This window comes from Oncorhynchus masou, chromosome 14 (assembly GCF_036934945.1).
Source record: "Oncorhynchus masou masou isolate Uvic2021 chromosome 14, UVic_Omas_1.1, whole genome shotgun sequence".
NCBI classification, from domain to species: domain Eukaryota; kingdom Metazoa; phylum Chordata; class Actinopteri; order Salmoniformes; family Salmonidae; genus Oncorhynchus; species Oncorhynchus masou.
Genome location: NC_088225.1, coordinates 16,837,847 through 16,982,025, shown reverse-complemented (window position 1 = coordinate 16,982,025; position 144,179 = coordinate 16,837,847). Strand labels below are relative to the sequence as shown.

Genomic DNA, 144,179 nt, shown 5'->3' with positions numbered 1-144,179 from the left:
GAATGACCCTGGATTCATCTCTTTATGCTAAGAAGCTGTAAAAGCAATGTATATAGTTTTAAATCACTTGCAAAAATGTGACTTGTATTATTTGTTATTATAAAGAAGATTATGTATTGATTTAACATAACGACCTGGGTCAAGCAGGTCATCCTTTGTGCCTTGGTACTTGGTCCTGTTCATAGGTACCATCATCACAAGAGAGGTATTTGGTCAGCAATGGATGTACTGAACTACAAAATTGACACATACACATGAATTCCAGGGACTTCCCACTAGGCAGAAACTGGTTGAATCAAGGTTGTTTCCATGTCATAAAAAAATAAATATATGTGATGATGTTGAATCAACATGGAAAACTGATTGGATTTGCAAAAAGTCATCAACGTAAGGGAATTTTGTATTTTTTTTCACCAAACTTTTAATGTAAATCCAACGTCATGGTGCAATTTTTGGTTGATTTCACGTTGACTTCACATTTGTTGACAATTCAACCAAATATACATAAAAAATAGTAGTTGAACGGACATCTGTACCAAGTGGGTTAGAACATATCTATCACCACAGTTAAATGTAATCCAATTTAGCATATCATCATGCTTTTCAAATCTATTAGTTTCTGTTCCATGAAATATGCATAATAATATTTTCTCTGTTTTCGGAAATGTAATTCAATGATTTTCTTTCAGGAAAATCTAAACCCTACTTATAATAGCACAGAAGTGAGCTAAGCTCATTGATAGGGTTCATCAAACACTCCGACTGTTTCCTCAGTTCACTAAAAGGTTATCATCACTTCAAAATCTGGAAGCTGAGGTGAAGCAGATTCAAAGCAGGCTTTCCACCTCACTGACGCTCAGGTTCTGATCTGAGGGAGCAACATGAAGAAAGACCAACTGTGAAAATGTACTGGCAAAGGAATGTGAGAGATAAACAGATGTTTTAGGGGTTGAAATGAAATATTATACAGTATATACACTGAGTGTACAAAACATTAGGACAGACTGACCAGGTGAATCCAGGTGAAATATGTGATCCCTTATTGATGTCACTTGTTGAATCTACTTCAACGCTGCTGGGTTTTTCAAGCTCAACTGTTTCCCGTGTGTATCAAGAATGGTCCACCACATAAAGGACATCCATCCACTTTTGACACCTTGTAGAGTCCATGCCCCGGCGAACTGAGGCTGTGTGGAGGGCAAAAGGATGCAAATCAATATTAGGAAGGTGTTCTTAATGTTTTGTACACTCAGTGTATATTTCTTAAATGTTTCATTTTGACTAAGAGCATTTTCCTATATTGCACAATTTCTATATTCGAAATTGTTTGATTATTTTCATGCGAGGTGCATACATTTACCATCCTCCAACATTGGTGCTGGTTTCCCCGAGCTGCGGAGACACCAGAAGGAATGCGTTGGGATTGCTGCCATAAATCAAACAGAACCAAATCAAGGGCACACATGACAGGCTAACAAGATCACGCTCTGAAGTCTTCAGCTCCACATGGAGAAGAGAGGGAAGCCATTGCATTTATATTTATCCTTGGGTTATGAACATAACATTGTCACTAATGCCTTGATTTCCTTCAGTTATTAACATATTGTTAGTGGAATGGTCTTTGCACGATGGGACAGTTTTTCTCTGAAGACTCTCTCTTATCTCCAGCATTTCTCTTCTCTGCACAGAGAAGAGCAGCTCAGGACCTGTGGGCCAGCCTTAAAAAAGAAAAGACTAGTACATTTAGGGCGGATTTCAAGGTTTTACTGCTAACCTACAAATCATTACATGGGCTTGATACTACCTATCTCTCTGATTTGGTCCTGCCGTACATACCTACATGTACGCTACGGTCACAAGACGCAGGCCTCCTAATTGTCCCTAGAATTTCTAAGCAAACAGCTGGAGGCAGGGCTTTCTCCTATAGAGCTCCATTTTTTATGGAATGGTCTGCCTACCCATGTAAGAGACGCAAACTCGGTCTCAACCTTTAAGTCTTTACTGAAGACTCATCTCTTCAGTGGGTCATATGATTGAGTGTAGTCTGGCCCAAGAGTGGGAAGGTGAACGGAAAGGCTCTGGAGCAACGAACCGCCCTTGCTGTCACTGCCTGGCCGGTTCCCCTCTTTCCACTGGGATTCTCTGCCTCTAACCCTATTACAGGGGCTGAGTCACTGGCTTACTGGGGCTCTTTCATACCGTCCCTAGGAGGCGTGCGTCACTTGAGTGGGTTGAGTCACTGATGTCTAAGTTGGCGCCCCCCCCTTGGGTTGTGCCGTGGCGGAGATCTTTGTGGGCTATACTCGGCCTTGTCTCAGGATGGTAAGTTGGTGGTTGAAGATATCCCTCTAGTGGTGTGGGGGCTGTGCTTTGGCAAAGTGGGTGGGGTTATATCCTTCTTGTTTGGCCCTGTCCGTGGGTGTCCTCGGATGGGGCCACAGTGTCTCCTGACCCCTCATGTCTCAGCCTCCAGTATTTATGCTGCAGTAGTTTATGTGTCGGGGGCTAGGGTCAGTTTGTTATATCTGGAGTACTTCTCCTGTCCAATTCGGTGTCCTGTGTGAATTTAAGTGTGCTCTCTATAATTCTCTCTCTCTCTCGGAGGACCTGAGCCCTAGGACCATGCCTCAGGACTACCTGACATGATGACTCCTTGCTGTCCCCAGTCCACCTGGCCGTGCTGCTGCTCCAGTTTCAACTGTTCTGCCTTATTATTATTGAACCATGCTGGTCATTTATGAACATTTGAACATCTTGGCCATGTTCTGTTATAATCTCCACCCGGCACAGCCAGAAGAGCACTGGCCACCCCACCTATTCTGATTCCTCTCTAGGTTTCTTCCTAGGTTTTGGCCTTTCTAGGGAGTTTTTCCTAGCCACCGTGCTTCTACACCTGCATTGCTTGCTGTTTGGGGTTTTAGGCTGGGTTTCAGCACTTTGAGATATCAGTTGATGTACGAAGGGCTATATAAATACATTTGATTTTGATTTGATTTACAAATTGGGGTTCTGAGCTGGTCAGGGTACCATGGGGAAGGCAGGAATATAGTATGAATGCAGACCACACACATCTTTCAATCAATGTCATTCTCTTTTACTCTTTCACTCGGGAGCCATTTGTTCAGCAAACAAATATTTCTGAATGAGTCTGGCCAGTCAGTGCGGCAGTGCGGAGCTGCCATGGGAAAAGAGACTTTAAAACTAAGTGACTACTTCAGAGCCGGATCCACATAATCAGCCCTCTTAGCCAGATCAATTGTGTTCCATAGCGGGGAAGAACAGAAGACACATGCCTCTTAAAGATGATCACTAATGCACATGATCATACAGGTTTATTGGGTACACCCATCTAGTACTGGGTCTAACCCCCCTTTGCCTCCAGAACAGACTGAATTATTTGGGGCATGGAATCATTGCTCAATTGATATCGAGGGACCTAACGTGTGCCAGGAAAACATTCCCCATACCACACCACCGCCACCAGCATGTACCGTTGACAACAGGTAGGATGAGGCCATGGACTCATGCTGCTTACACCAAATCCTGGGTTTTGTCGGGCAATGTTTTTCCACTCCTCAATGGTTCAGTGTTTGTGATGGCGTGCCCACTGGAGTCACTTCGTTTTTAACTGATAGGTGTGGATCCGGCTGTGTTTGTCTGCTGTAATAGCCCATCCGTGACAAGGATTGACAAAATGTGCATTTCGAGATACACAACACTGTTGTACTGCACCGTTATTTGCCTATTTGTGGCCCGTCTGTTAGCTTGCCATTCTCCTTTGACCTCTCATCAATGTGCTGTTTTTGCCCACAGGACTGCTGCTGACTGGATGATTTTTGCGTGTCGCACCATTCTCTGTAAACCCTAGACACTCTCGTGCGTGAAAATCCCAGGAGGGCGGCTGCTTCTGAGATACTGATTCTGGCATACATGGCACCGACGATCATACTTTAATTAAACATTTGATTTCACCTCTATTTAACCAGGTAGGCCAGTTGAGAACAAGTTCTCATTTACAGCTGCGACCTGGCCAAGATAAAGCAAAGTAGTGTGACATAAACAATAACACGAAGTTACACATGGAATAAACAAACATACAGTCAATAACACAATAGAAAAGTATATATGCAGTGTGTGCAAATGAGGTAAGATGAGGGAGGTAAGGCAATAAATAGGCCATAGTGGCGAAATAATTACAATTTAGCAATTAAACACTGGAGTGATAGATGTTCAGAAGATGAATGGGCAAGTAGAAATACTGGGGTGCAAAGGAGCAAAAAAAAAATAACAGTATGGGGATGAGGTAGTTGGATGGGCTATTTACAGATGGCCGATGTACAGATGCAATGATCTGTGAGCTGTTCTGACAGCTGGTGCTTAAAGTTAGAGAGGGAGATATGAGTCTCCAGCTTCAGTGATTTTTGCAATTCATTCCAACTGGAACTGGAAGGAAAGGCGGCCAAAGTAGGAATTGGCTTTGGGGGTGACCAGTGAAATATACCTGCTGGAGCATGTGCTATGGGTGGTTGCTGCTATGGTGACCAGTGCGCTGAGATAAGGCAGGGCTTTACCTAACAAATACTTATAGATGACCTGGGGCAAGTGGGTTTGGCGTCGAATATGAAGCGAGGGCCAGCCAACGAGAGCGTACAGGTCGCAGTGGTGGATAGTATATGGGGATTTGGTGACAAAACGGATGGCACTGTGATAGACTGCATCCAATTTTCTGAGTAAAGTGTTGGAAGCTATTTTGTAAATGACATCGCCAAAGTCAAAGATCGGTAAGATAGTCAGTTACGAGGGTATGTTTGGCAGCATGAGTGAAGGATGCTTTGTTGTGAAATAAGAAGCTGATTCTAGATTTAGTTTTGGATTGGAGATGCTTAATGTGAGTCTGGAAGGAGAGTTTACAGTCTAACCATGTACAGTATGTATTTGACACCTATGTATTTGTAGTTGTCCACATATTCTAAGTCAGAACTACTCTAGACGGGCAGGCAGGAGCGGGCATCGATCGGTTAAAGAGCATGCATTTGGTTTTACTTGCATTTAAGAGCAGTTGGAGGCCACGGAAGGAGAGTTGTATGGCATTGAAGCTCATCTAGAGGTTAGTTCACACAGTGTCCAAAGAAGGGTCTGAAGTATACAGAATGGTGTCGTCTGCGTGGAGGTACATCAGAGAATCACCAGCAGCAAGAGCGACACCATTGATGTATACAGAGAAAAGAGTTATCACTTTGAGTTATCAGCTGATGTACGAAGGGCAATAAAAAATAAATTTGATTTGATTTGATTTGAGATTTCATAGTAGAGAAGGTACGGTGGGATTCGAAATGGTCAGTGATCTGTTTGTTAATTTGGCTGTCAGTGAGATACACGCGCTCCAGCAGGTGTATCTCACTGATCATCCCTAAAGCCAACACCTCATTCGGCCGCCTTTAATTCCAGTTCTCTGCTGCCTGTGACTGGAACGAATTGCAAAAATCGCTGAAATTGGAGACTTTTATCTCCCTCACCAACTTCAAACATCTGCTATCTGAGCAGCTAACCGATTGCTGCAGCTGTACATAGTCTATCGATAAATAGCCCACCCAATTGTACCTACCTCATCCCCATACTGTTTATATTTATTTACTTTTCTGCTCTTTTGCACACCAGTATCTCTACCTGTACATGACCATCTGATCATTTATCACTCCAGTGTTAATATGCAAAATTGTAATTATTTGCCTACCTCCTCATGCCTTTTGCACACAATGTATATAGACTCTCTTTTTTTTCTACTGTGTTATTGACTTGTTAATTGTTTACTCCATGTGTAACTCTGTGTTGTTGTCTGTTCACACTGCTATGCTTTATCTTGGCCAGGTCGCAGTTGTAAATGAGAACTTGTTCTCAACTTGCCTACCTGGTTAAATGAAGGTGAAATAAAACATTTTCAAAAAGTGTCACGTGTATATATATTTTTATATAATATATATATTTAGTATATTATAATATATTTAGTATATTTTTTAAAGATGTTTTAACCTCAACTCCAACATACTCTCCTGCAACCCGCCTCACCCAATGGGGTATGGATCTGCTATTTTCTTTACTTTAGAACCAGAACCCCCAACAGAAGCTAGCCAGCTAACTAGCTAGTAGTCAGCTAGCCACTGCTACGGTCACCAGCTAACCTTTAGCCAGTCTGCACAGCTCCTGCCAGCCTGCACAGCATGATTCAACCCAGAGCATACCGAACCCTTTTCCCCACATCTCCGGAATCCTACGACAAGCTCTGAACCTTTTCACCAGGATCATCGCAGCTAGCTAGCTGCTATCCGAGTGGCTACTCCTGGCTAACGTCTCTTTCCCAAAGCAAGCACCAATTAGCCTGGAACTCGCCTATGCTGGCCCCATCTCCCGGCTAGCTGAAGAGGTCCATCAGCCACTCCCCGCCGATCCTTCGCGACTGGTCTACCGATGTAATCCGCCCGAGGGGGTTTTCAACAGGCTCCTCCATCGCCACGTCCCCTGAATGCCCATCTGCTAGCCTGCTTTCAGCGGCCCGCTAGCTGTCTAGAGCATATCGGACTGTTAGCTGAAGAGGCCCATCAGCTAATTTTTTGGGACTACAATACCTATTTTTCCAATTGACCCTTTAACCACACGGAGCCCTGCCGATCCATCATGACTGGTCTGCCGACGTAACCGCCCGAGGGGGCTACAACTGACTCTTCTGTCGCGACATCCCCTTAACGCCCTTCTGCTAGCCTGCTAGCCCCGGCTAGCTGTCTGAATCTCTGTGTCTCCAGCCCGCCTAGCTCCATGATCACTCGGCTACGCATGCCTCTCCCTATTGTCAATAGGCCTTGTCCATTGCTGTTTTGGTTATTGTGTTATTTCACTGTAGAGCCTCCAGCCCTGCTCAATATGCCTTGCTATCCCTTTTGTTCCACCTCCCACACACGCGGTGACCTCACATGGTTTAAATGGTGTCAAGAGACAATACCTCTCTCATCGTCACTCAATGCCTAGGTTTACCTCCACTGTATTCACATTCTACCATACCCTTGCCTGTACATTATCCCTTGAGTCTATTCTTCTGTGCCCAGAAACCTGCTCCTTTACTCTCTGTTCCGAATGCACTAGACTACCAGTTTTTATAGCCTTTAGCCGTACCCTTATCCTACTCCTCCTCTGTTCCTCTGGTAATGTAGAGGTTAATCCACACCTCAGTTCCTAGCTCCACTCCCATTACCCAGGCGCTCTCATTTGTTGACTTCTGTTACCGTAAAAGCCTTGGTTTCATAATGTTAACATTAGAAGCCTCCTCCCTAAGTTTGTATTATTCACTGCTTTAGCATATCCAACCCGGATATCCTAGCCATGTCTGAATCCTGGCTTAGGAAGGCCACCAAAAACCCTGATATTTCCATTCTTAACTATAACATTTTCCGACAAGAAAGAACTGCCAAAGGGGGCGGAATTGCAATCTACTGCAGAGATAGCCTGCAGAGTTCTGTCATACTATCCAGGTCTGTGCCCAAACAATTTGAGCTTCTACTGTTAAAAATCCACCTTTCCAGAAACAAGTTTCTCACAGTTGCCGTTTGCTATTGACCACCTTCTGTCCCCAGCTGTGCCCTGGACACCAATTGATTGCCCCCCATCTATCGTCAAATATGGTAATGTTAGGTGACCTAAACTGGGACATGCTTAACACCCCGGCCGTCCTACAATCTAAGCTAGATGCCCTCAATCTCACACAAATTATCAATGAACCTACCAGGACAACCCTGGTAGGTTCATTTATTTTTTAAATATATATTTTTTAAATTTGACCCCCTTTTCCCCCCAATTTCATGGTATCCAATTGTTAGTAATTACTATCTTGTCTCATCGCTACAACTCCCGTACGGGCTTGGGAGAGACGAAGGTCGAAACCATGCGTCCTCCCAAACACAACCTAACCAGAAGCCAGCCGCACCAATGTGTCAGAGGAAACACCGTGCACCTGGCCACCTTGGCTAGCACGCACTGCGCCCGGCCTGCCACAGGAGTTGCTGGTGCGCGATGAGACAAGGATATCCCTACCGGCCAAACACTCCCTAACCCAGACGACGCTAGGCCAATTGTGCGTCGCCCCACGGACCTCCCGGTCGTGGCCGGCTGCGATGCGCTGCATTGCCCAAGACCACTGCGCCACACGGGAGGCCCCGAGCAGGCCTTTCTAATCGACCTGGTCCGTGTATCCTGGAAGGATATTGACCTCATTCTGTCAGTAGAGGATGCCTTGTTATTCTTTAACCATCCAGGGTGGTGATGCTAGTCGGGCATGCGGGTGCAGGCAGCGAACGGTTGAAAAGCATGCATTTGGTTTTACTAGCGTTTAAGAGCAGTTGGAGGCCACGGAAGGAGTGTTGTATGGCATTGACGCTCGTTTGGAGGTTAGATAGCACAGTGTCCGAGGAAGGGCCGGAAGTATACAGAATGGTGTCGTCTGCGTAGAGGTGGATCAGGGAATCGCCCGCAGCAAGAGCAACATCATTGATATATACAGAGAAAAGAGTCAGCCCGAGAATTCAACCCTGTGGCACCCCCATAGAAACTGCCAGAGGACCGGTCAACATGCCCTCCGATTTGACACACTGAACTCTGTCTGCAAAGTAGTTGGTGAACCAGGCAAGGCAGTCATTAGAAAAACCGAGGCTACTGAGTCTGCCGATAAGAATATGATGAGTGACAGAGTCGAAAGCCTTGGCCAGGTCGATGAAGACGGCTGCACAGTACTGTCTTTTATCGATGGCGGTTATGATATCGTTTAGTACCTTGAGTGTGGCTGAGGTGCACCCTTGACCTGCTCGTAAACCAGATTACACAGCGGAGAGGGTACGGTGGGATTCGAGATGGTCAGTGACCGGTTTGTTGACTTGGCTTTTGAAGACCTTAGATAGGCAGGGCAGGATGGATATAGGTCTGTAACAGTTTGGGACCAGGGTGTTTCCCCCTTTGAAATGGGGGATGACTGCGGCAGCTTTCCAATCCTTGGGGATCTCAGACGATATGAAAGAGAGGTTGAACAGGCTGGTAATAGGGGTTGTGACAATGGCGGCGCCTAGTTTCAGAAAGAGAGGGTCCAGATTGTCAAGCCCAGTTGATTTGTACGGGTCCAGGTTTTGCAGCTCTTTCAGAACATCTGCTCTCTGGAATTGGGTGAAGGAGAACCTGGAGAGGCTTGGGCGAGTAGCTGCGGAGGGGGGAGTAGCCAGAAGGAAGGCATGGCCAGCCGTTGAGAAATGCTTGGTGAAGTTTTCGACAATCATGGATTTATCGGTGGTGACCGTGTTGCCTACGCTCAGTGCAGTGGGCAGCTAGGAGGAGGTGCTCTTATTCTCCATGGACTTTACAGTGTCCCAGAACTTTTTGGAGTTAGAGCTACAAGATGCAAATGTCTGCCTGAAGAAGCTGGCCTTTGCTTTCTTGACTGACTGCGTGTATTGGTTCCTGACTTCCCTGAACAGTTGCATACAGTTGCATACAAGCCAGGACGAAGACATAGACGCCTGACTGCTACGCCATCTTGGAATGATACCACGCTCAAAGTTTCTTAGATCACTAGTTTTTCCCATTCTAACGTTCAATCGAACAGTAACTGAATGCCTCGATGCCTGTCTGCATGGTTTATATAGCAAGCCATGGCCACGTGACTCACTGTCTGTAGGAGCAAACCATTTTAGTGGGGTGGTGTACCTAATAAACTGGCAACAGGGTGTATTCTTTTTAAATGTTTCCATAGGCGCTTTCATTTCACTGTCATGAGGATATGTTGCTATGGCAAGGTTATTGAGGGACAGGGAGTGCTCTCGTTTTCTTGGGCATGATATAAATGGGACGACAATAACAACAAAAAACAACAGCAATCCAATGTTTTTTGACAACTGCCACCCAGTCCTGCTCTTGGCCTCGTCATGCTCTTTGAAACAGGTGTCACAGCCTTTGATGCCAGTCTATTTTGATGCTCTTCGATTGGTTGAGGGACTTGACTCAATAATGAGCACTTTCTGTCATTTCTCCTCTTTGCCCATCTGAGATAATGGATACAACATGAAGTTCATAGAGATAATGATCCCTTTATTAATCATTTATAAACAGTTTAAAAATAGTTTACTTGCCATTTATTAATCATTGTTCCTACATTTGTAAATGTCAACAAGCAATCTCTAAAGAGTAATGTATATTCACAATTTGTAAATTATTAATAATGTTCTACTATTGTACTTGTAAAACAGTTATAAAGAAAGTATTATCAACTCATAAGATGATTTATAAGGCATTTGTTAATGGCTGACTAATGGTTTGATATTTATAAATGTATTTATACATAGTGCCTTCAGAAAGTATTCACACCCCTTGACCTTTTCCACATTTTGTTGTGTTACAGCCTGAATTAAAAATGGATTAAATTCAGATTTCTTTTCACTGGCCTACACACAATACCCCATAATGTTAAAGTGGAATTATGTTTTCAGACATTTTTACAAATTAATTACAAATGAAAAGCTGAAATGTCTTCAGTCAAAATATATTCAACCCCTTTGTTATGGCTAGCCTAAATACGTTCAGGAGTAAACATGCTCTTAACAAGTCACATAATAAATTGCATGGACTCACTCTATGTACAATAATAGTGTTTACCATGATTTTTGAATGACTACTGCATCTCTCTACCCCACACATATAATCATCTCTAAGGTCCAGTAGCAGTGGGTGGGTAAAATCACTTGGGAAGCCAAGCCAGAAAAAAAGGCATATTACAACAACACAATGTGTTGTGATATTTGCGGTGTTTGCTCTATAACCTGTTAGTTCATACAGTATGCCTTGCGGCCTTGATATATAGGCCTAAGACCTAGACAATAAGAGGACACAGTGGCAGAATTAATTCAACCCAACTTTTGTTTCACACAAAACCGGAGAGCAACCTCTGTCCGGTGAAGTCCACAAAGCATATTGTATGTAGTGACAACTAAAAGATACCAAAAATGATTTAATCCAATCAATGTAACCGAAATATGATGTGGCTGTCCATGGTTCTGATTTATGTGTGTGTGTTGATTCACCCTACTTGTAGAGAAATGTCAATGCTATCCTCCTCTCTTTCATGTTGACGAAACGTCTATGTCCTAGGCTACCTGGCTAACATGCTTGCTCGCGAGCCTAACTTCCTTTCATGGACCATGTTAGCTAGTTAATATTAACCTTCTACATCTAGCTACATATTGAGCGTCCATCCTCACAGGCTGGGGGCACAATGTATGAATTTATGATTGGATCAGAATCTCTGTTATAATCATTGGCCAGTATGGAGATTTAGGTTAAACCACAAGTCCAAATCCCTATCTCCATCCATGGCTAATTTAGGAAAGGGACAATTTTAGCTCGCTAGCTAGCCACCGGAGGACAACAACACAATGAGATGCAACAATTCAAGTTGTTTCTGATAATGATGTATTGATCTCGATGTGATTTGAGTGAAGCCAAATTCAAATTGGCTTCTCTTGACACTTTGTTTTGGTGCGCCAGGACTATTCACAGTTGCGCTCACTCAGTTTAGCTCAACACTAATTGGCTATAATTTTATATTTTTTTTATCAAGGGAGGCCAAATTATGTCTTCCATTGCATTCAATGCTACGGGAGGCAACAATGTCATACACTTTTTGACCAGACATAATCGGATAGATGGCCTACACATAGGCATAGAGACAGAGGGGCGCTGTTTCACTTGCTAAGATGCTTTCTCCGGTGAAAGATATTCAGCCTTTTGTGAATTAAAGGAAAATTATGAAACACAGAGAGACGAAAGATAAGTGATGTTATGTTTTTTTCTAGGTGCATTTTTTTAGGGAAGCCACGGGCAAGGTCCTACAGTCGAGCAGTGTATTGATAGATGGGGGGGGGGGATATTGAATATCCCTTTGAGCATGGTGAAGTTATTAATTACATGCTGGATAGTGTATTAATACACCTAGTCACGTCCTAACTCAGTTCTCGGAGAGGAAGGAAACCGCCCAGGGATTTCACCATGAGGCCAATGGTGACTTTAAAACAGGTACAGAGTTTAATGGCTGTGATAGAAGAAAACTGAGGATGGATGAACAACATTGTAGTTAATCCACAATACTAACCTAACTGACAGAGTGAAAAGAAGAAAGCCGGTGCGGAATAAGAAAAATTACAAAACATACATCCTGTTTGTAACAAGGCGCGAAAGTAATACTGCAAAACATGTGGCAAAGCAATTCAATTTTTGTCCTGAGTACAAAGTGTTATGTTTGGGGCAAATCCAATACAACACATAACACATTACATCACTTTCCATAGTATAATGGTGGCTGCACCATGTTATGGGTATGCTTGTATTTGTTAAGGACTAGAGGAAAACCTGGTTCAGTCTGCTTTCCACCAGACATTGGGAGATTAATTCACTTTTCAGCATGACAATAACCTATAACAAAATGCCAAATCTACACTGTAGTTGCTTACCAAGAAGACAGTGAATGTTCCTGAGTTACAGATTTGACCTAAATCTATTTGAAACTCTACGGCAAGACCTGAAAATGGTTGTCTGGCAACGATCAACAACCAATTTGACAGTGCTTGAAGAATTTTGAAAAGAATAAAAGACAAATGTTTCACAATCAAGGCGTGGAAAGCTCTTAGAGATTTACCCAGAAAGACTCACAGCTGTAATCGCTGCCAAAGGTGCTTCTATAAAGTATTGACTCAGGGGTGTGAAAGGTCTAGTAAATGAGATATTTCTGTATTTCATTTTCAATAGATGTGCTAATATTTCAAAAAGCAGGTTTTCACTTTGTCTTTATGGTGTATTGTGTGTAGATGGGTGAGAAAAAATATAAATTTAGTCCATTTTGAATTCAGACTGTAACACATATAAATGTGGAATAAGTCAAGGGGTATGAATACTTTCTGAAGGCCCTGTATATCATGTATGGGATATTTAGGAATTCTTAATGAGTGAATTTATATATGTGAGTAGGTCTACATGCACTTATTAATAATACCTCAGATGACGATTAATGTAGTTGCTTAGAAACCATTTATTAATTATTATTCAACCATTTTGCCGCTCCTAATCTAAAGTGTGCACTATATATAGCTACTTTTATAAATGTTTCATAAATGACTTGTCAAAAAAAAGCTGACCACATTTGTAGATAGTACCTGATGCTCCACCAATGGCTAGAAAGAACGTAAAACAAGCAACGGTAAAAGAAGTACACAATTAAGGGACGTATAAGATTTCTTAAAATTAAAAACAGAGTATCTCCAGAATACATTTTAATGCATGAACTTGCTTGAATAATTTCAGTTACATATTTCATAAGCTTCATAACTGCAGTCATTAACAAAGGCCTGATAAATCACAAGTGATCATCAACTTGGGTAACTTGCAGTTGAACCAGAAGCATACGCACAGTGTTATATGGCTGCCGAACACGAGACTAGCCAGGCTATTTCTAAGAATCTCAGATAAAGTGGTGATAATAGCTGTCCATGGGAATGAAGACTCTCAGCTGTTATTTGGTCCCACTAACTGGATGACTAGATGTAGAACACCCTCCTTTGCTACCTGGGAGGTATAATCACTGCTTCCTTGAACTGTTATTTTCTGTTATTTTTGCCTGCTGGCATTTACAGATAACGCTTTTCGCAATCTGTGACCCTCTAGGGGGTCACAGCTTGGGCCATTCAGTTTTTAATTAAGTATCAGTCCCATTTTTTTACCCAATCTAATCTTCCCCTTCAAACGGAAAGCAATCTCAAAGATTCTTGCCTCATAAATGTCAATCTTGTTTTTTCATGTTGTGCCACTGTCAAAGTCAATAAAAGCTGATGATTTAGAGGCACAATTCTCCTGACAGATAGGTGATCACAGCACATTAACTAATCCAACTAGCACTTGCATTATTCCTAACATATAGTACTAGGTTTACGTTTTGGTTCTTAATCTGTTTTTACTGTAAAATATATTACATCAAAGATGAATAAATAAATTATCACACTTGTGAGGTAAAGCATAGCTGTTGTGACAAGTTGTCTAGATAGTTGTTGGCAAAGATAACCTGTAAACCAAACACAGTGCTAGCAGACAGGCCTCTTGATAAAAGCCTTGTTTTACCTGTATGGGCAAATCAGTTAATTAGTCAGTATGGGAAACACTACTTAGATAGCCAATAAATCCATTCCTTCAGACAGGGTCAACTCCGCCCACAACACGCCTCACATAACCTGGTTTTCCAGTCTGTTTGTGCTTGAGCCAACTCCTCTCTTGTTGTCATGCCAAATGTTAGGTGGCTACAGCACAAAGAGCATGGGACCAGGCTACCTCACATATTCTTATGAAATAATGATCAGATATGCTAAACAACATGCAAAACTACAGCAACCTTACAAAAATCTAAACTAAACATTCATAGAGCCCTCAAATCAGTTGGCACATGCCCTACAGATGCAGTCCCATGTTAGTAACTGAATAATATGCAGCCAAAGGCATGGGTCAAAGTCAAGTACCATCATACAGTTGTAGGATCTTAATTTGATCACCCTGTTGCAGGAGAACTGCAATGCAGGAAATGTTTTACTTGTAGTAGTGTATTTGAGGTTTAAAAAAACTTTTTTGCATTTTGTAATTTCCACTTTGAAACTTAAAACTTCATTTTCCCTATGACAAATGTATCAATCAACCCATATAAAAATGTCCATGAACTATAATCCACATGATAATCCACATTTCTTTTTGCTGCAGGATTACTTTCCTGCTGTAGCAAACTGGCTCAAATAAAGATCCTACATCTGTACATAACCACCATGTATGGCTTGGACACACCATTCGAATCAGTCTCCTTCAGTGTTGAAGGCAAACAGGACCACGTGAGAACCAAGGTCAATGTCATTGCCATGCAAAGATGTTTACATACCTTATCTGCTTCCATATTTCTGCCTTCATCTAAAAAACCCATCCCAACAGTCACATAACTAAGACACTGCTCTACTGACAACTCATAATATACACTCTTAGAAAAAAATATGCTATCTAGAACCTACAAGGGTTCTTCGGCTGTCCCCATAGGAGAATCCTTCGATGAACCCTTTTTGGTTCCAGGTACAACCCTTTTGGGTTACATGTAGAACACTTTCCATGGAAACCAAAAGTGTTCTACCTTGAACAAAAAACAGTTCTACCTGGAACTGAAAATGGTTCTCCTATGGGGACAGCCAAGGAACCCCTTTGGAACCCTTTTTTTCTAACACTGTAGTCTCAAGATGATGTCTTAATAAAAGCCATTCATTGTTTTCTAATTACAACAAACATCATTGGACCTTCTACAGAAGTTCCTAACATTGCGTGTTTGTTCTGTATGGACTGTAAATGCCACATGACCACACATACCACACACATCAGCATGTCTATAATTTCATTGTTTTTGTTATTATTTTCAACCTAATCCTGTGGGTGTTTTTCTACGGGGTATAGCTCTTCAGGGCTTGCTGACTCACATACTGTCCCCCCAGAGCTACAGTCAGACAGATGGAACTCATCATCCTCATTGGTGAGTCTGCTCTCCTATGATCTTTAACTTTAACTGAGCTCTAGTTTTTTTTCCTTTTGATCGCCCCCGGGTCCTCTGTCCCAGATTTTCCACCAATCGCCCAGACTGAGTGCTAAAAACATCCTCAGATTGACTCAACACTGCGCTCTGTCCATCTGCTTGTACATCAATCTCCAGCAGACATCAGCCCCCAGCTTTTTTCTTATTAAAACTAAAGAAGTAAAAAATATATATATATATATAATTTATTTTTTGGGCTGGTAGGAGGAGGTGAGCAGGGGGGTGAGGGGCGTTTGGAGTGGGCATGGTCCGCAAGAACACCTTGCCTCTGTATATTACACCTAGGGAATGTTGGCGAGACACCGTGATGAACAGCACGTGTCTAGCAACCCAAAGGGTGCGAGTTCGAATCTCATCACTGACAACTTCAGCATTTTTGCTAATTTGCAACTTTTCAACTTACTTACTAGTTTTTATCTACTTTTCAACTACCTAGCATGTTAGCTAACCCTTACCCTAACCTTAAACCTTTTAGCTAACCCTTCGACCTAACCCTAAGCTTAACCAACCCTTCCCTTAAATCTAACCTTAACCCTTTAACCTAACTCCTGAACTTAACCCTAACCTTAACCATAACCCCTAAACTAGCTAATGTTAGCGAGCTAGCTATTGTTAGCCACCTAGCTAGAATTTATAACAGATCATATGTTATGCAAATTCGTAACATATTGTACGTTTGGCAAATAGGTAACATATAATATAAATCATATTTCATAACATATCATACGAAATGGGTGATGGAAATACACAAATTAATACATACCATACAAAACATAACATACTATACTAAATGATGTGTCTTGGCTTTACAAACAGAATAATAAGAAATGCTCTGAGACCAGGTTGTGTTCAAAGGCACTTAAATCTTTCTTCTTGCCCATTCACCCTCTGAATGACACACATACACAATCCATGTCTCAATTGTCTCACGGATTAAAAATCCTTCTTTAACCTGTCTCCTCCCCTTCATCTACACTGGTTGAAGTGGATTTAACAAGTGACATTAATAAGGGATCATAGCTTTCACCTGGATTCACCTGGTCATTCTATGTCATGGAAACAGCAGGTGTTCTTGTATGTTTTGTACACTCAGTGCATATTGCTCTAGTAATAGACTAAACAAAAACCATTAAATTCTTTTTCTTACCCTTCACTTTTGAAAACACTTTTTTTCGGTAAGTATCCACAGCTGGGTGATTAAATAATGGTGAAGTTGCGCTTTCTCTTGAGAAATTACCCCCAAAAATGTTACTTGCAAATAATAGGGTAGACAATTGTTTTTCTTTACTGTGTCCGATATAAAATAAATAAATAAAAACGGAATGAACTTTCTTTTACGCGCACTTCCACCTGACTGTTCACAGTCCGAGAGGTAGCCTGCACTGAAAGCCACCAACATTACATTAGGCTACTCCTTGCACCATCACTCGCTTGTAACTAGGTAACGGGTCTTCTGCTCGCAGGCGCCCCAGGGAGAAAAGTAGGAGGTGTTGAAATAAATTACTGTGTGTTTGTGTGTGTGTGAGAGAGAGAGAGAGAGAGATGGGGGCTTTGGGGATTCTACTCTTTGAATTACATCTAGAGTCACTTGGACATTGCACTCCACCAGTCTCTGCCCACTTAATCTGTAGCCTGGTGTATGCCCTCTTGATAATAACCAAAGTATGCTATTGTTAATGTAGAAGGTGTGGCGATCTTTTTCCCAAGGGAGTTCAGGATAAATGTTCCAGCACATTAATCAGTCACATACGTTTATAGCATGAGAATATCTGATAAGTATTGGTTTATAATGGCACAATAGAACCTATTGGACCACAAATATCTTCCTCCTATACAGAGAATATGTTTGACAAGACCACCAGTTAAAACAGAGATGCTAATGCTGGCATTTAGAAACAAATCTATATCTGCTTCTGTTAGTTTGCTGTCATACGGACAATTCCAGTGTTCTCTCAGGCAAATCACTGTCTAAATGGTGTTTTTTTGCACAAAATGGTCATTACTTGGCTTATAATGGGGACCTAAAGGGAAAAAAATGGTCTGGTGTGGGGGCCTCAAAGAACAAAACAAGCCAATGTGTTCTAAATGTCTGGGACGATTTCTGTTCCCAGTCCGTCCCTGTCTATCAGCCATTAAGAGTGGTCAGTCAGCTAATTGGGGGATTCCCTCCCTGATGCATATCCCCAGTGGCAGCAGACCTCTATACATTACAGAGATATTGCGACAGGGAGAGACCTCCCCCACAATGCCTGAAAGGTCACCCATCTCTCTCCTGCCTCCATCATTAGAAAAAATTCTGGTTGTAAATGATACACCAGCAGTCCCCTTTAGCCCATTGGAGGAGCTAAGCAGGTGAATTAAAAACCGAAGCAAACAAACCAAAGTTACTGCACACGACACCACTTCCTGTGTTCCCCATCTCTTCTCCCAGAGCCCAAATGTCTGCTGAGGACGCTGCGTCCTCAGTTACATATCATGTGTCCTAATTAGATTTTTTCACTCAAAAGAGTGATTGACATTCTGTGCATGAGGATATGATCCAAAGCAAGTTGTTCAGTGTTCTCAGGACCATGGAAGTTGTGGTTGCGTGGGAGGTGTTGTGTAAGAAATGGCTCAATTGTTACTCTGCTTGCGATGGCATTGACAAATAAGGTATGAAATGGAGTAGTGAGCTGTGTGTAGGAGTGTGTACTTTATAGAAACAGAATTCTAGACCCAGGAGGACTTCTTTTCTGTTTTCTATCTTTTTCTTCTTCCTTTCAGCTGAAGAGACCCAATCGCTGGCTCACCTCAAAACATTAGGCAGCCTTGAATGACACACACAGACGCACATGGGCACAAACATATGCAGACACATACGCACACACTATCACGATCTACCTCATTTTCTCGAGGCAATCATAACATTGTGCAAAAAGCTTGCTGAGTAATGCAGCAACATTTTTTCAATTTGTCTCAGAGCAATGTCAATGTTCTCCCCCTTTAGTTGGAAGCCTACGTTTATTTTATTTATTTATTTTTATTTCACCTTTATTCAACTTCTCAAGGGTAAGGGGGCAGCATTCGGAATTTTGGATGAAAAGCATTGTCACGGCTTTCATTGTGGGAAGGAGGAGCGGACCAAAATGCAGCGTAGTTGTGATTCATTTTATTTAATACGGAAACTATACACGACAAACTAACAAAATAACAAATGTACGAAAACCGAAAACAGCCCTATCTGGTGCAAGACACAGAGACAGGAACAATCACCCACAAACACACAGTGAAACCCAGGCTACCTAAATATGGTTCCCAATCAGAGACAATGACTAACACCTGCCCCTGATTGAGAACCATATCAGGCCAAACACAGAAATAGACAAACAAGACATCCAACATAGAATGCCCACTCAGATCACACCCTGACCAATCAAAACATAGAAACATACAAAGTAAACTATGGCCAGGGTGTGACAAGCATGCCCAAATTAAACAGCCTGCTACTCGGGTCCAGAAGATGATATGATATGATATGCATATAACTGGTGGATTTGGATAGAAAACACACTAAAGTTTCCAAAACTGTTAAAATATTGTCTGCGTGTATAACAGAACTTATTTGTCAGGCGAAAACCTGAGAAAAATCCATTCAGGAAGTATTTATTTTTTGGTTTTGTAGTTTTCTATTCAATGCCATTACAGTATCCATTGACTTAGGACTCAATTTGCAGTTCCTATGTCTTCCACTAGATGTCAACAGTCTTTAGAAATGGTTTCAGGCTTGTATTCTTATATATGAGGGAGTAAGACCAGTCTGAATGAGTGGACCCTGAGGTGTCACAGAGCTTTTTCATGCACAATCCCGAGAGAGTGCATTTCTTGTTTACCTTTTATATTGATGACGTTATTGTCCGGTTGAAATATTATAGATCATTTAAGAGAGGTTGAATAGACTGGTAATAGGGGTTGCAACAATGGCGGCTGATAATTTTAGAAAGAGAGGGTCCAGATTGTCTAGCCCAGCTGATTTGTACAGGTCCAGGTTTTGCAGCTCTTTCAGAACATCTGCTATCTGGATTTGGGTGAAGCAGACGCTGGGGAGGCTTGAGCAAGTAGCTGCGGGGGGTGCGGAGCTGTTGGCCGGGGTTGGGGTAGTTAGGAGGAAAGCATGGCCAGCCGTAGAGAAATGCTTATTGAAATTCTCGATTTTCGTGGATTTATCGGTGGTGACAATGTTTCCTATCCTCAGTGCAGTGGGCGGATGGGAGGAGGTGCTCTTAATCTCCATGGACTTTACAGTGTCCCAAACATTTTGGAGTTAGAGCGACAGGATGCAAATATCTGTTTGAAAAAGCTAGCCTTTGCTTTCCTGACTGAATGTGTGTATTGGTTCCTAACTTCCTTGAAAAGTTGCATATCGCGGGGACTTTTCGATGCAAGTGCAGTCCGCCACAGGATGTTTTAATGCTGGTCGAGGGCAGTCAAGTCTGCAGTGAACCAAGGGCTTTATCTGTTCTTAGTTCTACATTTTTTGAAAGGGACATGCTTATTTAAGGTGTTGAGGAAATTACTTTTAAAGAACTCTACTGACGGGATGAGGTCAATGTCCTTCCAGGATACCTGGGACAGGTCGATTAGAAAGGCCTGCTAGCAGAAGTGTTTTAGGGACCGTTTGACCGTGATGCGGGGTGGTCGTTTGACCGCAGACCCATAGCGGATGCAGGCAATGAGGCAGTGATCGCTGAGATCTTGAATGAAAACAGCGGAGGTGTGTTTGAAGGGCAAGTTGGTCAGGATAATATATATGAGGGTGCCCATGTTTACGGATTTAGGGTTGTACCTGGTGGGTTCCTTGAAAATTTGTGTGAGATTGATCTTAGATTGTAGGACTGCCGGTATGTTAAGCATATCCCAGTTTAGGTCACCTAACAGAACGAACTCTGAAGATAGATGGGGGTCAATCATTTCACATACGTTGCTTTGATGAGCGATGTAGTATTAGCTGTGCTACTAAAAAAACATGAAACATACTGTATGTGTATGGTACTATTTAATCAAAACAAGCACAACTATCACATATCTCCCTCAAAATGTATCTAAACTGTCCAATGGTTACCAGTGAGTCCAGCTTCAAGTTAGCCTGAAGGCAATGCCACGCTCTCATCATTGAAATGAAATGTACCTCTCGTTATCTCATCCTCAAACAGCCTTGCTTAGTCTTTTATCCAAGACTCATCTAAATCTATAAAGAAAAGACTACAGACCGTTTGTATCTATGTGTGTATTCATGTTTGGTGGTGGGTTGTTCTGAATGCTTGGCAGTGCTCTCTTTCATCCTTCAATTGAGAGTGAGATGCAGGTGCCCACACACCTCTTAATGAGTGAGACTAGCCTCCTCTCATTCGCTCAACTACTTCTGCTATTCAAGCAATTACTATTTCCAATATGACATAGCAGCATCTTCAGTGGAGTGCCAGAGAGCATCACGTGGCCTTGCACCAGCTGGCCCCAGGGTCAGTACCAGAGCCCAGCAACAGCGGGACAGAAAGGGAGATTGAGGGCTGGAAGTGTGGAGCTCGTCATTTAATAAGCCTCTTCTGGTTTAACTAATGCTGGAACCACACATTATTTGCTTAGACCCATGCCTCTATGTTAATACCATACACACATATTTTTGTCAGAGATTGATGGAGGGAAGAGTTGCCTACATACTAGGTTTCTGTTGTGGTTATGTAATAATGACGAGGAAAGGTTGTACAAGGTCATCCTGGGTCAGGAAAAGAAGGAGGGAAAATTAATTAATGAATATCCTCATTCTCTCCCCCTCAGCCTGTTAGGAAAGAGAGAGATTCCACACATTAGAGTTTGGAGGCTTCAATAGAACAAGGATGAAAGAAGAAGATTTGGGTACTGTCGTGCCGAGAGAGTGCCACATTTGAAGAGTGAATCTCAAACCATATCTCAAATGGAGATTGAAATAATGATTTGATTGATTATTATACCAATAGTGTAATGATGAGATAATATATTATATTAATTATTCAGTATGAAACATAGTGTCTATGCTGTTAAGAGATATAAACTAACACTATTTTTGTTACTACCTTTGATTCTGCCTAATGTATTTCAAATAAAGCATGTTGTTTCAGCACGTTGTATTCAGTATAGGATATGTACCAGAGGAAACTGCAGGGAGACAGGGACAGGTAGCATTGAAACCCCCATGTTGCAAGACCAGGCCAGGAGGCATCATGTACAGATTTGTGGAAGAGTTTCTGTCAAATGTTGGCATAGCAATGATTCAAAAGCTGTCATGTGGGAAATCAGTACGCTATTATGTTGAATGTGTGAGATGACCTTCAAATATTGTCCCCTCAGACAATTGGAAACACAACAACAAAATTACAGTGAATGAAGCTACAGTACAGTACATTCAACCATTTTGTATGGATGAATGTTATGTTCTGTTTCCCCAAGGTGTTTTACATAACCAGCAGTCTTCAACATTGATTCCTCTGATCGGCTAATCTGAATTCTGTTCAGGAGGAAAGATACAGCATATCGAACAATTTTGGATCTGATCCAAAACTCCTCTGGCCACAGTATTGTGGGCAGCACATACCACCTAATACAGCATCAACGTGTTCACATGCTCTATTTTCCCTCTGCATCGCAATGAGATCTGCTCATTGTAATTCCTTAAATGTTCCGCCTCGGATGGGGCCAGGCTTTCTCATTTGCAGCTGGTGGCGGAGTCCTGAACCTGGGAGCTAACCTCAGCTGACCCCTCCGCTTTAATCTAAGAAGCTGTTTGAGGCATTGTGCATCAATTGCGCCCAAAGAGTGTCTGTGTGCAGAATCAGCTTCGACTCCAGCTGATTGCCTTTCTGTCTTTTGCTCAGTGAGGCTCTGTGATACGAGGCGACGGTGGCAACTGCCTCCTTGATCCTCCTCACTGGCAGCATCGTTGAGCATGGTCCCATGGGACCGCCCTGACTTTGCACATGCTGCCCTTCTTATTCTCTGAAAGCCACGTTTATATGTCTGGTGTCTTGTTAGGACTGAGCTCTTCCTTACTATGTGTCGTAACCAGGAATAACTCTAGGCTCTAGCTACAGTCACTAGGCCCAAGTCAACAGGAATGTACTGTCTGTGGCCTGACTTCCCTCCACTATAACCTGTAATGTCTCTTCATCTAACTCCACTATAACCTGTAGTTTCTCTTCATCTAACTCCACTATAACCTGTAATGTCTCTTCATCTAACTCCACTATAACCTGTAGTGTCTCTTCATCTAACTCCACTATAACCTGTAATATCTCTTCATCTAACTCCACTATAACCTGTAATATCTCTTCATCTAACTCCACTATAACCTGTAGTGTCTCTTTATCTAACTCCACTATAACCTGTAGTGTCTCTTCATCTAACTCCACTATAACCTGTAGTGTCTCTTCATCTAACTCCACTATAACCTGTAGTGTCTCTTCATCTAACTCCACTATAACCTGTAGTGTCTCTTCATCTAACTCCACTATAACCTGTAGTGTCTCTTCATCTAACTCCACTATAACCTGTAGTGTCTCTTCATCTAACTCCACTATAACCTGTAGTGTCTCTTCATCTAACTCCACTATAACCTGTAGTGTCTCTTCATCTAACTCCACTATAACCTGTAGTGTCTCTTCATCTAACTCCACTATAACCTGTAATGTCTCTTCATCTAACTCCACTATAACCTGTAGTGTCTCTTTATCTAACTCCACTATAACCTGTAATGTCTCTTCATCTAACTCCACTATAACCTGTAATGTCTCTTCATCTAACTCCACTATAACCTGTAATGTATCTTCATCTAACTCCACTATAACCTGTAGTGTCTCTTCATCTAACTCTACTATAACCTGTAGTGTCTCTTCATCTAACTCTACTATAACCTGTAATGTCTATTCATCTAACTCTACTATAACCTGTAATGTCTCTTCATCTAACTCCACTATAACCTGTAGTGTCTCTTTATCTAACTCCACTATAACCTGTAGTGTCTCTTCATCTAACTCCACTATAACCTGTAATATCTCTTCATCAAACTCCAATATAACCTGTAATGTCTCTTGATTACAGGAGAAGGTGAAAATCTTCAAAGATCCTCGGAGTACACCTCATTGACAATCTGAAATGGTCCACCCACACAGACAGTTTGGTGAAGAAGGTGCAACAGCATCTCTTCAACCTCAGGAGGCTGAAGAAATTTGGCTTGGCCCCTAAGACCCTCACAAACTTATACAGATGCACAATTGAGAGCATCCTGTCAGGCTGTAACACCGCCTGGTACGGCAACTGCACCCTCCGCAACCGCAGGGCTCTCCAGAGGGTGGTGCCGTCTGCCCAACGCATCACAGGGGGCACACTTCCTGCCCTCCAGGACACCTACAGCACCCAATGTCACAGGAAAGCCAAAAAGATTATCAAGGACACCAACCACCTAAGCCACACCCTGTTCACCCCGCTACCATCCAGAAGGCGAGGTCAGTACAGGTGCATCAAAGCTGGGACCGAGAGACTGAAAAACATCTTCTATTTCAAGGCCATCAGACTGTTAAATAGCCATCACTAGCCAGCTACCACCCTGTTACACATGGAATCACTGGACACTTTAATAATGGAACACTGGTCACTTTAATAATGTTTACATACTGTTTTACTCATCTTATATGTATATAATGTATTCTATTCTACTGTATTTTAGTCAATACCACTCCGACATTGCTCGTCCTAATGTTAATATATTATTACTTTTAAATTTGTGTGTATTGTTGTGAATTGTTGATACTACTGCACTGTTGGAGCTAGGAACACAAGTATTTCGCTACACCCCCCATATCATCTGCTTCAATGTGTCTTCGTCTAACTCCAGGGCTCAGTCAAACACGTTCTGATGTGGCTGAGAGCTGGAGCTGTGAACTTAGTGACAGCAGCGTTTGTACTTTGGCTTAACACCCTTTGATGTCCATGGGAGGGTGTCTGATTGAAGTTTCTTTACCAGGCAGTCAGTCACACAGTGACACACATGTGGCAGATCAGAGCTGGTCTCACAAGGACCTAGAGGCTGAGCTGAGCTGTGTGTTCACAGTTACAATTACAACATTTGATTTGAAACGTAATCACCATCCACATCAGCTTATCAGACAGTGCCTGGAGCGGTTGTGGACCAGTGCGTCTACAGTGGATAAGGAGCCTGCTCCAGGTTCCCCGTTCTCAATCATCTGTTGTTGAACGTAGGCACGCCAAAGTCTCAGCCAAAAAGCTAGTCTTAATGATTTACTTCATTTTTCTCAAAGCTTAATGGACCTTGGCTCTACGGAGTGTGTGTTTGTCTACATCAGGGATCCCCAACCCTGGAGGGCTACAGTCCTGTAGGTTTTCACTCCAACCCCAGTTGTAACTAACCTGATTCAGTTTATCAACCAGCTAATTATTAGAATCAGGTGCGCTAGATTAGGGTTGGAGTGAAAACCTACAGGACGGTAGCTCTCCGGGAACAGGGTTGGAGAGCCCTGGTCTACATCTTTGGCTAAAAGCAACACAGTCACAGCAGGCTTTCAAGTAGTGATTCAATGACAGCCTTTATCATTAGGACTCCACACAGAGCTCATGTTTGATTACTGAAACAACTGTTCCAGCAGCATCCAGTCACACACTGTATTGTAACCTACTGTGCTGTACCTGAAGAGAGAACAGACAAACCACCCGTACATAACATGGGTGTTTGAATAAACCCTTAACTGTATGTGTGAAAATGAGGAATTGCCAGAGCCATTTCCTATTTTGTATCAAACTTTTGATTGTGAGATGCCTGTTTGCTCAGAGTCTAGTTGCCAGAAGGATGGATCAAAGGGTTCAGCAGACATGCCTGTCATGAGTCAGAGGAATAAACCTCTTCATCCTGCCGCTCTGAAACTCCTCTATTCCCCTACAGGCAACATGAGAGAGTGATGCCTGTGGTTGGAATCAATACACGAGGCTACTAGAGAAAATACAGGTTTATTTTAAGACAGAGTGGATTTCTGTGGTAGTACATGTCAGTTTCCGACACATCACAGTACTATGCTGTAGCCCTGGAGGGGAGATTATGTCTAGGTAGCTGTTGTAAAAATAGGCCCCAGTAGAACTTGTATACTGGTATACACACTCCCCTTCATATGTATTTGGACAGTTAATTTGGCTCTATACTCCAGAATTTTGGATTTGAGATTAAATGTTTCATATGAGGTGAAAGTACAACATGTCACATTTTATTTGAGGGTATTCTCATATATATTCCTATCTGTTCTACCGTTTAGAAATGAAAACACTATATGTATCTAGTCTCCCCCATGAGAATAAGTCAGTAGTATTTGGAAAAATTCACTTATAGTGTATTCAAATAGTCAAAAGTTTAGTATTTGGTCCCATATTCCTTGATTTGGTCCCATACAGTATTCATTGATTAGATGTTTCTGAACACTTCTAAATGAATCCTGATAATGCCATGATAAAGACAAATCATGAATGAATCATAAATAATGCCATTCGACTAAATAAGCATTGGGGGGGGGGGTATGATCTTTGTGCCCCATATCATTATTCACGATTAGCAATAATCATGGTAATGATTATTGTTAACTTTATGTTAACTTTCACTGCTATGCGGATGACACACAGCTGTACATTTCAATGAAACATGGTGAAGCCCCAAAATTGCCCTTGCTAGAAGCATGTGTTTCAGACATAAGGAAGTGGATGGCTGCAAACTTTCTACTTTTAAACTCAGACCAAACAGAGATGCTTGTTCTAGGTCCCAAGAAACAAAGAGATCTTCTGTTGAATCTGACAATTAATCTTAATGGTTGTACAGTCGTCTCAAATAAAACTGTGAAGGACCTCGGCGTTACTCTGGACCCTGATCTCTCTTTTGAAGAACATATCAAGACGATTTCAAGGACAGCTTTTTTCCATCTACGTAACATTGCAAAAATCAGAAACTTTCTGTCCAAAAATGATGCAGAAAAATTAATCCATGCTTTTGTCACTTCTAGGTTAGACTACTGCAATGCTCTACTTTCCGGCTACCTGGATAAAGCACTAAATAAACTTCAGTTAGTGCTAAATACGGCTGCTAGAATCCTGACTAGAACCAAAGAATTTGATCATATTACTCCAGTGCTAGCCTCCCTACACTGGCTTCCTGTCAAAGCAAGGGCTGATTTCAAGGTTTTACTGCTAACCTACAAAGCATTACATGGGCTTGCTCCTACCTATCTCTCTGGTTTGGTCCTGCCGTACATACCTACACGTACGCTACGGTCACAAGACGCAGGCCTCCTAATTGTCCCTAGAATTTCTAAGCAAACAGCTGGAGGCAGGGCTTTCTCCTATAGAGCTCCATTTTTATGGAACGGTCTGCCTACCCATGTCAGAGACGCAAACTCGGTCTCAACCTTTAAGTCTTTACTGAAGACTTATCTCTTCAGTGGGTCATATGATTGAGTGTAGTCTGGCCCAGGAGTGGGAAGGTGAACGGAAAGGCTCTGGAGCAACAAACCACCCTTGCTGTCTCTGCCTGGCCGGTTCCCCTCTTTCCACTGGGATTCTCTGCCTCTAACCCTATTACAGGGGCTGAGTCACTGGCTTACTGGGGCTCTCTCATGCCGTCCCTGGAAGGGGTGCGTCACCTGAGTGGGTTGATTCACTGATGTGGTCATCCTGTCTGGGTTGGCACCCCCCCTTGGGTTGTGCCATGGCGGAGATCTTTGCGGGCTATACTCAGCTTTGTCTCAGGATGGTAAGTTGGTGGTTGAAGATATCCCTCTAGTGGTGTGGGGGCTGTGCTTTGGCAAAGTGGGTGGGGTTATATCCTTCCTGTTTGGCCCTGTCCGGGGGTGTCCTTGGGTGGGGCCACAGTGTCTCCTGACCCCTCCTGTCTCAGCCTCCAGTATTTATGCTGCAGTAGTTTATGTGTCGGGGGGCTGGGTTCAGTTTGTTATATCTGGAGTACTTCTCCTGTCCAATTCGGTGTCCTGTGTGAATCTAAGTGTGCGTTCTCTAATTCTCTCCTTCTCTCTCTCGGAGGACCTGAGCCCTAGGACCATGCCCCAGGACTACCTGACATGATGACTCCTTGCTGTCCCCAGTCCACCTGGCCGTGCTGCTGCTCCAGTTTCAACTGTTCTGCCTTATTATTATTCGACCATGCTGGTCATTTATGAACATTTGAACATCTTGGCCATGTTCTGTTATAATCTCTACCCGGCACAGCCAGAAGAGGACTGGCCACCCCACATAGCCTGGTTCCTCTCTAGGTTTCTTCCTAGGTTTTGGCCTTTCTAGGGAGTTTTTCCTAACCACCGTGCTTCTACACCTGCATTGCTTGCTGTTTGGGGTTTTAGGCTGGGTTTCTGTACAGCACTTTGAGATAGCAGCTGATGTACGAAGGGCTATATAAATAAATTTGATTTGATTTGGTAGCATCCACATGAAACATATGGGCACAAGACATTATTCATCATTCAGTTCCATTCACCAAAACATAATCAGAAACACAACCAAAATTAACCACAAAAGCACCCAACAATTTATTAATTTGTAAAAACGTTTTACCCCTTTTTCTCACCAATTTCATGATATCCAATTGTTAGTTACAGTCTTGTCCCATCACCGCAACTCACATACGATGCCACGCATCCTCCGAAACACAACCCTGCCAAGCTGCACTGCTTCTTGACACTGCTCGCTTAACCTGGAAGCCAGCCGTAACAATGTATCGGAGGAAATACCGTACAACTGGCGACCGTGTCAGCATGCATGCGCCCGGCCCACCACAGAAGTCCCTAGAGCACAATGGGACAAGGACATCCCGGCCGGCCAAATCCTCCCCTGGGCCAATTGTGCAGCGCCTCATGGGTCTCCCGGTCGCAGCCGGCTGCCACACAGCCCGGGTTCAAACCCGGGTCTGTAGTGACGCCTCAAGCACTGTGATGCAGTGCCGTTGAGTGCAGTGCCACTCGGGAGGCCAGCACCCAATACATTTGAAAAGTCACAAGCTTGATGTAGTCATTGTGTGCAAGGAAAATGGTACTAAATGCTAAACTTTTGACTTAAGTCGAAATACTTATGATTTCTTCAAATGACGAGATACATAAAGTACTTTCATTTCCAAATGGCAAAACAGGTAATGTATGTATGAAAATACCCTCAAATAAAAGCTGGCATGCTGTACTTATCACTGAGTATACAAAACATTTTTGACATAAACTGACCAGGTGAATCCAGGTGAAAGCTATGATCCCTTATTATTATCACTAGTTAAATCCACTTCAATCAGTGTAGATGAAGGGGAGGAGTCAGGTTAAAGAAGGATTTTTAATCCTTGAGACAATTGAGACATGGATTGTGTATGTGTGTCATTCAGAGGGTGAATGGGCAAGACAAAAAATGTTAGGGCCTTTGAACGGGGTATGGTAGCAGGTGCCAGGCGCACCAGTTTGTGTCAAAAACTGCAACGCTTCTGTGTATTTCACGCTCAACAGTTTCTCGTGTGTATCAAGAATGGTCCACCACCCAAAGGATATCCAGCCAACTTGACAAAACTGTGGGAAGCATTGGAGTCAACATGGGCCAGCATCCCTGTGGAATGCTTCCGACACCTTGTAGAGTCCATGCCCCAACGAATTGAGGCTGTTCTAAGGTCAAGGGGACACACAAACACACACACTCATATGTTTTTTTTTTGTTAAATTAAATTGTAATAGAGAGAAAAGTAATACGGTACCTTAGAAATATAGTAGAATGCTGCATCATGTCAAAATATGAAAAATACATTTTATAGAGTAAACAACATGATCATTTTAGAAAGTTTCTTATATTAGGATGGTGCAATGCATTTCTGACTATACACACTGTATTGTTTGGTCTATGTATTTTTCAGTGTCTTTCTTGTACAGTAAGGATCTGTCACTGCATTAACAAATTATATAGATGAAGTGTATAAGAAAATGAGTCAGAAACCAAAACCAAATACCAATATATGAATCTAAAACACTTATCCATGTGTACATATCCAGGATTTGTCTTGAAAATATTAAGGACATTCATATTGATGCTCCAGAAAGTCTGATGGTTGTTTTCAGACCTGAACAGTGGTCTAACATTGAGAATAATTGTAGATCCAGCTATATGCCTCAATCCCCAACCAGTGGGAAAGGTAGGCACCATCTGTAATGATACAATCCGACGGTCCAACTATCTTCCATTCATTTGGGATTGAGGCATACACTATATACTGTAATTATAGCTGGATATACACTACAGATGGCAAGACTCAACACTACATATGTTGACTCATCTGAACATTAGACCACTTTGTAAAACTGCCAAACTTTGTATTTAACTAAAATCAAACATTTGCTGTTGTGTGATTCCTGAGCCCTTCCCTCTTGGTCTATCCACAGGTCTGAGTTCAGATGAGTAGACAGGGTCGTTTCTTCACCTTGGTGGGCTGGGGGCACAGCACCGCTCGGATGGCCTCGTCAAAGACCGTCTTCAGCCCCCGCTGGGTCAAGGCAGAGCATTCCAGGTACTTCACCGAGTCTACCCAGAAAACACACAAAAGATGTATGAGGGACATGAAGAGGATAGACTGTTTATCTGGCATAATGCACAGCTGGCGGGCGATGACTCCAAGAATGTGAAGCTTGGGTGACATGAAATCTCAACATCTATGCAGTATAAGGTCTAAGAGCAGAATACAAAGTGTTCCATGATACTCTACAGCTCTGTGAACGACAATCATTAAAATGACAGATAATCAATCGATCGCTGATTCAGTCATATCCAATCACAAACCCAGAGTGACCACTGTATATGTGACCACTGTATACCAATCATGGTAGATCTCTGATGCACGATCACTAATTCAGGATCCCAGAGACCTACATACCTATCTCTTTGGCTAGTGCTAAGCCTTGTGGGTAGGTGATGGGCGCTAGCTTCTTCTCCTTCAGCTTCTCAATGGTTTCCTTCTCGTCCCTCAGATCCAGCTTGGTGCCCACGAGGATGATGGGTGTGGAGGGGCAGTGGTGTCGTACCTCAGGGTACCACTAGAGGGAGCAAGCACACACACACAGAGTCGGTCAACATGGCCGCAGCAAAAGATACTGAATTACTTTTCACTTCCTTTTTGGTGATACAGCTCATCGTTAATTCTACCAAAGATAATCTATATTCTGACAAGATACTGGACTGACCACTTTAATAATGAGAATAAATGTCCGCAAAGCGGACTGCAGACAGGAGGAGGCGGGGTCAGGCGGGAACATTCTAACCAATGAGAGGGCACATACACATGTGAACAACAGGCATAACTCCAAAATAAAATATATTTTTCAAAGTTGCAGGAATGCCACGTGTGTCCACTTATATCAGAACATTCGTAACAACCTAAACATAACAAAAAGTCTATTTGATCAAATAAGGCTCTTGTAGCATATTAGAATTACATTTTTTAGTTGACGAAATTCGACACTCATTATAAAAATCCTTACTTGTGGACAGATTTTGTGGACAGAATTTGGGGCAGAGTCAAGCCTCTCGCTTCATCTCTTCCCCTCTGGTTCTACTACTGTATTATGGAGTAGCCAGTTAATGCAGAGGTTGATTCCTGGTATAGCTCCTCACACATAAAATCTAGGATACTCTGTCTATTACTATTATTATTATTACTACTATCATTGCCGTCATTATTATTACATACTATTCAAATAAAATGGCTGCTCTCTTGTTTCTATCAGTCACTCAATGAAAAAGGAAGTTCCTTCTTCCGCATTGAGTGACTGATAGAAACAAGAGAGCAGTGTATGCTTTTGCAGAATAGGAAATGAATGCTTATGAATGACGTTAGTGAGTCACCTTCGCTTATTTTAGTGTGCCTCTGTTCATTTGGAGGCCTTTCATCAGCTTCTCTGCTTAACACCTGGTTAACAGCTCTACGTATGTTTATACGTCAGTAATTATTGGTGTCTCTAATACAATATAGGATCCATCCTGCAAGCCATCATTAGCTGTTACAGCAGAGTGGAGGGAATGTCAAGGTTGAAAATGTTTCCTTTTTTTATAGAGCATGAATGTATTGTAATGAGAACAGTGACAGTGAAGCACGCACATACTGTATGCACACAGTAGAAAACACACACACACACACACCTACACACACACACACACACACACACACACACACACACACACACACACACACACACACACACACACACACACACACACACACACACACACACACACACACACACACACACACACACACACACACACTACATTCTGTGAGAAATGCATCAAGAGTTCTCAGTACCATTGCACCAAGGTTTTTCTGCCTCTCGTGTCTGTCTCTCTTTCATTGCAGGGTAGCCATTATTTAGTCATCGTCTATGGGGACAAACGCCCACTCCTCTGCATTCTCTGGCCTTCCTGCCATCAAACCTTGACTGCCACACAAAGGACTGGGGTAGATCTCACAGAGATCTACCCCAGTCCTTAGCTCCTTAGGGGGACTTAGCTCCTTAGGAGGACTCATTGGAGAAGAGCAGCTTTACAATAAAAGGCTTTCACTATTCAGGAACTACAGGGTTACCTCTGCCCTGACCCTACAGACTCTGTGGAAGAGAGATGAAAGGATGCTTCTCTATATACCAGGACAGGTAAGAGATGTCACTTTAACAAATAAAACTTCCCAGCTTCCAACTAAGAAAGGCGATGGTGCCATGAGTTAAATCATCCCTAACTTCCATTGAGGCTGACTGGATTAAATGGAAACATGGCACCTTTAGTTTACTAGTATCTCTCTGAAACTAAGTGAGGGAATTAGGTTCTGCTAGGTTAAGATATGAGTTGGCCAATACAGTGTTATGATAATGGAAGACATAAACCACAACACTTGTCTTGAGAAGCTTGGAGAGAAATTCAAGCTCCAACCATTTACCCAGCGATGGCTAATTGATTCTTGATCTCCTGCTGATCCAAAACGGTGATAGCAGTAGGAGGTGGACCGTGGCAATAATCAGAGATAACACGGGTCAATTGAATCTCCTTTTGACAGGCAAATACCAGAGTGACATGGGTGGGTTAGTGTGAGTAACATGCTACATGGCTGTGACTCTGGCTGTGACTCTTCCCCCACACAGTCTGTAGCCTAACTTCCATGTTAAATAGATCCTAATGTCACCTGAAAGCCTGGTAATCTAATTAAGGCGCCATTTGCATACATGGTCAATGTTACCATGGAGACTCTTTGGGAACATGCCATGAAAAAAACAGACCGAGAAAGATGGAGAGAGGAGGAAAAAACGACTAAAGATGTTTGTTCTAGAAATGTGAAAAGTGGCAAACATTTGCATAAGGGCTGGAGAAGCGAGATTGCTATTGTTTGAAGCTAATCATAAATTAAAGGGCTGAGTAAAGTCATTTGGGAAAGCGGTGCGATTCGAAACGGCACAAATTGGAATGGATTAACACTGGTCTTTTCAATAATTGCCAATAGCAAGAACACTTTCCATTCCCCTCCTTAGTTTGAGCACTTGAAATCTATGGAGTAGAATAAATTACACATTAATACTTTCCAGCGACCTACCAGATCTGCCTTCCGACCACTCTGGACCATATTAGGGTTGTTTTGACAATGTCATATCAAGTAAAGCATATTTTTCAAACTTCATTGTCTTTTGACCTCCACTGCTTTTGATATAATGCTGTCCTCTCCAACACTTCCCAAACGAATCAGCTCAATTCAAATGGTTGACAGTGAAGTCAGAGGAGTCAGACACTTACCTGTAATTTTTTACATTTTAATTATTTTATTTAACCTTATTTAACTAGGAAAGTCAGTTAAGAACAAATTCTTATTTACAATGACAGCCTACCAAAAGGCAAAAGGCCTCCTGTGGGGACGGGGGCCTGAGATTAAAAATACAAATAAATACAATATAAATATAGGACATAACACACATCACAACAAGAGAGACAACACAACACTACATAAAGGGAGACTAAAGACAACAACATAGCAAGGCAGCAACACATGACAACACAGCATGGTAGCAACACAACATAACAACAACATGGTAGCAACACAAAATGGTAGCAGCACAAAACATGGTACAAACATTATTGGGCACAGACAACAGCACAAAGGGCAAGAAGGTAGAGACAACAATACATCACACAAAGCAGCCACAACAGGCAGTAAGACTGTCCATTATTGAGTCTTTGAATGAAGAGATTGAGATAAAACTGTCCAGTTTGAGTGTTTGTTGCAGCTCGTTCCAGTCGCTAGTTGCAGCGAACTGAAAAGAGGAGTGATCCAGGGATGTGTGTGCTTTGGGGACCTTTAACAGAATGTGACTGGCAGAACAGGTGCTGTATGAGGAGGATGAGGGCTGCAGTAGATATCTCAGATAGGGGGGAGTGAGGCCTAAGAGGGTTTTATAAATAAGCATCAACCAAGGGGTCTTGCGACGGGTATAAAGAGATGACCAGTTTACAGAGGAGTACAGAGTGCAGTGATGTGTCCTATAAGGAGCATTGGTGGCAAATCGGATGTCTGAATGGTAAATAACATCTAGCTGCTTGAGAGCACTCCTACCTGCTGATCTATAAATTATGTCTCTGTAATCTAGTATGGGTAGGATGGTCATCTGAATCAGGGTTACTTTGGCAGCTGGAGTGAAAGAGGAGCGATTACGATAGAGGAAACAAAGTCTAGATTTAACTTCAGCCTGCAGCTTTCATATGTGCTGAGAGAAGGACAGTGAACCGTCTAGCCATACTCCTAAGTACTTCTATGAGGCTCTAAACCCTCAGAGGTAGTAATAACATCTATGGGAGGAGGGGCATTCTTCTTACCAAACCACATGGCCTTTGTTTTGGAGGTGTTCAGAACAAGGTTAAGGGTAGAGAAAGCTAGTTGGACACTTAGAAAGCTTTGTTGTATAGCATTTAACACAACATCCGTGGAGGGGCCATCTCAGTATAAGACTGTATCATCTGCATATAAATGGTTGAGAGAGCTTCCTAAATTGAGAAGAGCGTGGCGCCTAGGATCAAGCCTTGAGGTACTCTCTTGGTGACAGGCAGTGGCTGAGATAGCAAATATTCTGACTTTATACACTGCACTCTTTGAGAGAGGTAGTTAGCAAACCAGGCCAAAGACCCCTCAGAGACACATATAGTCCTTAGCCGGCCCACAAGAATAGAATGGTCTACCGTATCAAAAGCTGTGGCCAAGTCAATAAAAATAGCAGCACAATGTTGCTAAGAATCAAGGGCAATGGTGACACACCTATAACCTGAGCGGAAGCCAGATTGCATACCTGAGAGAATAATATAGACATAAAGATAGCCAGTCAGCTGATTATTGACATGTTTTTCCAACACTTTTGATAAACAGGGCAAAATAGAAACATGCTTATAAAGATTAGGATCAGCTTGATCTTCCCCTTTAAATAAAGGACGAACCATGGAAGCCTTCCAAGCAATGAGAACCTCCCCAGAAAGGAGAGAAAGGTTAAAAAGGCCGGAGATAGGCTTGGCGATGATAGGGGCAGCAACCTTAAAGAATAAAGTGTCTAAACCATCTAACTCTGTCAAGTTTAAGGAGCTCCTTTAGCACCTCGGACTAAGTAACCGCCTGCAGGGAGAAACTTTGTAGCGGGGCAGAGGGAAAAGAGGGAGGAGCATCGGAGATAGTTGCATTAGAAGGGATGGGAGATGAGGAAATGTTGGATGGGCAAGGTGGCATATCTGAGTCAAATAGGAATCCTGACTTAATGAAGTGGTGATTAAAGAGCTCAACAATAAAAGTGTTTGAAAAGGGTAACGTTTGGCAGGCTTTTTTGGTGATATTATAGCTCTTTGATGTGAATTAAACTTCTATAGTAGTGTGTCTGTCACGCCTTGGTCTTAGTATTTTGTGTTTTAGTTAATTAGTTGGTCAGTAGGGGTGTTGCATAGGCTTGGCTGCCTGAGGCGGTTCTCAATCAGAGTCAGGTGATTCTCGTTGTCTCTGATTGGGAACCGTATTTAGGTAGCCTGGGTTTCACTTTGTATTTCGTGGGTGATTGTTCCTGTCTCTGTGTAGTGTTCACCAGATAGGCTGTAATTAGTTTTCACGTTCCGTTTGTTGTTTTGTATTTATTTAAGTTATTTCATGTATCGCTATCTTCTACATTAAAGACATGAGTAATCACCACGCTGCATTTCGGTCCGACTCTCTTTCAACAAACGAAGAACGCCGTTACAGTGTCAGTTTAAAACCCATGACTTCTGGAGAGATGGAGATGGAGAGACAGGATGGGACAATTACTATCTTCTCCTTTTCATCAGAATGGCAGTAGAGCGCTCAAGGACAGCTTGGATTCAGCAGTAGCTGAGAGTTGCCAAGGTGACATGTGAACTGTGTGCCCCGTGCAGTGAAAAGACACAGACCCTGACAGTTACCTGGTGGAGTAGGTAGAGGTCTCATCGTTCATTAGGCGAGTTAAGTTCACATGGGACATCCATGTTTGACTCCGTTAAAGAAGAGATGATTACTTCTCTCTGACGTAAACCTGAATGAATATGATTGAATATGATTTCTATTGATGAACAGACCTCTATATCCTTTCCAAATGGAGTGAGATTCATTTGGAATCCAATGGGATGCAAGGTGCTACCTGAATAGATGTGCTGTTCTATTTTATTTATGACTGTCTGACTGAAGCGACTAAAACCATGGCCTCTGCAACAATAGGTACAACTGAAAGCAGCAGATCACAAAATAACTATTGACAATAGCATTACTCAGACATAGTTCAAATAGAAAAATATTCATTGTCCATTGGACTATATCCTATTACTGTACCGTAAATGCCAGAGTCTTCAATATGTTTGTTTTATTATACGGTACACTTGGACGTTCTATTGAAAGCAGGTAAACCAGAGTAGCCTATCCTTTTAAAATTGATTGATTTCTTTATGTGTTTAGATTGACTTCATTATCTTAATCTTGACAGGCATTTTATAGATTAACTGGCATTCTACTGTTTTCCTGCTCTGTCCATCAACCCCCTCTGTAATACTGCAAGATGATGGCCCATCTATATTCACAGAAAGGTAAGCACATCTAAATACCCCTGTGCTTTAGGAGTGATCAACAGTACTGACACGTTAATCTCTCCGTATAGTAATCTATAATGTATGCTACATACTGCAGCTCTTGGGGATGCTGCAACCTTTATAATGGCACTGTGTCAATCAACGCCAATCAACACCTACATTATGAGAACCAAGTCCTCGGCTATCCCTGCATTAGGTACAGAGGAAAACACCGGCGGCGGATCAAATAGAATATGTGTGTATATGTACTATATGTACCTATACACTGTAGCACAACAGCCATGAAGATCACACAGCATCCACTCACCTTGGCTCTGACGTTCTCAAACGATGCTGGGCTCACCAGAGAGAAACAGATGAGGAATACATCCTGGGGGACAAACATAGTGCCTGATCAATGGTAGTATTAAAGGTGTAGGGAGATGTTGATGTTGTAAACAGATTACATCTAGTGATTCATATAGTGTATATGGTCATTGGTCAGTGAAGGTGTAGGGAGTAATACATGTGGTTGCACCGAAGGGTAGAAAGGTGTATCAGAGTAGGAGAAGACGTGGGGTCCGAAATTATTGACACTTTTGATAAATATGAGCGATAATGACTATATAAAATGTAGTATGCAAATACTGAACTATATTGTGTGCTCCAAACAACGTGGAAATTATATTATTTTTTGCTAATACAATTGCTCAAAGAGATTGAGTTTAATAATATCTAGTAATATTATGTTTTTCTCAAAAAAGTAGTCGTCAAATTGACACCCCTAAAGATTCTTATAAATAAAGTAGTCAACAGCTTACATGCTGAATGAATCGTGGATAATGATGAATGAGAAAGTTACAGAGGGTCAAAGATCATACCCCCAAGACATGCTAACCTCTCACCATTACCAATAACAGAGGAGGTTAGCATGTTTTGGGGCTATGATTTTTGACCCTCTGTAACTTTCTCATTCATCATTATTCACGATTCATTCAGGATTATTCATAATCATGGCAGCATCCATTATTAATTGGACAGTATACAGTCATTACAGCTCATCTTTATCAAGGGTGTCAATAATTCCGGACCCCACTGTATATCATTTGTAATAGAGATTCTGTATGTGTGTTACCGTCTGAGGATAGGACAGAGGTCTGAGTCTGTCATAGTCCTCCTGTCCTGCTGTATCCCACAGTCCCAGGTTCACTGGCTTACTGTCCACCATCACATTGGCTGAGTAGTTATCAAACCTGCAAGACAAATGAGTCAATTACATCTAGAACATATCACAGTGAAAAACCTTACACAGAAAAAACAGTATACAGTTTATTAGGTACACCACCCCGTTCACGAAAATGGATCGCTCCTACAGACAGTGAGTCACATGGTCGTGGCTTAATATATAAAGCAGGCAGACAGGCATCAAGACAACTTGAATCCATGGACCCTTCCTGCCTGGTGTTAACTTTACTGGTGTGGGGAATGTTTTCCTGGCACACTTGACAACAATTGAGCAACAATTAAACGCCATGCCCCAAAAATTCAGGCTGTTCTGAAGGTAAAGTGGGGTCCGACCCGGTACTAGATAGTGTACCTAATAAACTGGCCACGGAGTGTATACAAACTGCATACCATAGGTGTTTGTGAAAGTAAAGTCAATCCCTAGAATTATTGTGAATATAATATTATTTCCTATTTCTGGTTATTGGTTGCATTATGTATGATGTTTGTCCATTCAGCCCACACATTTGTCACTGTACCAGCCATATCATGTCCACTGTGTCTGTCTGTGGTCCAGTACTTACACTGTGGGGATGTACTCTCCAGGGAAGGCGTTGGTTGTGTAGCTGATGAGCAGGCATGTCTTTCCCACAGCACTGAAACAGACTTTGGGCAATCAGTTGTGTGCCAACACATACACACACATTTTCTTGCCGCAATTGACACATTGACACACTCGCACGAGCACACACACACACACACACACACACACACACACACACACACACACACACACACACACACACACACACACACACACACACACACACACACACACACACACACACACACACACACACACACACACACACCTTTACTCTAGCACACACTGAGAGAACCTATAGTCATTACAGGGTAGCTGCCAGCTGTCAGAGTAACTCCCTTCTCTTACAAAAAAACCCACGTCAAATACTGTAGCTGTTTTCATATTGAGGTAAAATTTCACAAGTGAAACCATATTCATTTTCTATTCAGTTAGAATTGCATTTTCACGTGTGAAAAACATTCACATGAGAAAATCACATTTGGAGTTTCATATGTAAAGAAAACTTCACATATGAAATTATCACTTTCACATGTGGAATGCAAGTTCACATTTGAAAAACAAAATGTAACGTGCCATTTCATATGTGAAAGAAATCCACATGAAAGTATTTTTATTTTTTTTACTCCAATGTTTGTTAACAGTTAATGTAAAGTTAATGTAAACAAACACTGTATAAGCCTAATAATATGGTTAAAACTATCATTTTGATAGCATGGATGGTCAGTCCTCGCATCCATAGTGTAGTCTATGGATTTGAAAGGGGTTGCATTTCTCCAGCCCCATCCCTCAACGTTTTATCGAAACTGTGGTTGGGAGGACACCTGTTAATGTTTCAATTAAGGATTGCTGCTTTAAACTCCTTAGTTTAGATTAGTAGTGTTACGACATGGTGCCATTCTCTAGTGAGTGAGTTACTTTTGTCCCATTAATATCAAGCAAAACTTCTGAAGTCAAGAACAAAATTCTTAGTATTGCAAACAAAAGTAATGATATTGAAAGCAAAACATAAATCCAAAAGTATTGATAGCAAAAAAAAATATTGCAAGGAAAAAAATGTCAAAGCGAGGGAAAATTAATTGTAAATGGATTTAATTAAATGAAACAATTCTACCTATTTTTGGTTATGTTACCCTGGCCCTTGCTTTCGCTGGATTTTTCCAGTGGTGGAAAAAGTACTCAAATCTCATACTTGACTAAATGTAAAGATACCCGAATAGAAAATGACTCAAGTAAAAGTGAAAGTCACCCAGTAAAATACTACTTGAGTAAAAGTCTAAAAGTATTTGGTTTTAAATATACTTAACTATCAAAAGTAAATGTATTTGCTAAAATATACTTAAGCATCAAAAGTAAAAGTATGAATAATTTAAAAAAGTACTTATATTAAGCAAACCATATGGCACAATGTTTTTCATATTTTTCATTTATGGATAGCCAGGGACACACTCTAACGCTAAGACATAATTTAAAAACAAAGCATTTGTGTTTACTGAGTCAACCAGATCAGAGGCAGGGATGTTCTCTTGATAAGTGTGCGAATTTTCAATCCTGCTAAGGATTCAGAATGTAACAAGTACTTTTGAGTGTCAGGGAAAGGTATGGAGTAAAAAGTACATCATCTTCTATAGGAATGTAGTGAAGTAAAAGTAAAAGTTGTAAAAAATATAAATAGTAAAGTAAAGTACAGATACCCCAAAACACTACTTAAGTAGTACTTTAAAGTATTTTTTACTTAAGTACTATATGCCACTGCTTTTTCTAGTTGCAAGATTTGGCACATTCATTCCAGCAGGATAGCAACCTGCAGGCAGACAGGTTTGCTGAGCAGAGTCGGTCCTGGTCCGTCCATGGATGGGAGACCAGACGCAGATGGAAGTGGTGAGAAATGTTTTCTTTTTTTAAAGGGTTAGCTGCCTTAATATGGTAACAAACGTAAAATTGCAGATTACGTAAATTCTTTAAAAGTTTCTTGTTTGGAAAGCTTCCACCATATTTTCGACAGAAAACCATCATTAAATTCAGCTTGGTGTCTATCATGGTCCACTCCCACTCATGATAAAATGGTACAACAACAGCACGCCAACTAATTTTTGGGATTTTCCCTATGCAAAGAAGATGCCAATATACTGTCCTTATTGCTTGCAGTATGATGAATGGCTATAGACATTCTAACTATGTACAATGTGCTGAATGAACAGCATGATGGGGCCTGGCTTCTTTCAAACTTGCCTACATTATGAGAAGCAGTAATCCGCTTTCTCTAGCTTCTTGTCAGTGTTCTAAAACACCTCTGACAGTCAGCAGCTAAAAACACAGTCAAGGTTTTTGCAGTAAAATTCCAATAAGAAGCACGCACCTGCATGTACAGACAGGAGGGAAGGAATGCTAGTCTGAGGAGTGCTCCCAGAGTTACATTTTTAGGGCAGGTTAGAAAGTGACACCCTGGGCTATACGTAGGCAGGCTACCATCAGCTTCTTCTACAGATTGGCTCCACCTTGAACATCATTAGGTTAGCATTCAAGGTTGGGTAGAAGAAACCTGATAGATGCCATTGAAAAGAACTGGAGAAACATTCATAGTTTATACCCTTGTGGAAGACATGATTAGTAATAACTTACTGTATATTATATTAGGTGGCAAGAAGCAGTTCTGTCCACTAACTGAAGTCAAGAGAGAGAGAGAAAGAGAGAGGTGACGGGAGAGAGAGAGAGAGAGAGAGAGAGAGAGAGAGAGAGAGAGAGATAGGTGACGAGAGAGAGAGGTGATATGAGAGAGGGACGTGATATGAGAGAGAGACATGATATGAGATAGATAGAGAGAGAGGTGATATGAGAGAGAGAGAGAGAGAGAGAGGTGATATGAGAGAGAGACGTGATATGAGATAGAGAGAGATAGAGAGAGAGAGAGAGAGAGAGAGAGAGTGATATGAGAGAGAGAGAGAGAGAGAGAGAGAGAGGTGATATGAGAGAGAGACGTGATATGAGATAGAGAGAGAGAGAGAGAGAGAGAGAGAGAGAGAGAGAGAGACAGAGAGGTGATATGAGAGAGGGACGTGATATGAGATAGATAGAGAGAGAGAGAGAGGTGATATGAGAGTGAGATACAGGGTAGTGTGATAGTGTCTGTTTCCCTCTCTCAGTGGTGAGTTAGTGTGTCATTGAGCAGTCTGTATCTCTGCTACCCTCTGACTCACACACACATGCTGTTGACTGTGGTCTAAGTGTAGGGGCCCCGTGCTTCCTACTCTCCACCTGCTCCTCCTGCATGAGGCTCCCTCTCTCTTCTTACCCCCACACACAGATGGACAAGGGACAGGGGTGGATGGAAGCCCTAAATCCAATGATGGCATTGTGATAACTTACTACATGAACCTGATGGAACCATGTGAAATGCTATATTCTATGATGCATCTGAAAGGTACTCCTTTTAACAGGGCAATTACTTTTCAACTCAAAGTTCTACAACGGACCAAAATACTAAAAAGTGCCAATCATGCTACAGTAGTTAAAAGTTACAGCATATGAATGCTTTTCAATGAGACTTCATGGTGGGAATCCAACATATACAGCATCTGACTTCAAATACCAACCTAATTACCACTGGCTGGGCAGAGTTCATTTGAAATGCTCTCACTTCTCACTTAGTCAGAAGGCCTAAAACAAAAAACAACCGAGGAGGATATAGATGTCAAAATCACACTTATACCTAAATGCCACACTCCAGAAGGAAGTTGTTGGCCTATTTGTGTCCTATTTTGTTTCTGTCACCTCTGCCTTGATGTAGCCTACAGGCATAAACATATCTATGTTCCCCACGTATACATACTGTATGACTGCATTCAAACAAGTAAGCCGTCACAGTTTCAAAGCTATTCAAGTCCCCTGATCTACAGGGGTTCTCCACATAGGGGGACCGGGATGTCAGGAGGCAGGAGGCAGGGCAGTGACACTGTGACAGTCAGGACGATAGGGGCATAGAACCTCTCATGAAGTGTACCTTTGTAAAGTATTTATCTTTGTCTGTCATTCTCTCTCTCTCTCTCTCTCTCTCTCTCTTGGACAACCACTCCCTCTCTCTTTCTCTTCTCTTTCTCTCCAGTTAATGTCACCTCTACCAGCTCTCACTGACACCGACCCATGGGCCCCCTCTCTTTCCATGTACTGTAACCAGCATCCTCACCCCCTGCGCAGTAACTGACACCGACCCATGGGCCCCCTCTCTTTCCATGTACTGTAACCAGCATCCTCACCCCCTGCGCAGTAACTGACACCGACCCATGGGCCCCCTCTCTTTCCATGTACTGTAACCAGCATCCTCACCCCCTGCGCAGTAACTGACACCGACCCATGGGCCACCTCTCTTTCCATGTACTGTAACCAGCATCCTCACCCACTGAGCAGTAACTGACACCGACCCATGGGCCCCCTCTCTTTCCATGTACTGTAACCAGCATCCTCACCCCCTGAGCAGTAACTGACACTGGACATCGATGGACGTTAAAAAGTTGCTTCATTTTGTTAGTCTGATCCACAGACGTCTGGACCGGCCTTAATTTGGCCCAAACATAGACATGCATGACTGGTTCAAAAGTTTGGACAGTACAGTACAGTACAGTACAGTACAGTAAATAATAGTTGAGTATAGTTCAGTACAGTACAGTACAGTAAATAATAGTTGCATATAGTTCAGTACAGTACAGTAAATAATAGTTGAGTATAGTTCATTACAGTACAGTACAGTAAATAATAGTTGAGTATAGTTCATTACAGTACAGTACAGTAAATAATAGTTGCATATAGTTCAGTACAGTACAGTAAATAATAGTTGAGTATAGTCCAGTACAGTACAGTACAGTAAATAATAGTTGAGTATAGTCCAGTACAGTACAGTACAGTAAATAATAGTTGCATATAGTTCAGTACAGTACAGTACTGTAAATAATAGTTGAGTATAATTCAGTACAGCACAGTACAGTAAATAATAGTTGAGTATAGTCCAGTACAGTACAGTACAGTACAGTAAATAATAGTTGAGTATAGTTCAGTACAGTACAGTACAGTAAATAATAGTTGCATATAGTTCAGTACAGTACAGTAAATAATAGTTGAGTATAGTTCAACACAGTACAGTACAGTAAATAATAGTTCAGTATAGTTCAGTAAAGTACAGTACAGTAAATAATAGTTGCATATAGTTCAGTACAGTACAGTATAGTAAATAATAGTTGAGTATAGTTCAGTACAGTACAGTACAGTAAATAATAGTTGAGTATAGTTCAGCACAGTACAGTACAGTAAATAATAGTTGCATATAGTTCAGTACAGTACAGTACTGTAAATAATAGTTGAGTATAATTCAGTACAGCACAGTACAGGAAATAATAGTTGAGTATAGTCCAGTACAGTACAGTACAGTAAATAATAGTTAAGTATACTCCAGTACATTACAGTACAGTACAGTAAATAATAGTTGCATATAGTTCAGTACAGTACAGTAAATAATAGTTGCATATAGTTCAGTACAGTACAGTAAATAATAGTTGAGTATAGTTCAACACAGTACAGTACAATAAATAATAGTTCAGTATAGTTCAGTAAAGTACAGTACAGTAAATAATAGTTGCATATAGTTCAGTACAGTACAGTATAGTAAATAATAGTTCAGTATAGTTCAGTACAGTACAGTACAGTAAATAATAGTTGAGTATAGTTCAGTACAGTACAGTACTGTAAATAATAGTTGAGTATAATTCAGTACAGCACAGTACAGTAAATAATAGTTGAGTATAGTCCAGTACAGTACAGTACAGTAAATAATAGTTAAGTATACTCCAGTACATTACAGTACAGTACAGTACAGTAAATAATAGTTGCATATAGTTCAGTACAGTACAGTAAATAATAGTTGCATATAGTTCAGTACAGTAAATAATAGTTGAGTATAGTTCAGTACAGTACAGTAAATAATAGTTGAGTATAGTTCAGTACAGTAAATAATAGTTGAGTATAGTTCAGTACAGTAAATAATAGTTGAGTATAGTTCAGTACAGTAAATAATAGTTGCATATAGTTCAGTACAGTAAATAATAGTTGAGTATAGTTCATAATAATAGTTGCATATAGTTCAGTACAGTAAATAATAGTTGAGTATAGTTCAGTACAGTACAGTAAATAATAGTTGAGTATAGTTCAGTACAGTAAATAATAGTTGCATATAGTTCAGTACAGTAAATAATAGTTGAGTATAGTTCAGTACAGTACAGTAAATAATAGTTGAGTATAGTTCAGTACAGTACAGTAAATAATAGTTGAGTAAAGGTGACTGTGTTACAGGTGGCAGCTGTGCTTTGGTTCCTTTATTAACCATGAGACTGTGCAGACAGAGTGCACTACAGACTAAAGAGGAACTTCAAAACTAAAACTGGAGGATAAAAGCAGCATAACAGAACTTCTCTTTTACAAAACGAGAAGAGGTTTAACGAACGGAGAACAGGAAAAGGCTGCTTTGACCTCACTGACTGCTGTCTGTCTGTGTCTTTGTAAATGTTCTCTTTAATTGAGGCCCTCATTATCTCCAACTACTCTCCATCTCCTCTCTCCTACACACATTACACCCATGGATCCCAATCTCCAGCTAGCATCTCAGCATCCATTTAGACTTTTCCAACTTGTCACCAATCTTGCATACACTCCAAAAGGGTTCTTTGGCTGTCCCCATAGGAGAACCCTTTTGGGTTCCACTTCGAACCATCTGTGGAAAGGGTTTTTACATCAGTAACCAAAAGGGTTATTCAAAGGGTTCTCCTATGGGACAACCGAATAACCGTTTTAGGTTCTAGATAACCGTTTTAGGTTCCTTTTTTTCTAAGAGTGTAGGCACTTCCTTCCTGTCTTCTGAATTCAGTGTGTATTGCTATACTGTCTCTTCCTTATTGATTTAAGGGTTGTTGAACAATGTCATTATCAAGTCATCATACATTCCTCAACCTGATGTTAAAACTGCACATGCAAATTAGGTATTTAAAGTGTTAATTGTGTGGCCTGTTTTACAGTTAGAGGTTTGCTCTACTGGGAAGTGCCTGCCTTGAGGGCGTCATTATGTTGTTGTATTGATTCTGTGATAAAGACCTATTGAGCTTCTGGACATCAAGGTTAATACTGTACACAAAAGGACTGTTACTTAAAAGTATTAGTTCTTTGTCTAGCTAATACAGATTAGAACAAGGTTAGATTGTTCTGTGGCACCTTTGACAACTTTACCCCCCCCCCCCCCCCATGTCTATCAAGCTGACAGAACACAGCTATGAGGAAGTCATGAAAAGTGCAAACTGCATACAATAACCTCATCATTAAGAGTATGAAAACCAAATTGAGATAAAAAGTACATACATTCCACATTACTGCAGCTCCCACGTGCAATATGAAACGAATTAATTCAGAAAAAAACAGAAATTGTCTCTTGACACAAGAATGTGTAGTACAATAAACAGTTGAAAGAAGGCTAAATAGAGTTTTTCTAAATGTCCACTTTTTAACACACCCAAATCCAAGTAGCCTACCAGTTGTTGAACTGCGCGCATACATAATTTAAAGAACTTACCCATCTCCAACCACCACACACTTGATGGCTTGCATTTTCCAGGGGCGGATTTAACAACTTGTGAGTTTACACTTAGTAGGCAAGACAACAATGTAGAATCAGGTACAGTACAGGAAATACGTTTGCCTATCTTATCTTACCCACCGCCTCGACTCTCGCGTTTACTGTTGCGCAGAGCAGTTGAATGCAGCGAAGTTTATCATTGGGTCTACTGAAGCACATCTCTCATAGCAGGAAGTTGGCCTATGTGAAACTGTAATATTAATGTCCTTCAAATTTGATTAACAAAATGCTCAGTGAAGCTTTTAGAAGCGGACATTATGACCCACACTGACATTTGAGCAATATCTAGGCTATGACCTTATTGTCCCAACGCGAACACACTTTTTTCACCTAGGCTATGACAGTGTTATGCACTTCCGTTTTATTTTCACTAGATGGTGCCCTATATCAAGAAACTGGGCGCAGCGTTTGACAAGTAGCCTATACTCACACAAGTTATATAAACGGTGGACAACTAGCCTTTACTCACAAACGTTCTATGTTTATTGTTGCAGAAATCTGTAAATGAACATGAAAAAAAAGAAAAGGCTGCTTTTAGGCCTAGCTAAGAAGTAGTCAGTGAATTATATAATTTCACCTTTGATGCCTAGGGGTGCGTCGTAAAATGTGCTCTTGCTATCTTTTCCGATTTCAGATCACTCGTCTGTGTGCAGTAGTGCAGAATAACTGATGAATTTACGAACATGCATCACCCTTTGAATATGACCGGTTTCGGCAACAACAAAAAAAACGTAATTAAATTGTTGCAATCAGCACAGTTAGTCACAAACACTCTATAAAACATGAAAACAGCCTAACCAGCTCTGCTAGGGCGAGTAAAATGGTCAGATTGAGGTGTTCTCTCGTCCATGTCTGGAAGTAGCCAGCAAGCTAGCCAACTTTAGCCTATTAGCTTGGGTGCTTGATTGCCATTGTGAGGTCAGAACACTCGGATCAACCCTACTCCTTGGCCAGAGCATCCAGTGTGTGCTTTGAACGCCCCTCCCCCCAAGAGCGAAACAAACGCACCCTGGCACTCCAGAGTGTATGTACAAATGCACTCACAGTTTGAGTTGTGCAAGTCTGGGCATGGTACTTGACTTGAGGCGTCACAAGTGGCTTCCACCCCTGCCTGAAGCACTCTTCCCATCTACTGTACATGTCTACATGAGTGTTGTCAGAACGTAATTACTCTCTCATGACCTCATACATCTATTTATGAAGGTAAGCAATTGGTTGACCAATTAGTCTCCCCAGAGTTTCAATCTGTGGTTGTTTGAGTTCAGCACAAGGGATTTTCAAATTGCTTAAGGTCACTTATGTTGGATACATATTTACACTGACTGCCGAATAATTATGGATATTGTGCATTAGATCTATCTCGAATTGCACACACACACACACACACACACACACACACACACACACACACACACACACACACACACACACACACACACACACACACACACACACACACACACACACACACACACACACACACACACACACACACACACACACACACCTCTTTACTTGTACAGTATATGTATATTGTACAGTATATCAGTAACAGCACTGACTTTAGGTGGTCAGTTCATTATGTTTTGAGGATGCTATTGACGCTGTAGCTCATGTCCTTCTTGCAGTAGGCTACATGACTTCAACACTGACACATGTTTCCTGTTCCTTCACAGTCTCTCTCCAACACCTCCAACATGGGCAGCCAAAGAAAAGACAGCTTCCTCTGGGGAAAAGGTCAGGTTTTTATGTTTTACAGTCCATTTTGCAATTTAACATCCCTAATTAGGCTATATGATCTGGGGATTAACACCATGAACAATGCATGAGTGTCTTTATGTAAGATGATGAAGTGTTGAAGTGTCAGTAGACAATGGGGGTTTGACTTGTTGCTGTGAATATCTTACTTGAGAAATGAAAATGAAATACACTAATAAGAAAGTGTACTGATATAGTACCTGTCTTCACAATAAATATTCACTACCGTCTACAGTGACTATTGTGCTTTCAGTCTCTTTACCTTGACCTATATACGCTATGGTATAAAGTCAGCAGTGTTCAACGGATTCAAATGGTTTGTTTTGATCACTTTTACCACAGTGATGAATGTTATTCACTTTATTATAGTATCACCTGACTTTATAGAGACATATTGCTGTCATATAGCCTTTATATACCTCAAGTTCTCATTACTGACTATCACATAATGTTCAGAGGCGTTGTTCACAGTATAGTGTTCAACAATCTAATTGCCAAGATAGATGGAGTTTGGTGATGTTGTATTATCTAGATAATGTTGTATTGTCTAGTTATAATGTTGTATCGTCTAGTTATAATGTTGTATTTTCTAGTTATAATGTTGTATTATCTAGTTAATGTTGTATTGTCTAGTTATAATGTTGTATTTTCTAGTTATAATGTTGTATTGTGTAATTATAATGTTGTTTTGTCTAGTTATAATGTTGTATTGTCTAGTTATAATGTTGTATTGTGTAATTATAATGTTGTTTTGTCTAGTTAAAATGTTGTACTATCTAGTTAATGTTGTATTATCTAGTTAATGTTGTATTGTCTAGTTATAATGTTGTGTTGCCTAGTTATAATGTTGTATTGTCTAGTTATAATGTTGTCTGGTCTAGTTATAATTTTGTATTGTCTAGTTATAATGTTGTATGGTCTAGTTAGAAATGTTGTATTGTCTAATTATATTGTTGTATTGTCTAGTTAGAATGTTGTATTGTGTAGTTATATTGTTGTATTGTGTAGTTATAATTTTGTATTGTCTAGTTATAGTGTTGTGTTGTCTAGTTATAATGTTGTATGGTCTAGTTAGAATGTTGTATTGTCTAATTATATTGCTGTATTGTCTAGTTATAATGTTGTATTGTCTAGTTATGTTGTTTTATTGTGTAATTAAAATGTTGTATTGTCTAGTTATAATGTTGCGTTGTCTAGTTATAATGTTGTGTTGTCTAGTTATATTGTTGTATTGTCTAGTTATAATGTTGCGTTGTCTAGTTATAATGTTGTGTTGTCTAGTCATATTGTTGTATTGTCTAGTTATAATGTTGTGTTGTCTAGTTATAATGTTGTGTTGTCTAGTTATAATGTTGTATTGTCTAGTTATAATGTTGTATTGTCCAGTTATATTGTTTTATTGTTTAATTATAATGTTGTATTGTCTAGTTATATTGTTGTATTGTCTAGTTATAATGTTGTATTGTCTAGTTATTGTCACACCCTGGTCGTAGTATACTGTGTTTGTTGTTCACCAGATAGGCTGTATAGATTTCCATGTTCCGTTTGTCATTTTGTATTGTTAGTTATTTCATGTCGAGTTCCCTTTCATTAAAGAACATGAATAACCACCACGCTGCATTTTGGTCCGCTTCTCCATCGACAGACGAGAACCGTTACAGAATCACCCACCACAACGGGACCAAGCGGCGTGGTAACAGGCAACAGCAACAGCAGGAGCAACAAAGAGAGGAATGGACATGGGAGCAAAATCTGGACTACACTACTTGGGAGGAAATAGACAGGTGGGCGGTCAACCCTGGGAGAGTGCCGGAGCCCGCCTGGGATTCGATGGAGCAGTGTGCGTAAGGTTACGAGAGAATGAGGTTGACGAAGCAAGCACGGCGGCGTGGAAGGAAGCCCGAGAGTCAGCCCCAAAAATTTCTTGGGGGGGGGGGGCCTCAGGGAGAGTGTGGCAGAGTCAGGAGTCAGACCTGAGCCAACTCTCCCTGTTTATTGTGAGGAGCCAAGGAGGAGACCAGAACCAGAGCCGGTGTTGGAGGTGAGCGAAGCAGAGACTGTGAAGGAGTTAATGGGGAAATTGGAGGAGAGAGTAATGAGGGAGTTGCTGTGTTGGTGCTTTAAGCATGGAATTTGCCCGACGGAGCGTGTCGGGGATTTGATGGCACCTGGGTCAGCGCTCCATACTCGTCCTGAGGTGCGTGTTAGTCGGATGGTGAAGATGGTGCCAGCCTCACGCACCAGGCCTTCTGTGCACCTCCCTAGCCTTGCACCCCCTGTGCCAGCACTGCTCTCAAGATCTCCAGTATGCCTTCACGGTCTAGCCCATCCTGTGCCACCTTCACACACCAGCCCTCCGGTGGCAGCTCCCCGCACCAGGTTTCCTGTGCGTGTCCTCGGCCCAGTACCACCAGTGCCAGCACCACACATCAGGCCTACAGTGCGCCTCGCCTCTCCAGCGCTGCCGGAGCCTTCCTCCTCTCCTGCGCTGCCGGAGTCTCCCGCCTGATCAGCGCTGCCAGAGCCTTCCTCCTCTCCTGCGCTGCTGGAGTCTCCCGCCTGTTTAGCACTGCCAGAGCCTTCCGCCTTTACAGCGCTGCCGGAGTCTTCTGCCTGTTTAGCGCAGCCAGAGCTGTCAGCCTGCATGGAGCAGCCAGAGCTGCCAGTCTGCATGGTGCAGCCAGAGCTGCCAGTCTGCATGGAGCAGCCAGAGCTGCCAGTCTGCAAGGAGCTGCCAGTCTGCAAGGAGCTGCCAGTCTGCATGGAGCAGCCAGAGCCGCCAGTCAGCATGGAGCAGCCAGAGCTGCCAGTCAGCATGGAGCAGCCAGAACCGCCAGCCAGCCAGGATCTGCCGGATCCAACTACCTGCCTGAGCTTCCTCTCAGTGCTGAGATTCCTCTCAGTGCTGGGCTTCCTCTCAGTGCTGAGCTTTCCATCAGTACTGAGCTTCCCCTCAGTGCTGAGCTTCCCATCAGTCCCGAGCTTCCCCTCAGTCCCGAGCTTCCCCTCAGTCCCGAGCTGCCTCAGTCCCGAGCTGCCCCTCAGTCCAGTGGGGTTCTGGGTGAGGACTACTAGGACATGGTCGGCGGCGAGGGTGGACTATCCAAGGACGCGAGGAGGAGGGACTAAGACATTGATAGAGTGGGGTCCACGTCCTGTGCCGGAGCCGCCACCATGGACAGACGCCCACCCAGACCCTCCCCTATGGTTTTGGTGTGCGTCCGGGAGTCCGCACCTTAGGGGGGGGGGGGTGTTCTGTCACACCCTGGTCGTAGTATAATGGGTTTGTTGTTCACCAGATAGGCTGTATAGGTTTCCACGTTCCGTTTGTCATTTTGTATTGTTAGTTATTTCATGTCGAGTTCCCTTTCATTAAAGAACATGAATAACCACCACGCTGCATTTTGGTCCGCTTCTCCTTCGACAGACGAGAACCGTTACAGTTATATTGTTTTATTGTGTAATCATAATGTTGTATTGTCTAGTTATAATGTTGTGTTGTCTAGTTATAATGTTGTGTTGTCTAGTTATATTGTTTTATTGTCTAGTTAATGTTGTGTTGTCTAGTTATAAGTTTGTGTTGTCTAGTTATAATGTTGTATTGTCTAGTTAATGTTGTGTTGTCTAGTTATAATGTTGTATTGTCTAGTTATAATGTTGTGTTGTCTAGTTATAATGTTGTGTTGTCTAGTTATAACCTGAAAAGGGAGTAATGAATATCCCTCATCTAAAAACCGTGAGAAACTGTTATGAGGACAAGACTAGAGCAGTGGACATTACTGGGGCACATTCTATAAAAAGCTGAAGTTCAGCAGTTATATTTAGCTAGTGCTGAGAAGTGCAGTATGTTGAGTTACTGTATGCTAGAGTTGGTGTGAGGGTGGTTGTCAAGGCACATTTCTGACACCTTTGATATGTTCAGTGTATACAGGAAGATGTCTCAATTAGGTCTCAGGGGTTTTGTCCGACTGCTTCATTTATGCATTGGATGATAATGATGGTTTCATCTGTATGTTTGTTTTTGTGTGTATAATCAATTCTACAGCTTCCACAATACTTAGCTCAATGGAGAGGCAGGAGATAGACACCATGAAGTTTCATAAAAGTGACCTATTAGATGACATTCAGGTACAGTAAATCATCCTCTCGACCAGGGCTCTTTTTGTACAGTCAAAATGCTTTATGAAACTGCATTTTGCCAGAATAAAACTAACTGTATTGTGACATTACCTACAACAGTTATTACATTCACAAAAGCCTCCCTCAAAAGTTACAACATCTCAGAAACATCCAGTTTTATGTGTTGACTGACCCTGTACCTCTGTATGTGCCAAGGGCTTGAGTCAGCTATGGCTAAAATACCACATACTTTCATCTCATCCCTTTGACATCATTTCCCCTTGTGTAGAAGCTGAGGTTGGAGATTGACAGCGTCATGACGGAAATCCACAACATTGAGGCGGACGAGGAGAAGTAAGTTAGAGCTTGCACAATGGCTCATTCGGATAGGTTACCATTGACCAGTAGGCCTCTTCCTCTGTGGGAGAGTTAGCTACAGTAACACTTGGCAGTGTGTTGTAGCTTCTTTTGAATCTATCACAGTACAAACACCAGATCAACAATACCCCCTGACATCCATCTTGACAAAGAGGCCCCTCTCACATCTCTGACGTCCTATCCCTCCCTAAGAAAGAAAGGTAGGGAGGCATAGCCGCGGGAAGTAGTGATGCAACCTTGCCCATAAGTGGGCTCTGGGGGCGTTGTCTTCAAGAACAAGAACAAATTCTGCCCCCCATCTGTACGGCCCCTCTGTATATGTGTGTTTCCTGTTTCTTCACTAGCAGCTACAGGAATGTGGTAAAATTCTTATATGTCAGCAGCATGAAACACTGAGACATGTTCCAGGCAGGACAACCCCAGCTTCCTTTAATTGTCTCACTCTCACTGTGTGTCATCTCTTATGCAGTGGACACTAGTATAACGCCCGTGGGTAAAAGTGGTGTCATTAACCTTTGTCAATATTAACATTTGTCATAATATTCTGTTTTGTCTTTGTCTCTCTTCAGCAAAAATGTTGTGAGAAACAAGAGGTTCTTATGTGGGAAAAAGAAATTCAACATGGACCATAAAAAGGTGAGCTCATTTCACACACTGTAATTAGAGCCCTTAGTTTTTCCTGGTGAGGTTCTCTGGTAAGACAAAGTCATAACATTACTGAATATGGAATACACTAAACACAAATACATACGGATCAGATATGTACCGAAATGTGAAGTGCTTAAATTATAGAATTTAAGTTGTAAAGATCTGTATAGTTATCACATCTCTACTGAAGGAGGCTTGCCACAGCTAGAAGTTTAAATAGTTAACTGCAAGATGACAGAACAAATAATCTGACACAAACTAATGAATGCTGAGCGAGTGACGTGACTTATGTGCAGAAGTGGAACTGTGCGGAGGCAGAGAGAGGGGGAGAGAAAACGAGAGAGAACCACATCCTGTTCCGTGAAGAGGAGCGAAGGCGCACGCTCCTGCTCAAACCACAAACACCCTCCTTTCCTCTCATCTGACGAGAGGCCAAAACAATCATATAAAGTCCCCTTGGCCTGTATGACCACCCTGGAGATAAGCCTGGCCTGTATGACCACCCTGGAGACAAGCCTGGCCTGTATGACCACCCTGGAGACAAGCCTGGCCTGTATGACCACCCTGGAGATAAGCATGGCCTGTATGACCACCCTGGAGACAAGCCTGGCCTGTATGACCACCCTGGAGATAAGCCTGTATGACCACCCTGGAGATAAGCCTGGCCTGTATGACCACCCTGGAGATAAGCCTGGCCTGTATGACCACCCTGGAGATAAGCCTGTATGACCACCCTGGAGATAAGCCTGGCCTGTATGACCACCCTGGAGATAAGCCTGTATGACCACCCTGGAGACAAGCCTGGCCTGTATGACCACCCTGGAGACAAGCCTGGCCTGTATGACCACCCTGGAGATAAGCCTGGCCTGTATGACCACCCTGGAGAAAAGCCTGTATGACCACCCTGGAGACAAGCCTGGCCTGTATGACCACCCTGGAGACAAGCCTGGCCTGTATGACCACCCTGGAGAAAGGCCTGGCCTGTATGACCACCCTGGAGGAAAGCCTGGCCTGTATGACCATCCTGGAGAAAAGCCTGTATGACCACCCTGGAGAAAAGCCTGGCCTGTATGACCACCCTGGAGACAAGCCTGGCCTGTATGACCACCCTGGAGATAAGCCTGGCCTGTATGACCACCCTGGAGACAAGCCTGTATGACCACCCTGGAGAAAAGCCTGTATGACCACCCTGGAGACAAGCCTGGCCTGTATGACCACCCTGGAGATAAGCCTGGCCTGTATGACCACCCTGGAGATAAGCATGGCCTGTATGACCACCCTGGAGACAAGCCTGGCCTGTATGACCACCCTGGAGATAAGCCTGGCCTGTATGACCACCCTGGAGAAAAGCCTGTATGACCACCCTGGAGAAAAGCCTGTATGACCACCCTGGAGACAAGCCTGGCCTGTATGACCACCCTGGAGATAAGCCTGGCCTGTATGACCACCCTGGAGAAAAGCCTGGCCTGTATGACCACCCTGGAGACAAGCCTGGCCTGTATGACCACCCTGGAGATAAGCCTGGCCTATATGACCACCCTGGAGAAAAGCCTGGATGACCACCCTGGAGACAAGCCTGGCCTGTATGACCACCCTGGAGACAAGCCTGGCCTGTATGACCACCCTGGAGATAAGCCTGGCCACCCTGGAGAAAGCCTATGACCACCCTGGAGAAAAGCCTGGCCTGTATGACCACCCTGGAGAAAAGCCTGTATGACCACCCTGGAGACAAGCCTGGCCTGTATGAACCCTGGAGATAAGCCTGGCCTGTATGACCACCCTGGAGACAAGCCTGGCCTGTATGACCACCCTGGAGATAAGCCTGGCCTGTATGACCACCCTGGAGAAAAGCCTGTATGACCACCCTGGAGACAAGCCTGGCCTGTATGACCACCCTGGAGAAAAGCCTGTATGACCACCCTGGAGACAAGCCTGGCCTGTATGACCACCCTGGAGATAAGCCTGGCCTGTATGACCACCCTGGAGAAAAGCCTGTATGACCACCCTGGAGACAAGCCTGGCCTGTATGACCACCCTGGAGACAAGCCTGGCCTGTATGACCACCCTGGAGACAAGCCTGGCCTGTATGACCACCCTGGAGAAAAGCCTGGCCTGTATGACCACCCTGGAGAAAAGCCTGTATGACCACCCTGGAGAAAAGCCTGGCCTGTATGACCACCCTGGAGGAAAGCCTGGCCTGTATGACCACCCTGGAGATAAGCCTGGCCTGTATGACCATCCTGGAGAAAAGCCTGTATGACCACCCTGGAGACAAGCCTGGCCTGTATGACCACCCTGGAGACAAGCCTGGCCTGTATGACCACCCTGGAGAAAAGCTTGTATGACCACCCTGGAGAAAAGCCTGGCCTATATGACCACCCTGGAGAAAAGCTTGGCCTGTATGACCACCCTAGAGAAAAGCCTGGCCTGTATGACCACCCTGGAGGAAAGCCTGGCCTGTATGACCATCCTGGAGAAAAGCCTGGCCTGTATGACCACCCTGGAGACAAGCCTGGCCTGTATGACCACCCTGGAGACAAGCCTGGCCTATATGACCACCCTGGAGAAAAGCCTGGCCTGTATGACCACCCTGGAGACAAGCCTGACCTGTATGACCACCCTGGAGAAAAGCCTGACCTGTATGACCACCCTGGAGAAAAGCCTGGCCTGTATGACCACCCTGGAGACAAGCCTGGCCTATATGACCACCCAGGCGAAAAACCTGACCTGTATGACCACCCTGGAGAAAAGCCTGGCCTGTATGACCACCCTGGAGAAAAGCCTGGCCTGTATGACCACCCTGGAGACAAGCCTGGCCTATATGACCACCCTGGAGAAAAACCTGACCTGTATGACCACCCTGGAGAAAAGCCTGGCCTGTATGACCACCCTGGAGACAATCCTGGCCTGTATGACCACCCTGGAGACAAGCCTGGCCTATATGACCACCCTGGAAAAAAACCTGACCTGTATGACCACCCTGGAGAAAAGCCTGGCCTGTATGACCACCCTGAAGACAAGCCTGGCCTATATGACCACCCTGGAGAAAAGCCTGGCCTGTATGACCACCCTGGAGACAAGCCTGACCTGTATGACCACCCTGGATGACCACCCTGGAGAAAAGCCTGACCTGTATGACCACCCTGGAGAAAAGCCTGGCCTGTATGACCACCCTGGAGACAAGCCTGGCCTATATGACCACCCAGGAGAAAAGCCTGACCTGTATGACCACCCTGGAGAAAACCCTGGCCTGTATGACCACCCTGGAGAAAAGCCTGGCCTGTATGACCACCCTGGAGACAAGCCTGGCCTATATGACCACCCTGGCGAAAAACCTGACCTGTATGACCACCCTGGAGAAAAGCCTGGCCTGTATGACCACCCTGGAGACAATCCTGGCCTGTATGACCACCCTGGAGACAAGCCTGGCCTATATGACCACCCTGGAAAAAAACCTGACCTGTATGACCACCCTGGAGAAAAGCCTGGCCTGTATTACCACCCTGGAGAAAAGCCTGGCCTGTATGACCACCCTGGAGACAAGCCTGGCCTGTATGACCACCCTGGAGACAAGCCTGGCCTGTATGACCACCCTGGAGACAAGCCTGGCCTGTATGACCACCCTGGAGACAAGCCTGGCCTGTATGATCACCCTGGAGACAAGCCTGGCCTGTATGACCACCCTGGAGACAAGCCTGGCCTGTATGACCACCCTGGAGACAAGCCTGGCCTGTATGACCACCCTGGAGACAAGCCTGGCCTGTATGACCACCCTGGAGACAAGCCTGGCCTGTATAACCACCCTGGAGACAAGCCTGGCCTGTATGACCACCCTGGAGACAAGCCTGGCCTGTATAACCACCTTGGAGACAAGCATGGCCTGTATGACCACCCTGGAGACAAGCCTGGCCTGTATGACCACCTTGGAGACAAGCCTGGCCTGTATGACCACCCTGGAGACAAGCCTGACCTGTATGACCACCCTGGAGAAAAGCCTGGCCTGTATGACCACCCTGGAGACAAGCCTGGCCTATATGACCACCCTGGAGAAAAGCCTGGCCTGTATGACCACCCTGGAGACAAGCCTGACCTGTATGACCACCCTGGAGAAAAGCCTGACCTGTATGCCCACCCTGGAGAAAAGCCTGGCCTGTATGACCACCCTGGAGACAAGCCTGGCCTATATGACCACCCAGGCGAAAAACCTGACCTGTATGACCACCCTGGAGAAAACCCTGGCCTGTATGACCACCCTGGAGAAAAGCCTGGCCTGTATGACCACCCTGGAGACAAGCCTGGCCTATATGACCACCCTGGCGAAAAACCTGACCTGTATGACCACCCTGGAGAAAAGCCTGGCCTGTATGACCACCCTGGAGACAAGCCTGGCCTGTATGACCACCCTGGAGACAAGCCTGGCCTATATGACCACCCTGGCAAAAAACCTGACCTGTATGACCACCCTGGAGAAAAGCCTGGCCTGTATGACCATCCTGGAGAAAAGCCTGGCCTGTATGACCACCCTGGAGAAAAGCCTGGCCTGTATGACCACCCTGGAGACAAGCCTGGCCTATATGACCACCCTGGCAAAAAACCTGACCTGTATGACCACCCTGGAGAAAAGCCTGGCCTGTATGACCACCCTGGAGACAAGCCTGGCCTGGATGACCACCCTGGAGAAAAGCCTGTATGACCACCCTGGAGAAAAGCCTGGCCTGTATGACCACCCTGGAGAAAAGCCTGGCCTGTATTACCACCCTGGAGAAAAGCCTGGCCTGTATGACCACCCTGGAGACAAGCCTGGCCTGTATAACCACCCTGGAGACAAGCCTGGCCTGTATGACCACCCTGGAGACAAGCATGGCCTGTATGACCACCCTGGAGACAAGCCTGGCCTGTATGATCACCCTGGAGACAAGCCTGGCCTGTATGACCACCCTGGAGACAAGCCTGGCCTGTATGACCACCTTGGAGACAAGCCTGGCCTGTATGACCACCCTGGAGACAAGCCTGGCCTGTATGACCACCCTGGAGACAAGCCTGGCCTGTATAACCACCCTGGAGACAAGCCTGGCCTGTATGACCACCCTGGAGACAAGCCTGGCCTGTATAACCACCTTGGAGACAAGCATGGCCTGTATGACCACCCTGGAGACAAGCCTGGCCTGTATGACCACCTTGGAGACAAGCCTGGCCTGTATGACCACCCTGGAGACAAGCCTGGCCTGTATGACCACCCTGGAGACAAGCCTGGCCTGTATAACCACCCTGGAGACAAGCCTGGCCTGTATGACCACCCTGGAGACAAGCCTGGCCTGTATGACCACCCTGGAGACAAGCCTGGCCTATGTTACTGCCCTGGAGAAAAGCCTGGCCTGTATGACCACCTTGGAGACAAGCCTGGCCTGTATGACCACCCTGGAGACAAGCCTGGCCTATGTTACCGCCCTGGAGACAAGCCTGGCCTGTATGACCACCTTGGAGACAAGCCTGGCCTGTATGACCACCCTGGAGACAAGCCTGGCCTGTATGACCACCTTGGAGACAAGCCTGGCCTGTATGACCACCTTGGAGACAAGCCTGGCCTGTATGACCACCCTGGAGACAAGCCTGGCCTATGTTACCGCCCTGGAGAAAAGCCTATGTTTGTGTGCAGAGGCTAGAGATCCAGTCAAGCAGACCATTGGTTTCTTTAGCTGGAAGCTCTGCATTGTTTAGATATAAGAAGATATATTGCTTCCGGTGGCTCTCTCAGAATGGCAGACAATGCATACAGAATATTTAGTATGTGCATGACCACTACTGCACATCACAGTGCTTTGGACATCATTATGATTTCTGCAATTTTTTAAATTCCACATACAAGTATGCGTTAATGCATTCATATCTTCCAAGTTCATATATGTTCATTGACTTGTCATGGCCTCTTCCCCCCAGGGTATTCAGTACCTGGTTGACAATGACCTGTTGGAGTGGACAGCAGAGGCAGTGGCTGAGTTCCTATACAAAGAGGAAGGACTGAACAAGACAGCAATTGGGAACTTTTTAGGAGAGAGGTACACAATGCTTCTGGACATGACCAGAATAATGATGGCTTTGTTGATGGGGATAATGATGACTGTCATAACCACTCACTATCTCAATAATCTCCATATCACTGATTTGACTCTTGTTTGTGTTCATGTAGGGAGGAAATGCACCTTCAAACTCTGAAAGCCTTTGTAGAACTACACGAGTTCTCCGACCTGAATCTGGTGCAGGCACTGAGGTTAGTGCTGCAATACACTGGTGCATCTCTTACACTCATACATGAATATATTCTCATTATTATATTAATTTCCACAGTAAATCCTGTCTGATCCCTGTCTGTTCCCTGGCTCATCCCTGTAGGCAGTTCCTGTGGAGTTTCCGTCTCCCTGGAGAAGCCCAGAAGATTGATAGGATGATGGAGGCATTCGCTACACGCTACTGTGACTGTAATGCAGGGGTCTTCCAGTCAACAGGTACTGTACAGTACTGTAGTGCACAGGAAGCAGCCTCCTCTACCATGCTGCTGACTCCCTACACTGACAGATCAGCAAGACAGATGGGGGGGGGGGGGGTTGAGGAGTACATTTTGAGGCATATTAAAATCATTTCACAAAGGCGTTGCTGATTAAGGATGCAAATACATATCATTGACCAAACAGTAAGGAAATGTGTGGGTGTTTCAAACAGACACCTGCTACATCCTGTCCTTTGCCGTCATCATGCTGAACACCAGTCTCCATAACCCCAATGTGAAGGTCAAGCCCACTCTGGAGTGCTTCTTCAGTATGAACAGAGGCATCAACAACGAGGGTGACCTGCCCAACGACCTGCTCATGGTGAGGCCTCAGGGGTCAGAGGTCAGGAGTTAACTCCACTCTCAGAATGTGACCCCTATTTGGTTGTTGTTGTCTGTAGCTGTAGTTAACTCTCATCTACTACCTCATTAAATCCAGAAACTCTATGAGAGCATTCGGAACGAGCCGTTCAAAATTCCAGAGGATGATGGGAACGACCTCACACACACCTTCTTCAACCCGGACAGAGAGGGTTGGCTGCTCAAAATGGGTGAGATGATTAGCAGTATAACTAGCTGAGGGAATTGTCTTAGAACTGTGCCAAGCATTAAAAATAAGCTTACCACTGAATGATCTGATTTCCTTTATGGAGCGTGTTGGATGTAGAGTTTTATGATTAAACGTTTTATTTGTGTAATGAAATGTTAACCTTTCCTCTCTGCAGGAGGAAGGGTGAAAACATGGAAGAGGCGGTGGTTTATTTTGACAGACAGCTGTCTGTACTACTTTGAGTATACCACAGTGAGTATGCTATACCCCCGACTTTGTCATAGGGTTTGCCAATAATGGGATTTAGGATAAAATATGGTAGTAGTTACTGCTAAGTGATAGTTCTTGACCAAAGCATCTCTCTCTCCTCCTCCCTCAGGATAAAGACCCCATAGGGATCATTCCCCTTGAGAACCTCTGTGTAAGAGAGATACAAGACTCTACCAAACAGGTACAGTGTATTCCACTGACTGCATACTTCTTTCTAAGGTTTATGGCAGTGCCACCTGTTCTATGGTGTTTTAGTCTCATAGTCTGCGCAGAAGTCACATTTACAGAAGCTACTCTCTTAGCTGTTACGGCACTGTATGACTCATAGCCTCCGTATGAGAAAGGAAGGTTTTAACTGGAAGATTAGGAGTAATTAGACCAATTTACTATGGGATCATTTCCTTTAAAAAAAATAAGTTATTACCAGTAATTTGGCCTGGGCAGGTGTTTTGTGAACATTTGTATGCATGTGTGTGCTTCTTTGTGAGCAGTACTGTCTAGAGATCTACAACCCCAGAGGGCAGAAGATCAAGGCGTGCAAGACAGAGAACGGAGGCAGGGTGGTGGAGGGGAAACACCAGTCCTACAGGATGAGTGCAGCCACAGCAGATGAGAGAGATGACTGGATAGGCTCCATCAGGTCAGACACCTCAACCCAGGCTTAACACATACCTGTACTACACGCCATACACTTCACACATGACATCCCAAATGACAGTTGTGTCCTGGCACCAGGACACAACTGGCAATCAATAGGATAAAGTGAACTTGATGATTATCATTTGGACACTTGTCTTATTCTTCTCTCTGTCTTTCCCTCAGAGCAAGTATCACCAAGGATTCCTTCTATGACCTGGTGTCATTGCGCAAGAGGAAAGTCATCAACAACAATGCTTCACAGGACTGAGACATCAGACATGATATAAAGCATCATGGGAATTGAGCCCGGTAATGATCTGTAGAGGTCCCTCTCCGTAGCAGAAATGCTTGGAAATGATAGACTGGTTCAAGTACATAGACATGGCGCTTAACGTTACAGTGCTGTACAGTACAGCATTAGTGCAATACTGTAACTCAGAATGAAAAAAGATCATTGTGACCTGTGTGTGGTTTGAAGCTGTCAAACCAGAAACTCCCCATACCTCATACTGTAGGTCTAATTTTATGGTTGAAGTTAGAGTCACTCAGTCTGTTCAATTACTAATAGAAAGTCATTTCTGTCAATATTTATTAGAAATAAGAATTTAAAAGTACATGGGAGAGAGTTGCAAACCAAAATAGGGGTGTAGCACTGTAAGAATAATGCATCATTCTATAAGGACAGATTTGAACATGTAATGTATAATGTAAAGTTACTAAAATGTAGTTGTACATAGTTATAGTTGATTATGTACCATGAGCATAGAACAAAGGAACTATCAGGTAAGCATTACGGAAATGCTCCACCTTTTCACCTTGCACCAGGCTCAGCGATTTCAGTTCCTAGTAAGCCTCTGTACTACTAGTCTTTTCCTCTCCCAAGCCTATAGAATTCCTGTTACGTGGACACAAAACTTCAACACTGATTCAGTGTTGCGAGGTTCTTCCATTGTCTTAGAGGCATTGTATAAATATTTTTTGAAATATGTATGGATTTATTTTTCAACTCCTAACAGACGTATTTTGTAAATACTGTATTATAATAGAAAGTTATTTTGCACATTGCCTTTAAAGTACAGACAGTGATAATACACACGTCTGTATACATGCCTTAATAATGTTGAATTGTCATGCCCTGACCTTAGTTATCTTTGACCTTAGTTATCTGACCTTAGTTATCTTTTCTTTATTATTTTGGTTAGGTCAGGTTGTGACAAGGGTGGTATGTGTGTTTGTCTTGTCTAGGGTTTTTGTACATCTATTGGGTTTTGGTTTGTCTAGGTAAATGTAGGTCTATGGTGGCCTGAATTGGTTCCCAATCAGAGGCAGCTGTTTATTGTTGTCTCTGATTGGGGATCCTATTTAGGTTGCCATTTTCCATTTTGGTTTTGTGGGTTATTGTCTGTGTAGTTGCATGTCAGTAGTCGTGTGTATAGCTTCACGTTATGACGAAATTGACATGAATAAATAATACATGCATATTTTATTATAAATATGTGTGTACTTTCACAACAGATGACAGATAGTAGCAGATTATAATTATATCAAACGGGCCTAAAAAGCGGGACTGAAGACCTTTCTCTTCAGGAGGGCTCTATGTTGATAGCGGTGCTCATTGGTTTCATTGTCCCTTGTGGCGTCAGCTGTGTTCTTTGTGTCAGTTTCCCTGTCCATTTTATATTTATTCTGTATAATGAAATGCACTTTACAAATGTAATACACATTCTTATTATAAATATCTTAGATATATACTGAACGAAAATATAAACGCAACATATAAAGTGATCGCAGACAAGTTCAAAATGTTCTACATTTTTATTTTCGCAAATTTGTTTACATCCCTGTCAGTGTTTCTTCTTTGCCAAGATAATCCATCCACCTGACAGGTGGGGCATATCAAGAAGCATATTAAACAGCATGATCATTACACAGGTGAATCTTGTGCTGCGGACAATTAAAGGCCACTCTAAAATATGTTACACAACACAATGCCACAGATGTTTCAAGTTTTGAGGGAGCGTGCAATTGGCATGCTGACTGCAGGAATGTCCACCAGAGCTGTTGCCAGAGAATTTAATGCTTGTTTCTCTACCATAAGCCGCCTCCAATGTCGTTTTAGAGATTTTGGCAGTACGTCCAACCGGCCTCACAACCACAGACCACGTGTAACCACGCCAGACCAGGACCTTCACCTGCGGGATCGTCTGCGACCAGCCACAGCTGATTAAACTATGGGTTTGCACAACCAAATAATTTCTGCACGAACTGTCAGAAACCATCTTAAGGAAGCTCATCTGCATGCTCGTCATCCTCACCAGGGTCTTGACCTGACTGCAGTTTGGCATCTTAACCAACTTCAGTGGTAAATGCTCACCTTCGATGGCCACTGGCACACTCGAGAAGTGTGCTCTTCACGGATGAATCACGGTTTCAACTGTACTGGGGAGATGGCAGACAGTGTGTATGGCGTCGTGTGGGCACAGTGCCCCATGGTGGCAGTGGGTTTATGGTATGGGCAGGCATAAGCTACAGACAACGAACACGATTGCATTTTATGTAAATGTCAATTTGAATGCAGAGATACCATGACGAGATCCCGAGGCCCATTGTCGTGCCATTCATCCGCCGCCATCACCTCATGTTTCAGCAGGATAATGCACGGCCCCATGTTGCTAGGATCTACACAACTCCTGGAAGCTGAAAATGTCCCTGTTCTTCCATGACCTGCATACTAACCAGACATGTCACCCATTGAGCATGAGTTTGGGACAATCTGGATTGACGTGTCCAACAGCGTGATCCAGTTCCCACATCAGAGGAGTGCGACAACATTCCACAGGCCACAATCAACAGCTTTAGAAACTCTATGCGAAGGAGTTTTGTCATGCTGCATGAGGCAAATGGTGGTCACACCAGATTTGATGGTTTTCTGATACACACCCTTACCTTTTCTGAAAGGTATCTGTGACTGACATATGCGTATCTGCATTCCCAATCATGTGAAATCCATAGATTAGAGCGTAATGAATTTATTTCAATTGACTGATTTACTTTTATGAACTGTAACTCAGTAAAATCTTTGAAATTGTTGCATGTTTCGTTTATATTTTTTGTTCAGTGTAAAATCTAATTAAGTACAGTTTTAAACCATTTTTATTATTTAGTGATACAAATTTAATCAACCTGATATTGTTCAACACAAATAAGGAAAAACACAATGATATTATCGAAGAAAACTCTATTTGAATTTCTAAAATATCCAGTAGATGGTGCCAGATTATAATCTGTTGTTGGTTTTCAGTTTTCAATACTAGATGTCATAGTTTAATAACTCATCCATATGCTTTATGTCTCCTATGACATGGGAAAATATATTTTAGCAACCCAAATGCACAGCTCCTAATGGAGAAACATTGAATCATGTCAATGTTAATGTGTTTTTTTTTTGCATCATGTGATGAAAGATGCATCATACCGGCTGTATTTCTCTATTTTGAAAGTTATACATCTTGAAAACATTTTGGGACTATATCAGCAATGGACTAATGAACCAAATACCAAAATATTGTTTTTGGGTAGGGTTTTCCTTTAAGTGCTGTATTTCTACTGTGAAATGAGGCCTGCATCTGTGGTACGAAAAACACAAGCATCCTTCCTGTGCACATCAGTTCCTGTGTGCATGTGTATCTGTCATAGGGCTGTGGTTCTGCTCTGAGGTTACTATAGCCCTTATGCAGATATGAGAGACAAAACAAACAGGGAGGAGAGAGTTGATGCAGGGAGTGATACACTAACCCTCCCCACGTGTGACAGCAACATCCATGAAGAGGGCTACTGTAATATACACAGTATGTTGTAAGTCCTCTCTCACGCACAGTTAAATATACAGTACTGTATGTCCACACACAATATGCAGTACACCGTTTGAGTGAAGGTACCGTAAGCATAGAATACAACCTTATGAAACCTTTCCCTAAAGCTTTACAGGCAAGAGTGAACCAAAGAAATGTCTATATGCTTTTTGTAAAAGTGAATTCTCACATAAATTTCTCTTCAAACAAGGGTGGGAATAAAAACACTGATGCACCCAGAGAGAGAGAAAAAACAGCTATCAACTGCACTTATTATACCGGCAGCCAAAACATGTGTTACCCACCCAAACCATATCTACAACTAGCAGAGTTATGATTAATCGGAGCTCATGCATATTCATCCATTACTTCGACAAATCTACAGATAAGATAGTGGCAGGAAATGTTATCTAAAGGTTGCGCAAGAAAAATATGATCATGTCCAAAAACACAAAATCACATGACAGTGGAGAAGAGAACTTGATTTAGCAAAACTATCTACATGTCCTCTGTAAATGATTGCAAAACTATCTACATGTCCTCTGTAAATGATTGCAAAACTATCTACATGTCCTCTGTAAATGATTGCAAAACAAAATACAAAAGTTGTTTTTAATATTATGATTTCATATAAAACAACAGTCAAATGATTGCACCTCAGAAATGATAGGAAGTCAAAACTATCTACATGTCAAATGATACATCTACATGTCCTCTGTAAATGATTGCAAAACTGTCCTCTGTAAATGATTGTCTCATGTCCTCTGTAAATGATTGCAAAACTCTTTGGATTGCAAAACTTTTGTCCTCTGTAAATGATTGCAAGACTTCAAATGATTGCAAAACTATAATTTCAAATGATTGAAAATGTCCTTTGATTGCTCTTTCCTCTGTAAATGATTGCAAAACAAAATACAAAAGTTGTTTTTAATATTATGACTTCATATAAAACAACAGTCACACCTCAGAGATAGGAAGTCAGTCAAGTACATGAAGTATGTGTGGTCTCATACATCTTTGGCATTTTTATATACAAGACTTCACACTATAATTTCAATGAGAAAATGTCCTTTGCTCTTTGTAATTGCTATGCATAAAACATAAGCAAAATATGTCTTAGACCCTATTGCTTCTTTTTTATTAAGATGACAGATTTAGCCATTGATCAGTGACTTGGTTATAATGTCACATAGGTTTAGAGACAATGTATTGTTGCATGTTAACAGCAGAAGTGTGTGATTGGTGTCTGATCTGTTAAAACAACATCCATTATTCAGACACTACACACTCCAGTGGAGATAAGGGCCAGTCCACTAACAATTTAACAAGTGCCCTTGGTAAGGTGATACCTTGTGTGAGAGAAGAGAGCTGATCACTTTTCCTTCTCCATAGTAACCTGAAGGATAGACACATTCAGAATACATCTATACCTGGGATATATGTGTATATAACGCCATCCATTTATTTAGGTTTAAAAGCGGCCGTTTCAATGACAGTGATACAGGGAAGAGCAATACAACATGTTGATTTCTTATGACATGTGATCAGTAACATAAGATCAGTTTTCAAGCATCGAATGACTGAACAATCAAGTCTGTATTAGCATTTCCCTGACACAGGTGGTGAATCTGAGACGGGCAGGACTCAGGAGACACTCACTGGTATGTGGCATCAGGTCACTCCTGCTAAACAACAACATTAGGCTCATGTTAAAGGAACAGTGGGTCTGGCATTGAAGACTCTCACTACTCTAACTGATAAGTAATCACTATACTCCCGCAGTGGCCATGGTCCACATGACATGTCTCACACCAAGTCTCACTAAGGAACATTATAGTAGTACATAGAATGAGCAGCACATGTAATTACTATACTCCTGCCATGACATGTCATTACTATACTCCTGCCATGACATGTCATTACTATACTCCCGCCATGACATGTCATTACTATACTCCCATGACATGTATGACATGTCATTACTTATACTCCCCATGCATGTCATTACATGATGACATGTCATTACTATACTCCAGCCATGACATGTAATTACATAACATGTAATCACTATACTCCCGCCATGACATGTCATTACTATACTCCTGCCATGACATGTCATTACTATACTCCTGCCATGACATGTCATTACTATACTCCTGCCATGACATTACTATACTCCTGCCATGGCATGTTATCACTACACTCCATCTAATACTGCATCTGATACTATACTCCCGGGCAATTATTACTATACAAAATGTCCTCTGGCATCTGTCATGTCATCCCAGCTGATCCTGTCATGTAATCACTCCCTGACATGTCATTCATCTCAGGACTGAATGCAGTTCCTCTTGTCATTACTATACTCCAGAAGCCTATACTTGTGTCCCTTTCCTAGAGGGAAAGGAGAAAAGAATGGATGAGCCAAAAAACAACAACTCCATGTGAGGGACTATTGTAGTTAATATTCAAAGACAAATGAAAACCACAAATGGTAGAATATAACAACATACCGTCATCCTCTCCTTTGTTGAGGGACATTAGAGACATACTTCTTTGAGGCAGTTTTGAAGGCTTTTTGTTCTTAAATTTCAACAAGGACGGTTTCTCTACAATCTCAAATGAGTGCGCAGTGGCAATGCTATTTGTCTCTGAGACTTTGCGGGTAGAGGAGGGGTTTGGGCGGGTAGGGGAGGGTGTTGAGTGGGTAGGGGAGGGGTTGGGGCGGGTAGAGGAGAGGGTTGGGTGGGTAGGGGAGGGTGTTGAGTGGGTAGGGGAGGGGTTTTGGCGGGTCGGGGAGAGGGTTGGGTGTGTGTCTGAGGGGCTAGAGAGGGTTTCTTGGAAGGGTGGGTAGGGGGTAGGGTGTTGAGTGGGTAGAGGAAGGGTTTTGGCGGGTGCTATTTGTCGGGGAGGTGTTTGAGCGGGTAGGGGAGGGTGTTAAGTGGGTAGGGGAGGGGTTTGGGCGGGTAGGGGAGAGTGTTGGGTGTGTAGGGGAGGGGGTTCGATGGGCAAAGGAGGGGGTTGGGCAGCTAGGGGAGGGAGTTGGGTGGCTAGGGGTGGGGGTTGGGTGGCTAGGGGAGGGGTTTGGGCGGGTGGAGGAGGGGCTTGAAGGAGTGGCCCCATCCTCCTCTATAGTCTCATTGTTGTGATTGGATCCCCTGCCTTTCAGGAAGAGCCTGAAAGAACTGCGTTGTTTCTTTCCACCTAAGACCTGGTGCTTCAGCGAACCTCCCTTCCCATCCTCCTCATCCTCCACAGGAGAACTGGGAGACTTCACAGTGACCTTGTCCAGTTCCACACTACTGCCCCCTTTGGCATGGAGTAGCGTCGACAGTCCGTTCCGTTCGAGTCCACTGCCCAGTGAGTCTCTGAGTGTGGAGAGGTCCTGTAAGGACCCAGTGAGCCCGAGACTGTTCCCCACCACCAGAGAATACTTAGGGTTGTGGTATTTATGTGCAGGCACCCTCTGGTCAGCCTGCCCACGAGAGTCCCCTAGAGACACCTGGAAACGGGAGGTGGATATCAACAGGGGCTTGGGGACCACCACCTTCCGTACCGGTGCAGGCATGGGAGGCTTGGTTATGTGGAACTCCTTGTAAAGGTCCACATTCTCAGATACGGCATACATTTCCCTGAAGTCATTGTCGAAGAAGTCCACCACCTGCCCAGACATTACTGTGATGGTGTTCCTGTCCATCCTAGAGGAGCTCCATGTGAAGCTGGAGATGACAGAACAAGAGAGTGAGACACAGACTCAAAGCATAGGTCAAATCATGTTTGCTCTGGCTGAATGAATGTGAGTGGAAGTGTATGACTGAGAAAATGACTGACCTGTAAGAGCCAAACATAACCTTTTCTCCGTCCACCAGCATGTATTTGGAGCACAGAGAGCCGGGCAGCCTGCCAAATGACAGGGCCAGCCCAGAACCTTTCACCGTTCGCACACGCAGGTTCTGATAGAGTCACACAGATACTGAGTTAGACAGGTGCCCTTATTACAGTATAAACCATGAGTCAGTGACTATCAGACTTCTAAGTACTGAACAGTATCATATCAAACACTAAGGGAAATTGTGCTGTTACCACCCACGACCAAAGTAAACTTTCAAGGTAAGCAAATCCGAAACTGGCGATGCAAGGGTTGAGTTAAACCCCTTGAGTATACAGTCGAGGCAGGTCTATTTACTGAGCAAGGAATGGGAGTGAGTTGGAGAGAGTGAAAAAGACTGTCCGAGACATAAACACAGAAACAGACACGTCAGAAGGATGCTACCCTATGCTGTTAACACTTGTTTGGTCAAGGATCAAGTTCCACAGGACTGGATTGTTTTCGGCTCAATGAATAGCAGTTTCTATGAAACAACAATGACAGAGTCTCAAAACTGGAAGGGCCTTTCAGAGGCTTACCAACTGACACCACACACACACACACACACTAGGTTATCCAGCATTCCATATAAAATAGGCTAGATCTACTGCACAAGCTTTCATCTACATAGATCAACATCGACAGATGTAGGATCTTAATTTGATCACCATGTTGCAGGAGAACTTTCCTGCATTGCAGGACAATTTTCACTTGTGGTGTATTTGAGGTTTAAAGAGGCTTCTGCAGTTTGTAATTTCCACTTTGAAATGTCAGACTTGATTTTCCCTTATGAAAAATGTATCAACCCCTACAAAAATGCCCATGATTTATAATCCACATAATAATTCCCATTTCCTGTTGCTGCAGGATTATTAGCAATCTGGTTCAAAATAAGATCCTACACCAGTATAGAATGTGCTAATATGGATGATAATAAAAGAATAGGCCAGAGGAATATTCTGCTTTATACTGCCAAGACGCTGTGGCTGCACTTTCAATTTACGTGACACTCTGCTATTTACCTGGTAATGACATGGTAATACCATAGCTAACTATTACTTGTTCCTGTTGTTTGTTGCCTACTGCCTGCCAAAGCATCCCTGTCTTACCCGTAGATGCAGAGCAGTGATCTGTAAACGAGTGCACATATCCAGGAAGTGGGGCATACCACGAGCCTCCAGTATGATGTACACAGCCACCCCTCGTCTCTGTGCTGCGTCCAATAGGTCCTGAAGGATCTGCAGGTCTGTAAGGTGGTCCATGACCACGGCTACTACCTGAGGATCACACATAGGACCGTTAGAGGAAGATCAGAGGGGGATGATATCTCTGAATCAAATCAAATTGTATTTGTCACATGCGCTGAATACAACAGGTGTAGTAGACCTTACCGTGAAATGCTTACTTACAAACCCTTAACCAACAATTCAGTTCAAGAAATAGAGTTAAGAAAATATTTACTAAATACACTAAAGTGAGAGAAAAAAATGATAGTAATCTAAAAGTACCACAAGAAAATGACATAACAATAACGAGGCTTTATACAGGGGGTGGATTTCCTCAAAGCAGGAGATTTGTGGTTCAATTGCTTGAGTAAGATTAAAATCTCCCTAATTAACTGGAAAAACAAGTTGAACCGAAATGTCAAGATGTATTTTCTTATGACATATTTTCCACTTCAATCCAAACAGAAGTATGTCAAAATATTTGAGAGGCTTGAGGTGACTGAAAAATCTGATGAATAATACCAGACTAGTTGATATTTACAAAGATCAAGCTAGAGAGGACAGAGGAAAGACAAAAGTGTAAATTCAATAAATAACCCCGACATCTCACACATGAGTGCGCACACACGATCTGATACACACATGCACAGACACACACAACCACACACACACAGTTATTGAAATGTAAATCCTATAATCCTTGAATGGCATTCGTTTAGGTAAAAACAGAACTGGTTGTCTTTCAGGAGCAGAGACTTTGCATATGAAGAAATGTGAGCACTGGTGCATTACTATGACCTAGTCCTGTACCACACTAGGATAAGGCAGTCTAATGCTCTCTGTCTTATGCTGACAGTGGTAAAGGAGTGGTGATGACAAACTATTGGACAGTGAAGGCCTTGTTATAGTAAGGCTAGAGTCACTTTCTGGCTCATCCTTTATTTTACATGTTTTAATCTTTATTTTAACAGGCAGGTCAACTTAGAACACATTCGTATTTACAATGACGGCCTGTCATGATGTCAGTTTGTTTAGTTCATTGACATACCTAGTCATATGCACACAGAACAGCTGGTCACGGGTTTGTCTTCCCTGTCAGTAGATCATTAACCTGTCTCAAGGAGTGAACGATGACCCCTCATTTGCATTGTTCTCAGTGAAATACCATGTTTTGGTGTTTATTCATTAGTCCACTGTTGAAACAGTCCCACAATCTTGTGCATCATCATGATGATGTGGAAAATAACACTTTGCTTCTTGAAAGTTCAATATCTTGAAAACTTGACTACTGACAAGCAAAACATTTTGGGACTGTGTCAACAGTGGACTAATGAAGAGCCAGAAACCAGATATGGACAAGAATCAACTTTGCATGTACGAGGATAAAAAATATTAACATTGAGATTGCATGAATTGGAGATAAAATGTGAATGTAAAGTAAATATGCATTATTCCATTGTTACAGAGAAGTTAACTGTAACCTGGTCAAACACTCCAGTCTCTTATCTGGATTTGGGCTACTTACACCCACAGTGTTTAAGCTCAAGTTTGCATGCTTATCTCCTTTCCCTATAGCCGTGTCCTCCCAGAGTTATGCGTGTTCTTCCTCCTGACATTTATTTACCCAGCCATTTAGAGGGGGGGGGACTCTTCATGGAGTGAGTTGAATTACAGTGGATGTGGGAGGAGAAAGCGTGGTGTGGATGTGTTTTTAAACACTGACGTGACACTTTTGAATGACTTGTTACATGTTCTGAAACTGTCTGACATTTAGAACTGTGGCCAGCTCCTCCTCTTCCAGCTCCTCCACATGGGGCGTTGCTTGTTACAACATGTCTATCTTTTTTATGTCTTTATTTTACCAGGCAAGTAAATTAAGAACAAATTCTTATTTTCAATGACGGCCTGGTTCAGGGGTACCTTGTCAGCTCGGGGATTTGAACTTGCAACCTTCCAGTTACTAGTCCAACGCTCTAACCACTAGGCTACTCTGCCGCCCCATGTGTTCCATCCAGTTAGACTACACTACTGCATGTGTTCCATCCAGTTAGAGATCTACTGTGAACATTCATTTCAAAACTCCTGTTAACTGATAACTGATAATTCATTGTAGAACGTAATGACGTGATGAAGGGGAAAAAATGAAGATGATTGAGATTACCATATCAGTGTTCTATAGCTATGATAATAACAACATAACATAGATCAATAGTCAATAATCAACAATGGTCAATTATGTAATCGTTTCATTTCATAATAAAAATCAAAATAGAAGTAGATGTTTTACATTGTTGCTAATCACCTTGGTTCATTTTACAGTACGACTCCTCAGTTGAGCCAGGACCTGGCAGTTCTAAGCCTTAAGGACACACATCTCTTGTTGAATTCACATGACTGCCAAAGTCAAGGGGTATGAATACTTTCTGAGGGCATTGCAGGTCAATGAAGAACAATTAGACACGTTCCCCTTTCTCTTTTTTTAACCTTTATTTAACTAGACAAGTCAGTGAAGAAAAACAATCTTATTTACAATGAAGGCCTAGGAACAGTGGGTTAACTGCCTTGTTCAGACAGATTATTACCTTATGAGCTCGGGATTCGATCTAGCAACCTTTCAGTTACTGGTCCAATGCTCTAGCACTAGGCTACCTGAGAAGTAGCCCAGCAGGCAATAAAACCTCATGTCAAAAAAGTAGCGACTGTAGTAACTACACTGACAAATTCAGACCTGATAAATAGACCACTAGAACTGACACTAACTATTCTATGTAGTGTTGAGAAGTTTACATTAAATTAACAGACCCCATTTTATAACTTGTCAAGATGAAGAACACAAATGCCTGATTCAGGGTCATGCTATCAATTATCAATTCAAAGTCATTTGTAAACTGTTCTGAGCTACAAAGAATGAGGGGGAACAATGTGAGGGCATCACTCAATAATTTAGGACAGAGAAGAAATTATGTAAACTACGTTGTTCACGTGTAATATCCCGTTATCAATTTATATTACAACTGGAATTACCTTGTTCGATTCTTGAATGAGTCTCCTGACAACCTCTTTTATATGGGGCCCCTTGTTTTTGGGTGGGTGCGTGTGAACGGATACTCGAGTGACACCTTTATAGAAACTAGTGCTGCCTGGCCAGCCGATGTCAAGCGGCGGGACATCCGTGTCCGACATCTGAGGCCAGTATGTGGAGTGGACCCCCGAGTCTGCATTGGACTCCTGAGTCTTTTCGTATTCGCCCTTCTCGGACTCACTATCTGAATCATATTCATCAAAAGTTTTTCGAATCCATTTAATCTCGCGGGCGGATAGAAAGTCTCTGACGTTGTCCTCTTTCAATCGCATCTTGAACGCGCCATCACCGTTCTTCAATAGTTGCTCGAGCGCGGCTCGCTGCTCCTCGCAATAGTAGAATTCTGCTTTGGATTCGGGTATCTTTTCGTTGACATGATCTTCGTCCATGCACAGAAGCTGAGACTCGGCCATAGCAGCGGTATCCGGAATTTGTCCAACCGTTAATTCTTCCTTCCCCCGCAGTTCTCTTTGCATACACCTTTACCTGTAGGTGTTGGGCGCGTACACAGGTGACGTTCAAGAGGTAGGGGGAGGAGTTCTAAACTGTTATAATCAGGTTCAAATGTCAAGTTTTATTGTCACGTGCACAAGAACAGTGAAATGGCTTTCTTGCAAACTCTTTCCCAACAATGCAGTAATCAATATAAGTAGTAGGCTTACTATAAAACAAGGAAAAATAATCACAAAATAGCAAAGACGGCAACCATACAGTACGGCGCCATCTTTGTGTGTTGTTGGGGTAATTATTGCATGGAGAATGTGATTATTTTGAATTTCAATAAAGGCCAACCAAGAATTGAGTGGTGTCACGTAAACCACATTCATACTGTAGTGTATAGGCTTATAGGTTTAACATAGAACTCAATACAGATAAATTAACCTACATGATGTTGTAATGTCTAGCCAACTAAAATTAAATGACTCAAAAGCAAAAACCAAAACAGTTCAATTCCAAATGTATTTATCAGACCCTGATACTTTTCTTGGATGCTCTGGTTCTGTGACATACATAAAAATAAACATTTGGTCACAGGTCAGCAGTGTTGGGGAAGCTACTCTGAAAATATACAGTACCAGTCAAAAGATTGGACACACTTACTCATTGCAGGGTTTTAATTTATTTGACTATTTTACACATTGTAGAATAGTAGTGAAGACATCAAAACTATGACATAACACAAAGGGAATCATGTAGTAACCATACAAGTGTTAAATTAATACAAATATATTTGAGATTCTTCAAAGTAGCCTTTGATGACAGGTTTGCACACTTTGCATTCTCTCAACCAGCTTCATGAGGTAGTCACCAGGAATGCATTTAACTTAACAGGTGTGCCTTGTAAAAAGTTAATTTGTGGAATTTCTTTCCTTCTCAGTGTGTTTGAGCCAATCATTTGTGTTGTGACAAGGTAGGGGTGGTATAAAGACCAAGTCCATATTATGGCATGAACAGCTCAAATAAGCAAAGAGAAATGACAGTCCATCATTACTATGACATGAAGGTCAGTCAATCTGGAAAATGTCAAGAACGTTTAACGTTTCAGAGTGAAGGAAAAGCAGCCAAGAAGTGCTCAGCATATGTGGGAACTCCTTCAAGACTGTTGGAAAAGCATTCCAGGTGAAGCTGGTTGAGAGAATACCAAGAGTGTGCAAAGCTGTCATCTAGGCAAAGGGTGGCTACTTTGAAGAAACTTTTTTTTGCATACTACATGATTCCATATGTGATATTTCATAGTTTTTATGTCTTCACTAGTATTCTACAATGTAGAAAATAGTAGAAAATAAAGAAAAACCCTTGAATGAGTAGGTGTGTCCAAATTTTTGACTGGTACTGTAGGCTAGTTTACCAAGCCACTAATTACTTCACTCTGGAAGAAGTTAAGCTACACTAATGATTCCCTTAAGGAAAATATAGTTTACTTAACTAAAGTTACTTTGAAACGTAGTTTACTACATCCAAACTTGTTTGTGAAAAATTATCATATGTAAATCTGAAATCTCATAGACTACAAATTGCAAGACTAAATTCAAATCTAGGTAGTGTTTTCAGTAGTTAATTCCTTTTTTTTGCAATGTAACGCTGAAGTAATTGGATTAGGCAAGTCTGATGCTGAAAAAGAATGGAAACGATTGCCTACTTCACACATATTTTACTTTTTTTAAAATAAAAAGTTGTGTGTATTTCCAGTAGTTACTGCAACGTTACATTGCAAAAAAAAAATAATAACTACTGAAAACACTACCTAGATTGAATTTAGTTCAACTACCACTGAGCTACCCCAAAATGTAGTTAAATTACTAGTTGAATTACATGTGGTTCACTATTACCCAACACTGCAGGTCAGAAATGTAGTTCTCAGTGTGAGATCATTAGAGTAATTTTTTGAAAATACTTTCTCAACTACAACAAAAAAATACTTAAATACATGTGATTTTGTCCTAAAAACATTTAAATTAAATACTGAAGTATTCCATGAATTCCTATGCTTTTGAGGAGTGACAATATGGCCGACCGGTGGCTTCAAAGCATCTCATTGGCCAATACATAGCATCAGCAAGCCAGGGTTTATATACATCATTGTTTTAATTTAGACAGATGACAAGCATACCCAAACTGACATTGTAAATTTGGAAGTTCACTAACAGGACATAATTTGCTATGGAGACCTTACAATTAAAAGCAAGCACTACAAACAATACAAAAAGGTAGCAATGCAAAAAGTGTAGTACCATACAGTAAATGTGTGGCAGCATAGCTCCCAGTTTTCAACCTCCAATGGATATGACACTGTAGTTAGGTTGTGGAAGATCCCTTACAAACAGGGGCGGACTTAGTGATTTGGGTGGACAACATTTTGTTATGGGTTTTAGAGTAAAGACATCATTTAACTGTCAAAAGAAATTACCTTTTAATGTGTCATTTTTGTTTAACCTGTAACCTTTAATTAACTAGGTAAGTCAGTTAAGAACAAATTCTTATTTACAATGACGGCCTACCAAAAGGCAAAAGGCCTCCTGTGGGGGCGTGGGGGCGTGGGGGGGGGGTTAAAATGAACACAACAGGTCATGATGTTTTCATTTGATTGTCAAACAATCACTTCTTAAAGTAGCATCCAAACAACATTCCTTCAGTTTACAAGTGACAAACCATCTCACTGGAGATGATCCGATTATCCTCGTGAGCCAAACAACGCCCCTGTCTTTCTATATGGTTCCAATGTATCTGATTCTGTCGGGCCAAAAAGCGAATGACATGCCATGCTCTGTTTGGCCAGATTACATCAGATACATTGTCTACACATACATGTCTTCTGCCTCGATGACAATGTCAGTATTACAAGCAGCACTTGTCTTTTGACTAAAGAAATGCATTAACTTACAAAATATTTCTGTTAAATCTTCTTTCTTTCCTTTTATTTTCACTGGTTGCATTAATTGCAAATTTCTCTATCCCGCTGTGAAAGCAGCTCATTGATACAGCTTAATTACAATGAAAGTCAAATTTGCAATCATATCGCGTGAAACAATACACGGGAACTCTGTAAAGGTGGAATAGTCCATTATTATAAACCAGTTGTGGGGTCTCATGCAGAGACATTATTGGGGAAAAAAAGAAGATTGCTAGTATTTTTGTTATTATGCCCAGCTCAGAAGGCACCTTGATGATGTGAGGCCTGAGGCAATTGCCTCTTCTGCCTAATGGTAAGTCCGCCTCTGCTTATAAATCAATGTCATTTAGGTATGTCAATTGTATCATGCTGAGCACCAGCTTTAAAATTAAAATAAATGTGTGAGCATATGTTATCAGAAATCAACTGTGAACCAATTTCTTTTTAGTCCTACAGTTTGGGCTGCTGAAGTTTCTGTGTGTTGCCCGATTCTTATCATCACAGTCCATATGATTGGAGAAACCCAAAGAGCGACAACTCTCTCTCTAAGCTTTCCTCATAATGGTGTGGTATAGTTGGCAGGGAACAGACCACTTTTACCCCGCAATCTTCCTTTCCACCACGATGGATCAGAGCGATCCAAAATGTCAATGACATCACCTGCACGGAAGCCTAGCTCGTCCCCTTCCTCCGCTGTGAAGTCGTACACTGCTTTCACCTGTATGACTGCCCTCTGGTACACACACACACACACACACACACACACACACACACACACACACACACACACACACACACACACACACACACACACACACACACACACACACACACACACACACACACACACACACACACACACACACACACACACGTTAGATAATAGTTGGCCATAGGAACCAGTAATTTCAGAGGACATCAAGGATGAGCCCCTATTTACTGACTACAGTAGGCTTACTGTACCTGTGAATGAGGCATGGTTTCAGATGTCCTTTGGGGGGCTGGGAGAGAGGTTAGGGGGGTGTTTCTACCAGGGGTGCCTATGGTGTGAGCCCTCTCCTCCATCCCAGGTCTCTTACTCTGGGGGAAGAGAGGAGAGAGGTTGAACTCAGGTCAGACTCTAACCTTTAAACCAACCTACAGCATGTCTCAGAATCACAGTAAAACATTACAAACCCAATGAAATCAAATAAAAGCAATGACATGGTTTTACATGACCATGGTACATAGCAGCTTCTGAAAAACCGACATGATTCGAAAGACTGCATTGTAGGTAATGAAGGTTTGTACTTTGGGGTGAGTGGTGTTTACCTGCTGACTGTGAGGAAGGTCTGAGGCCCTGCGGTGTGACGTGGCTGCAGTAGGGGCCCCATAGCTCCTCTCCTCAGGTAGACTCCCCCTCTTCAACTGACAACAGAAGGATGTGGACAGGAAAGGGTTAATAAAGGCCCAGTGCAGTCAAAATGTAGTTTTTATATCCTATTGTACAACAGCTGATGAAACTAACAAAAACATTTGATCAGTGTGATTTCCTGATAGTTGCTGGTTGAAAGAACAATCTACACAGAACCTTCTGTGTAGAGGTTTGCTTTTCCATGGTGACATCACCATGCAGTACATTGGTTAATAGACCAATACCATTGGTTAATTGACCATTCTGGTGCAATAGCTCACTGAGTTCAGTTCCTGTATGTGTGCTTGAGAGTACAGAAGATACAGAAGAGTGGGAAGTCAAGAAAGGGAAGGAAGGCTTCACTAAAGAGTTGATTGAACTGAGTTAATATGTGGCTGAAATACCGGTTGGGGTGCGGATGGGCTCTGGTCATCCCGGCTACCGTCGCTAAGGTAGATGCCCCGTTGCTTGGAGATGGAGGTGTTCTTGTAGAAGTCCACCAGCTTGTTGAGGGAAGTGAACTTCTCTGACCACAGGAAGTAGTGGCCTTTGCTGTCCTTCATCACTTTGAAATGCTGCACGTCAAACTCATGTCTGAGGGGAAAGGTTTTATATATCAGTGAGGCATGTCACAACACAACATCTGGCCTCTTAGTCACATACAGTACAATGCAGGTTCAGGGTCAATTCCAATTCAATTCCAGTCAATACAGGATGTACACTGACATTCCAATTCCAATTATTTTCAATGCTTTTCAATGAGGAAGAATTTGAATTTGGTTTAGTGTCTGAATTCATTGGAATTGAAATGGAATTGACCCCAACTATGGTTGACACTGCCTGGGACTATTTGTATATGATATTTGTGTCGATTTGTGATACGCATGCCCCTGTGAAGACATTTAGAATCAGTGGAAGGGACAATCCTTGGTTTTCAGATAACTTGGCAGAATTAATTAGAAAGAGAAATATCTCTTGGGCTCAAGCTAGACATACAAATGCTCCTGTTGACTGGGCCTCCTTCAGAGCGCTAAGAAACAAATACACAGGATTGATCAGGAAGTCCAAATCAGATTACTATTAAAATGCAGTCACAGAGAACCTAAACAACCCTACCAAGTTCCGGAAGCTAATCAAATCAGTGTCGTGTTGTAATGTATCCTCTGGCCTTCCTGACCATTTAATGATGGATTCTAATGAAGTGAAGGATAAAGCCCATATTGTAGGGGTTTTAACAAGCACTTCATATCTGCTGGTTCAGTTGTTGATAATGGTGGGCCCCAGGCCTCTAATGTAAGCTCTGTTACAGTCAACTATGATATAGGCCCTCATGACGTGATCTTCCTGTCTGGGTTGGCGCCCCCCCTTGGGTTGTGCCGTGGCGGAGATCTTTGTGGGCTATACTCGGCCTTGTCTCAGGATGGTAAGTTGGTGGTTGAAGATATCCCTCTAGTGGTGTGGGGGCTGTGCTTTGGCAAAGTGGGTGGGGTTATATCCTGCCTGTTTGGCCCTGTCCGGGGGTATCATCGGATGGGGCCAGAGTGTCTCCTGACCCCTCCTGTCTCAGCCTCCAGTATTTATGCTGCAGTAGTTTATGTGTTGGGGGAGCTAGGGTCAGTCTGTTATATCTGGAGTACTACTCCTGTCTTATCCGGTGTCCTGTGTGAATTTAAGTATGCTCTCTCTCTTTCTCTCTTTCTCTCTCTCGGAGGACCTGAGCCCTAGGACCATGCCTCAGGACTACCTGGCATGATGACTCCTTGCTGTCCCCAGTCCATCTGGCCGTGCTGCTGCTCCAGTTTCAACTGTTCTGCCTGCTGCTATGGAACCTGTTCACAGGACGTGTTACCTGTCCCAGACCTGCTGTTTTTAACTCTCTAGAGACAGCAGGAGAGGTAGAGATACTCTTAATGATCGGCTATGAAAAGCCAACTGACATTTACTCCTAAGGTGCTGATTTGCTGCAACCTCGACAACTACTGTGATTATTATTATTTGACCATGAGGTCATTTATGAACATTTGAACATCTTGGCCATGTTCTGTTATAATCTCCACCCGGCACAGCCAGAAGAGGACTGGCCACCCTTCATAGCCTGGTTCCTCTCTAGGTTTATTCCTAGGTTTTGGCCTTTCTAGGGACTTTTTCCTAGCCACCGTGCTTCTACACCTGCATTGCTTGCTGTTTGGGGTTTTAGGCTGGGTTTCTGTACAGCACTTTGAGATATCAGCTGATGTACGAAGGGCTATATAAATACATTTGATTTGATGTGAACCATTTGATCTTTGAGCCTGTTTCTTATACTGAGGTCTATAAAGCACTAAAGGCTATAGACCAGTGGTGGACCGTCAGGGCCAGCAAGGCCTTCTCTGCTGGCCTAAACATCATCAGAATATTATTATTTTTTTAAATATATTTTCCCACAAATATGTATTACATTATTCCCCAGAGTAAGAGTTATACTCTTCATTTCATAGCTTTCCTCTTGGTTGCACTGCTTCCAGCCCCAGGTTGAGATTTGGAGGGCTGGTCTTTATGTTAGATCTTTTATCCAATCATATTCAGCCATCATGTGTTGTCAGGGGGTCTAAAATCTGCCCTCAGGCCTTCAGAATCAACCGTGCGGGCGCTTGTAGCTTAAAGTGAATGGAAATGAAAATTGAGTGTCAACCAATCAGCTTTAGAGTTGGCTATTGTACGCCTGCTGGCTGGCTCCAATGTTACACAGGAGCCAGCTAGCAGGCGTAGTGCGTGCACATCTTTTGATTGGATTACCAATATTGAGAGGCAGGTCCTATGGGCAGGTCTATGCAGAACCTCAGAACTAGGAAACTGAATTTGATAAACAAATTAATTTGCGTACTACTAAGCTGGCGGAAGGAGGAGAAGATATCGATTTGGTCGAGGATATAATTATAATGCCATTCTCAAGACAAACTTTTCAAGAACAGTTAGACATTGTAAGGAGAGGTCACCCGACGCCGACGCTACAAAGCCTGTCACAGGCGGGAAAGGGGTTCGCTCGCCACTTTCAAAGGTCCAACTACGAGCGCTATCAATGGCTTACAGGCTCCGAGAAGCACTGCAAACTGTACTGCTGGGAATGCCTATTATTACAATTGAGCGAGAGAGGCGCAGGTTCAGTCAAATCTACGATGACACAGCGCGCAGCTCAAGTTCACCCAGCGCACGCAGAGGCCCAGCACAAGGAGACCCTCGCACATACTACCAACAACTCCACAGCAATATTCTGGACAACATTCTTTGCCAGATACAAAACAGATTTCAAGAACACGAAAAAGGTGTGTTTCTCTCCCTCCTGGACCCCCAGATTCCCGCAAACAGCCTTCTCCAGTTTAACAGAGAGTCACGGAACACTGTTCCACCTATCCAAGCTAAAACAGAACTGACTGTAATGTATGCTATGACTCATTTTGAAGGGAAAAGTCTCTCTGATCTCCTTGATTTCCTTAAGCAGAAAAATCTGAATGAGGACATGGGGCAACTTAACACATTGGCATGTGTGACACTGTCTATCCCTGTGTCCACGGCTTCTGTCGAGCGGTCATTCTCGGCCTTAAAGCGAATCAAAACGTATTCCAGAAATGCTACTGAACAGACTCGGCTTTCAGCATTAGCCTCCATGTCGATAGAAAAGGACTTATTGGTGGAACTAAAACGAACAGATAGACTGTACAACAGAGTCATTGAAGTCTTCTTGAGGAAGGAAAGGAGGATGGATTTTGTGTTCAAATAATCAGTCTTTGGTGAGAAGGCATACAATGCATTTTATTTTTTATTAAATGTGTATGTATGTTTCGCATTTTATTTCGTTAATATTAAATAGCCTATATATTAACAAAATAAAATGGCAAATAGCCTATGTTGCAAATGATTTGTTTTCTTTCTTTTATTTTCAGTGAATAGTTGTGTTACGCCCTGGTCATGTGACATGGGACATGGGTTATTGTGGTGTGTTTTTGTCTTGGGGTTTTGTGGGATGTCTAGCGTTAGTCTATGGCTGCCTGAGGCGGTTCTTAATCAGAGTCAGGTGATTATCGTTGTCTCTGATTGGGAACCATATTTAGGCAGCCATATTCTTTGTGTGTTTCGTGGGTGATTGTCCTTAGTGTCCTTGTTCCTGTCTCTATGTTAGTTTACACTAGTATAGGCTGTTTCGGTTTTCGTTACGTTCTTTTTGTTTTTGTAGTATTTGTATTGATTCGTGTTTTAATTTTTTTCATAAAACATGGATCGCAATCTACATGCTGCATTTTGGTCCGACTCTCCTTCACCGCATGAAAACCGTTACATTATGTGTCTTTATCATCACGGTTAAACTGCTTTGGGTGCGACAATGCGCTGTTTAGTGAACATTTTTATTTTTTTGTATTTAAATTTCAAATTTTGTGGACCAGAAATGGATAGAATAAGAATATTAATATAACTCTGTTGCACTCGACTATGTTCTTGCCTATTAGTTGAACTGTACTGTATTGTACTCTTCCCCTGCAATTCTCTGAATAAAAATGTCAATTTCAAGGTGACGCAACACCTGGTTATACTGCGTTTCTGTCTAAATGTATAGTGTCGAGAGCCATGGCATCATAATGATGGTAATAAGAGGTGGATTAATTCGGGTGGGACTGTGTAGGACCTCACTGAAGGCCCAGGCCCACGGCACGCCACTGCTATAGACACTAAAAAGTCTGCAGGTCCAGACAACTTGGACCCCTACCTCTTAAAGATAGCAGCTGATATTATTACTGAACCTGTGGCACACATTTTCAACTTGAGTCTCTTGACCAATTCCATACCTGGCATTTGGAAATCAGCTTATGTCCTCCCGCTGCTAAAGGGTGGAGATCCCTCAGATGCTAAAAACTATAGTCCTATCTCTAAACTCCCTATCCTGGCCAAAGTCTAAGAAACCCTAGTGAACTCACAGTTAAAAAAACTTCTTAATTGAAAAAAACGCACTGAGCAGGGTTCAGTCTGGCTTTAGATTGGGGCACAGCACCACAACTGCAGCTATAGCAGTGGCAAACAACATCATTAATGGACTTGATAAAAAGCAACGTTGTGCTGCTCTGTTTGTGTATTTATCAAAGGCCTTTGATTCAGTTGACCATGAATTGTTGCTAGCTAGACTCAGAAACATTGGTCCTAGTGAAGGGGCAGCAAATTGGTTTAGGAACTATCTTTCTGACAGAACACAATATGTTCTGACAATCACAAGTCTAGCTTTCTTGAGATTAATAGAGGTGTGCCCCAGGGTTCCATTTTAGCTCCTGTGTTGTTCTCAATTTGTATTAATGATTTGGGAAATGGGATGCAACCAGCAAATTTACATCTATATGCAGATAATACAGTCATATATTCATGTGCTCCTTCTCTGGTTCAGGCTGTTGAAGAGCTCCAGACTGCTTTTCAGTCCCTGCAGGCCTCCCGTTATGGTCTCAAACTGGTCTTGAATGTACAAAAAAATAAATTCATCACCTTTACCAGAGCTAGAACTCTGCCAGAGAACGTTAGCATTGTCACATCTGGTGGCTTATCCATTGAAAAAATGTCATCCTACAAACACCTAGGTATTTGGTTGGATGACAAGTTATCCTTTAAAGTTCATGTGGATAATCTTGTGACAATGCTTAAATTGAAATTGAGTTTTTATTTTCGTAATAAGGCTTGCTTCCCGATTATGACTAGAAAGAAGCTTGTTCAGGCCACTTTTCTCTCTGTCATTGATTATGGTGACTTGTTGTATATGCATGTAACCTCCTCCGTCTTACAGAGACTGGACACTGTGTATCATGCATCCTTGCGCTTTATTACAAATGCCAAGTCACTCACCCACCATTGCATCTTGTACCAAATGGTGGGTTGGACCTCACTTTATATGCGCAGAAAGATACATTTGTATGTGTTCATCTACAAATCCCTTTTGGGTAAACTCCCTCTTTACCTCTGTAGTCTGGTCTCCTTCACCACCAGCAGTTAACATACCCGGTCTGCTAGGTGTTGCTACTTAAAGTCCCCAGGATATTCACAGTATTAGGCAAGACTACCTTCTCTTTTTGTGTACCAGACGCATGGAATAGTCTACAATCCATGTTTCACCTAGATATGTTAGTGCCACTGAATTAATTTAAAATATTGATGGTAGACTTGTTTAGGCTGGATCATGTTGCTGTATGTTTTAATTCTGTAATGTATTGAATGTTGCTGCCTTCTTGGCCAGGTCTCCCTTGAAAAAGAAACTCTGGGTCTCAATGGGCTTATCCTGGTTAAATAAAGGTTAAATAAAAATAAATAAACAATGATAGGATGTGATGAGTTATGATTCAAACAATTTAATTGTGTCCTGTCCTATTCCATAAATCCAAAGTCAACTGTTTCTCTGGTGCAGTACTTTCATTGTCCCCTGCTGGCTTATGTTAGATATTGCAAGGAAAAGCTGTACCAGTAATATCAAGAATAGCCTACAGAAACTGAACTCTTCCCCTGGCTCATAGACATTTCATGAGAAATGGAGGGAGATTTTGAAAATGTTCACAGATAAGTTTTGCAGGTGAACATGTTACCACATTTTACAGAGTACATGCGGTGCAAACTCTAACCCCCTTGTAATCAGTGAGCTAGCTCCCTGAAATATCCTGGCCAGAGCCAACACCAACCCACCTGACAGAGATGGAGAATTCTCCAGGGGAGCTCTGACTGCCACGGATCAGGAATCCTCCCACCTCCCTAGACATCAGGAGCTCCTCAGCAGAGCTGCGGCTCGCCGTCTCCTTGAACCAGCTGGACAGAGAGAGATACAGTATACAGATGTGGCTATACTTTTCTTACTGTAAGCATACAAACTCATGTTGTATGTGTGTGTTCAAAAACATTTTATGGATGAGAATGACTAAACCTTAACTTTATTTCACCTTGGGGTTTGTCTCTCAATGTAGTTTTGGGGCACAAAGCCTTCCTGTCCATGCAGCTCTGCCTTAAACCACTCATCTTGACTACCTAGAATCTGATTAGGGAACAGAGATATACAAAAACAACAGAGCTCACTGTTTAGATTTAATATTACAGCAGAATACAACAGTAGAACTTTGTGTGTAGAATTTAGGAATTAGATTAGTGGAATGTGTCTTTAAATTTTTATCTCTCAGGTCATACTCACTTTCAGGATGTCTCCCTGTCGGAAGCTCAGCTCATCCTCAGCCGTAGCATTAAAGTCGTACTTTCCTCTGGCTTCCATGGCGAGCGGTGGAAGGGTCAAAGAGTTGGAATAGGGAGGCAAAAGGACTGTGGAATGAGATGAGTCAGGGAGAGTTGTGGGTTGGTAGTTTCAAAGTAAACAAACTATACAGTGCATGTTATTTCCTGTGTTTTAGATATATTTCAACACTGAAGTTGGAATAATACTGTGAAAATGATCATAATGCAATTTTAGTGTTTAAGAGCTGTTTAAAAAGACCGCTTGAAATATCATCCTGTTTTGGTGGGATGGAGTTTTGGCAGTAAATGAGTTAATAGACCAATATGAAAGAGAGTTCCAAACTCTGTGCAGGACTGATTTCTTCATTCCGGCAGCACCCGCAGCTTTTGATACCGCACCCGCCCCCTCCCACTGGCTCTCTGTCCGACTCCCACCCGCTACTGCAAGAACGTGTCCCGAACCCAAACGCAGTCCCGCAATGTTAATTCAGGAGTATGTGATGCAGCTCACTTGCCAGCCATGGTCCTAGCGATTGTGTGCCCTATATAGGCAATATCAAAATTAGCAAAAAATAACCTAAGTCAAATTACCAGAGATTCTCACGTGGCCCATTATATTAGGCTATCGGTGTTACTGGGCTATATCAGCCAATAGGCTAGACATAGTTTGAAGTTGAAGAGAGTAGTTGGAGTAGTTGGAGAGAGAGCAGACACATTCACTTTCTCTTGAGAAATGTTTTATAGCATACCTTTTAGGAGTGGGACCATTTTCAGACAGAGATAAAAATAAAAGGTGATCAATATGTATTTCTAGGCGATGTAAACTACAGCCTAATCATATTTAGGAAGTTGATTTCGTTGGAAAGATAACTTCCCCCTGCTTCTCCGCCCATCCCATGCATAGTCTATAGCTTACTGTTTTAATTGAGACTACACACACACCTGATCATAGCCACAGGAAGTATGGGTGCTGAGAGTGCTGCAGCACCCCCTAAAAATAATAACATGCAAAAAACAATGTTTTACTAGTCCTGTATGAAAGACCAATGCAGCTGTCTGTAGCATTTTCAAAGAAATATTCTCATCCCCAAAATTGTCTGTCTGATCTCCAGCTTCCACCTGCAGCATGAACAATTATAACCGCACCTCAATGATCTCTGTCAGACCCGCAGCCCTCTACCTCTTTGCCAATAACAGCTATAGTTCAGTTCTCCTCCCCAGTCAGTCGACACAGAGTCCTAGCTTACTTCTAGCTAAGAAGCTTTTCTTATTTTTTTTCTACCATTTTAATTGAAAAAAATCCCGGTAAGGTACTTCATTGATAATCAGAAATTATTTGATATTGAGATGAAAATGGCTGCATTAGACCTACAAATAACTGCACTGTTTAAACAGCTTACGGTATACTTGTATTTTAGGTCGACATTGCCAGTAATTTAACTCCGGTGTGGTAATTCTGCTGAGGTGGTGCAGTGGTGGTTTGCAAAATACAATTGTTACCAGCCTAGACTAGACTATGCTATACATTCTGTGAATATTGCACCTGAGGCTGTAACAGCCATTGCATGGGGGAAATACATTCAGTGGGATAAAACACAACAACAAAAATTGTAATGGAGGAGATGACATAAGAGACGTTGTGCAATAAGAACACAGATTTAGTTTCAAAACCCTTTGGTTCAGTTGTATCCTTCCAAACACAAGGCTAAGTATAACTTTTTCTATTCCTAGCTATGAAGTTTAGATATGGAAAATGAGAAATAAAGAAATGGGGAAACTGGAAAATCATTTAAAAATGGAAGCAAAACAGAGAAAAGTTGTCTGAGCCAGACACTTCCCCTTACCTTCTGTCACGAAGCTGAGAGAACAATTCTTGTTTGGGTAGTTCGTAGCATTCACCATGTGTCAATGTTTACCTACGGGAACATAAACAGACATGAGCATGGAGGAACAGGCAGAAGAGCGAGTCAGAGGAGGACAAACAACATCAGGAGCTGTCCATTTCCCCTTTCAATTAAGTACAAAAAAAACAGCGTAATTTTTAGAGATTGAAATCTCATGATGGTAATTATCTTTGATGTTCAATTTGCTGCTCTCCCACGCATGTGTGGTTGAAGGGGGGTCTGCAGTGCATGATCCAAAATCACATACATTATCCATCCCCAGAACCATAGATACACATGATTACATACAATTTCATAAATCTATCCCAGCCCGACCTCTCTACCTATTCAGCCATCAGACACCAGAGGGAGCCAATACCAGCGCTGTAGTATCAGCTTCTATTGCTCACCACGGCTCCAATCCTGTACCCTGATTAAAACTCCTACTCTGCAGTAAAAGACCCCTTCTGTTCCCCCTCTCTGTCTTATTCAGAGCGGATATGAGTGAGGGTAGATAGATGATAATGAGAATCATTCACAGAGCTCTACTATGCCGGATGGAAGGCCGCATAAACAACATGAGGACAACTAAAGATTAAATTCAATTACATTAAGAAAATCGTTTCAAACTCTGTGTGTTTGTCAGACCCAGATGTATCTCTTTCTCTCCCCTTTTCTTTACCAGACAGGAACTAGTCATTAAACCAGAGGAGGAAACTCTCCTCTGTCTCTCTCACTAAACACAACATATTCACTTATTGACAGTAATAGCTCACATATCAGTTTAATATAATTGTTTTATTGAAATGTAACCTTTATTTAACTAGCCAAGTCAGTTAAGAACAAATTATTATTTACAATGATGGCCTACTCCGGCCAAATCCGGACGACGCTGGGCCAATTGCGCGCCGCCCCATGGGACTCCCAATCACTGACAGATGTGATACAGCCTGGATTCGAACCAGGTACTATAGGGACACCTCTTGCACTGAGATGCAGTGCCTCACACTGCTGTACCACTCAGTAGCCCACATATGATAACAATAGTCTTTTTTCTTGGAGGTGTGGATGAGCAAGGAGAAGGTCAAGGGATATCACCACACATTCCATTGACATAAATTCAACAAATTGTTTAATCTAAATGATTCCCACTTCAGTTGAACCATGTGTGTACACAGAAGTGCACTCAATCTGTGGTATCTAACTCCTTCGCTCCATAAAACCACACATGTTTTACTGTGTTTACGGTACATGCAGCCAAACAGGCACTTCAGTTTTAAATCACTTGCCTCACCGAATGGCTAATGTTTTACTAATGAATGGAACTAATGAAGTGAACCTCCTGATTCCATTGCAGATTAGCCCTCATAAACATTGTCAATATAACTCTTACTTTTGATTTTAGATAAAACATATCCCAGCAGCTTGCTGAAAAAGCATGTACATAAACTGCATACATCCAACAAATCTCAAAATACTGTCAACTGCACTGATGAGAGACATATAGTAAGGTAAGACACGACACTGACGAGAGAGATATAGTAAGGTAAGACACGACACAGACGAAAGAGATATAGAAAGGTAAGACACGACACCGACGAGAGAGATATAGAAAGGTAAGACACGACACCGACGAGAGAGATATAGTAAGGTAAGACACGACACAGACGAGAGAGATATAGAAAGGTAAGACACGACACCGACGAGAGAGATATAGTAAGGTAAGACACGACACTGACGAGAGAGATATAGTAAGGTAAGACACGACACAGACGAGAGAGATATAGTAAGGTAAGACACTACACTGACGAGAGAGATACACTACACTGACGAGAGAAATATAGTAAGGTAAGACACTACACCGACGAGAGATATAGTAAGGTAAGACACGACACCGACGAGAGAGATATAGTAAGGTAAGACACTATGCTGACCACCACTAAACCCCTTACCCCAATGAGCATAAACTACTGATAAAATCTGTAAAAAACACTGGTCAAATACAACCCACAAACTACTTAATCATTCTGCTGTCAGGACAATTCTGCTATTAGACAGCCGTGAACACACACACACACACACACACACACACACACACACACACACACACACACACACACACACACACACACACACACACACACACACACACACACACACACACACACACACACACACACACACACACACACACACAGAACCTCGTTGTTGTCACTCTAAACTCAACTCTGGACCTCAAAGCCAGTTCCACTGCGTTTGTTCATTGTTCACCTCTAATTATGGACTGATTTAGACCTGGGACACCAGGTGTGTGCAATTAATTATCAGGTAGAACAGAAAACCAGCAGGCTACGGACCTCACAGGGTAAGAGTTGAGTGCGCTCGAGCAGGTATTTGTACGCACAATGCCGTCGGGGGTACACCAAATAAAAATGTGATTCACACTTTTTTTTAAATAATACAATTTGTTTTTCATCACATTTTTAAACAGTACATTTATATTTTCCAACGGGGCTATATATTTGGGTGAGGTTTTTTAAATTGCCTGAGTAGCCTCGTTTCACTGCCAAAAATCAAATGAAACCATCTAGTGTTTAGCGAAATAACAACACAATGTCAAATACGGGTAGCCTAGTCAAATAATTAACATCCAATCACATTAACTGTTACTCTCTCGCAGGAATTCCACTAATGGTCCATATGTAGCCAAATGTAGCTGCTGCTCATGTTGGTATCTGTACTGATGGCTCAAAAGCCATGACAGGGAGACATAGAGGAGTAGTAACGCGCATGCAAGCAGTTGCTCCCGATGCCACGTGGGTAACACTGCAGCATCCACCAAGAGGCTCTTGCTACCAAGGGAATGCCTGACAGCTTGAAAGACATTTTGGACACTACAGTGAAAATGGTTAACTTTGTTAAAGCAAGGCCCCTGAACTCATGTATTTTCTGCAATATGCAATGACTTGGGCAGAGACCACGTAACGCTTTTATAACGTAACGCTTTTATAACATACAGAAGTGCGCTGGTAATCAAGGGGCAAAGTATTGACACATTTTTTAAATTGAGAGACGAGCTTAAAGTTTTCTTTACTGACCATAATTTTCACTTGTCTGACAGCTTGCATGATGACGAGTTTCTCACGACTGGCCTATCTGGGTGATGTTTTTTCTCACCTGAATGATCTGAATCTAGGATTACAGGAACACTCTGCAACTATATTCAATGCGCGGGACAAAATTGAGCCTATGATTTAGAAGTTGGAGCTCTTCTCTGTCTGCATTAACAAGGACAACACAGGTCTTTCTATCATTGTATGATTGTTTTGTGTGCAAATGAACTCAAGTTTACGGACAATGTCAAATGTGATATAGCGAAGCACCTGAGTGAATTGGGTGCGCAATTATGCAGGTACTGGATGAGACAAACAACTGGATTCTTTATCCCTTTTATGCCCTGCCTCCAGTCCACTTACCGATTCTATTCAAGAGAGCCTCATCGAAATTGCAACAAGCGGTTCTGTGAAAATGTTATTTAATCAGAAGCCACTGCCAGATTTCTGGATTGGGCTGCTCTCAGAGTATCCTGCCTTGGCAAATCACGCTGTTAAGACACTGATGCCTTTTGCAAACACGTACCTATGTGAGAGTGGACTCTCAGCCCTCAATAGCATGAAAACAGGCACAGACTGTGTGTGTAAAATTATTTAAGACTGAGACTCTCTCCAATACAACCCACCATTACAGTTATGTGCATCCTTTCAAGCACACCCTTCTCATTAACCTGTGGTGAGTTATTCCCAATTTTCAATTAACAAATAAGGTTTTATATGTAAGATGGTTAAACAAAGAGCAAAATTATTGATAATTATTATATTATTATTTGTGCCCTGGTCCTGTAAGAGCTCTTTGTCACTTCCCACAAGCCGGGTTGTGACAAAAACTCACACTCATTCTTATGTTTAATAAATGTATCGTATAGTGTGTGTGTGGCAGGCTTACAATTATGGCAAAAAACAACATTGTAGAGTGCACTGACCCTGGTGCTAGAGGGGTACGCAGCTGGAGGTTGAATGTTTGAAGGGGTACGGGACTATAAAACGTTTGGGAACCACTGCTCTAGAGGATGGAAGTCTCAAACATGTAAAACAGTAACAAAACAGTAGCCGAGTCCCCTGGGAAGAGACAGTGCAGAGCAGAGGGGATCTACTCTAGTAACATGTCACCAGTGAGGTGGGCCAGGGGCATGTTGGCAATGTGCCAACGTCCCTAGAGCTCCCCTGGTACGGTGACCTGGGTGAAGGGGATATTTGCAGTGGTTTCAACTCTCACTGCCCACATTCATTTTAGCTGGATTTTTTCAGCTCCCAACTGTTTTTTCTTAGCACCTTTGTGCCTCTTCAACAGCCCAGTCGGTTGTTATATCGTCTTGTAGGGCCAAACATTCTACCATTATTCAAAGAAATAGGATTATGATGTCTTAAACAGATATCTTTATTAAATATTGGACATTGTCGAAGTGGTAAGATCTATTACGGAGTAGCGTGCATCATTTTCTTTGTTGGAAATGTTAGAAACGGTAAGTTTTATAATTAAGGATTTACATTATGCAAAGCCTAACTCTGTGAAGGCACGAAACATTTCTCTACACTTCACAAATCAGAGATTAGTGAGGAATGTGCAGAATGTGTTTTTGAGAGTAACTATGACATCCAACTACCCAGCACTGAGGAGAACAGCACTAGACAATACTATATATAGATATATAAATATCCAAATTCAACAAGTTCTATATATTTTAGTAAACAACAATTTACCACCATTCTAAAGCATTGAAAGAGCCAGTGATACTGTACTGTTTGTAATCTATTTGACACACCATAGTAGCTCACGCTATGTCAATTAGACTGACATGGCTAGCCTACTATGATTAAACCGAGGACCTTGTTTTAGCAAAAAAAAACAACCCCGAAAAAACATTAACTTATAAAGCTTGCTCAATAGTGCACCTGTCCGCTTCAGTGGCTTTCTATTTTAACTGAGTTTCATATCAAAAGAAAACACATTATGAACATACTTCCTCATCACATAAATACAACTATTGTTGAACTTATCTCCTACTACTCATAAATTACCACATCCTAGAGGAGAAGCTATTTGACCTTGTAGAGCACTGAGCACACAAAGCAATGAGGAAAAAACGTTCAAGCAAAAAGCTATTTCAAAATACCTTCCACATCACCATGGAATGGGCAGGGGGACTATATGTAAAGGTTGTTTTCAAATAATTTAGCAATAAGGAAAATGTTTCAACTGTTAGGTTAAAGATAATATCTTTGTTGTTCTACATTTATAATAGCATTGCATAATGTGGTAACAAGTTGTCTTATAGCCTACTTATGTGCTCCAGAACTATATTGCATATCCTTTTCACCAATGTCTGTGGACAACTGTTGGTTACTGGGGACAGTTATTGCTTGTATCAAACAGGTAGTTAAAGTACTCTATGTGGCACTTCTTTCAATTGTCCGGTTAGTTGCCATAGATTTAGATCTAAATTCTAGATTTCCAACAAATTATAGGGATACCACTCTTGAGAGAGAGACAGTTCTCTAACCACTAAAGATTCACAATTCAGATGAGAGGAAGCTGACTAATTATTATAATTAATTACATTACAGAAAAAGTGGAGTGAGTATGACTGTAACAGCTGTTCATACGATTAGAGAGAGAGACTTTGATGACTATAAACCAGTCGCTGAAGCTGAATGGATTGCTCTGCATGCAGTGTCTTCAAGCCAGCATGACACTATAAGAAGTGTGGTCATTTTGGTGACATGATTTGGCTAGCCATATAACAGTGGGTATATTACATTTACATTTACATTGATGGTTGCATCACGTATGTAAGAATAATCAAGCATTCTTCAAATGGGTCAACTGTATATTGCAATATGATATTTACCTTTATCTCACGTAAAGAGCCACGCGTTGACAGTCACAAGAGGTCGGGAAATTTACGCAGCCAGTCAGGGCTTTGCCAACTAGATCATAATTTCAGTCAACATTTCGCAAGTTCGCATCAAAAGGAAAACGTCATATTCGTAAAAACAAATCCGTTAAAGACTGTTTACTTCCGCGTCCTTTCATTGAAGTATAACAACGCTGAGACTTTCGAGTTCCCTCCCCAACACGCACAATAGCTGAATGTCCGAACGCGGGGTTGAACCAGTTACTTGCACTTGGTTAGAGACCGCCTCTTTTCAAAAGGAACTTTTGGACTTTACTTCAAAAATGCTGATGAATAAAACTGATCATATTCATAATGTGACAATAAATAATAAAAGCTTATGCACTTGGTTAGAGACCGCCCCTTTTCAAAGGGAACTTTTGGACTTCACCACAAACATTCTGAGGCACTGCATCTCAGTGCAAGAGGCGTCCATACAGTCCCTGGTTCGAATCCAGGCTGTATCACATCCAGCCGTGATTGGGAAGTCCCAATTGGCCCAGCGTCATCAGTGTTTGGCCAGGGTAGGCCGTCATTGTAAATAAGAATTTGTTCTTAACTGACCTGCCTAGTTAAATAAAGGTTAAATAAAATTAAAATACATTTAAATGAATAATGTGACAATATTCAATAAAGGCTTATTGCATGAGGTGAAACATTATGATAAACACACACAGTATAGACTGTATTCCTGTGATCTTCCATGTGTCTTTCGGATAGGCAAATGAATACTCCTTGGCATCATCTTGAACATGTCCAAATGTTTCACATTCTTTCGGATGGCATGCATGAAGATCTCATTGGAAATGGGCTTCCCACGATAAAACACGTTCTATGACAGATCGTATAGGCTAATTCTTGTCTATATCAACACATATCAAAACATATAAATGTAGGCTTTCAAACCAATATAAGTTATATAATTCAGCCTGCATTATACAGTTAATGGAATCGGATGGCTTTGGAATTTGGTTATATGAAGTTATCTACAGTCCTCATATTTCTCTTTAGAGAAATGCATGTTTGGTGTGTTTTTTTTGGCTATACATTCATAACACATGCTGCTGACCATCATTATAGAGAGCAAGCAGGGAGTTTACTCCATGCAAAGCGGCTGAGGGATAGATAGTGTAACTCTGCCGAAGGTGGCAGGTGGTACCTTAATTGGGGAGGATGGGCTCTTAATAATGGCTGGAACGGAATTAATGGAATGGTATAAAACACATGCTTTCTGTCCTCCACTTAGCAGCCTCTTGTGCAAGTCTTCACATGTTGCTAACTAAATCTGCAGTCTGTGACAGGAAGTCAAACCCATAGAGATTACAAAGTGGTTTCGCTCTCTTTTTTTCTAGTTCAATATTATTTCTTGCTGACTCTAAAGCTTGGTCCACTTGATGTTCTAGATGTAAATGACTAGTTATTTTTCACAGAGTAGAAATAACTATTCAAACTTCTCTTTTATTCTTTCACACCAGTTGTAGTGAAGTTGTAATAAAGATCACCAGATTAAGTCAGCGTAGTTGGCAATGAAATTCCACATAACACTGTTCAGCTGTGACAGCAGCAGAGGAAGGAATGTGAATGGACAGCAGAGTAAACATGAAATTCAGTTGACATGGGGAAGTAATGTGTAAGCCCCCAGGGTTCAGTCTATAGCTGCACCTGCAGGCCCTCAGTTTAGCACGATTCAACCCTCAGAACCAGAGTAGCAACAGTGGAAAAGTTTTGGACTAAGTAGTATAGATGATCTTTCTCTTTCAAACATCTGGCTTGTACTGTAAGTTTATGATAAACTGCACAACCTCTTTCTATAGTGACTATGGTGTATTGCACTGGAAGTGTGAAAATCTATAGTGACAGCCTTCCATGTAACTGTAGATTACAATTTACAATTTGCAATGTTACAGTGCTTACGACAGCACCTATTACAATGTCAACATAACATAATGAAGTGATAGAGAGAAAGAGGTGTGTCAGCATAATTTATTGCTAGGCAGGCAGGGTATAAAAGTCCTATTGTAATCTGACATATTTCTATTCACTTTTGCTAATGTTAAGAATATGATCAAATGTGAAACAATACTCAACAACACAAATAGTTAATAAAAATTAACAACATAATCAAGGATTTAGTGCATATCAATGTCGTTCCAATTAATGGATTTGATGAAAACATCCAGCTGAACAAAACATGAAGGCCTACAGTATATTTATGGAGAAGGGAATACTCTCCCATTTATTTATAGAGCTTTTGGTTTATATTTAAGCAATAAGGCCCGGGGGGGTGTTGTACATGGCCAATATACCACTGCTAAGGGCTGTTCTTATGCACGACGCAATGCAGAGTGCCTGGATACAGCCCTTAGCTATGGTATATTGGCCATATACTACAAACCCCCCAGGTGCCTTATTGCTGTTATAAACTGGTTACCAACGTAATTAGAGCAGTAAAAATGAATGTTTTGCCATACCCGTGATATACCACGGTTGTCAGCCAATCAGCATTCAGGGCTCGAACCACCCAGTTTAAAATATAAAAAAATTATCACTTTGCAGTAACATCATAATTTCACTATGGTCCCTGCAGGTTCGTCTAAAGCTTCTATGATGAGCAATATCTCCATTATATGGGAATTGTAATATTTTCTTCAAAAAATGTTTATGTTTGTACTGAAAATACATTTTCTTACTTGAACAAAATCTACAGCATTCTACGGAAATGCCAAAAAGGGAACAAAAAGAGAACAAAAAAGGAAACCAAAAAATAATTTAAAATATGAACATACTTTAAATGAATGCTTAGCCTGCTTTTACTATTTCAAAGCTTTTAAGGCCAAACCGTTTTTATTTTTTATTTAACCAGGCAAGTCAGTTAAGAACAAATTCTTATTTTCAATGACGGCCTAGGAACAGTGGGTTAACTGCCTGTTCAGGGGCAGAACGACAGATTTGTACCTTGTCAGCTCGGGGGTTTGAACTCGCAACAACAATATATCCTTTATGGATCATGACCCAAGAAAAGCATAATTGAATATTTGACTGATTCATTAGGAAATAAATTGCTGCATATCCGTTATAAAGAAGAGGTGGTGGTTAGGGGGAGGTGAGCTCCCTATCCAATGAATTAGAGTCGGATTAATCATAATCAGTCAAATATTCAATAACGTTTTTCTTAGGTAGTGATCCATAAAAGATATATCCACCTACGTACAGTATGTGAGCGTGGAAGGTTGTAAGGTTCTTACAAGGAGGAAGATTTCATTGGGATTTTGCAACTGTTTGGCCTGAATCCCCAGCTTAACTATGTCAGCAAACCAGCCAAACCTCCTCATCTACAGCTGCAGGTTCCACACTCACTCACATCCGTTTGTGACCAACCAGCGGCGTAATGTGTGTGTGTGTGTGTGTGTGTGTGTGTGTGTGTGTGTGTGTGTGTGTGTGTGTGTGTGTGTGTGTGTGTGTGTGTGTGTGCGTGCTTGTGCATGTGTGAGTGTGACACCAGTATCAGACACTTTCTGGGCATGAAAATAGTTTTGCCACTAGATGGGGCCCTTAGCATAGAGCAAGAATGCTGAGATCATCTGAGTTGATGCGGGTACATGTACTGCAGAGGAGGCTTGTGGGATGAGCTATAGGAGGACAGGCTCATTGTACTGGCTGGAATGGAATATATGGAACAGGTCAAACATGTGGTTTACATATGTTTGATGTGTTTGATACTTTCCATATGGGTGCGCCCATCCAGAAAGATGTCTCCTCATTTTAACATGGACATTGCCGTTGAGGGCTTCCACTATTTTAAAGTAGTCAAATGGGTAGGTATTCCTATGAGTTGGGAGGAATCAGCCAATGAAGTAGAACAAAAAATGTACTAAATTAAAATGGAGATAGCCTCAATTGAGCTGCCCATGCTGTCACCGACACTATAATGGCACACATACAAAGATGAGTCCTATATCTAGCTCTATGGGTGCTCCTTTACTCAGTACATCGCATTTTCAAATCCTTCCCAACAACCCTCCCATGCGCGAAATGAGCAATGACGTCAGGATAGTAACTCCAGCACAACTTTTCAAACACGTTGCATTCTACCAGAATGTGTTGGGCACTGAACTGTTGAATGCGCCTAACGGGATAAGGAGAGATGGCATGGAGCCGACAGGTCAAGATTCGCAAGGTGCTTCGAATAACAAATAGTCCAGTTAAGTATCTGATATTGATCATTTATTAGAAGTAATTCACATTGGGTGTATTTATTTATTTTTATAAGATAAAAGCTTTTTAAAACTAGCGCTCGTATGGCTGTCCCGAACGTGGATATATTGTATCTGATTCTGACCAAATAACTTCTGTTCATGGAAACAATTCAGCAACAATTGTATCGAACGGACTACAGTCGATATTGTTGAGTTGGAAATTCGGAATATAACTGTAATTTGAAAGCGAGTGTATTTTGGAAGTTGCCTGATGTCTAATGCCACTGGACGAGAATAACTTTTCTCCACGCCGTGCTTCTTTACGAAAACCTGTCAGAGTTAGTTAACAAACTGTCTGAACTGACCAATTCTTAGTTGGCTTCATCACCACCAGAAAGTGTGGATTCCAGTGTCAAATACCACGATGGACTGAGTATATTTGTCACAAATAGTTTATTTTGAGAATAGTGCCTGCCTTACCGTGCTTTATAGGGAGCTCTTTGACATATAATATAGCCTACATCTGAACAAAGTCGTGATGATTTCGGAGGAACGAAGTAGTCATGTATCCAAGCAAGCCCTCAACTTCCCAGTGGGCCTATTGATCCGCTCGCCGAAGAAGAGCCTTGCAAAGCTGGGGAGGAAGCCAAGCAATGGATCCCTGCAGTAAGTCCTATTATTTATATCCAGTGTGTCTACTTTGTGCGGTATTTAAAATGGGGTAGCCTTATTTTGCAGAATTGGATTTCAGTTTTGTTACATGCAGCTGCCTGGGATTTTCTATATTCAAATGGCCTTAAGGCCTTCAATATAAATATAATTTATTTGTAGAGAGGTGCCCGAAATACTGTCCTCTTATTAATTACTCATTAATTTTGTGTCCTCTCTTGAACTCTCACTTTCATTTACATCTTTGCCATGCTCTCTCTGTTTCACTCTGCCACTATCTATGTCTCTTATTTATGTCTCTCTTTCATCTATCCATCCATTCTCCCTCTCTCAGGTCCAACACCTCGGATGGCACCACCCATTCAGCAGAGAGTACAGGCGTGAGGCAGCCGGCCAAGAACAAAATCCGCCGCCACAACAACAGACTGTCGACGGTGTTCAACCGGAGCCCCCTCCTGCGGGGCGACAGTGGACAGGGGCATGCCCCAGGTGGCAGGAGCATGGCGGGGGACCTGCAGGCTGCAGATGACCCTGCTGAGCTGTCCAGTCAGATGTCTGCCCCAGGTATCCTAAAGATCTTTGGCAGCGACATTTGCCAGGGAACCAACTACAAGAGCGTGCTGGCCACGACTCGCTCCAGTGCCAAGGAACTTGTCAAAGAGGCCCTGGAGAGGTGAGGGGTTAGGGATGCCCACTGGCATAATGTGATTTGTTAGCATTAGCTTTAGTGCTAACAGGCAAGCAGAAAGGGAACATTCCTCAAGGCTGAATGGCATGGACTGCAATACTGCTCATCCTAATATAGTGGGAACCATTGCAAATCACTCAAAGCCATTTTATTTCAGGGGGAATTAGATCTTATCATGGTATTCTGACTGAATCTCTTTTATTGTTGCTTAGATACTGTCTGGAGAAGGAGGATCCAAGTCGATATGTGCTGTGCGACGTGATTGGCCAGACCGGAGCAGACCACCAATGGAAGACAGAGTGCTTTCGGGTCGTGGGTGACCACGAGAAGCCCCTCATGCTGCAGTCGCTATGGAAACCCAAAGAAGGCTTCTCCAGACGCTTTGAGATCCAGAAGAGAGTGAGCGTAGAGGAACAGACTGCTAAAGAGACCGACACCGTCACTGCAGGTACGTCAACCACACAGGTGCAGCTCAGTGACCCCACTAACAACAACCTAAAGCCCAGGTCATCATTCTGTCTCTGTTGGGGTGGCATTTGATCTCCTATCTCTGTCACTAAGTTTTTGGTAACAGAATCGATTGTCCAGCTTATCATGAGACAGAGCAGGGGAGATGGCAGGCAAATGAGAGGTCAGAGAAAAACAGAAGCTGCAGTGAGGGGTAGACAAGGTCAGCTCTCTTATCTGGGATTGACGACAGGGTCCCAACAGGTCATTCTGAAGCCCCCAGGGCAGGGAACTGGCTGTGGCTGGATCTGCTTTTTCTGCTGGGGCCTGAATGTGTCCACCGCTCCACATGTTATTCTTTCCATCAGAGCTTCCTGCACACTGGACACTGTGTGATCTTGTTGACTTTGGCGTGCGTTTGTCTCAGTGCGTTTGTCTCAGTGCGTTTGTCTCAGTTTTCATCAAACCCCACATCACCCTCCACTCTCTTTGCTCCACTCTGATTGGGGGAAGCTGGGGGAAGTTTCCCCCCCTGCAGGCCTGACCAGCCCCCCTGACACAGTGTGGCAGAACAATGTGGAAGAACGCCCACTTCCACAGCTGATAAGGCCTGGGAGCAGGAGCTGTTAGCTGGGTGTGAAGCTGAGCTCTCTGGACATTCCATGGTGCTTAATGGCTCCAAATGAGCTGAATAGTGTTTATGTTGCGGTACATCAGCCCAACAGCCAGGAACGCCTGTTGATATCAGATAGACGACAACACCTCTCACTAGACCTCCAGATTTCCTCTCCTTCCCCTTCTATGTTTGGTTTGACTGAGAGCCAACTCAGTAAAACATTATGATATGTTGGTGTGTGATGTACTGGAATGATTTGATGGAAGATCTCCACTAATAGTTTATTGAGTGTTTAGCATACTGTGAAGCTTCAGTTTATGCATAGATGATAAAGTTTATGTTACAGTGACTATATCAGGACACAATCAATGATTTTGTAATAAACTATGAATACACGATTAATAATCACTTCTCTGCATCTAGTCTCATCCTCCCTCTCTCCCGTGCTCCTCTCTGCCCCAGGTATCAACGCCCAGGCTCGTAAGCTCCAGAAGGGCCGTTCGCGGGTCACCTCTCTGTTCATGGACGGCAGTGGTGAGGATGTGGAGGGCCTGGGGATGTGGAGGAGTCTCAGTGAGATGGACCTGTCTGCCATGGAGAAGGAGGCCGTGCGGGCCCAGCAGAAGGCCCAGCTCATCAGGGAGGACCCGGAGGCCGAGGCCGACAAGGAGGCCCTGCGTCTGGGCATGGAGAAGGAGGAGACAGAGAGCAGTGACGACAACACCACCCAGTACTCCATCCACCCGCCCTTTGACTTCCCCTACTTCCTCCTGCTGCAGGGATACAGCTACAGACAGGTAGGAAAACTGGAAGGTGAAGCTGTTGCCACTGTTAGACAAACAAATCCATCTGGGTTTAATGTATATCGGATTATTGATTAACTTAAATGATGAGTAACTTTAATGAAAGGCTTGGCTTCAGTTTACACAGCTGAAGTCAATTTGTTAGATTAGAGTCAGTCTGTCCTTGAATAGTTAGGCTCAGAATAGGCTTGTATGGTTGGAGAATGTGTCCGGCTGCGAAAGAGAAATGTCATGCTGAAATCCTTCACAGAGGGCCTGGGCAGCCAGATAGCAGCAGCTGTAATTGGTTGAGCCGGGTGGCTGCTCCATTGAAGACCTTTCAATGTTCTCAAGTGTCTCTTGGCAGGGTGGCAGAAACACGGACGAAAGGCTTATCAGAGACACTGAGGCGTAAACAAGTGTACTCCACTACACTATAGAGGCTCCCACTGAACCTCTTAGGTTAAGACCTGGGGTTAAAATCCCCAGAAACAGAGCGAGACAGTGAGAGAGAGGAGCAGAGAGCAGAGGGCTTTAGCTGCAGTGAGGATGCTATAACAGGGACAGAGAGAGACTGAGTCTTGCTGCTGGATTACAATGGGCTCAGAGTATTGGACTCAGAGCCACAAGCTCAAGCAGAGTCAGAGTAGACATGCATGTTGTGGACAGGTGATCCTCGTGTCCACACACTGAGTGGGCAAGCCTGGGTCATGTACTGGAGAGGCGGGGAAAAGGAGCTGGCCATGGCCCCGCAGTAGAGTTCCCACACTGGGATGTGTTGTCTGTCGTCAGGGCTCGTTGAATAGATAAGGAACACTGTTCACAATCCCAGTTCAGCTCTGCCCTGCTGGCTCTGCAGTGGAGGTGGCGATAGGCCTGATTAAAGGTACATAGTATTAGAGAATAGAGCAGAAGGAACAATGTAATGTCTAAACAAACTCAGTGGATGGTCACATACACATGCCTAGCCTAGACATTTGCACATAGGCTCGTGCATGCCAGAACACACATGCACATTTAGGCACAAAAGCTGCACATTCAACAAAAAATGATAATATTCTTCTCAAAAAGAGATTTCTGTGGGTGACAGATTTTTTTCTGCACTTTTATGCTTTTACAAAACATTCTGGATATTTCAATGCAATGCAAAGAGCCAGAGGGCCAGGCCCATTCCTAGAAACAGGAAATGCTGCTGCTCTCTGTTGTTTGTTCCTCATTGTGGAGACTGCTGAGTGTGCAGGACACTGGGTGGGGTGTGCCAGATACTGAGGGAAGTACTGAGCCTGCCCCTGGTCTGGCCACTCGACAACAATAAGTCACTCATATATCAGTCCTATGGAATAGAAATGTTCCAGCTCCATAAATGAAATAGTTATTTTCGTAAGTGTCTTTGTGTTTCCAGACCGGATTTTCCTGAACTTAATCACCTGTGAACCATGAGAGCTGTAGTGGATTTGATTTCCTTGTAAGTGTTGTTGTTCAAGTGCAGGTCAGTGTAGTCACAATTCACATTGACTCACAGCTATTAACTCCCTCCTAGACAGTTTGATCTATTCTGCCAGATATCATGTGCAGGAAAATAAATAAAGGTTGTTTTGAATATTGCTTTGAATAGTCCATATGGAGCCAGGGACTCGAACCATTTAGTTAGTTAAGTGTATGTGCTCGCACACACTGCTCAGTGGCTGATTGGCTTCCATGCTAGCTGGGATGATACAGTATCATGACCTGCCTGATAGGCTCTGCATGGTCAATCCGATGTCTGAAGTGGCCGTACAGCATTTACTGCGATGTAGCCTCCGCAGACGGCAGGGCTTTCATACTCGATCTTAGCGGAGCAGAGCAGTGTTATAGTTAAGGAAGTTGTCAAGGAAGTGAGTTTGTGTTTATACATGACGTACCGCCTCCACCTACCGTCAACAAATCATGTCAATGTGGAGCTATAAGGAGCCCTTCGCATTGTTAAAACATTTGAGAGGTGCGATGCGGTACGGAGCTTGATTTGGCCCGTGCATGCCTCCGGAGGCTCCACAATTGTGACACACCCTCCATATGGAGCCTCCGACTACATTTTCAGATCAACCATAAATTGGCTTTAATAGTCTTGGGACGGATGACCGAGCGACGGGTGGTCTTAAGAAGGTCATGACCTCCCCCACACTGATCCTCAACAGAGGGTCCCCACAGGGGTGCTCAGCCCACTCCTGTACTCCCTGTTCACCCATGACGGCGTGGCCACACACTTCTCCAACTCAATCATCAAGTTTTCTGATGACACAACAGGAGTAGGCCTGATTACCAACAACAACGAGACAGCCTACAGGGAGACTGGCGGAGTGGTGCCAGGAAAATAACCTCTCCCTCAGCGTCAACTAAAGGAAGGAGCTGATTGTGGTCGACAGGAGACCGCAGAGAGAGCCCGCCCCCATCCACATAAACAGGGCTGCAGTGGAGAAGATCAAAAGCTTCAGCTTTCTCAGCGTGCACATCACCGAGGACCTGAAATGGTACATATATACAGTACCAGTCAAATGTTTGGACACACCTACTCATTCAAGGGTTTTTATTTATCTTTACTAGCTTCTACATTGTATGTATAATAGTGAAGACATCAAAACTATGAAATAACCCATATGGAATCATGCAGTAACCAAAAAAGTGTTAAACAGATTCTTCAAAGTAGCCACCCTTTGCCTTGATGACAGATTTGCATAGTGGCATTCTCTCAACCAGCTTCACCTGGAATGCTTTTCCAACAGTCTTGAAGGGGTTCCCACATACACTGAGTGTACAAAACATTAAGAACCCTTCCTAATATTTTGCCTTCAGAACAGCCTTAATTTGTTGGCACCCCATCGGTGTCGAAAGCGTTCCACAGGGATTCTGGCACATCTTGACTCCAATGCTTCCCACAGTTGTGTTAAGTTGGTTGGATGTCCTTTGGTTGGTGGACCATTCTTGATACACACAGGAAACCTTTGAGCGTGAAAGACCTAGCAGCGCTGCAGTTCTTGCCACAAACCAGTGTGCCTGGCACCTACTAGCATATCCCTTTCAAGGCACTTAAATATTTTGTCTCGCCCATTCCCCCTCTGAATGGCACACATACACAATCCAGCATTTTGACGTTTGGATAAAAAGCGTGTCCAGAGTAAAGTGCCTGCTACTCAGTCCCTTCCACTGGATGTCAACTGTCTTTAGAAACTTGTTTGAGGCTTCTACTGTAAAGGAGGGGCTCATAAGGGCTCTTTGAGTCAGTGGTCTGGCAGAGTGCCACAAACTCGTGACACTCGTTCACGTGAGAGGTAGCTCTCGTTCCATTGCTTTTCTACAGATAAAGGAATTCTCCAGTTGGAACATTAATGAAGATTTAAGTTAAAAACACCCTAAAGAATAATTCTATACATCATTTGACATGTTTCTATGGACTGTAACGGAACCTTTGGACTTTGTCTGGACCTAGTGCTCGCGCATCATGAAGATGCATTACTGGGCTGAACGCGCTAACAACAAGGAGGAATTTGGACATAAATGATGAACTTTATCGAACAAATCAAACATTTATTGTGGAACTGGGATTCCTGGGAGTGCATTCTGATGATGATCATCAAAGGTAAGTGAATATTTATAATGCTATTTCTGACTAATGTTGACTCCAACATGGCGGATATTTCTTTGGCTGATTTGGTCTCTGAGCGCCATACTCAGATTATTGCATGGTGTGCTTTTTCCGTAAAGTTTTTAAAAAATCTGACACAGCGGTTGCATTAAGGAGAAGTCTATCTTTAATTATGTGAATAACACTTGTATCTTTTATCAATGTTTATTAGGCGTATTTATGGAAATTGATGTGGCTTTCTGCAAAATCAGCATATTGCAAACTGAAACTAGTACATTAATTATTGTGCCAGTCATTCTCATGGATTCTGCTGGTTGACCTTCCATTGCCCCTCCTCTACGCTGCAGGACTTTGTTATCTACTTGATGAGCGGCACCACCACCATCTTCGGCTGCTGCAGGGAGCACTGTAACGGAGAGGACGAGGAAAGGCTCAAGGTGGACATCCTCCTCTTTGCCCCAGACATTCTTCCCCAGCACTGCTGTGTCAAGCGCCTGGATTCTACCAACTCCTTCCCGGGGGACACCAAGCGGACTCTGACCCTGCTGAAGCCCCTCCACGGCGCCCCCGTCACCCGGAATGGTTTCCTCCTGAAGGAGGAGGTGGAGCTGACCCCTGGGGACCTGGTGGGTCTGGGCCGACACTACCTGTTCATGTTTAAAGACCCCACCGCCGCCCCAGGGGCCCCACAGACCCCTCTCTGGATGAAACAACTCTGCCCCGCCCATGACGGAGGAGTGGGAGTGTCATCATCCTGTCAATCATGTGGCTCCGCCCTCCCCATGAAATGCCCTAGGGTCCAGAGGAAGCCGGCTCCTCCTCGGTGGAAAGACCCAGAGGGTGGAGAGGTATCTCTGAGCTATGAGTTGGAGCAGGAGGACAGGGTCCTGCAGGAGGTCCTGGTCATGGTGGACCCCAATGGGGACGAGGCCAAACTGACCCCTGCCTTCCTGCTGAGCCTGTCCATCCAACACTCAGCCACCACGTTCCAGCTGACACACTTCCGAAGGTTGCTGCTCCGCATAGCCAGTCAGATCCAGCTCACCATGTGGGTGAGTAAAACTATGTACCTCCACTATGCACAAAAACAATGCACTCTCTCCAGTCAAACGATTGACCTTTTATATCATCACACCACAAATAAACCTTGAATCGTTGTGAATTCAACATACTGTGTGTCTCAAGGGTACTGTAAAGAAAGAAATGTAATCAAAGGTGTCACCAGGATGGAATATCATTTAGATAGGCTTGCTGCTGGTTTGAAATCAATGTTGTGTTGTGTCCCCTTGCAGGAGAAGACAAAGGAGCTTGCTGTGATCCAACCAGAAAGGTGAGTAGCCGTCTCTCCAACCTCAATCACTCAGCCTGCCCCAGAAATGCTAACGATGAACAGCAAAGATGACAACAGGGTGCAGAACAGTGGCAACCTGCTGCCTCTGACACTAACACCCCTTTCAACTTTAGTGTTTCCTATGAGTCATATACAGACTGTATGTAGAGCTAGGAGTCTTAGAATAGGATGCTACTGCCTTCCAACAACAATGCTACTTGAATTTCTGGGAGGGATGTATAGTACACAGATATAGTATTCTCTCATTGTCACATGTCCCAGTGACTTCTTTACAGAATAAGAAGCTGAGAATGAGTCATGGTCTCTTGATGTTCATACTTCTCTATCTGCCGCCCATTGAAGTGTATGAAGTCAAAATGATAGCTCATGATGATTTAATGTTATGGAACATTATTGCAGGGCACTGTATTCCAAAGCTGTGCTTTGGCTGCCTGCTGAGAAAGGAGGAAGGATTTTTAAGAATTAATGTTTCATTTCATATTTCACTCAATTGTACATGGAAATCAATTGTATTGGTTTAAATTAGCATTCATTCCAAGGGATAGAGACATGATGTAAATTATGAGTCACTCGCAAGCCACTTTTAATGCCATTCACCCAGTACAGGGTATTTGTTGGCTGTTGGACTGAACTCAGACCTGTCTATATGTCTCCCCTTGCAGGAGCTTCAGTGATGTCCATCAGGAGCCAGAGGATGTGCAGCTGCTGAGCATAGAGGAGCTGATCCCAGGCCTGCGGCCGCTGGTGCTGTGGATGGCCAACTCCATCGAGCTGCTGCACTTCATCCAGCATGACGTTCCCCAGCTGCTGCCCTGGAGGCAGGAGGAAGAGGAGGAGGAGGGCTCAGAGCCAGAGTCAGAGATGTGGTCCACTAGGACTGCCAGTGAGGAGGCCATGACGGTCCTGGAGGAGGTCATCATGTTCACCTTCCAGCAGTCTGTCTATTACCTCACCAAGGTCAGTGCATAGTCGCACATACTATAATCATGCATTGTAGATGGCATTCCATTTGCTCCATTCCAACCATCATTATGAACCATCCTCCCCTCACTAGCCTCCACTGATACACTCACCAATAGATTACATGCATGCAACATTCACACAAACATAGACACGTGCCTCGCACACACAATTAGCAAACACACACCGCACATGTACACAAATAATAACATCCTTGACTATTTGCTCCAGAAAACCTTGCACAGCCCAAATAGAAAGCCATCTTTTGCCTGTGGACTACGGGAAGCAGGACTAGAGACCTTATGAACACCATTCTCCATTTGCTGGTAGCATGCCAGACAATAAGCCATAATAAGCCAGGGGAAACACACTCTCTCTGGCTCTCTCAGTATGGATAGGCGTGTCAGATTTCCAGTGGAATAAAGGACTACTTATCATCTTTTTAATATTCTGTAAATCCACTTTGAGGGTATTTCCAAAGTCTTTTGAAATGTTTATAGAGAGCAACAAAAGATCTGTTCTGTTCAACAGTGAGCCCCAGGAAGACACTCCCAGGCAGGGTTTACTGGAGTTTCCTATGTTTGGGCCCTATAACTAACTCTATGGCATTAACAGAGCACCATCACTGCCACAGTAACCCAGAGACCAGCAATAGACACCCAATGCCTGGCGATGACTGTTCCAGGATGGGAGGGAGCACCGGCATGGGTGTGAACAGGGAACAGGATTGTATGTGCTGCTGTTGTTTTGAATGCTCCGAGACCACCTCTTCCTGTCCCTAGATTGTCATGAAATGGAAGAAACCATTGATAAAAGAAAGCTTACACATGCCTGTCAACTTTCCCTGTTGATTTTCCCTGTTGACAGGTACATTTACATTTTTACATGGTGAGGGGAAGGTCATTTTTCCCCCCCCAATAGTTACAGGCTCTAGTTAGACAGTCACCGCTGGAGCTCAGGAGAAAGCAGGCTTCGTTTTGGTGGTGGTTGGATGTGCAGTGGTCAGGGAAGCAGCTGTAGTCTGGTGGAGAAGCAGGGCAGAGTAGTGGCCTTTTCCAAAAGTCTGTTTCCTGCTCAGGAACAGAGGGTCTGTCTTCACATAGACACACCACCAGGAGGGATGGGCGGGGTACTCACTGCACGTTCTGGGGTCAAGTGAGAAACACAGGCCAAGTCTATACCTTAGATGAATTGTGACACTTTTTGTGCCAGTATGACCCAATTTCTGTCAACAAACTACTCAAGCTCACACCCACAGCCATGTATGTTTTCTCAGACATGCTACCACTAGCTTCAAAATAAGGTTTTAACTTTGGTTATATTCTAAAACAGTTGGACTTTTAATGCTGTATTGGAGAATACGATCCCCAGTTCCCTTCATTCGGCCAATCTCAGCTTAATAACTAACCAGCACCTGTAGCTCTGCAGAACTGGTCTCTAATCTATCTAGTGACCTGTTATTGAAGGAATGTATGTATGGTGATTGGGATTTAACAGGCAGGTCTTTATGATCTTTCAGAGCCTCTGAAGTGTTTGTCTTAGTCATGATACGTGCTTGCTAACCTGGCTGCCTGAGGGGTGATGTCATGGACTAAAACAATGGCAGAGAGCTGTGTCAGAGGAAGGAGGAGGAGGGTGGAGAAGGGGGAGGAGGGAAGAGCGGGAGAAGGGAGGAGGAGGCCAGGATCTCTGCACTGTGACTCAAAGTCTTTTTTACTTATTGACTGCTCAATGGTCAGAACTTGGCTTCCTCTTATTTGGGTCCTTCTCACTTTTGGTGGAAGCAAGAATGTGCCTGTTTAAAGTTTATTTTGTTGAAACATAGAACAAGGGTTTTGTTTATGTTCAACCTTTTACCAGATTGTGGTCTGCCAGGGCCCTATATTGGTCAATGGTCATAGCAAAAAGAGTAGTGGAGCTGTACATGTTTCAGTGTCACCTCGTTTCCCCTCTCCCCTTTCCACTCACCCAGAGCCGTGTGTGTGTGTGTGTGTGTGTGTGTGTGTGTGCCTGTGTGTGTGTGTGTGTGTGTGTGTGTGTGTGTGTGCGTGTGTGTGTGCGTGTGTGTGTGTGTGCGCCTGTCCGTCCGTCCGGTATGGGTGCTCCCATCCAGAAAGATAGATGACTCCTCATGGATATAACCCATTTTAACATGGACATTGCCATTGAGGGCTACCACCATTTTAAAGTAGTCAACAGGGTAGGGCGGAATCAGCCAATGAATAAGAACAAAATGTACTAAATTAAAATGGAGATAGGCTCAATTGAGCTGCCCATGCTGTCACCGACACTATATTGGCACAGATACAAAGATGAGTCCTAGATCTAGCTTGAATTTTCAAATCCCTCCCCGCCACCCGCCCATGCACGATGACGTCAGGGTAGTAACTCCAGCACAACTTTTCAAACAGGTTGCAATCTGTCAGACAACCACTCACTGTTGGGCACTGAACTGTTGTTGGGAAACAGGTTTTCCTGCTTGTTTTCCTGCTCTGCGAAAGCCTTCCTCTACCTTGACCAGTATGTGGGTCGTTCCACGAAGTGAGTGCCTTTTGCGTCCCATTGCTATTTAAAGTGGAAATTGTACCCAAAAATTACATTAAATGAAGGTCCCTTTAGTATAGAACACATGGAAAATTCAATAAATCTGATTTTCAATATGAATAAAGAAATCTGCATTTTGACATGTCCCTCTGTGCATCCTCTGTGACTTCTAGGAAGAGCTTAACCCACTTAACATCAACATTTATCAAAGTTTTCACCATCTTTGTAAACGCTTAGTTATATTTCCTGAAGATCATCAAATCAAATCAAATTCTATTGGTTACATACACATCTTTAGCAGATGTTATTGCGGGTGTAGCGAAATGCTTGTGGTTTTAGCTCCGACAGTGCAGTAATATCTAACAAGTAATATCTAACAATTTCACAACATATGCAACAATACACACAAACCTAAGTAAAGGAATGGAATGAAGAATATATAAATATATGGACAAGCGATGTCAGAGCAGCATAGACTAAAGATAGATAGATAGAATACAGTATATACTGTACATACTGTATGAGATGAGTAATGCAAGATATGTAAACATTATTAAAGTGACTAGTGTTCCATTTATTAAAGTGGCCAGTGATTTCAAGTCTATGCATGTAGGCAGCAGCCTCTAATGTGCTAGTGATGGCTATTTAACAGTTTGATGTACTTGAGATAGAAGCTGTCTTTCAGTCTCTCGGTCCCAGATTTGATGCACCTGTACTGACCTCGCCTTCTGGATGATAGCGGGGTGAAAAGGCAGTGGCTCGGGTGGTTGTTGTCCTTGATGATTACTTTTTTTAATGATCTTTTTGGCCTTCATGAAATCAAATCAATATTATTTTTTTATTAATTATTTATATAGCCCTTCGTACATCAGCTGATATCTCAAAGTGCTGTACAGAAACCCAGCCTAAAACCCCAAACAGCAAGCAAGGCAGGTGTTGAAGCACGTTGGCTAGGAAAAACTCCCTAGAAAGGCCAAAACCTAGGAAGAAACCTAGAGAGGAAACAGACTATGAGGGGTGGCCAGTCCTCTTCTGGCTGTGCCAGGTGGAGATTATAACAGAACATGACCAAGATGTTCAAATGTTCATAAATGACCAGCATGGTCAAATAATAGGTCTGGGACAGGTAGCATGTCCTGTGAACAGGTCATGATTCCATAGCCGCAGGCAGAACAGTTGAAACTGGAGCAGCAGCACGGCCAGGTGGACTAGGGATAGCAAGGAGTCATCATGCCAGGTAGTCCTGAGGCATGGTCCTAGGGCTCAGGTCCTCCGAGAGAGAGAAAGAAAGAGAATTAGACACCGGATAAGAGCATACCTTAAATTCACAAACAGGACACCGGATAAGACAGGAGAAGTACTCCAGATATAACAAACTGACCCTAGACCCCCAACACATAAACTACTGCAGCATAAATACTGGAGGCTGAGACAGGAAGGGTCAGGAGACACTGTGGCCCCATCCGATGACACCCCCGGACAGGGCCAAACAGGAAGGATATAACCCCACCCACATTGCCAAAGCACAGCCCCCACACCACTAGAGGGATATCTTCAACCACCAACTTACCATCCTGAGACAAGGCCGAGTATAGCCCACAAAGATCTCCGCCACGGCACAACCCAAGGGCGGGGGGGGGATCACATCAGTGACTCAACCCACTCAAGTGACGTTCCCCTCATAGGGACGGCATGAAAGAGCACCAGTAAGCCAGTGACTCAGCCCCTTCATGTGATTAGTGATTCATTTTAAGCATGCAAGTGGAAACCCCTCAGACTTCCAGTCATTACGCTAACGCTAGCTGGCATTGGCTTGCGAAACTACCACAAACTTCCTTCGTTTTTGACACAGAGACATAAAAATGGTATCCACAAGTTCATCTGACTCTAGGGGAGTAGATAAAGGGCCTCATTGCCAGTATCCTTTTAAGGTCAACCCTGTTACATGAACTGAAATCTCTTTTAAAGATGGTGAAACTTCCATTTTCAAAGTGCAAATAAAAAGAAACTAACAGTCAAATCATAATGTAAAAGCAGGTGAGCTGGTTGTAGTCTTTTTTGGCAATTTTCTGGTGTTTGTGGTGGAAAGCTGAGCAGGTCAAGCATAGACAGGTATGATATATTTTAAATATATATATATATTTTTTTTTAGTGAAGCTTGCATTCAATTGCCCCTCCCTGTTGCATGAAACAAGCTTAGATTCCCCCTGTCACAAGGGGATTTATGGATGATTTAAGATGAACCCTGTTACGGTCAACCCTGTTACGGTCAACCCTGTTACCTTATTTGGCACTTAATAGGCACTTACTATAGTCCATTTTTAAAATTTAACCTCTTGAGTTGGAAAAAAAGTTTTTTTTAGAACATGTACTGTTTATGACAGTAGTTGAAATACTGCTAAAAGTGTACTGCTAAAAGTAGGTGAAATATAACATTTTTGTTTTTCCCAACAAGTTACACTACTCAAAAGACACCTAATTGGTGGAATAACCAACCATGAGACAAAACACTCCAGGAGAAGTTGTAGGAGAAATTAATTCTCATGCCTATTGCATGAGAATTAGTAGTCAACAGCATGGGCTATTATCAGCTAGTTTATGATACTTGGCATTTATTTATTATGGGAATTATCAGGAGGCTGGAGGGGGCAGAGAGGGGTTGAGTCACTGGGAAACATTTGTGTTTCTGTCAGGAATGGCAGTGGCACCAGTGTTATCAATGGGATTCCCAGGACTGTGTATGGTACACTGTTAACAATGGTGAGACTGGACAGCCTCAGGCCCCTGGCTGGCTATCAGGCCCCTGGCTGGCTATCAGGCCCCTGGCTATCAGGCCCCTGGCTATCAGGCCCCTGGCTATCAGGCCCCTGGCTATCAGGCCCCTGGCTATCAGGCCCCTGGCAATCCCCCTTTGGAGGGGAAGTGTGTCTGTTCCTTTCTGGCTTTCTGTAACCCCTCCTCCTTGGGCCCTGACTGTTTTCTGATTGGCTCAGGGAGCTCAGGGTCAGTAAGAATAGCCCTGTTGATTAAGTCACTGATTCCACTGCAGTTTTACTGAATCTGTCAACAAATGTTTGCATGTTGATGAAGGTTTATTTTATAGAGAGTATGGATGATAAAGTGTGAATCGCTGCCAAAACGTCCCTTTTAAAGATCAATATATAATGCAGTATACTTTCTGTATTAGTGGTACTGGGTACAGTAGCTGTGACCTAAGGTTTCTTATCTCCCTCTCTCTCCTCAGAGAGGTGCTGTGCTAGACTATGGTACAGTGAGGTAAAGTCATGTAGCTGTGACTACCACCTCTAGCATGCCTCTCTCTGTCCTCAGAGTATGTACTCGGCACTGCCAGGCCTGCTGGATGGGAACCCGTTCTCGGAGAGCGGGCAGCTGCGTGTGCCCGAGGGTGTGAGCGGCATCCTGGATGTCCTGAAGGAGGCGCTGTCTCTGCTCAACGCCTTCCAGGTGCACTCTGACATCAGCTCACAGCTCTGCGCCTACCTCTTCTTCTTCACCAACGCATCCCTCTTCAACTCACTCATGGAGAGAGGTGAGACCTCCAACATGCTCTGTTTCTGACTCATGGGGTTTTGTAGGATCAAATCTTAATATCCTCAAAGTCCTATTTCAAGTATCTTCATAAAATACATACTGTATGTGTTTTTGGGATTCTTCGGGATTTGGACTTTCCCCAGAGTAAGATGAACTTGTGGATATCATTTTTATGTTTCTGTGTCCACTATGGAGAACGTTAGAGGTAGTTTCATGAGCCAATGCTAACTAGCATTAGTGAAATAACTGGAAGTCTATGGGTATCTGCTAGCATGCTGCATCTTATAGAAGTTTCATTATACTCAATAGCTATGATCAAAATTACATGAGCATGTCTGAGTGGTGTTTTGTTCTACAGGCTCTGGAGGTGGGTTCTACCAATGGTCTAGAGGGGTGCAGATCAGGGCCAACCTGGACCTGCTGATGGACTGGATACAGGGGATGGGCCTAGGAGACCTGGCTGTGGAGTTCTTCCAGAAGCTCTCTGCTGCTGTCAATCTGCTGGCAACGCCCAAGGAGAACCTACTACAGGTCAGAGGGCACTTCCTTTATTTTCACTTCCTGTTTTGGTTTGGAGAGCACTAAATAACAATGTACCGTAATTTCTGGACTATTAAGCGCACCTGAATATAAACCGCACCCACTGAATTATTAAAACATATGTATTCTGTACATAAATAAGCCGTACATGTCTATAGGCTGCAGGTGCCTACCAGTACATTGAAACAAATTAACTTTACACAGCCTTTAAACGAAACACGGCTTGTAACAAAAATAAATAGGCTTTTAAACGAAACACGGCATTGCTCAGTTTTTTTGAAAGCGGGAAAAATCCATAAATTAGCCTCGTCATTGTAAAAACCGGGAGGTTCAAAGCCTGGGAATAAAGTAGCGGTTTATAGTCCGGAAATTACGGTAGCCAAGATGTCCAAAGCAGTCTGAATATATAGTGTATCAAAATGTTTTTTTTTACAGTGTATTAGACTGTACATCACCAAGTGTCTCAGCTCATTATTGGTACACTAATCTCTGTTAACCCAAAAGTAAAATCATTATTAATTTGGTCAACTGTGTGATTTACTTCTGGGTCTATATGTGTTAAGAATTGTGAGTTCCGACAGTTTGCAAAGTCTCCACACTCGCAAAAAGAAAAAGAAAAAGTCTTATCCAAAGCCCCCTCCCCCTTCCGATCTGTGTGGGCCACACGCGAATCACTTGTAGCCAAGCAGTTTAAGCCCCGCCTTCGTTCAATCCTGATACGGCCATATAACAAAGTGCCAGAACCCAAAGACTGAAACTACTGCAGTTTGTTATCACAGGGATCCCATTCAGTCCTAGCAGATTCTTGGGTCTACATGCAGAATCTGCCCACGGGAGATTATTGGCATACCGAACATGCCTCGAGTGGGAAACCTTTGGGAAGTATTTAGGAAAATCTGACAAAACATTGAAAACATTCATGAATCATCACTGAAACTCTGTTTCCCTACATTTCATTGCTAATGTTGTCTTTGATGGAGGTGATACTGTTGAAGTAGTTATAAGATAATAACATTGCAAGTATAGTTTGAATGGACCATTGTGGGGTGAGAGATGTTGTTTGTTCACTGCCACACTAGTTGTGGGAGAAGGTGTGTGTACACAGACTGTTGGTTTTATACCTCTATAGCACCTTACTAAACATTCCCCTGCCCTGGCCAGTTATCAGATCTGGAAAAATACTGCAGGCCTCAGGTATGATACACACTTTTGATGTTATGATAACTGTTCTTGACACTATCGGTGTGATGTCAACACCTAGATGTAATGGTAAAGCAATGAGGCAATGGGGTGTTAATGACAACATTTTTGTCCACTATAGCAATTCTGAATGTATCCATTGTAGACCACAGGTGTTTCACAAGGTATGGAACAGATTGAAAATGTTAGAGCTGAAAGCTTATTTTCACTGACAGATGTCACCTGAGTGGAACTCACATGCGCCACCACATGACATCATTAAAAAAGCCTGACAGAGCTGTGGGAGAGGGAAAAGAATGCTTGGAAACAATGGATTATTTCCCCACCAAATTGTACTCTACATCTCCTATTATGCAATGACTTCTCATCTATTGATGAAGAAAATACACATTTTGCCAAGATAGGCAGTCCTTGCACCAAGAACTTAAACAAATAGACATAATAATAATTAATAATTATAATTAATTAATTTATCCTGTTTCACACATGTACAAGTGTGTATATTATAGACATGTGAATTGGAAATGTGTGTTTTGCATATCCCAACTCCCCCTTAGACATTCTCGGACAGTGGGGTCATGGCCAGGTTCACTGTATGTATGTTTAAATCCCATGTTGTTGATGCCTGTGGCTTTAAACTGTGTGCCACTGAGTAGTTAATCCTTCCTTAAGCATGCCATTCTCTCTGTAATCCACTGAAAGGAGGATCATGTTTACTGGGGGGAAGTTGAGCCGTAACATATCTGGTGGTGGTTGGGTTAGTTAACACTGTGGGCTAGTTAGAGACATAAAGACAGAGAGCACCATATAGAACAACCCAGCTAAGGGGCTCCCGTGTGGCGCAGCGGTCCAAGGCACTGCCTCTCAGTGCAAGAGGCATTACTACAGTCCCTGGTTCGATTCCAGGCTATATCACATCCGGCCGTGATTGGGAGTCCCATAGGACGGCGCACAATTGGCCCAGCGTCGTCCGGGTGTGGTCGGTGGAGGCCATCAATGTAAATAAGAATTTGTTCTTAACTGACTTGCCTAGTTAAAAAAAGTTTAAATAAAAAAATGTAAAAAATAAGTGGAGGAACAAATGTTAAACACACACACACACATATCCTGTTTCTGGTCATGTAGGGAAAACCTGTTGCCAGTCTGTGTGTGACACAAGGCTAGCTTTAGCCCTGTCACCTTCAAAGAAAAGAGTGACCTCTGCCGTGACAGGCCCACTCTACTGTATGTCTCATTAATGAATGTCCAGGGGCTGCAGGAAGGCTGTGGACACGTCATGGTCTTGTAATGTTCTCCCGGGTTAGTACATGAGAGAATCATCTCCTACTCAATCCCAATTACAGCACTGTTGTTGTGGATAGTTGTGGGTTTTATCTTAAAACCACAGTTTGCACAGCCCTAAAGCATCAAATTCAGTCAAAGTTGTATTTTCTCCTGCAGCTGCCCTCATATTTAATTTAGATCAAGAGTTTATAGTTTCTTGATCTGATTTTAATTTGATGGAACTCATTCACCAGGAATGAAGAAAGGAGCCTGCTGAGACTCAGTGCAACAAGACTGACAGGGCAGCATTTCACTCTTCCATCCACAGCCATAAGGGGCTAATACAGTATGAGACAACACATGTTCTCAATATCTAACCAGAAGGCAGCCATGGTAACAGCCCCAAAACAGCTCCGCAGTAGTAGAACCAGTCTCCCCTCAGTCAAAGGCTGCCTCTCTCCTCTATTCGTGGGGACTGTTGCTAGGAGGCTGGTGGTTTTGTGTATGGATCACTCCCATGGCACGAGGTCAGATGTTGTGGTTGGTAAAATGGAGCACACACCCTTGTGATATTCTCCGTTTTCCATCTGGAGTTCTGGGCTTGAGGGAGTGAGGGACATAGTAAATTACCAGTGATGTGGCATGGTTTTGTTATGGCTGAGCTCTCTCTGTCTCCAGTAATTACCGATGATACAAAGTTAGGAAGATTGTGTCATTGATGCCACAATGTTATGCCACTTATGACTGGGATACACCAAGTCAAATAGTAGATATAGAAAATAAAGACTTAAAATAATGTCAAAAAATAAGTCACTCTTGCTTATAAACATTCCCATAACTCCTCCTTCTGGCCAGCCTCTGTGCTGTCATGTGACAAAGAGGGTGTGCTCATTGGAGGAATGAAGGGATACAAGGCTGGGGTAAATATGGTCTGATATATTCTACACAATGCCTGTCAGCATACCAATAACACCTCTATGCCAATGATGTCATCTTGCAATGATTCACCTATGTCTTTCTGGTTAGTTACTGAGTCATTAAAACACCTCAGCTCTCCAAGGTGTGTCTGAGTGAATGAGGAAATAGTTGAAGATTAAGTCTCTTGTGTGTTTATTCCCACTAACCAGAGAGAGATCAACTGAGAGGATAAAAACACCTGATTGTTCATAGTCATATAACACAGAGGTAATTAGCACATCTTCTGATGACATCTGACGCTTGATGTTTATGACTCATCAATGTTTAGTCAAATAGATGGAAAATGTGACATTCAGGAACATTGACTACCACAATCAAGCATTTCAACATTTCTCCAGTGTGTGTGTGTGTGTGTGTGTGTGTGTGTGTGTTGATTTTATTATTACTACAGACAGTGACAGGTTGGCATGACAAGTATTACTTACAGTCCTATATGTATTTTCCTAATGAATTCATCACCACATAATCTGTCATAGGAATGACACAAATATGCAATTACAGTACTTGGACAGATTTGTGGTTTGAAATATTTTTTTTACGTGAATAGCTTTGTGTTGAAATAACCCCACTGAGGAAATGCTACCCTGTCATTTATAGTTTCACTAACAACAATTACATCAAACAGCTCTGCCAGCTCTTGCATTTAAAGGATGCCATGTTTACTCTTTTGTGAAATATGCAATCATATTCCTTGTATCATGGTCCTTGTGCCTGTTCTTTGATATTCTTGTAACGTGTTTGTGTACATATGTGTGTGTGTTTCAGGCATCATGGAGCTCTCTGAGGACTGAGTTCATGCCTCTGAACCCAGCCCAACTGCACCACATGCTGAGGGAGTATAACCCAGGCAGGGCCTGTCCTGCAGACTGGAACCCCTCGCCAGACGAGGTGGAGGCTGCCCTCAGGACCAGTGAGTGGAACACAGATACAGCAGAGTCACGGCGGTTAACCACACAGACACGTTCACGTGTATAAACCATATTTTGAAACAAACACACGTGTTTCTTGGACAAACAAATTCCCATAGCCGATGTAGTCTGTACGCTTGTGTACACACTCTCACTCTGCCAAGACTCAATCAGATCAGACTGTCGCCCTGACAGGGTTACACGGAACCCAAACCGGCTGCATGGTGCGCCATCGTGCTTAAATATATTTTGTCCCCCTACACCAAACGCGATCACAACACGCAGGTAAAATATCAAAACAGACTCTGAACCAATGACATTAATTTGGGGACAGGTCGAAAAGCATTAAACATTTATAGCAATTTAGCTGGTTAGCTTGCTGTTGCTAGCTAATTTGTCCTGGGATATAAACATTGAGTTGTTATTTTACCTGAAATGCACAAGGTCCTCTACTCCGACAATTAATCCACACGTAAAATGGTCAATCGAATCGTTTCTAGTCATCTAACCTCTTTCCAGTCTTTTTCATCGTCAGAAATAGAAAGGAGTTCTATTTTAGCCCTTGGCAACGCAGACGCTTGTTTACGCGCACGAGCAGTGTGGATGCAATAATTGAATAACAGAGATTTCTAAATGTATTTTGCAACGTGACGCGAGCGGTGTAGTCAGGGTATTAGTAACTAGAGGCCTATTCCCTGTGTCTGGGAGTGGCTGAGTGTGTTCACCAGAGTAATCCTGTCTGCCTGTCCCAGTCTAACTCTAAATTGGAGCATGGGTACAGGGGGGAGGTTAGAGAGGAGAACCCTGCCCAGCCCAATCAGTCTCACCACTGAGTTAACTCTCAAATCCACCCCTCTCAATATAGGACTTGGCACCTGTCTCCCTTCTCTGTCCCCTGTCACCTCACCTCTTCTGTGTGAATGGCCCAACTCCCGCTGGCACCCCCTGGGGGGAACTTTATCTTGTCCTAGAGGCCATGACTGTCTTTCTTTAACTTGAGAATCTAAAGGATTAACCTACAAATCAGATGTAATTAAGTTAATGAAGTAAAAGGAAATGTAGTGTACACAGTGAGAAAGCTCTTCCTGTTGTAATCTTTTCTGAGTCACGTCTTCTGTCTTTAATGATGTCCTGTATTTTCCTCCTCCTCTAGCTGACATTCTGGTGAGTTTCGACAACCACCCTCCCCTTATCCTGCCTAACAACAACTTCCACCTGGAGTTGGGTAAACCAATCACGGAGCCCGCTCTGTTTGAGCAGCTAGGCCATCTGCAGGACTTCATCCGTAGTCTCCCCACCAGTCAAACAACACAGCAGGTAACCATCTATCTGACCTTCTGACTCTGTATACCCAGAATTTACAAATATACAATCTAATGAGAGGCCAGTGGCCACCCTGGGCTGGTGGTGCTCAGTAAATGAGACATTTTAACTTTGATGTTTTTCCATCTCTGTTTTATTGACTTCTCTCTCCCTTCAGGCACTCAGCGGGACAGCTACAGACGCCAAGTCTGCGACCTCACGCTCCTCACCCTCTGTCACAGTGGTGGTCCCTGACCCAGTTCCCTGCCCCTCGCTCAGGGCAGAGGTGGACTCTTTGAGCCCTGCGGCGCCCCCTCAGGCCCGGGGGTCTCATGGTGACCTAAGCTGTTGCCTGGCAGAGGCAGAGTTGACCCACAAGCTGAAGAGTCTGGAGCTGCAGAACGCCCTACCTAGGAGTAGCCAGGCTGACCTGGGATGCCACAAGAGCCTGGCTCTGGACCCCTCCTGCCTGCTGACGCCCCCCAACACCCCCCAGGGCATGGAGCTGTCTCAGTCTGAGCTGGAGGCAGACCTGCAGGAGGGAGCAGCACGGCAGCACAGGAAAGGTAACACAGAGGGCTATGTCATACAGTCAGGCTACATACAGAGCATTCAGTTACAATACAAACAGCTCTGATTGATAGAAAAGGAGCATAAAAAGCCATGTGTCAGCTGAAGTGTGTTATTGACCAAACATAACAGAGGATTGAGGATGCTGTAACAGTGGGGGGCACATACTGTACATTGTAATCCTAAAAGAAACTGATCCTGTCTCAATCCCCTTGGATGAATTACGAAGACAAAGAATAACAGAGGATCCCTTCATGGCCTTTCCCTCCCTCTGCAGGTTTTGATTAAAGTGATGTAAAACTCCTGTCACAGCAAATACAGCCACCTCAGCTCATACTGTGGCTCATGTACCTAACCCCTGGAGTTAGGTCGCTAGTGCCTCCCTCGTAATATCAACCCACCAATGATTGACAGGCTCCATTAAAGGAAGAATTTGTCTGCTTGACCCGGGAGTCCCTGGTGCATATTTGTCCCCAGTGGCTCCAGGTTGACACAAGGTGCTTGATATGACAGGAGGAGGAGAGCTCTCATCCTCCCTTCATCTTCAACTATTGACTTTGGACAGAAACTACAGGTCATTGGAGGAATAAAGATCTGTTCTGGCTGTGTAAAGGTTGTGTTCTCCCTGTAGGGCGGATTCCATGTGTAGAGGAAAGGCCATTTTCTCCTCGTGCCTATTGTTTTATGAAGCTCTGCTCATGAGGTCATCTGTAGGAGTGGATCGGAGGGGAAAATGAGCAGACTGCTCTCTGGTTATGATTTATTCTGTGGTGGAGGAGTTGAGCTGAGAAAGGGAAGGAAAGGACTAAACATCTTATTCCGTAACTGGGAGGGACACTTCCAGGGTTAACTTCCAGGGATAACAATGACGCCCCCCTCCCTAAAGCAGGTCAGCTTTCTCTGGCGATGTCTCAAACAACGTGTAAGATTCTATCACTTTTATATAAGTCCTATACCAGCCATACTCAACAGGCTGACCGCGGTCCCAATCAAGACTCAGAACGGGGTCATTACGGACCGTGGGTCCCGACAGAAATTACATTTGAAGTGTATGTGTAATTGTATTTAGGAACTCAGCTGGGCTTTCAACTTACTGCTGTTGAGAGTTCTAATTGTAGAATGCAGAAGTGCAATTTTGAAATTTGGTAGCGCATGGACAGTTTTCCTCTTGTTATGTCATTCACTGACAGACCTTAGAGAGCTATTTATAACCTGTCAGAAATGTTCAGTGAATTACTACTAGCCCATGTTAGCTAGATGGGTAAATTAGACTAATCAGCTATCTAAATCCTGTAGTTATCATGGCCAGATTACTTGCCCAGGGGCCTCAACACCAGCGGCCCGCATTGATTTTGTTCAGTTACTCAGGTATCATATGAACACACAGAAATGTCAAAATGTGTAGAATATCAAGAAATTAGCTATAAAACGTCAAAATGCGTAGAATTGCAGGAAACGAGGTTTAAACTGACAACATTTTCTCTCCGCCAGCAATATGGCTGTGTACAACTTAAACAGTTTGAGGTCGCATGGGTTGGGAGGCAGGGGTTTGTTACAACGCCGATTAATGACAATACCTATCCGGACCTTTGCCACCTAGGAAATGTGTGTGACCCCCGGACATTCTCAAATAGTAGTCTAGTGCGCCTGTCCTATACAGTACATTGACTTTTCTCAAGGGATACAATCGTTAAGTCAAACACCTAGCAAAAGAGAGTGAGTCTATAAGTTTGATGCCACTTTATCTAAAACATTGTGGGAATCCTGAATGTTTCTGATTTCAGATACCACAGTCCCAGGTCATATCCAAACAACAGGTTAGATAATAAAAGCCTGTTAGTCCAGTACAATCTAATAGCAGTCCATGGCCTTTCCTGTTGATTAACACCAGATAATTCCCTCATCTCTAAATCAGAGACAAACACTCTGTGTAACATTTGATTGTGTGTAAGTGCTTACCGCCTGCTTAAAGCTTCCTGGCCCCCTGTGTGGTTGTGTGTAAGTGCTTACCGCCTGCTTAAAGCTTCCTGGCCCCCTGTGTGGTTGTGTGTAAGTGCTTACCGCCTGCTTAAAGCTCCTGACCCCCTGTGTGGTTGTGTGTAAGTGCTTACCGCCTGCTTAAAGCTTCCTGACCCCCTGTGTGGTTGTGTGTAAGTGCTTACCGCCTGCTTAAAGCTCCCTGACCCCCTGTGTGGTTGTGTGTAAGTGCTTACCGCCTGCTTAAAGCTTCCTGGCCCCCTGTGTGGTTGTGTGTAAGTGCTTACCGCCTGCTTAAAGCTCCCTGACCCCCTGTGTGGTTGTGTGTAAGTGCTTACCGCCTGCTTAAAGCTCCCTGACCCCCTGTGTGGTTGTGTGTAAAGTGCTTACCGCCTGCTTAAAGCTCCCTGACCCCCTGTGGGGTTGTGTGTAAGTGCTTACCGCCTGCTTAAAGCTTCCTGACCCCCTGTGTGGTTGTGTGTAAGTGCTTACCGCCTGCTTAAAGCTTCCTGGCCCCCTGTGTGGTTGTGTGTAAGTGCTTACCGCCTGCTTAAAGCTCCTGGCCCCTGTGTGGTTGTGTGTAAGTGCTTACCGCCTGCTTAAAGCTCCCTGGCCCCTGTGTGGTTGTGTGTAAGTGCTTACCGCCTGCTTAAAGCTCCCTGACCCCCCCCCTGTGTGGTTGTGTGTAAGTGCTTACCGCCTGCTTAAAGCTCCCTGACCCCCGCCTGTGCTGGCCCCCTTGTGTTGTGTGTAAGTGCTTACCGCCTGCTTAAAGCTTCCTGACCCCCTGTGTGGTTGTGTGTAAGCCTGCTTAAAGCTTCCTGACCCCTGTGTGGTTGTGTGTAAGTGCTTACCGCCTGCTTAAAGCTTCCTGGCCCCCTGTGTGGTTGTGTGTAAGTGCTTACCGCCTGCTTAAAGCTTCCTGGCCCCCTGTGTGGTTGTGTGTAAGTGCTTACCGCCTGCTTAAAGCTTCCTGACCCCCTGTGTGGTTGTGTGTAAGTGCTTACCGCCTGCTTAAAGCTCCCTGGCCCCCTGTGTGGTTGTGTGTAAGTGCTTACCGCCTGCTTAAAGCTTCCTGACCCCCTGTGTGGTTGTGTCTAAGTGCTTACCGCATGCTTAAAGCTTTCTGACCCCCTGTGTGGTTGTGTGTAAGTGCTTACCGCCTGCTTAAAGCTCCCTGACCCCCTGTGTGGTTGTGTGTAAGTGCTTACCGCCTGCTTAAAGCTTCCTGACCCCCTGTGTGGTTGTGTGTAAGTGATTACCGCCTGCTTAAAGCTTCCTGACCCCCTGTGTGGTTGTGTGTAAATGCTTACCGCATGCTTAAAGCTTCCTGGCCCCCTGTGTGGTTGTGTGTAAGTGCTTACCGCCTGCTTAAAGCTTCCTGGGCCCCTGTGTGGTTGTGTGTAAGTGCTTACCGCATGCTTAAAGCTTCCTGGCCCCCTGTGTGGTTGTGTGTAAATAGGGTTTTACTAAAGCTTCCATTTTGTTGATCATAATCAGAACTCATTACGATCAATGGCCCTTGTCTTTATACGGGCTCTATGGTTTAATAGTTTGTCATAATAAAGATATTGTTATGAAAAGGATGTAAAAGGATGTACTATTGAACATTACCCACTTTCACAGAAATATTCTCTAATCAAATCAAATCAAATTGTATTTGTCACATACACATGGTTAGCAGATGTTAATGCGAGTGTAGCGAAATGCTTGTGCTTCTAGTTCCGACAATGCAGTAATAACCAACAAGTAATCTAACTAACAATTCCAAAACTACTGTCTTATACACACAAGTGTAAGGGGATAAAGAATATGTACATAAAGATATATGAATGAGTGATGGTACAGAGCAGCATAGGCAAGATACAGTAGATGGTATTGAGTACAGTATATACATATGAGATGAGTATGTAAACAAAGTGGCATAGTTAAAGTGGCTAGTGATACATGTATTACATAAGGATGCAGTAGATGATATAGAGTACAGTGTATACGTATACATATGAGATGAATAATGTAGGGTATGTAAACATTATATTAGGTAGCATTGTTTAAAGTGGCTAGTGATATATTTTACATCATTTCCCATCAATTCCCATTATTAAAGTGGCTGGAGTTGAGTCAGTGTGTTGGCAGCAGCCATTCAATGTTAGTGGTTGCTGTTTAACAGTCTGATGGCCTTGAGATAGAAGCTGTTTTTCAGTCTCTCGGTCCCAGCTTTGATGCACCTGTACTGACCTCGCCTTCTGGATGGTAGCGGGGTAAACAGGCAGTGGCTCGGATGGTTGTTGTCCTTGATGATCTTTATGGCCTTCCTGTAACATCGGGTGGTGTAGGTGTCCTGGAGGGCAGGTAGTTTGCCCCCGGTGATGCGTTGTGCAGACCTCACTACCCTCTGGAGAGCCTTACGGTTGTGGGCTGAGCAGTTGCCGTACCAGGCGGTGATACAGCCCGCCAGGATGCTCTCAATTGTGCATCTGTAGAAGTTTGTGAGTGCTTTTGGTGACAAGCCAAATTTCTTCAGCCTCCTGAGGTTGAAGAGGCGCTGCTGCGCCTTCTTCACGATGCTGTCTGTGTGGGTGGACCAATTCAGTTTGTCTGTGATGTGTATGCCGAGGAACTTAAAACTTACTACCCTCTCCACTACTGTTCCATCGATGTGGATAGGGGGGTGTTCCCTCTGCTGTTTCCTGAAGTCCACAATCATAATCATGTCAGTTCCCTGGTTATGACATTGACCATAGCTTCCCACCATGTATTACTGTGGCCTCCCAGTCCCATAGTGCTCCTGCTCTCTGCTCAACCTCGGTGGTTTTGGGCGCTAACGGTAACTTACTGCTATTTTGGTAGCATTGCTAATCTTTTAATCTGTACCAAGAATTACAGAGAGGTGGTGATGTCAGGAAAGAAAAGATCAGTGGCTGACCCGTCATGGGAATTTACAGTTGGGTTGGTGCGTGGAATCTTAATCGGGACAGGCATTGTCCAGAGCAGGTCCTGTATGGGGGGCAGATGGGCTTGGGCTGGAGGAGAGCAGGGGGAGACCAGGGGAGAGCAGGGGGAGACCGGGGGAGAGCCGAAGGAGAGCAGGGAAGAGCAGTGGGAGAGCAGTGGGAGACCGGGGGAGACCAGGGGGAGACCGGGGGGAGACCAGGGGGAGACCAGGGGAGAGCCGAAGGAGAGCAGGGAAGAGCAGTGGGAGACCAGGGGAGAGCCGAAGGAGAGCAGGGAAGAGACCAGGGGAGAGCCGAAGGAGAGCAGGGAAGAGCAGTGGGAGACCAGGGGAGAGCCGAAGGAGAGCAGGGAAGAGCAGTGGGAGACCAGGGGAGAGCCGAAGGAGAGCAGGGAAGAGCAGTGGGAGACCAGGTGAGAGCCGAAGGAGAGCAGGGAAGAGCCGTGGGAGACCAGGGGCGAGGTGAAAGTGTAGGGCATGCTGGTGGTACTGTTGCGGGTGGCAGGTTGTTGTCACAGGATAAATACACCACAGAGCACCGGACCAACCTGAGGAAGAGCTTTCCCAAGGCACCAAAGCTTTAGAGCTTGTTCTCAGTGGGGTTCTGTATGGTTCTCATTACAACGTCTATGCATTTACTCCCTACAGTTTTATAGCACTCAGACTTGACATGATTTTTATATGGAGTCCAAATGCAACATCTGTGTTCAATATCAGTGGTAGTTATATGTATGTTGAGGAGGTGAAACCAACTGCGTGTCCCTCTGGAGCAGCTCAGATGAACCTCCAGTCTTTGATCCATATATTTTAATAATAATAATCCTTATAGCACTAATGCCTCTGGACTTCAAAACAAGCCCAGTATTGTGAACTTATCTTTCATATGGACAGACAGACAGAGAGAGGGAGAGACACCCCTAGCAGGTACTGTAGAGGGAAAACCAAAGGGGAACCAGACACTACTTTTGTGTTTTCTGCTGCAGTAAACCCTGTCTCAAATTGCCACAGTGATATGATTTCTTTATAATTTAATTAAAAGGACCACAATAACAGGAAAAGTAGGACTTTAAACAGAGTTACGGTGGGATTGGATACTGTGTCTAATGTGGGGTGTTCTTGTGTGTGTCTCCTCAGCAGGAAGCTGCCCAAGGGAATGTTCTGAGAGAAGGAATGGGAATGTGGAGGAAGAGGAGGAGAAAGAGGGGGATGAAGTGTTTAGCGTGGAGCTACACAGAGGACCTCATGGTCTAGGCCTGGCACTGGTGGATGGAATGGTGGGTGAAATCCTTGTCTTTATTCCTCCACCTCCTCCTTTGTTCATCTCCTTCACCCAAGTCTCATCTTCCTTTTTGTTTCTCTACCTCCCGTTCTTATTCTTCACCTCTCTGCATGGGTAAACCAATGGAACTTGAAAAAGCTCTAACATTCTGTCTGTGCCTGGTTGTACAAAGTGACAGCCTTGTCGATGTGAGGGGCGTGTGCCTCTTATTTGGTCATGTGATTTATGACATCCTAATATACGGCCTTGCGTGGCTGTTCAAACCTCATAGTCGCAAATGAATTAGTTAAAGGTTACATATTTCCCATGATTAACTGTGTTACATCATCATGCATCAAAGGCAGGGAAATCTAGCTTTAAATGAATGATGAGTTGAACTGTGACGTAGATCTCAACTACAGATAGGCTCAACAACTCTTCTTGCTACAGTGCCTTGCGAAAGTATTCGGCCCCCTTGAACTTTGCGACCTTTTGCCACATTTCAGGCTTCAAACATAAAGATATAAAACTGTATTTTTTGTGAAGAATCAACAACAAGTGGGACACAATCATGAAGTGGAACGACATTTATTGGATATTTCAAACTTTTTTAACAAATCAAAAACTGAAAAATTGTGCGTGCAAAATTATTTAGCCCCTTTACTTTCAGTGCAGCAAACTCTCTCCAGAAGTTCAGTGAGGATCTCTGAATGATCCAATGTTGACCTAAATGACTAATGATGATAAATACAATCCACCTGTGTGTAATCAAGTCTCCGTATAAATGCACCTGCACTGTGATAGTCTCAGAGGTCCATTAAATGCGCAGAGCATCATGAAGAACAAGGAACACACCAGGCAGGTCCAAGATACTGTTGTGAAGAAGTTTAAAGCCAGATTTGGATACAAAAAGATATCCCAAGCTTTAAACATCCCAAGGAGCACTGTGCAAGCGATAATATTGAAATGGAAGGAGTATCAGACCACTGCAAATCTACCAAGACCTGGCTGTCCCTCTAAACTTTCAGCTCATACAAGGAGAAGACTGATCAGAGATGCAGCCAAGAGGCCCATGATCACTCTGGATGAACTGCAGAGATCTACAGCTGAGGTGGGAGACTCTGTCCATAGGACAACAATCAGGCGTATATTGCACAAATCTGGCCTTTATGGAAGAGTGGCAAGAAGAAAGCCATTTCTTAAAGATATCCATAAAAAGTGTCGTTTAAAGTTTGCCACAAGCCACCTGGGAGACACACCAAACACGTGGAAGAAGGTGCTATGGTCAGATGAAACCAAAATTGAACTTTTTGGCAACAATGCAAAACGTTATGTTTGGCGTAAAAGCAACACAGCTCATCACGCTGAACACACCATCCCCACTGTCAAACATGGTGGTGGCAGCATCATGGTTTGGGCCTGCTTTTCTTCAGCAGGGACAGGGAAGATGGTTAAAATGGATGGAGCCAAATACAGGACCATTCTGGAAGAAAACCTGATGGCGTCTGCAAAAGACCTGAGACTGGGACGGAGATTTGTCTTCCAACAAGACAATGATCCAAAACATAAAGCAAAATCTACAATGGAATGGTTCAAAAATAAACATATCCAGGTGTTAGAATGGCCAAGTCAAAGTCCAGACCTGAATCCAATCGAGAATCTGTGGAAAGAACTGAAAACTGCTGTTCACAAATGCTCTCCATCCAACCTCACTGAGCTCGAGCTGTTTTGCAAGGAGGAATGGGAAAAAATTTCAGTCTCTCTGTGCAAAACTGGTAGAGACATACCCCAAGCGACTTACAGCTGTAATCGCAGCAAAAGGTGGCGCTACAAAGTATTAACTTAAGGGGGCTGAAAAATTTTGCCAGCCCAATTTTTCAGTTTTTGATTTGTTAAAAAAGTTTGAAATATCCAATAAATGTTGTTCCACTTCATGATTGTGTCCCACTTGTTGTTGATTCTTCACAAAAAATACAGTATCTTTATGTTTGAAGCCTGAAATGTGGCAAAAGGTCGCAAAGTTCAAGGGGCCGAATACTTTCGCAAGGCACTGTATGTGGGACTTTGTGTGTGTGTGTGTGTGTGTGGTTGGTTATGGTATGTGGGTGTGGGCTTAAGCTTGGGTTTACTAACAGGTGTACAACATGTGGTAAATGTGTTGACCTCCTTTTGAAGTCAGCCATGAACCACATTGAGAACACAAAGCTAATTTATCAGAACTAGTAGATTCCTCTTTTGCACAATACGCAGCTGCAATGATCATTCCAATGTCTGCCTTTGGCTTCAAATTCTACTTAAGTGCTGTTTTCATCATTTCATTCATAACAGAAATGTGCCTGGTCTGTGAAAGCCTCTACTCATGTATATGCATGCAGGTGTAGTGCTGTGGAGGATTCTATAGCATGTGGTGCCCCCTGTAGGATAGAGATGAAACAACGGAGATGTTCCTGTAGTGATACTATAGTGCAGGTACGGCATGTCCTCAGCACCAACCTCAACGCTTCCTGCATCCTCCTGTGTCCTCTGTAGGATAGAGATGAAACAACGGAGATGTTCCTGTAGTGATACTATAGTGCAGGTACGGCATGTCCTCAGAACCAACCTCAATGCTTCCTGCATCCTCCTGTGTCCTCTGTAGAAAACACCTCTGAAGATGACTGGGATCTATATCAAGTCAGTGGTACCAGAGTCCCCAGCCGCCCAGTGCCAGAAGCTGAGGTTGGGAGATCGTATCCTGGCTGTGAACGGCATCAGTCTGGTGGGCATGGAATACCACATGTAAGTAGTGTAAGATGGAGACTGGTCTTTACCACCCTGTGTTGATTAAGAAGTTGTAATAGAGTACTGGATATTATTTAGGTAATACGAGTTATAAAACACAACATAGAGTAGTGTTGTTCCCTCCCTCTGTTTAACACACCCTCTGACGTTCTCACTCGTTCTCTCCGTCACAGTGGTAGAGAGCTCATTCGTTCATCTGGAGATGCCCTCAGATTGCTGGTGGCCAAAAATGAGTCCAAATCAACGGGGAAGAGCTCAGTGATCACGTGCTGAGTGGAAGAAAGGTTTCATTGGAGGCTTCCCCACGTGAACTTTGACCCTCAGAAGGGAGCTTAATCTTCTCTCTTTATCCAACTAAGGACCTTAGTTGTCTGTCAGTACTTTACGAGACGTGTTCCTCAACCAAAGGATAAAAGACACTTGACTGTTTATTTTGTTTCGGTGAATAATCACTTCTCACTGAGTATTTGAAATGAAGCTTTACTGTACATAGAATGAACAGGAGGACACTGAAATGAGGATGAAACCACTAGACTGAATCCACTATTGCTCAAGTCTTCTCTGAAGCACCCCTTTTGAATGAATGCAAATTCAAACGCAAACAATACATGTGTATCAACGACATGGTCCAGACAGCTTTGCAGAAGTGTTTAAATCTGCATGTGAGCTGTCCTTCGTACCCAGAAAACACTGGGTTTGGGAGAGTAGAAAAGAACTGAGGTTCAGGCAGTTGATTCGAGCAGGTTAAGTTATTTCACTGTCTTCAAGGACACTATCTACTGACAAATGGCTAGTGCACAGCATTCTGTCTGAAGATTGCTCAGCTTTACAAATGCCAAAACCCATAAGAACTTATGCAAATATAACATTTTTATAGAACTGTAAATTATAATGTATTTTTTGAGTAAAAACAATGACTCATCCTTATGTCGTAGTGGCTGTATACTTTGGATATTTACTGAAGTGCTATTAGTGAAATACTTTCTGAAGCACTACAGTATAAGGAAAGGTTGTCATGGACTCTATGGTTATCTATAAGGCATTTCAGTGGATCTCAGTGATAATCTAATATGGATTTCTGGAGGTATCACAAGCTCACTGCTAAACATCTCTGACTTTTCCCATGTGGTGACAGTGACACTATAACTTATGACTGTTTATGAAATGTTTATAAACAAATGACTGACAGTTTTAAGTCAACAATCTCTCTTAACAGTGTTAAGTCTTCAATTTTATTGATGACAAATAAAATAGTATTCCATTTTTTATACTTATATTGTCCAGTATTTTTGACCATATTAAATAAATGTTATTTAGATTTTAAAACAAAATGAGAGCTCCAAAATTCCTGAGTTATTCCCCAATCCCTACATTGCCTTCTACCCATAGAGGTTGTTGCCTCACAGACGGTACAACCTGCATCCCCAGATGGTTGAACTCTACGACGTGAGACGTAACAAGGCCAAATAAAGCAACGGCACACTTTGGGGTGAATGAGGACTCCAGCTGTTGACCAAGTGCTTTTAAACGGGGGGAGGGAGCAGGGAACCAAGGGTGTGTCTCACACAGGGACCACCACAAGAGCCGCCATTTATAGTGCCCTTTGGTTTCCACTCGAGCAGCACTTTCCACTACACTACTCAATTTGACACAACCCAGGGTTCTCCCCTGAGGCCCTGAGGAAAATGGTTGTTTTGGCATTAAAAAAAGCAATCTCACACTTTGCATACTTCATGCTTGCAGGTAAACACAAAACTATGTCAGAAGCTGCTGATTGTGAGGAGTGTTCTGCCCAAGTCGTCCATTTTCTCCCCTGGTATAACGCTGACATGAATGCACTTTTAACTATCAGATTTAATCATTAGCTAAACACAGCCAATTATCAGCTGTAATTGCTTCATAGTGCTAGTCACACAAAGATAAATCTGTACATCAAAAAAGTGCTGATATAATAAGTTACACAGCTGATACTATAAGTTATACAGGTCACCTAGACAGCCTTGATGCAAAGCAGTCCTCCCCAATCTGAGGTTGCTTAGAACCAAAGTTGTGGTCACATTTGAGGATGGGGCAGTCAGTGAACTCCAGCCTGTAGTCATAGAACAGTGTTGCCTGTCTGGGTGAATCCTCAGGGCCTCCAATGGAGCCACATTCCCCCAGAGAGCTGTCTGGCGGTAGGAAGGACTCCTGGGAGGGAACTCTGGTCCTGAACAGCTGCAGGCTGGTGGTCTGGATCCCAACCCGCTCCTCGATCACCCTGAACAGGCTGGACACCCTGGTGCTCCTGGGAAGAAACCACCTCAAACCTCCCTGGATGGGCTCCTCCGTAGTCAAATGGTATAAGTCTGATACTCAGAAGAATGAACCTGGAACATGTTTGGAAATAGAGTAGGTGGATGATAAATATACTGTCTCTTATGATCTGCTATGCTATTTTATACTCCTTACTGTGCAATACAAGGTCTTTATGAGATGTGTCCCAAAGTGATTTAGTGCTGATCACAGAGTTACATGGTCAGAAATAGCTTTGTCCTGAGAGGGTTGGTTGTCATGGTTAACCTCACAGACTGGCTGTTTTGGTATAGCAGCAATTTGTGGGCAGATCCTACATATTTACTGTTCATCAGTGCTGCTTGTTTGTTCCAATTGAACCACAAGAATTTGTGAAAAAATTCATTCAATTTCAATTTATGAAACAACAAATTGTTGGCCTTTAGCTTTGCCTCATTTTACACAGGCGACTTCGAACCTCCGCATAAACATAAATGGCTGACGTGTATTTTCAATGGGAGTTCATTTTAAGTGGACCTGTCTGTGATGTACTGTAGCATGAGTATTTCTGTGTGTATAGATACTGTATGTCTGAGTGCTTGTTTGTGCAGTATGTAGTGTATGTGAATGTCTTACCTGTTTGTCTCAGGAGGTGGTGGGTTCCACAATCCCAGCTGACAGTTAGGACTGGGCTGTAGCTTCTCTCTAGTGATCTCCAAACAGCAGAGAACAGCATTCTCTTCTCTCTCATCCTTACCCTCCACTCTTTCAAACAGAATGATAAAACATCAATAGAAACCAATAGAAACATGCTCAGACATCCAAACTAGGTTTGAGAATGGAGTGTGTGTAGAATGGCGCCGGAGAGGATGGCTGACGTCTTACAACAGCTGGTGCAGCTGGTGCACGATATCTAAGGAAGTCTCGAGGTTTTGTTTGCCTGAGGTAGAGTATCTCATGATAGGCTGTAGACCACACTATCTACGGAGAGAGTTTTCATCTGTATTTTTCATAGCTGTCTACATACCACCACAGACCGATACTGGCACTAAGACCACACACAATGAGCTGTATACTGCCATAAGCAAACAGTAAAATGCTCATCCAGAGGCGGCGTTCCTAGTGGCCGTAGACTTTAATGCAGGGAAACTTAAATCTGTTTTTACCAAATTTCCACCAGCATGTTAAATGTGCAGGGGGAAAAAGGGGGGGGGGGACTCTATACCACCTGTACTCCACACACGTGTACAAAGCACTCCCTCGCCCTCCATTTGGCAAATCTTACCATAATTCTATCCTCCTGATTCCTGTTTACAAGCAAAAAATCAAGCAGGATGCACCAGTGACTCGGTCAATAAAAAAGTGGTCAGATGAAGCAGATGCTAAGCTACAGGACTTGTTTGCCAGCACTGAAACACGCATGAGAGCATCAGCTATACCGGATGACTGTGTGATCACACTCTCCGCAGCCGATGTGAGTAAGACTTTTAAGCAGGTCAACATTCACCAGACTGATTACCAGGACGTTTACACCGAGCATGTGCTGACCAACTGCCAAGTGTCTTCACTGACATTTTCTACCTCTCCCTGTCTGAGTCTGTAATACCAACATGTGTTAAGCAGACCACCATAGTCCCTGTGCCAAAGAACACTAAGGTAACCTGCCTAAATGACTACCGACCATTTAGGCAGGTGCTTTGAAGGTGCTCTGAGTGCTTTGAAAGTCTGGTCATAGCTCACATCAACACCATTATACCAGAAACTTCAGACCCCACTCCAATTTGCATACCGCCCTAACAAATCCATAGACGATGCAATCTCTATTGCACTCCACACTGCCCTTTCCCACCTGGACAAAAGGAACACCTATGTGAGAATGCTATTCATTGACTACAGCTCAGAGTTTAACACCATAGTGCCCTCAAAGTTTATCACTAGGCTAAGGACCCTGGGACTGAACACCTCCCTCTGCAACTGGATCCTGGACTTCCCGACAGGTCGCATCACTGCCTGGTATGGCAACTGCTCGGACTCCAACCGCAAGGCACTACAGAGGGTAGTGTGTACTGCCCAGTACATCACTGGGGCCAAACTTCCTGCCATCCAGGACCTCTATACCAGGCGATGTCAGAGGAAGGCCCTAAAAATTGTCAAAGATTCCAGCCACCCTAGGCATACACTGTTCTCTCTGCTACCGCATGGCAAGCTGTACTGGACTGCCAAGTCTAGGTCTAAGAGGCTTCTAAACAGCTTCTACCTCCAAGCCATAAGACTCCTGAACAGCTAATCAAATGGCTACCCAGACTATTTGCATTGCCCCCCCCCCTTTTACACTGCTGCTACTCTCTGTTATTACGTATCTATGTATAGTCACATTAATAACTCTACCTACATGTACATATTACCTCAAATACACCGACTAAACGGTGCCCCCACACATTGACTCTGTACCGGCACCCCTGTACATAGCCTCGCTATTGTTATTTTACTGCTGCTCTTTAATTATTTGTTACTTTTATTTAACTGCATTGTTGGTTCGGGCTTGTAAGTAAGCATTTCACAGTAAGGTTGTATTTGGCGCATGTGACAAATACAATTTGATTTGATTTGAATAGTATAAAATGCTGATTTTGCTTTACATTACTCTCTGTAGTTGGTTGCTCATGTCCCTGTAATCATTCTCCCCATTGTTGCCTCTCCTCAGTAGCTGAGGCAGCAGATCCAGCTGAAATTGCAGACATGGAATCCCCAAATCTGTCATACCTAAGGATGTAAGGGATTTACAATTTGAACCTTTTTCTTTTTATACCAGCGACAATCTACAGAAATTGTGGCTTTTATATGTCAATTATAAAGTGCTAATCCCCTAGATAGTGATTCTTATACCAATGATGATGCTATCTCTCCTGTGAATCAGCGATTGAATGGCTCTATCCACAGAGGCATTAGCCAAGAGTTAAATAAAGGTTCAATCAAATTTAAATAAATAAATAAAAGAGGCCTGAATGTTGGATATAAGGCTGACTGTGCTCCTTGGTTCTCCTTGGCTCCAACTTTCTGAAGGATTAATGTTTTCTCCTGAAGAAACTTACAGTAAACTCAATGTCTGGGGCCTGAAGGACAAAAGGAACATTGTTCTGTTTTTATTTCCCAGGATGAGCTGTTATCTGTGGGGGGTGAGAGGGCCACTTACAAGCTCTCCAGGAAATGAACAAGTGTTTGCATTCTAAGCAGTCTGAATCAGAACACTGACCATAAGCACTTATATATCTTCAATAAAGCCCACACAGTCAGTGGCATTCAGATAGGACTGACTCAGGAGTCTCATAAAACGTTTTGTAATCGCTTGCCACGGTGGTTTTCTTTATGTTACATTTAAAGGAGCTGAGAACAGCCAGTTACATTTGACCTTACTTTTCAAGGGGTCTACAGTGGAAAGAATCATCACAACATTTCCAAATGGAACTCACTGAAACATGCTGGAGTGAACTACTAGCATTGAAAAGAGTATTTGAACTCATTATGAGGTAATCCTTTGACATACCTTAATTGCAGCCATGAGCCCCAGATGAAAGCTTTGAGATAGATTTTCCAGCAGATATTGGGTCATTTGGCTGGGAATGAGGGTGTAACAGACCAGAAGAGGGATGGATTACCCTGCTCAAAGTCCTCGGGGCCGATGGTACCAGTGCTGTCTGTATCACACAGGCTGAACAGCTCCACTGCCTGTTCCTGGTGCTCCTGGAGCCAGAGAGTCATGTGATCCAGAAACCGCTCATACTCCGTCTGGTCGGACCTAAAGGCCTGGCAGGTTTTTCTCTAAGGTGGCCTTACGGGATGAAACAAAACCATTACCACAGTGCTATGTTGCATAACACTTTCAGGCTAGGTTCTCACAAGGTGCATTTGAGAGTCCTCACATAGCTACTACACACTACGTATAAGGCTCCTGATGTACACTTCTGGTCAAACGTTTTAGAACACCATCTCATTCAAGGGTTTTCCTTTATTTTTTTACTATATTCTACATTGTAGAATAACAGTGAAAACATCAAAACTATGAAATAACACTAATGGAATCATGTAGTAACCAAAAAAAGTGTTAAACAAATCAAAATATATTTGATATTCTTCAAAGTATCCACCCTTTGCCTTGATGACAGCTTTGCACACTCTTGGCATTCTCTCAACCATCTTCATACGGTAAAAGGGAAAGGGGGATACCTAGTCAGTTAGTCACCTGGAATGCATTTCAATTAGCAGGTGTGCCTTCTTAAAAGTTAACTTGTGGAATTTCTTTCCTTCTTAATGTGTTTGAGCCAATCAGTTGTTGTGTTGTGACAAGGTAGGGGTGGTATACAGAAGATAGCCCTATTTGGTAAAAGACCAAGTCCATATTATGGCAAGAACAGCTCAAATAAGCAATGAGAAACGACAGTCCATCATTACTTTAAGACATGAAGATCAGTCAATATGGAACATTTCAAGAACTCTGAAAGTTTCTTCATGTGCAGTCTCAAAAACCATCAAGTGCTATGATGAAACTGGCTCTCATGAGGACCACCACAGGATTGGAAGACCCAGAGCTGCAGAGGACAAGTTCATGTGAGTTACCAGCCTCAGAAATTGCAGCCTAAATAAATGCTTCACAGAGTTCAAGTAATAGACACATGTCAACCTCAAAGAGACTAGCTAGGGCAAAGAAACACGAGCAATGGATATTAGACCAGTGGAAATGTGTCATTTGGTCTGGAGTCCAAATTAGAGATTTTTGGTTCCAGCCGCCGTGTCTTTGTGAGACGCGGTGTGGGTGAACGGATGATCTCTGCATGTGTATCTCCCACCCTAAAGCATGGAGGAGGAGGTGTTATGGTGTGGGGGTGCTTTGCTGGTGATATTGTCAGAGATTTATTTAGAATTCAAGGCACACAACCTGTTGCGACTCTAGAGGCAGTATTTTCATTTTTGGAGAAAAAAAACCCGTTCCCGTTTAAAAACGGGATATTTTGTCAGGACAAGATGCTAGAATATGCATATAATTGACAGCATTGGATAGAAAACACTCTAAAGTTTCCAAAACTGTAAAGATATTGTCTGTGAGTATAACAGAACTGATGTTGCAGGCGAAGGTCTGAGAAAACTCCAATCTGGAAGTGCCCCAGGTTTTGAAAGCGCTGCGTTCCAATGAGTCCCTATTCAGCTGTGAATGTGCCATCAACGAGCGGACGCTTTCTACGTATTCCCCAAGGTGTCTACAGCATTGCGACGTAGTTTTACGCATTTCTGTTGAAGAATAGCCGTAAGCGGCCACATTGCGTAAGTGGTCACATGGTGGCTCCGAGAGAGATTCTCGCGTAAAATACAGTGGTAGCCATTACTCCAATCGGTCCTACTGAAAAACGAATTGTCCCGACGGATATATTATCGAAAGATATTAGAAAAACACCTTGAGGATTGATTATAAACAACGTTTGCCATGTTTCTGTCAATATTATGGAGCTAATTTGGAATATTTTTTGGTGTTGTGGTGACCGCAATTTCCGGGCGATTTCTCAGCCAAACGTGAAGAACAAACGGAGCTATTTCGCCTCTTTTGGGGATTTTTTTTTACTTTGGCTATCTATCTGGGAGTCTCGTGAGTGAAAACATCCGAAGTTCATCAAAGGTAAACAATTTAATTTGATTGCTTTTCTGATTTCCGTGACAAGGTTGCTTGCTGCTAGCAAGGCATAATGCTATGCTAGGCTATCGATAAACTTACACAAATGCTTGTCTAGCTTTGGCTGTAAAGCATATTTTGAAAATCTGAGATGACAGGGTGATTAACAAAAGGCTAAGCTGTGTCTCAATATATATATTTCATTTGTGATTTTCATGAATAGGAATATTTTCTAGGGATATTTATGTCCGTTGTGTTATGCTAATTAGTTTCAGGCGATGATTACACTCCCACATGCGGGTTTGGGAGTCATTATAATATATACAGTGCCTTGCGAAATTATTCGGCCCCCTTGAACTTTGCGACCTTTTGCCACATTTCAGGCTTCAAACATAAAGATATAAAACTGTATTTTTTGGTGAAGAATCAACAACAAGTGGGACACAATCATGAAGTGGAACGACATTTATTGGATATTTCAAACCTTTTTAACAAATCAAAAACTGAAAAATTGGGCTGGCAAAATTATTCAGCCCCCTTAAGTTAATACTTTGTAGCGCCACCTTTTGCTGCGATTACAGCTGTAAGTCGCTTGGGGTATGTCTCTATCAGTTTTGCACATCGAGAGACTGAAATTTTTTCCCATTCCTCCTTGCAAAACAGCTCGAGCTCAGTGAGGTTGGATGGAGAGCATTTGTGAACAGCAGTTTTCAGTTGTTTCCACAGATTCTCGATTGGATTCAGGTCTGGACTTTGACTTGGCCATTCTAACACCTGGATATGTTTATTTTTGAACCATTCCATTGTAGATTTTGCTTTATGTTTTGGATCATTGTCTTGTTGGAAGACAAATCTCCGTCCCAGTCTCAGGTCTTTTGCAGACTCCATCAGGTTTTCTTCCAGAATGGTCCTGTATTTGGCTCCATCCATCTTCCAATCAATTTTAACCATCTTCCCTGTCCCTGCTGAAGAAAAGCAGGCCCAAACCATGATGCTGCCACCACCATGTTTGACAGTGGGGATGGTGTGATGAGCTGTGTTGCTTTTACGCCAAACATAACGTTTTGCATTGTTGCCAAAAAGTTCAATTTTGGTTTCATCTGACCAGAGCACCTTCTTCCACATGTTTGGTGTGTCTCCCAGGTGGCTTGTGGCAAACTTTAAACGACACTTTTTATGGATATCTTTAAGAAATGGCTTTCTTCTTGCCACTCTTCCATAAAGGCCAGATTTGTGCAATATACGCCTGATTGTTGTCCTATGGACAGAGTCTCCCACCTCAGCTGTAGATCTCTGCAGTTCATCCAGAGTGATCATGGGCCTCTTGGCTGCATCTCTGATCAGTCTTCTCCCTGTATGAGCTGACAGTTTAGAGGGACGGCCAGGTCTTGGTAGATTTGCAGTGGTCTGATACTCCTTCCATTTCAATAGTATCGCTTGCACAGTGCTCCTTGGGATGTTTAAAGCTTGGGAAATCTTTTTGTATCCAAATCCGGCTTTAAACTTCTTCACAACAGCATCTCGGACCTGCCTGGTGTGTTCCTTGTTCTTCATGATGCTCTCTGCGCTTTTAACTGACCTCTGAGACTATCACAGTGCAGGTGCATTTATACGGAGACTTGATTACACACAGGTGGATTGTATTTATCATCATTAGTCATTTAGGTCAACATTGGATCATTCAGAGATCCTCACTGAACTTCTGGAGAGAGTTTGCTGCACTGAAAGTAAATGGGCTGAATAATTTTGCACGCCCAATTTTTCAGTTTTTGATTTGTTAAAAAAGTTTGAAATATCCAATAAATGTCGTTCCACTTCATGATTGTGTCCCACTTGTTGTTGATTCTTTACAAAAAAATACAGTTTTATATCTTTATGTTTGAAGCCTGAAATGTGGCAAAAGGTCCCAAGTTCAAGGGGGCCGAATACTTTCGCAAGGCACTGTATATTATATACTTATTTAACCAGCATGGCTACCACAGCATTCTGCAGCGATACGCCATCCCATCTGGTTTGGGCTTAGTTGGACCATCATTTGTTTTTCAACAGGACAATGACCCAACACACCTCCAGGCTGTGTAAGGGCTATTTGACCAAGAAGGAGATTGATGGAGTGCTGCATCAGATGACCTGGCCTCCACATTCCTCCGACCTCAACCAAATTGAGATGCTTTGGGATGAGTCCGACCACAGAGTAAAGGAAAAGCAGCATATGTGCTCAGCATATGTTGGAACTACTTCAAGACTGTTGGAAAAGCATCTCAGGTGAAGCTGGTTGAGAGAATGCCAAGAGTGTGCAAAGCTGTCATCAAGGCAAAGGGCGGATATTTGAAGAATCTCAAATATAAAATACATTTTGATTTGTTCAACACTTTTTTGGTTACTAGATGATTCCATTGGTGTTATTTCATAGTTTTGATGTCTTCACTGTTATTCTACTATGTAGAAAATAGTAAAAATAATGAAAAACCCTTGAATGAGTAGGTGTTCTAAAACTTTTGACTGGTAGTGTATATTTGAGTATTATGTGTTGCACCATACCATGTTCTTCTCATCTTTGGTCAGTATAATAGCCCTCTTCTGTTCTTCTCCTTCACTATGTCCTGGTTGATAGGTGTTCCAGGGTACGAGACAGTACTGGGGTCTGTGTTTGGATCTGTGATGGCCTCAGTCCTGGTCTTCAGTGTCTCACTCTGGGCTCTGAAGACAAAGAGAAATGAGTTACGGTGGTTCCAAAATACGTTTATTTTTCCATTTCCTTTTAATAGTACAATGTTTGAGTCGTGATTCAACAAACCTTTTCATTTAGATACAGACTCGACATTGACCAAAATAGAATGGGAAATGAAGACTGACGTAATGGGAAATGAAGACTGACAAAGGGCAAACCAGGGTTTGCGATGTCTCATCCTTCCTCCCTATCTATAACAATGAGGGCAGGAAACAACATAGTGGTGACTAGTTAAACACCAAGCGCCAGAGTGTGCTGGTTACTGCTCTCCCAGGTTTCCTTTCAGTCCTTTCCCTGAGAGAGAGAGCTATGATGATGTTGGAGGAGGAGGAGGAGCCCCCCCCCCCCCCCCAGACACAGGAAATTCCATCTGGAGACCGGGGAGCCCGGTGTAAAGCTCCTCAGGGGGACACGTCAGCTCTGGGTCTGGGGTGCAGCTCACTGTAGACCTAACCCTCCCAGCAGATATCCAGACCAGGCCGGAGTGCAGAGGGCACCTTTGAGTCTCACAGACTGTGGGGGGTATGAGGGGTGCATGGAGTGGGGGTGGTAGTGGTGAGCAACAGCAGGTAGAAGACTAATAACTTTGAACTACATGAGTCAGCCCTGCAATGCAGTGTCCAGTCTGGAAACTGATCAAGAGTAAAGCACCAGTGAATGCCAACAGCAATACAGATGTTCATAGACTAAAAGATTGCCTCTTATACTAGATACCGAATGGTCAGGCCCTTATATTTTTACCAGTCCTCCATAAAAACATTGCCTCATAACCTATGAAACTTTTTACCCCAATGTATGACAATTTCTAATATATAAAGCATACTGTCTAATATTACGTAATGATAAAAAGTCTGAGATCATCAAAGTATCCAACTGTTTACATGTTTCCCCTTTCACAAACACCTGCCCTCTGAGAAAACTGAAACATATTCTTTGTGTTCATTTCACAGGGGGGCCAAAGGATTACCCCTCCCTGGAGTTTCTCTCTGGTTTGATGACTACCCCCCCCCTACATTTATTTAATCTGGTTTAGAGGAAGACGAACATGACCTTATCTGATTACTGATAAAAGAGAAACATCAACACAAGAGAATCAACAAATGAAACCACTTAGGCCACCATGAAAAGCCTTGTCTCAGTCATTCTGGTATGAAGACAAATTGTCAGGGCACCAACACACAGCATCAGTAGTGAATTACATAACACATCTTTTTTATTACCCAGACTGATATACCAGTATACTCTCAAGTGTATCTGGTTTAAATTTAAGATGGAAAAAATCTATAGAAACTCAAGCACACAATCATAGGAAAATTCTTCACACGCGTATTTGCCCTCTCATTGGCTAGAATGTTCCCACCTGATCTCGCCTGCCTACCATCGTTGAGGACAAGCATTTCCATTATATGAACGGCCCCTCGAATACCCCTTTTGCCCTAAGAACAGCCTCAATTTGTCAGGGCATGGACTCTACAAGGTGTCAAAAGCATTCCACAGGGATGCTGGCCCATGTTGACTCCAATGCTTCTTGACTCCAATGCTTCTTGACTCCAATGCTTGACACAGTGGTGTCAAGTTGGCTGGATGTCCTTTGGGCGGTGGACCATTCTTGATACACACAGGAAACTGTTAAGTGCAAAAAAAACAGCAGTTGCTTGACACAAACTGATGCATCTGGCACCTACTACCATACCCGTTCAAAAACACTTAAATATTTTGTATCGCCTATTTACACTCTGAATGGCACACATACACAATCCATGTCTCAATTGTGTCAAGGCTTAAAAATGATTCTTTAACCTGTCTCCTCCCCCTCATCTACACTGATTGAAGTGAATTTAACAAGTGAAATCAGTAAGGGATCATAGCTTTCACCTGGTCAGTCTATGTCATGGAAAGATCAGCTGTTCAGTTTTGAATACTCAGTGTATAGCAACATATTGTGTTACAACGCCCCCTGTTGGAAGTAAAGTAGGCCTACTGTGATTTTACTGTCAAGGTGTATTGTTACAAGGTTGTCATGTGAAATTAAATGTATCCATTGGTTTAGCATTGTTGAGGTGCCAAGGTGGCTGCTTGAACAGACGCTTTTTTTTTACCGAGCTCCGAACCAAACTTCAGAAAGATTGTGAAAAAAAAAGTTTAGTCATTATTATTTTTATTTGTTCAAGATATAAGACCTTTCCTGTGACTGGAATGATAATTGGATCATTTATTTCAGCATGTCCATGCAAAGTCATGACAAAAAAAGAAAGGAAGAAGTTAGCCGTTCTATTGCTAATCAACAAGAGAGAAACGTGCTTATAGACAACTGCCATAACTACGCTTGGCCTTTGGATAATATCATGCTTTTGAATGCTGTTGAAGATGACGAATTCCCCTCTTTACCGGTTACTCCGTGCAAACATCCACCCTCCAAAAAACCCAACATGAACTCTGACATCGTGGCTACCCTCTCCTTTACTCATCAACTCCAGGTGTGACGCCATTGAGAAAATGGTAGGCGCGAACACCATGGTTATCGAAGGCTTGAAAAAGACTGGAGTTTGCATGTGGTGAAATTAAGGATGTGAAAACGAGAGTGGCAAAAGTTGAAAAAATGTGGAAAGGGTGGAAAAGAATAACAATGTCTACCATAGACGTCTCACTGATCTGGAACAATACACAAGAAATTGGAACCTGAGACTCTACGGTTTGCCAGAGGTGGAGAATGAAGATGTGCGAGGAGAGGCTATCTGCCAAGAAGTTTTGCCTGCAGAGAAGAACAAAGTTGGTGATACCACCGACATTGTGTATCGCCTCGGCAAGAAGCAACAGCAAAACGATTCAAGACCCAGGGGTATCATCATCCTATTCACTACCAGATTCTACAGGGATGCTGTCTGGAAAGCTGCCAGGAAGAACGCATTCCTTCAGAGCCATGGTATGCGTTTCGCCGAGCATCTCAGCCCGGAAGACATAGAAAGAAGGAACAAGTTTTGGCCAACGATCAAGATAGCACGAAGTGAGGGGAAGGCTGCTTACTTCGTCGGAGGACGAGGTTTCATCAAAAAAGAAATCCATATTCCTCCCTAAAATCTCACCAGAAGGAACAGGTTGATGGTTTCAGCCATGGTATTCTACTTTTCCTTGTGTTGTTTACCTAACAAGCATCAGGTGACTATTTTTCAGGACTACTCAGGTATTTCAATTTATTAGTTTGTTCTTGTATGACCAGAATAACTATTTTGTTTACAAACTTACGAAGAAGATTGAAAGCTGAATTTATGTCTTATGTCTACCATAACATAAGATACTGTTTTAAAGGGCATACAGGTCTGCTCTGACTTTACATGGTTATTGTTCTATTTAGTTATTAATACTTATTTCCCCAAAAGGTCTTAGGAACGTTTATTTGTAAAACATTTTGTTATTCAATTATTTTATGATCAGTTTTCATATGTACTTAAAATAGTAGGTACCCTTTTATTTAAATTATTATTTGTTGTTTTATTTCTCAGAATAGGTCCTGATTACACTAAAGAGGGTTTTTACTCTCTCTTACTACAAGAACCCTTTGTTTGGTCTTGAACATAATTTCCAGTTTAGTTGAATTTCAAAGCCAGATAACGTTGAGCTCAAAGGTTATGGAATAAGCTATTTTAACTTTAAATTGACTTAAATGGTGCAGATCTCGGTTCCTTATCATTTACGTTCACTGCTCCTACGTCTTTGACTCATCCTACTACAGTTTATACTTTTATATAATCTTTGTTGTTTTGTCTTTGTCTATATTATCTCTCAATGCTAGGGGGTTACGAAACAGTGTGAAGCGCAAGGCCTTATTTTTATTTGCTAAACCATTTTGAACAGATTTTTGCTTTTTTCAAGAGTCTCATTCAATTTTGGCTGATGCCAACTTCTGTAGGTCACAGTGGGGCAACGATATTTGGCTTTCCCATGGATCTGAACACTCCGCCGGTGTCACTACAATGAAAAATACCTTTGGTGGTAATATTCTACACTCGGACTGTGACCCCTTTGGTCACTTTATTTGTCTTATGATCAGTTACAATGACATTACGCTCATTACTGTAAACCTCTACGGGTACAACAGCAAACATGAGAATGATGAGTTGCTTGAATCTATAGAGAAACATATACTTCATTGTTTATCTAAATTTCCCAATTCGTTATTATTGATAGGAGGGTACTTTAACATTACAATAGATAATTCAACTGATAGATGGCCCCCAGGTAGGCCAACCAATCAGAATTTGGGTTTCATACTTTTTATGGAAAAGTTTGAGAGAGAGGTTTCCGGCAGACATATAATTCACTTGGAGTAACAAAACAGGTTCCAGACAATCCAGAATAGATGTTTGGCTTATATCCAAATGTATGGATGGTGGTAGTGTGTTAAACTACAAAATCTGTCGTTTGCCCCTGAACTGGCAGTTAACCCACTGTTCCCAGGTCATCGTTGAAAATAAGAATGTGTTCAGACCATAAGGCTATTTACATTGATATCAAAATATTTACAGACCATGATGCAAACCCCTGATACGAACCTTGGTAGAGCATCCTACTGGAAGCTAAATAGCTCATTATTAAATAATGATATAGTTCAATTTGAGATTAAAGATCTGCTCTCACACTTTTGGGAAAGGGCTTGTGAACTTATTGCAAGAACTGGGAGCTCTTTAAATTTGAGGTGTCCAAATATCTTAGAAAATATGGTAGTAATATTGCTAAGACCAGAAGAGCTGAGAAGGAAAAGGTGATCATTAAGATAACTTTCCTTTCTCAGAGGTCCCCAGCCAACCTCTTGGGGGAGGAGAAGATGGAACTAATTGAGTTACAAAATAAACTGGATAATATATATCAATTAAAAGCAGAAGGAGCCTTTATTAGATCCAGGAAAAAATGGATTGAGGAGGGAGAACAGAATTCATCCTATTTCTTTAGACTTGACAAATTTCACTGTAAAAATAACACTATCCATAAGTTAAACATTGGTGTTATTACAGATGACCAAAAATGAATCGCTAAATACTGCAGCAATTTTTACAGAAAATTGTATAGCTCTACGTACTGTCAGGAATCCACAGATATGTTTTTTAACTCAATGAATAATGTTCACTCTATCAGTGATATAGAATATAAACAGTGTGATGAACCCATTAACGTTGAAGAGGTTATAGAGTCTATCAAGCATCTAAAGAACA

The 144,179-nt window shown here is 42.9% G+C and overlaps 5 protein-coding genes and 2 long non-coding RNA genes across 11 annotated transcripts; 2 read left to right on the top strand and 5 right to left on the bottom strand.

Annotated features, from left to right (window-relative positions):
• Positions 1-28,251: 28,251 nt before the first annotated feature.
• LOC135554398 (ras-related C3 botulinum toxin substrate 2) lies at positions 28,252-46,428 on the bottom strand. 3 transcript variants are annotated; one of them, XM_064986693.1, is made up of 6 exons: positions 46,410-46,428; positions 38,647-38,718; positions 37,974-38,091; positions 37,167-37,229; positions 30,639-30,798; positions 28,252-30,289 (listed from the first exon to the last, which is right to left on the bottom strand). In XM_064986693.1, the coding sequence occupies exons 3-6, from the start codon at positions 38,064-38,066 to the stop codon at positions 30,159-30,161; spliced, it is 447 nt and encodes a 148-aa protein (XP_064842765.1). In that variant the 5' UTR covers positions 38,067-38,091; positions 38,647-38,718; positions 46,410-46,428; the 3' UTR covers positions 28,252-30,158. The 3 variants fall into 3 exon arrangements, with proteins under 3 accessions (XP_064842765.1, XP_064842766.1, XP_064842763.1); XM_064986694.1 differs by lacking the exon at positions 46,410-46,428 and adding an exon at positions 46,270-46,403 and having other exon boundaries at positions 30,635-30,798; XM_064986691.1 differs by lacking the exon at positions 46,410-46,428 and adding an exon at positions 46,270-46,403.
• Positions 46,429-47,389: 961 nt separating this feature from the next.
• LOC135554392 (cytohesin-3-like) lies at positions 47,390-62,754 on the top strand. Of its 2 annotated transcripts, XM_064986684.1 has the most exons (14): positions 47,390-47,535; positions 48,009-48,069; positions 52,136-52,218; positions 52,499-52,563; positions 53,157-53,223; positions 59,173-59,291; positions 59,423-59,503; positions 59,626-59,738; positions 59,953-60,101; positions 60,219-60,330; positions 60,505-60,581; positions 60,709-60,780; positions 61,091-61,239; positions 61,422-62,754. In XM_064986684.1, the coding sequence occupies exons 1-14, from the start codon at positions 47,530-47,532 to the stop codon at positions 61,504-61,506; spliced, it is 1,239 nt and encodes a 412-aa protein (XP_064842756.1). In that variant the 5' UTR covers positions 47,390-47,529; the 3' UTR covers positions 61,507-62,754. The 2 variants fall into 2 exon arrangements, with proteins under 2 accessions (XP_064842756.1, XP_064842754.1); XM_064986682.1 differs by lacking the exon at positions 47,390-47,535 and having other exon boundaries at positions 47,896-48,069.
• A 5,159-nt stretch (positions 62,755-67,913) lies between these two features.
• On the bottom strand, positions 67,914-73,741 carry LOC135553814 (protein FAM83F-like). The gene is made up of 4 exons (XM_064985753.1): positions 73,208-73,741; positions 70,067-70,234; positions 68,921-69,042; positions 67,914-68,808 (listed from the first exon to the last, which is right to left on the bottom strand). Exons 1-4 carry the CDS (start codon positions 73,739-73,741, stop codon positions 67,914-67,916), a joined length of 1,719 nt encoding a protein of 572 aa, XP_064841825.1.
• Positions 73,742-73,819: 78 nt separating this feature from the next.
• LOC135554396 (growth factor receptor-bound protein 2-like) lies at positions 73,820-93,424 on the bottom strand. The gene is made up of 9 exons (XM_064986689.1): positions 93,113-93,424; positions 87,109-87,180; positions 85,227-85,351; positions 84,982-85,073; positions 84,731-84,850; positions 78,454-78,643; positions 77,968-78,063; positions 77,620-77,736; positions 73,820-77,389 (listed from the first exon to the last, which is right to left on the bottom strand). Exons 2-9 carry the CDS (start codon positions 87,164-87,166, stop codon positions 77,213-77,215), a joined length of 975 nt encoding a protein of 324 aa, XP_064842761.1. The 5' UTR covers positions 87,167-87,180; positions 93,113-93,424; the 3' UTR covers positions 73,820-77,212.
• A 3,710-nt stretch (positions 93,425-97,134) lies between these two features.
• Positions 97,135-129,577, top strand: LOC135554387 (ras-associating and dilute domain-containing protein-like). 2 transcript variants are annotated; one of them, XM_064986675.1, is made up of 15 exons: positions 97,135-98,019; positions 98,357-98,695; positions 98,923-99,158; positions 100,236-100,570; positions 104,522-105,226; positions 105,467-105,504; positions 106,188-106,482; positions 112,360-112,579; positions 112,940-113,112; positions 117,328-117,472; positions 118,624-118,787; positions 118,951-119,338; positions 125,410-125,546; positions 128,169-128,308; positions 128,485-129,577. In XM_064986675.1, the coding sequence occupies exons 1-15, from the start codon at positions 97,892-97,894 to the stop codon at positions 128,582-128,584; spliced, it is 3,543 nt and encodes a 1,180-aa protein (XP_064842747.1). In that variant the 5' UTR covers positions 97,135-97,891; the 3' UTR covers positions 128,585-129,577. The 2 variants fall into 2 exon arrangements, with proteins under 2 accessions (XP_064842747.1, XP_064842746.1); XM_064986674.1 differs by having other exon boundaries at positions 125,407-125,546.
• Positions 129,521-131,337, bottom strand: LOC135554400 (uncharacterized). Its single transcript, XR_010457691.1, has 2 exons — positions 131,219-131,337; positions 129,521-130,677 (listed from the first exon to the last, which is right to left on the bottom strand). It is a non-coding gene; the product is annotated as an uncharacterized LOC135554400 (long non-coding RNA).
• Positions 131,338-134,248: 2,911 nt separating this feature from the next.
• On the bottom strand, positions 134,249-139,057 carry LOC135554401 (uncharacterized). The gene is made up of 3 exons (XR_010457692.1): positions 139,039-139,057; positions 138,783-138,941; positions 134,249-134,411 (listed from the first exon to the last, which is right to left on the bottom strand). It is a non-coding gene; the product is annotated as an uncharacterized LOC135554401 (long non-coding RNA).
• Between the last annotated feature and the right edge of the window lie 5,122 nt (positions 139,058-144,179).

Bases quoted from the DNA above. Each gene is read 5' to 3' on its own strand.
- LOC135554398 (XM_064986691.1), bottom strand. From the start codon at position 46,304: ATGCAAGCCATCAAGTGTGTGGTGGTTGGAGATGG. The intron at 30,799-37,166 runs GTGAGTGGATGC...TGCTCCCTCTAG, and splicing joins TTGAGAACGTCAGAGCCAAG to TGGTACCCTGAGGTACGACA. The intron at 30,290-30,638 runs GTATGTAGGTCT...TTTTCTGGGTAG, and splicing joins AGCACTAGCCAAAGAGATAG to ACTCGGTGAAGTACCTGGAA.
- LOC135554392 (XM_064986682.1), top strand. From the start codon at position 47,988: ATGTTTCCTGTTCCTTCACAGTCTCTCTCCAACACCTCCAACATGGGC. The intron at 48,070-52,135 runs GTCAGGTTTTTA...TCAATTCTACAG, and splicing joins CAGCTTCCTCTGGGGAAAAG to CTTCCACAATACTTAGCTCA. The intron at 59,504-59,625 runs GTTAGTGCTGCA...TCATCCCTGTAG, and splicing joins AATCTGGTGCAGGCACTGAG to GCAGTTCCTGTGGAGTTTCC.
- LOC135553814 (XM_064985753.1), bottom strand. From the start codon at position 73,741: ATGCAAAGAGAACTGCGGGGGAAGGAAGAATTAACGGTTGGACAAATT. The intron at 70,235-73,207 runs GTAATTCCAGTT...TGTGATCCTCAG, and splicing joins TCATTCAAGAATCGAACAAG to GTAGTAGCCGTGGTCATGGA. The intron at 68,809-68,920 runs GTCAGTCATTTT...TGTCATCTCCAG, and splicing joins GTTATGTTTGGCTCTTACAG to CTTCACATGGAGCTCCTCTA.
- LOC135554396 (XM_064986689.1), bottom strand. From the start codon at position 87,166: ATGGTGAATGCTACGAACTACCCAAACAAGAATTGTTCTCTCAGCTTC. The intron at 84,851-84,981 runs GTGAAATAAAGT...CTCTCTGTCCAG, and splicing joins ATTGAGAGACAAACCCCAAG to CTGGTTCAAGGAGACGGCGA. The intron at 77,737-77,967 runs GTAAACACCACT...CTCTTCCCCCAG, and splicing joins ACCTTCCTCACAGTCAGCAG to AGTAAGAGACCTGGGATGGA.
- LOC135554387 (XM_064986674.1), top strand. From the start codon at position 97,892: ATGATTTCGGAGGAACGAAGTAGTCATGTATCCAAGCAAGCCCTCAAC. The intron at 112,580-112,939 runs GTGAGACCTCCA...TTTGTTCTACAG, and splicing joins CAACTCACTCATGGAGAGAG to GCTCTGGAGGTGGGTTCTAC. The intron at 118,788-118,950 runs GTAACCATCTAT...CTCTCCCTTCAG, and splicing joins CCAGTCAAACAACACAGCAG to GCACTCAGCGGGACAGCTAC.